We start from the raw sequence: 144,179 nt of genomic DNA on the forward strand, positions 1-144,179 counted from the left end.
TGCTTTTTTCAGACCCAGTCCAGCTGGCCTTGGTGAGCTCCCAATAGATCAGTTTCACTGTCTCAGTGTGTGGGTGCACACCCTGCTGTCCTGACTTCCTTGTTAATGTTCTCCCTCCTTCTGCTCCTCTTTGGACCTTGGGAGCTCAGTCCGGTGCTCCAATGTGGGTCTCTGTCTCTATCTCCATCCATTGCCAGATGAAGGTTCTATGGTGATATGGTAGGCCCTCCCCCTACCATCCAATCTTAGGAAGGTATGCAGCCAAATAGACTAGGATCTCAAAAAGCAAGTACATGCAGTAGAGAAAAATCCCAGTGGCATTATCATTGGCTTATCACATTTTAAGCAGCTAATTGAAGAAAGAAGCTGTTTTGGAGATTTTTTGAATCACTAAAGCTAAGGTGGATAAAACCATGAGGAATTTCTACTACTGCTACTCTTTTAGAATAAGGTTGTCTAGTTTAAGGAAATAAAATTTTCCAGGCTCAAAAACAGACAGCACTCATAAATAAATATATAAACAGCATTCAAATTTAACATCTCTTAGTTTAAACTGAAAAACATCATTTTTTCCCTCCTTAGATCTGTGATTTTAGTGAAGGATTAGTAAGCACCTAAAAGGTATTATAAAATATGTAGGGATATAGCCCCACCCATTGGGGGCATGTTCGCCTTGGGCTAATGTTTACTGATAAATCTGCCGGGCGTGATCCCAGCAGCCCTTTTCTCTGTTTTTCCTGTTCTCCACAGGAACATGTAGTCCTGTAAGTCTATTTCCTTATTAAAGCTGTATATATCTTTATAATCTGTGTGCATTCATTTACGCCGCCAAATTTGGCGTCCAACGATGAGCTATTTTGCCCCCGCCCTGGCACAGGGGGGGCGCAAGCTCCATCTTTCCCAGCCTTTGCTAGCAAGTTAGTTACCGGAGCTCAGGAAGTGCTATTGGGTGAGCATAGCCTGCTAGCTTTTACAGCGCGCTCCCTGCTCACTTTCCCTTCCCCCATTCCAGGCCACGATACAGTCGCAGAGCAGCGACCCCCAAAAACAGTTAATCGCTCCCTGCTTCTTCCAAAGTCTCACCACCTGAAATAAAGGAAGCACCTGCGGTTTTGAAGCAAAAGCCACCAACCACTTCCCTTGTCAGGCAGTACAATAATTTTTGTTTTGAGTTAATTGTTTCAGACCAGCTCTAGCTTGGACCACATGGACTCAGGTGCATTTCTTTCGCCACCACTGGCAAGAAAACTTCATTACAGGTACATAATTTTCTTTTATAAATAAGAAAAATGTCTGAAAACATTACCATTCAAGACTTTAACAGCCTTTTCAATTGTACCATGTGGGGGATTTTACAAGAAGTGTCTGTCAGCCCACAGATATGGATCTTTCTGGGATTTGTAATTTTCCTTGGTACTATATGGTTTGATAATAGAAATATGATAAAGTCTTTATGAGACGAGGTTGAACGCTTAAAAACAATTGAGAATGACAACAATCTTCTCAAAAATCAGTTTGAAGTTCTCCAGGCAGAGAACAGATCTTTGTTTAACACAACTCGACAAACTGAACAAAATTTAGAAGAGGTACAGGCTGATGTTAAGGAGAAATTCATTACTATGGAAGAGGGAACAGCTGATTTGGATTGTAAGCTTCAGTCCCTTTCAGTAGGAACTGAAACATTAATGGCTGATATTAAGGAGAAATTCATTACTATGGAAGAGGGAACAGCTGATTTGGATTGTAAGCTTCAGTCCCTTTCAGTAGGAACTGAAACATTAATTGAGAGAATCAAAACTGCTGAATGTGACAATCAGATTTTGTCTAAAGCTTATGACAGATTGGCGGAAAGATTGTCAATACAAGAAGGCATGGTTTATGCTATAAAAAGTATGTCCAAAGATGAGATGTTATCTCTAATGGACAAACTTCATACTTTAGAATCCTCAATGAAGGCTTTAGAACATAATTCTGGACAGGAGATTCAGACATTACAGAAGACAATGGTAAATAGAATTGAAAAGATTGAGGAATTTCTAAATTCTGAGGAAGAAGAGCAAGAGGTAGAAAGGCAAATTTTAACTAAATCTGTGGGTAAATCTCTCCGGGACAATTTCCACAAAGCTCTACCTACAGTTCTATCTGCCTTTCCAGTTGTAACAACAGATAAAGTAGTTGGTTCCCGAAACCCTAGGGTCATCAAGGAAGATACATGGGAACCTGTCCGTATGAATGATCTCAAAGAAATTAAACAGGCTGTAATGACTTTTGGGATGAATGCCTCTTTTGTTAAAGAGATGCTAAGATCTTGGGCCACAACAAATAAAGCCACACCCTCTGACTGGTTACAACTGAGCTCTGCTGTCCTTGAGAGTGGACCGCAATTGAAATGGAAATGCTTATTCAGGAAAGAGGCTAGACTTAGAACAGCAGGAAAGAGCAAAGGGAATTGAGATTTCCACAGATCAAATTATAGGAGAGGGGCTATTTTCTGACCCTCAGGAACAAGCTAATTTGGATGAAAACACACTCTCCATGTGTACTACAACAGCCTTAAGGGCTTGTGACAGGTTGCAAGACCCAGGACAGAGGATGGAATCATTTGTCAGAGTTAAACAGGGTCAGAGAGAACCCTTTACTGACTTTTTACAAAGACTAACTAAAGCTGTACAAATAGGGATATCTGACCCAGAAGCAAGACATATAATGATCCATATTTTGGCTTATGAAAATGCAAATGTGGAATGCAAAAGGATTTTGGGAACTTTAAAGCTCAGATCAGCGCCATTAGAAGAATGGGTCTTGCATACACTGAATGCTGATACATTTGACTATGGCACTGAAGCATGGGTAGAAGAAGCAATTTCCAATGGTGAAAGGAGACATCAGAATACCAAATGTTTTAATTGTGGCAAAATGGGTCATATGAAAAGGAATTGTAGACAACAGATTTTCAGAAATAATAATAATGCATCTTCTAGAAATAACAGAAATAGGAGGACTCAGCCTTCAGGTTTGTGTAGAAGATGTGGAAAGGGCAGACATTGGACGAATAAGTGCAGGTCTACAAGAGATAGACAAAGCAACCTGATACAGATGGGAAACGTGAGAGGGGGGCCTCACAGGCCCCCATGGCAAACATGGTTCAGTCATTTCCAGTTACTACAGAGAACGTGACTCGTCAGGACAACTAGAAAGCCCCATGCCTACTGTTACAAGCAATAATGATCAGAAAGATGAGTTCTGTGTGTTTTGGCAAACTTCTATAAATGATCAAAGACCAAAGCTGAGAGTGTGTGTAAATGGCATTTTTATTACTGGCCTGCTGGACACAGGTGCTGATGTAAGTATCATTACCCCAAAATCTTGGCATCCGTATTGGCCTCTTCAGAATGTAAATGTTCAGCTCTTGGGAATTGGAACCCTATCTCGAGTAAGGCAGAGCAAGAGATGGGTTGAATGTATAGGACTAGAGGGTCAAATAGGAAAATTAAGGCCATATGTAGCCAATATTGCAATGAATTTATGGGGTCGTGACCTATTACAACAATGGAATACCCAAATTAACATTCCTGCTACTTCTAGAGCCTATATTTCTGGGGATAATATTAAAAGATATTACAAACTGCGAAAACCAGCCATTCGGGCTGTACAAGAACAAGCAATTGATGTCCCTTTAGAAATACCAACAGCCTTGCCTTTAAAATGGTTGACTGAGAAACCAATATGGACAAAGCAATGGCCTTTAGCTGAGGAAAAGTTACAGGCTTTAGAACAGTTGGTACAAGAGCAATTAGATGCTGGACATATGGAAGAATCTACCAGCCCTTGGAATTCTCCTGTATTTGTGGTTAAGAAAAAATCAGGTAAATGAAGAATGGTGACAGATCTCAGGGCTATCAACAAGGTTATTCAACCTATGGGCCCTCTGCCATCTGGAATTCCTTTGCCCTCTTTATTGCCAAAAGGATGGCCTCTCATAGTTATTGATTTAAAGGATTGTTTTTTCACTATACCTTTACAAAAAGAAGATAGAGAAAAATTTGCCTTCACAGTGCTTACTTATAATAATTTTCAACCTTTGAGGAGGTACCACTGGGCCATCCTCCCCCAGGGTATGTTAAATAGCCCCTCCCTGTGCCAATATTTTGTGAATCAACCATTGCAAATAATATGCAAGAAATTTCCCAAATCGATAGTATATCATTACATGGACGACATTGTGTTATCCAATTCAAACATGGATACCTTGAACAGACTGTTTGAAGAAATAAAAATACTTTTACCTCAATGGGGATTGCAAATTGCTCCTGAAAAGATTCAGAAGGGAGATTCTGTTAATTATTTAGGTTATAAAATAGGTTTGCAAAAAATTAAGACACAAAAGGCACAAATTTGGAGAGATCGACTACACACTCTTAATGACTTTCAAAGACTCTTAGGGGACATTTTCAGTCTACGGCCAGCTATTGGGATAACACCTGATCTAATAATTCATTTGAACAAAACCTTGGATGGTGACAAAGATTTAAACAGTCCCAGAGAATTAACAGCTGAAGTAGAAAAGGAACTGACGATGATTGAGGAAAAATTACAACAGGCACATGTGGACAGGGTAAATCCAGAGCTCGATTGTATTCTCGTCATACTACCATCAAAAATTTCCCCTACAGGAATTTTAATGCAGAGATGATATTATCTTGGAATGGATCTTTTTACCACATAAACCAAGTAAGAAACTGAAAACTTATGTGGAAAAAGTCTCTGAGTTAATTATAAAAGGCAAGTTGAGACTTCATCAACTAGCAGGCATAGACCCAGCAGAAATTATAGTGCCTTTCACTGCTGATGAATTATGGGAAGATAATGAACCATGGCAAAGAGCTTGTGCTAATATTTTGGGAGACATTAATAATAACTATCCAAAAAGCAAGAGGCTTAACTTCATAAAGAGAACTTCTTGGATCCTTCCTCGAATCGTCCGTGATACTCCAATAACTGGAGCCCGTACATTCTATACTGATGCCAATAAATCAGGGAAGGCAGGTTACAAATCAGAAGACTTGGGTAAGGTGGAACAAAGTCCTTATGATTCTGTCCAGAAGGCGGAATTATATGACATTCTTATGGTGCTAAGGGATTTTAAAGAACCTATTAATATAGTTACTGATTCACAATATGCAGAAAGAGCTATTTTACATATTGAAACTGAAGAATTTATACCTGATGATACAGAACTAACCTCTTTGTTTATCCAAGTGCAAGATTTGATTAGGAACAGGCTTTGCCCTATGTACATAACACATATCCAATCCCATACGGGTCTGCCAAGTCCTCTAGCAGAAGGTAATGCAGAAATTGATCAATTATTGATTGGTAGTGTGCTACAAGCCTCTGAATTTCATAAAAAACATCATGTTAATAGCAAAGGTTTGAAGAAAGAGTTTTCTATTACATGGCAACAAGCTAGGGAGATTGTAAAGAATGCCCTACTTGCTCTTTCTATAACCAAACGCCACTGCCTTCAGGGGCTAATCCAAAGGGCACCCAAAGGAATGAAATCTGGCAGATGAATGTGTTCTACTTTGCAGAATTTGGCAAATTAAAATATGTTCATCACACCATTGACACATATTCAGGTTTTCAGTGGGCAACAGCTTTAAGTTCAGAAAAAGCTGATTCAGTTATCACTCATTTATTAGAAGTCATGGCTATCATGGGTATACCTACACAAATAAAGACAGATAATGGTCCTGCTTATGTCTCTAGGAAAATGAAACGGTTTTTTGGTTATTACAATATCAAGCATGTTACAGGTATACCATACAATCCTACAGGTCAAGCAGTCATAGAAAGATCAAATCGAACTATAAAGGATATGTTGAACAAACAGAAAGGGGTGGAAAACACCCCGAGAAATAGGTTACATAATGCTTTGTTAACCTTGAATTTTCTCAACGCTAATGAGAAGGGAACATCGGCTGCATAAAGACATTGGATAATGGAAAAGTCTACTGAACTAAATCAACCAGTTTATTTTAAGGATGTGCTGACCTCACAATGGAAGCCAGGAGATGTGCTGCATTGGGGAAGGGGATTTGCTCTTGTCTCCACAGGTGAGGAAAATTGTGGATACCATCAAAATTGATAAAGGTTTATTTTGATGAAGAGAAGCCAGTTGGGAAAGATAAATAACAATTCAATCACATGTATGGCAATCATACTGATGGTAAGTAACACAGATAGGTTGGGGGCAGGGTTCTCTTCTTATCTCCACAGGAAAATACCCATCTTCAAAGAATTTAAGTGACCCTGAATATTTAATTACTGATGGAGGAACATGTTCTGTAAGTATTATATATATATATATATATATATATATATATATATATATATGTGTGTGTGTGTGTGTGTGTGTGTGTGTGTGTGTGTGTATGTATATATGTCTTAAACTTTCTTTGCTTTTCCTCATATCTGTGTCTTTCTTTATATGTCAGTATATGTCCTTGTTGTTAATGTTTAAATTTCCCATAACAGCAACAAATTTTCCTACAGTAATCTTTGAAGTTTCCAGGATGAAGATGGGGCCCCACGACATCAACTCAATCTGCTTTTTATGACGTCATGAATTTTTTTTTTAAAGCCCTAATATTAGACCTGTTTTTTGGTACCAACTACATGAGACAATTTCGAATGGTGCACATTTTTGACAACACTCTGGCCAGACCTTCTCAAAACGCTCTGAGACTAGTTACAATTTTCTTAGGTCCAAGGTTAATTTGGGAATTTTACCATCATTTGCTTTCACAGGACCCTCTAAGAAGAACGTCGCCCCCATGTCAGCTAGAAGCAATCTTAGAGGACGACATCCCCTCTCCCAACAGAGTTTGCTCTCAGGGTTAGGGACATCTTTTAGTGGTTGTTTTAGGGTTGAGGGGATGGGGTGATATTTTTATGGACTTAGGGGTATTAAAAAGAAGAGGAAGAAGAAGTGGGATTAACTGGTTTTATGGGATGATTGGTATTTGTGAATTACTGTTTATAGAAAATTGTATTGGTACTGTTTCTTGTATATTGATATATTGAATATTGAATGTGAGTGTTACTACCTCTATTTTTGTATGAGTATGCTTATAACTTTGTCTATATTGTATTGATACATCTACCATATTACAATGTACATTTCTACCTCTGATACTATGACATTGTTTACAGTTGAAGATCATTGTCTTCATATATTCCACAGTTGTTTATTCTTTTAGTTTTCAAGTTAGATAGGTATTGAGAATTATATGTTTGTCATATTTAATTTTAAGTTAATCAGGTCTTTTAGTTACATAGAGATTATATTTAGTATAGATAATATGATCTTCAGCCTCTTCAAAGAGCAGTAGAAAATGGCCTTTAATCTAACCTAAAATTTCTGTGCCAACGAGACACAATTACTCATGGCAATGCCACTCTACTCCCAAGAGAACGTTGAGCACCAAAGACACTCCGCTGGGAGCTTGTCTTCTTGGCAGAACTGGCCTTTGGGTTAAGAAAAGCCCATACCTCAACTTCTGACAAAGATACAGAATATCCCTAAGTGGATGAAACAGGATTGTCTTATCCTGGCAAGACAGGATAGGATAGTTCTAAGAATGGTATGTCAGTTATATTAGGCCTTAGCCAACGTTGGTTGACTCAACATTGCAAACGAGACTTTGGGTGATTGCCCAGGTAGTCAGTTGTCTCTGTCAATTGTTGCACATTTTGGATATCTCTCGTTTGTTAAGTAATATTTATTCCCTTCTCAGATCTTTGACGGAGTTGAAGATTATATAATTGCAGTTACTCTCTATGTTATTTAGACTCCTTGAGGTAGAATGTTTAGCAAAACTTTTGTTCTCAATATTGTTTGTTATATTTATTATTTGTTATTATTGTATATAGTTGTATTTGGTTTAGTTCTATCTTATTTAGACAAAAGGGGGAGATGTAGGGATATAGCCCCATCCATTGGGGGCATGTTCGCTTTGGGCTAATGTTTACTGATAAATCTGCAGGGGGTGATCCCAGCAGCCCTTTTCTCTACTTTTCCTGTTCTCCACGGGAACCTGTGGTCCTGTAAGTCTATTTCCTTATTAAAGCTGTATATATCTTTATAATCTGTCTGCATTCATTTACGCCGCCACAAAAATACTTCAGTGACAAGTTTGGGCCACATCCACTTGTTAAGACAGCTCAGATTGGTGATGAAGGTAAGCTACTTAATGCTTAAACAGCTAGAGCAAAAAATAAAAAAAGGTCTTTCAAAAGTTAAGGATGGGCTAATGGAAATAACTCATTTTTGGTTTTACTTGGACTGAAGGTCTTTGTACCTCTGAACAAAACAAGGTTCTTGGGAATAATTTCTAGTATAGTTACCTATTTTCAAAATCTGAAGGGTTTGTTCTTGATGGTCCTGGACCCCTCACTTCAATGCTCATTAGAAAGATGGGCTAGTCAGAAGCCAGTTTCTTTGGAAAGCATTTAAAGTCACAGTATGGTGTTTAAGGTTTTCATGTCAATGGATTGGGAATTGTGGGTGTATGACATCAAGTTTTGTTTTTAGGGTAATTTGCCAAACACATCAGTGCTATAATTTTAAAAAGATGAAACGAGTCTTATTTTCATAAATCCTTTCTCCATTTTAGAACTACTCGTAGAGACTGGGTGTATAGCTTTGTGCCAGAGCACATGCTAACCATGCCTGTAGCCATCTGACCAATCCTTAGAACCAGAAAAAAAGAAGAAAATGAAAGAAATATATGCACTAAAAGGAGAAAATTCGAATACACCAATTTTTTGTTTTTTTTAAGTAAATCATTCTTAATTTTTGTTTCATTTAAAGTCTTTGTACTTATGAGTAAAACAAGATTCTCAGGAAGACTTTCTAATATAATTACATGTTTTCAAAATCTATAGAGTTGATTCTTAATAATTCTTAATGAGTCTGGAATTCTATTTCAGGTTCATACTCTATAATCCACCCTGATTTGGAACTCACCACGTAGTTCAGGCTACTTTGGAGTTTTGGCAATCTTCCTTCCTTAGTCTCAGTGTATTAGATTATAGAGCCCATAACCCCTAGCTGAGTATACCAGTTTGAAAACCTAGATTGTTCAGAACTATTGCAATATCAAAATATTAATTTAAAATACAAGTAAAATGCTGGAGATATTTCTCAGATAGTAGTATGCTTGCTTTCTCAACATTCACACACCTCTGGGTTTGATATCCAGTGCTGCATGAACTGGGTGGGTATGATGGTACATGCCTGTAATACAAGCACTTGGGAGCAAGAGGCAAGAGAAGAAGTCCAAGGCCATCCTTGGCTACATAGCAAGTTTGAGGCCTGCTTGGACTACATGTGATCCTGCCTTCACCCTAAATTTAAATGAGAGAAATGCATAATTTAATATTTATTGTCATGTTTGGGAAGAATCTCCACAATGGTCTTTATTTCACAGGAGGCAATGGAACACTGAACCTTAGATGTGAAATGAAAAACACAGAAAATCCAGAGTTAAAAAACAAGGCTGTGTCCTCATAGTCAAAGCCTGAGTAATGGGACTCCCTTAAGCTTCTTTCGTTTTGCCCTCATGTTATTTGGTTGACTGGCTTGAAGGAAGCAGCAGCTTGAGCACTGTGATACATAGCAGATGTCTTGATTACAATCACCACTGCAAGTTAACTTTTAAACCTTACTCATTTTTTTGATATCTGAGTAGTTATAACACACAGCAATATTGAGCTGATCACTGAATGGAAAATCTTGAATGAGGAATGCAGAGCCACTGATGTCCTCTGAGGGCCTGATACCCATTATGTGTCACTGCATAAAAATGGCTCTAGATACTTAGTCCATGGACAGATGTTGGTGAAAGATGAGGAGGGGGAAAAAGTGATCTGCCTGTATTATGCAGAACATCTCATGAGTCCTAAGAAGAATTTAATTTGTGGCAGTCATCCAGGGAGATAGTCTTCGGAAATAAACACTGGGCATCAGGCCCAACCATGTACTATTTAACTTATTTTTGTAACCTCCTACAGAAACCGAAGCCAAAAATGAGCAATCCAGCTTTCTTTTATAAAGTCTGTTCAGCACTCAATGAGGATAAAGGTAAACATATTTCAAAAAGCCCCATTCTAATTCATTCACAATTGGAAGCTGCAAAGATAAAGATTATTTTGGCAGCCGAGAGTCCTCCCATCTCAAAAGAGGAAGGTCTTACTCTTTCGGTGAAGAAATTCTGAAACAAGAGCCATGACATGGACATAGCACATTGCAGCCTGAAAACAGATGAAAAAGAAGTGTCAGAGTGTGTTCAAAGGAGTTTGAGGAGTCCCAGGGGAACACGATTTTATTAGTCACCTCAGAAAAATCTCCATTTTTTTATATGAATTTTGGCCATTCTGTCGAGCCAGCTCTGGTGTGCTGGCATAAGATTTAGCTAAGCTATACTGGAGGTCAGTCAGCATTTCTGGGTCTTTCTCGTGCTTCTTCATTTGAGCAGTGGCCATAAGAACAGCTCAGATCCTCTTGGTCAAATCTTTGACTTCTGTGGGAACAAAAGTTGTCTAATTTCAAAACAAAATAAAACAAGACCCATATATTTAGCAGCCTTATCAATAAGGTCTAAGTGTGATCCTGGGGAACATACTATGATTTCCATTCCTTGTTAACTGTTCATGGTACTGCATTGGATGTGGCAATTCTAAAGGGATTTTAATTAGTTATTTTAAAATATATGTAACAAATTAGGCTTCAAATATACTTAAAGCACACAGAAAACATGACATTTGGAGCCACACTATCAGTCTTTAGATGCTGGCTCCTCCAACGTATATGTTTCTGGTTTACTTATAACAGTAACTGACATTTATTGACAGCACATCGGTACTAGGTACTAAGATGAATACATTATTTGCTTTAATTTCTACAAGAATCCTATATTTTAAATAGTTTTTCCATGCACTTCTACCAATAGGAAAACCGAGGCACAGAGAAGTTGAGAGGCTCAGCCAATGTATCCCGGTTGGTAAGTCATTGATACAGAACTTCTATCCAGGCTATCTGGCTCCAGAAATAGTGCTTGTCAGACAATTTTCCATACAGCTAAGTGTGCCCATCTTGCCCCCTAACTATAATGCACACCTCAGTGAAAACCCTGCTGCCAATTTCCACAAATGAGAGGTTGTGAGTTACATCACACTCCAGAGAGATTCAACTCTGAAAAAGTGTTTCTTGATGGAGAAAAGTCATTTTTCTATATGTTACTTTCATTGGTTAATAAAGAAACTGACTTGGCCCTGATAGGACAGAAAATTAGGTAGACAGTGTAGACAGAACAGAAGGCTGGGAGAAAGAAGCCGAGTCAGGCAGTCGCCATGATTCTCCCACCTGACACGGATGCAGGTTAAGATCTTCCCTGGTAAGACACCTCATGGTAATACACAGAATATTAGAAATGGGTTAGATCAATATGTAAGAATTAGCCAATAAGAGGCTGGAACTAATGGGCCAAACAGTGTTTTAAAAGAATACAGTTTCCATGTAATTATTTCTGGTAAAGCTAGCCGGGTGGCGGGAAGTGGCCCACCGCTCATCCTCACTACACTTTCTGACCTCAAGACAGGGATAGGGCAAGTACATGGTGATGGGACTTAATATGAATATAATATACGGTTCTGATTTTCTGTCTGCTTTAAAAATAATTAGTACAATAATTAATACACATACATCTTAGCCCTTTCTGCTTATTAACAGAAATTCTACTTCCTGAAGGGTAAGGCTTACCTTAATTTACCAGGGTTTTTTGGTAATGGTGACCTTAGAAGATGCAACTAAGTCATTCAAAAATGAATCAAGGGAAAGCAAAGGAGATAGTTCTTCTCAAGGAGAACCAACATCATCCCTATTCACTTGGAAAATGTCACTAGCTACTTGTATAATATGTCATTGAGACATATTATATATAACATTGAGACATATAACAACTGGGAGGGACATGAATTGAGCGTGAGTAAAATAGCTGAAATAGTTTACATTGCTTCTGCGCTCATGGGAATAGTTGGAGTGTATACTGATCCCCTGGGAAACCAGCATCGGTGCTTGAAAAGCAAACTTTCCCAGTCTGTGAGCAGCTGACACAGATCCGTGTTTTCCTCCCTGTAAGCAGCATTCCTACAGGTATGGGTTTTTGGTATACAGATTCTACACACTCCAAGCATCAAGTATATTGTGACTGAGAGCTTTCAATTTTTTTTTCAGATTTTATACAGTATTGTCAAATATACTAGAATATGACCTTTCCCAAGAATGAGGACAATTTATCGCCCTGGGAGGATATCAGGGCCTGTCCTCCAAGCAACCCAACAAGAGGTGCATTTTTACACTGCTCTAGTTTTTATGCATGTGTGAAGAGCCATGGTGGTCAGAATCTTAGGTCTGATTCTGACGAACTGGTGCTGAAGAAAGACAGCTTTGCATTGTTCCATCAAGCTACACAGTCAGTCACCATAACTTTCGAAAGTCACAAAACTGACAAACAATGAAACCCTTTTGTGCCATTTCTCCTCTACTGTCAGTGGATCTGTTAGCCATTCTGAGATTTTTCTTACATTTCAATCACAGGATTTAATTAGCCAGTATTACAAATGGTAACAATTGTTAAGAAAGAAAAGTACTTGTTATCTTCTGAGTAAGTTTAGAAGTCAAGCAGAGAAAATGATACAGATTCGATTATTACCAGATGCTCATTTGTTTAATCTACTCAGTTAATGCCAAATATAACTGCTAGAAAGCCGGTGGCATGTAAAAGCCAGCAGCTCATAAAGCTCACATCCTATACATTCCACACTAACAGTAACTGTGAATTCCATGACGGTTCCATGGTATAAACTCCCTTTGTTAGTTAAAGGGGTTCTTATTCATTATTTCGGTGTTAGGAATCAAACCCAGGGCATTCACCATACAAGGTAAGCGCACACTCTACCAGTGACTCACAATCCCAGCCAAAGTGGCTTCAGTTTACTCCATACCTTCATAGGTCTGTCCCTGTTTGGAAAATTATTGATAATGAATAAAGACTCCTGAAATCTTTATCCTCCACTTAGCGCAACATCAGCTCTCAGCTGACTTACAGCAATTATTATCTGTGGAAAGAAATAAAGGTTATTTTTTTTAATCCTGCTTTGGGAGATGGTGAGGGGAATCATTACACTGTGTCCAGGCTAGCATCTAACTTCTTTGTCTTCCTGCAAACTTTTGCTGCCATGCCCAGCTTTCCAATGCTCCTTTTAAAGATTTTACAAAGCCATGGGTTGTGGTGTTTGTTTGTAATGCCTTCAATCAGGAGGTAGAGGCACAGAGGTATAGAAGCAGATGCAACAATAGTATCACTGTGAGTTTCTTGGTGCCAGGATTATATGGTGAAACCCTGTCTTTAAAAATAAAGAGTGATGAAAAGGACAAAGAGATAGAGATTCTCCACCACACACCTGACACAATGGTGGTGGTCAGGTCCTCCCTCTGAATGTGCTCACATGCTGGTGGTTAGGATGAGTTTGAGCGTGACCGATCTTTCTCTTTGACAGTTTCTCATCTGCATTACTTGTCTAGTTTATATAATGCACTATTCTGCAACTTTTTGTGAATGTCAAAATAAGTCATGCTCAGATGTTAATGGCTCAATGCCTTCCTCTGGATCCAAGTAGACAAGATACAGTAGTGACTATGTCAAAGTTCCTGACATCCAAATTCTGACTTTAGTGGCTAGTTAAGGCTTTACATTTCTCTTACATTTGCTTATTTTATTTTATTTACTTCCTTGCCTGTGGGGGTGTGTGATACCACAGCATTAATGTATGGATCAGAAGACAACTTGTGGGATTTATTTTTTGCCTTCTACCACGAAGAGCCCAGGTATCAAATTCTGACTATCAGGCTTGATAGCAAACACTTTTAGGCACTGGGCCATTTCTCTAGCTGTAGTTAACTCTTCACTGAGCACGTTCTGTATTCTAGATGCTGTTCTAAGTCTTTATATTTATTAACTCATTTATACAAAATGAAGTACTGACAGAGCTGATAGTAGTGCCAGAGAGTGGACTCTAATAGAACATTTTAGGCACCCTGGTAAATTAATCAAAGCCATATATTAGGGGTGGTGGGTATTCAACTGACTTGACACAAAAGCAAATATTAAAGGGCTGAAAGATAGTGCTGGCTGGCTCTAGTTTGCAACCATACCTCTCTAGACTTAGAGACTTGGTTTTTTAGAGGATGTCTTGCAAGGCAGTCAGGACTCTTAAGTCAGGGTCTTTACACATGTTGTTCTTTTTAAAAAATATTTTTAAATATTTCATTTGCATTGGTATTTTGCCTACATGTATGTCTGTATGTGGGCATCAGATCCCCTGGACCTGGAGTTATATGCTGTTATGAGCTGCCATACAGGTGCTGGGAATTGAACCTGTATCCTTTGGGAAAGCAGCCAGTGTTCTTAAACACTGAGCCATCTCTCCAGGTCCTTTATAGCAGATTTTTAAGGGAGTGTTATTTTCTGTTAGAATTGTACTTCATTGATGGCATTTTCAAAAAAAGCAGCCAATGGTTGTTTCCCTATAAATAACCTTTTCTCTAGTAAATTGCTCTAATGGGACACCAAGGAAGATCTGTAACTAGAGACTGTCTATATTATCAGTAGCCTACTGAGTCAAGAAGTCCCAGCTGGGCTGGAATTCTGAGTTGTTTCAGTAAATAATCACAATGCTGTGGAGATGTGGAATAATAATTACCACACAGTGTATTCTCTGTGCTGTGCATGGTGCCAGCTGCTCAATGTATTTCATTTGTCACCCTCATACTAACCACGCAAGGTGACAAATACTTGGCCTCATTTTACAGATGACCAAACACTGCTTCAGTCAGTTTGAGCAATGTGTTAAACAAATAGTTATCTCTATAAGTTCTGTAATTTCCACAAAATCTTGAGACTAATAGATTATTTGTTGAGATAGGGTCTTGCCATGTTATCCAGATTGATCTTGAACTCGTGAGCTCAAGTGATCCTCTTGCCTCGGCCTTTCAAGTAAATGGGACTATACAGGTACATGTTAGCACCCCCAGGTCAATTTTTAGAATTTTTGCTTTTTGAGACAGGGTCTTGTCCTGTAGCCCAGGCTGGTTCAAACGTGCAATCCTCCTACCTTAGTCTCCGGTGTGTTTGGATTTTAGGCACGTGCCATCATGCTTGGAACTCTTTTCATTGTTAAATAAGGTTCTGCTGATGCAAGTAAAGCAACCTGCATCACCTGCTGTGTATTATCTAACAATCTTACTTAGTCATCTTAATTGAGCCTCACAAAAACTCTGTGAGGTAGAGATTCTCCTAATTTATATTTGAAGAAGCTGAAGCATCAGCGAGGCTGAGGAAGCAGCCTGCTCCAAGTCAGACTGCCATGGAATCTGAACTGCAGCAAGCACTCCAAACTTAGATTTTAGAGTAGTCTTGTCCACAGGAAAGAGGATGTGAGTCTCATATCTATGTAGCTACAAAGAAAGAGAGATGGAAGTGAAACTTACTTTTATTCCCTCATATTTACTTTGTGTGTGTGCACGCACACACGTGTGCATGCACATGTGAATTTCAGAGAACAACTGATTTGGCTTTTTTTCCTCATTTCACCATGTGTGTTTTGGTGATCAAACTCAGGTCATCAGGTCTGGCAGCAAACACCTTTATGCACTGAGCCATCTTGCTGATCCAAAATTTACTTTGATGTGTTTTAATAGCCTCCCCAAGTCAAAAAATCATTTTAGTATATAAGCAATGTAAGACAACTTAGATTCTCTATTTTTATGTACTTATTATTTGAACTTTCAGCACATGTCAGTCTGGACCAGTCGCATTTCAAGACGGCCACATGGTCTGAGAATTTAGCACAGGAAGGGAAAGTCAGATATTGATTTATTTTGCAGTGGTGAGACTGGAACCCAGAGCTTTGTCCATGCTAGGCAAGCACTCTACCACTGAGCCATAGCCTCAGACCTGTGTTAACATTTTGTTTTGAGATAGTGTTGCTCATGATACCCAGGCTGCAGTGCCCTCCCTCTAAAGACAAGGTAGGACTTGAAGTTAATATCTTCCTGCCTTAGCCTCCCAAGTACCTGTAGATGTTGATCTTTGTGAGGCATGGGGTGAGAATGGGCACATGTTTGTAGGTGCGTATGTGTGTCTGTGTATGGAGATCAGAGGACAATGTTGGGTACCATTCTTCAGAAGCTGTGTATTTTAATTTTGGGGACAACATGGCTTAGAACTTGTCAAGTAAGATTAGCCTGGTTGTTCAGTGAGCCCCAGGGATTTGCCTGTCCCTGCTTCCTCAGTCTTCAGATTACAAGTGCATACCATATGCCTGGCTTTAAAAAATGTATTAGTGATACAGGTACTTTGCTTGCATTTATGTCTGTGTCCCTGTGTATACCACCACTTACATGCCTTGTACCCAAGGAGGGCAGAAGAAGACAACAAATCCCCTTGGCTGGAGTGACAGATGGTTGTGAGCCACCATGTATGTGCTGAAAATCAAACCTAGATCCTCTGGGTGAACAACCAGTGATCTTAACCACTGAGCCATCAATCCAATACTTTGCCAGCTTTTTTTATGTAGGTTCTGGGGCTCAAACTCAGGTACTCCTGCTTGCAGGACATGTACTTTACCAAGTGAGCTACCTTTATAGCTATAGATATTGATTTTGATAGAGGCCAGCAACTGAAAAGGAAACCATAAAGAGGAGCTTTGATTGCTACTCACCTGAAAGTGTGTCCTCAGGAAGGTCTTCCTTTTGGTATCTCAAAGTTGTTTCTCATCAAAAGATACAAAAGCACAGATGCCTCATTCCTAGTTGAGCTAATCTTTGAAGTACAACACTTTAAAACCTCATAGCAAAATGCAGCACACATTTTTACTCTCCCTTTGAAAAAAGCTGATGGAAACTAGACAAGGGAAACAGAAATGAGAATCTGAAAACCTATTAAAGTCCACCAGTAATCAAGTGTTGACTCTGCCTGACCTAAAACTATGCCGGGTGCTTTAGAGGATAACAAATTAATATGACTTAGAGTGATGTGGGAGTCTTCTGTTTTGTGTTAATTTCATTGGCTAAATAAAGAGACTGCCTTAGCCCTTTAATAGGACAGAAAATTAGGTAGGCGGAGTGGACTGAACAGAATGCTGGGAGAAAGAGGCCGAGTCAGGCAGTCACCATGATTCTCCCACTCCAGACAGACGCAGGTAAGCCACCTTTCCTGGTAAGCCACCTTGTGGTGTTACACAGATTATTAGCAATGGGTTAGATCAATATATAAGAGCTAGCCAATAAGAGGCTGGAACTAATGGTCCAAGCAGTGTTTTTTTTTATTTATTTATTATGTATACAATATTCTGTCTGTGTGTGTGTCTGCAGTCTAGAAGAGGGCACCAGACCTCATTACAGATGGTTGTGAGCCACCATTTGGTTGTCAGGAATTGAACTCAGGACCTTTAGAAGAGCAGGCAATGCTCTTAACCACTGAGTCATCACCTCCAGCCCCCAAGCAGTGTTTAAAAGAATACAGTTTCCATGTAATTATTTCTGGTAAAGCTAGCCGGATGGCAGGAAGCAGCCCGCCGCTCCAAATACTACATTAGAGCTCTGTTCTCAGTATAGTCTGAACTTATTACCATGCAGACAAGCATATGGCAATGATGGGACAAGTCAAATCAGTATTGTTGTCACTCCAAAAATGTAAAGGTAATTTTCATAAATGTTTCAATCTGAGAAGAGCCCAAGATATACCAAAACATATGAGGGACAGTTTCAATGACATACTGAATAAATGAATGGCTCTAAAATGGAGTCTTAGAATAGGAAGACCAGTCTGCATTATGTAGTGTTTGCTTTATATCAAAACGCTGTGTTCAATGTTCATGTGCTGAGAAAAATTAGAACTGAAAGCCATTAGGAGTGAATTGATCTTTTTATTTTTAACAAAATATAAATAGGTTAGGTTAAGTGCTCATCTATGCCTGTCCATTTTATCCTCTATGAGTGGTGCCAATTAAGACATATTTTGTCATAGAAAAAGAGTGCACAAGTGGTCACCAACTTCTCAAAACTTCCAAGAGGCCTGCTGCTTTGAGAATGCATTCAACCTGCTACTAATGTGGGCTTATGAGAATTCCCTATGCTTGCAAGTTGAGGCGAGCAAGCTGCTTCAGAATGCGTAATGACCATTTTCATAGGGATTTCGTAGGGATTCTATAGTTTCAGTGTCACCCACTCAAAATGCTTTCTTGGAAACTTTGAATTTTAATCCACACTTCAGGAATTTATCTGCAGTTTTTTTTAAGCCTTTGTAGCAAGTGTTGTGTTAGGCAAGCAATGGATGTTTAATAAATGCTTTCTGATGGGAAAATTGGGAAATCTCATAAAATTTCACAGGATTAGATCAACTCTTTTTTTTTTTTTAAGATTTTCGAGACAGGGTTTCTCTGTGGTTTTGGAGCCTGTCCTGGAACTAGCTCTTGTAGACCAGGCTGGTCTCGAACTCACAGAGATCCACCTGCCTCTGCCTCCCGCGTGCTGGGATTAAAGGCGTGTGCCACCACCGCCGGGCTTTAGATCAACTCTTACTAGACAAGATTTCCTGGTATAAAAAGATTTAAGAGTGGGCACAACTATGTGCAGTTAATCCCTACAGTAAGTCTGCCCACAGCACTTGAGACATGAGCAATGAACAAAATTACGAATAACTTCCTCCAAACTAGCTCTAATGTGCTCCTTTCATCTCACTTGACCGCTCCACCTTGTGAGCTTGCTGATGCTCTTTCCCCCTTTGGATTCCATGGCATCTTCCACTCTTGCCTTTACTTGCTACATCTGCCACTATTTCCTCTTCCTTGTTTACAGAGTTCTCTTTCAACACTTTCTGTGTTAGATGCTTCTCGTCTGATATTGGCTTTTCATCTATATTTTTCCAGGGGGAAATTCAACCATTCTGGGAGGTTCCCTTATATGCTGATGGTCCCCCAACCGTGCTCCAGTTATACTAGTCCTTTATGTTCTGAAATATCCCAGACTCTTTCCTTATGCAATACTTTGGCAAACACATGTACTTCTCTCTAGGATATTCTTCCTTGAACCATTTGTTTGGCTGGGCCTTTTACATACCTCACTTCTTACTAGATAAGATATATCAGCTTGAGGTGGTTCCCAAATTATGATGGTCAAAGAAAGAATTTAAAAAATTACAGTGGAGTGAAAGGTAGAAATTTTAATGTCAAATTCTGAGCTCTGTTCTCTTTCTGGGTGCAACATGAAGAATGAAACTCATATTCCTGGGTGGTGGCAGTAAGCCCACAGCCCACATACAGACATGGGATCATGAGGGAAAACAAACGCCTTCAGTGTGCTATGATGCTGAAGCATGACGTTCAATAAATTCTGTTGAAGGCCATTTGAACTCACTTAAATAATTTTCTACTTAAAAGGGGTTAATTGGGCTGTTGCTCCATCATAAGTTAAAGAGAATTTGCATTAATTCTAATAAAAAATGCTAAGGCATTTTGCTTGTTTCTACCCTAGAACTGAACATAATTATAAATTGTTCTGTTGTTCATTTTCGGTCTCTACCCCACCCCCTAAGACTGAAAAGCCTTAGGTTGAAGAGTATTCTTGTTTTGTATCTCCATAATCATATCTCCAGCAGCTAGTACAGCACTTGAGACTGTGCTCACTAAATACAAATGAACAGAGATGACTCCAACCCAGAGCTCTGTCTAAATCCATGCATTTCAATGTTATAGAGGCAACTAAAATTCAATACAAAACAGTATTCACTATTTTTTATCATAATTATAGTTTGTCCCACCATTTTATTGGTGAACTGGTGATAAAGTCCAATAACTCTCTTTAATATATATCCTACCACCATATCCATGCACTAGTGACTTTTTTACAGGTACTATCACCAATCTCTGTTCTTCTGTTCTTTCCTTCCTTCTTTTGTCCATCCATCCATGTTTCACTATGCAGATCTGGCTAGCCTGGAACTTGTCATGTAAGCTAGGCTGCCCTTGAATTCAAAGAGATCTGCCTGCCTCAGCCTCCCAGTGCATACATTTCCTATTCTTTTTTCAAGAGGTTTACTCTTCCCTGGTCACACTGATGTTCTCTTAATACATAGCTAATCATGCTAGTTCCCTGCTTAAAACCTTTCCGTGTCTATCTGATTCTTAGAAGATGAAGTCTAGCTCTTATGATGACTGACTACACACTTTCCTACTTGCCACTTTTACTTTCAGTTTTATCTCCTAAATCCATATTAAACCCTCCAAAGTACTACTGCTGAAGAGAAACTTTTGCTAAGCTACAGCATTTTTATATTCTCCTGGGCACACCCAGTTCTTGGTACAAATTTCATACCATGATAGAATTTGCTGATATACTTGTATGTGTGCACATATGTATCTTTATGTTTGTTTTTATCTGTTACACTATAAGCCCTCGGGATTCTCTGTACAAACTTCTTATCATGATGATATTTGTTGATGTACATATGTGTGTGCATGTATGTACCTTTATGTGTATATTTTTATCTATTGTACAGTAAGCCCTCAGAATTATAAGCAATAACTACCTAACTAGTACCTGTTAAATGAATTATTTCTAAATGTATTTCCACTCATTTATCCTTTCATGCTTCAGTGAACTCACTTTTCCATAGCTTCCTTTACTCTTAAAGAATGGAAAATTTTTTTAATGCTTCACATTTACCTAATTTTTTATTTTATATACAATTAAAGGTAGGACTTATTCATTGGCAAGTTATTATGAAAGATACCAGAGTTCTAAAAGTTCATTCCAATTATCAAAGTGCTTATGCACAATTTTTTTAAAAAAAAAACAAGACTGGTGCTTCATTAGTGCAGTAGATGGTGTTAGTCTTATCATATGATAAACAAGACAAAGAAAAACTGGCAAAGCTGGTGATTTAAAAGTGACATTGGGGCTGGGAATGTAGTACCCCAGGTTGAATCTTGAGAGAGAAAAGAAGATCCAGAGGGAGATGGAGACTCTTGGGAAGGGTCTACTGAAAATGTAATGGTACAATGGTAAAAGCAAAAGCACGTTCTGATTTTAGAGGATTCTTTGCCAGGTCCTCAATATAGATTTTGCTATGCGGTGCTTGTATGTTCAAAGTCAGTGGTAGTTAATGGCTGTTTATGTATGTCATCACAGTGATTCCCATTTTTCTATCTTCCTGTGAGCTCCTAGCAGGTTAAAGTTGGTCTTACCTTACTGATGAAAGATCTCAGTGAGGCAAAGACATGCTTGAGTGATACTTCAGATTGTCAAGTTTTAAGAAAATCAAGATGAATATCAAATAATTTTTTCATTAATGGGTTGTTTCCATCATTATTTAAAAGATGGTTCTACAAAAAATGAAAAACTAAACAGAACACCCAGTTTATAGAAGCATTTAGTTTATCCCTCTTGCCCACATACAAGAGAACTAATTTTACTGCATGACCAATATCTGCTTATGAATATGCTTTTTGACCATTGGAAATTTTTTAGACTATTTTGAGGACCTTAGCTAAGAATATTCTTGAGATCTTTAACTTAAATTGGAAATCTTGAAACACCATAAAAACGACATCTGGAATATTGAAACTCTTAACGTGGGAGAGTTGGCACACACTTTTAATCCCAGCACTTGGGAGGTAGAGGCAGGTGGATCTCAGAGCTTGAGGTTTTCTACAGAGTGAGTTTCAGGACATCTGGTGCTGAATCCTGTCTTGAAAAAACAAAAACGACAGACAGACTGATGGATGGACAGGAATAAAGGAAGGAAGGAAGGAAGGAAGGAAGGAAGGAAGGAAGGAAGGAGAGAAAGAGAGATAAATGCTAGCATTTAGAATAGCTAAAAAAATGGAACATATCAAAATACAAAATAAATATGGAAAGAATATTTCATGTCCCACCCCACCTTCCTTTACCTTCCTTTCTGTTTTCTTTTTTCTTCTTTTTTTTTAGATTTTCTTTTTTTATTTTTTATTCTTTTTTAATTAATATTTCCACCTGCTCCCCGTTTCCCATTTCCCTCCCCTCCTCCCAAATATTGCCCCCTCCCCCCACTCCCCTCCCCCTATCCCCACTCCTCTTCTCCACCCCCCACACCATTCCCCCTCCCTCTCGATACTGAAGAGCAGTCCAAATTCTCTGCCCTGCGGGAAGACGAAGGTCTTCTATATACGTCCAGGAAGGTGAGCGTCTAAACAGGCTAAGCTCCCACAAAGCCAGTTCAGGTATTAAGATCGAAACCTAGTGCCATTGTCCTTGGCTTCTCATCAGCCTTCATTGGCCGCCATGCTCAGAGAGTCCAGTTTCAACCCATGCTTATTCAGTCCCAGACCAGCTGGCCTTGGTGGGCTCCCAATAAATCAGTTCCACTGTCACAGTGGGTGGGTGCATCCCTCGTGGTCCTGATTTCTTTGCTCATGTTCTCCCTCCTTCTGCTCCTCATTTGGACCTTAAGAGCTCAGACCGTTGCTCCAAATTGAGTCTCTGTCTCTACCTAGATCCATCGCCAGATGAAGGTTCTAAGGTGATATGTAAGATATTCATCAGTATAGGATAGGGTCATTTCAGGTTCCCTCTCCTCAGTTGCCCAAGGTACCAGCTGGGGACATCTCCCTGGACACCTGCGAACCCCTCTAGAGTCAAGTCTCTTGCCAACCCTAAGATGGCTCCCTTAGTTAGGATATATACTTCGCTGCTCCCGTATCCACCCTTCCTATATCCCAACCATCCCAATCCCCCGAGCTCCTCCCATCCTCCCCTTCTCATGTTTCTCATCCCATTTCCCATTTGCCCCATGCCACCTTACCCGCAAGTTCCCAGTTTTTGCCCTGCAATCTTGTCTACTTCCCCTCTCCGGGCGGATGACTATACGATTTTCTTTGGGTTCACTTTCTTATTTAGCTTCTCTAGGATCACAAATTATATGCTCAATTTATTGCTAGAAACAGATTATGAGTGAGTACATCCCATGTTCCTCTTTTTGGGTCTGGATACCTCACTCAAGATAGTGTTTTCTATTTCCATCCATTTGCACGCAAAATTCGAGAAGTCATTGTTTTTTACCGCTGAGTAGTACTCTAATATGTATATATTCCACACTTACTTCATTCATTCCTCCATTGAAGGGCATCTAGGTTGTTTCCAGGTTTTGGCTATTACAAACAATGCTGCTATGAACATAGTTGAACAGATACTTTTGTCATTTGATGGGGCATCTCTTGGGTATATTACCAAGAGTGGTATTACTGGATCTTGGGGTAGGTTGATTCCAAATTTCCTGAGAAATCGCCACACTGATTTTCAAAGTGGTTGCACAAGTTTGCATTCCCACCAGCAATGAATGAGAGTGCCCCTTTCTCCACAACCTCTCCAGCAAAGGCTATCATTGGTGTTTTTTATTTTAGCCATTCTGACAGGTGTAAGATGGTATCTCAAAGTTGTTTTAATTTGTATTTCCCTTATCGCTAAGGAGGTTGAGCATGACCTTAAGTGTTTTTTGGCCATTTGAATTTCTTCTTTTGAGAATTCTCTGTTCAATTCAGTGCCCCATTTTTTATTGGGTTAATTAGCATTTTAAAGTCTAGTTTCATGAGTTCTTTATATATTTTGGAGATCTGACCTTTGTCTGTTGCAGGGTTGGTGAAGATCTTCTCCCAGTCAGTGGGTTGCCTTTTTGTCTTAGTGACAATGTCCTTTGCTTTACAGAAGCTACTCAGTTTCAGGAGGTCCCATTTATTCAGTGTTGTCCTTAATGTCTGTGCTGCTGGGGATAAACGTAGGAAGTGATCTCCTGTACCCATATGTTTTAGAGTACTTCCCACTTTTTCTTCTATCAGGTTCAGTGTGTTCAGACTAATATTGAGGTCTTTAATCCATTTGGACTTGAGTTTTGTGCATGGTGATAGATATGGATCTATTTTCATTCTTCTACACGTTGACAACCAGTTCTGCCAGCACCATTTGTTGAAGATGCTCTCTTTTTTCCATTGAATACTTTTAGTTCCTTTATCAAAAATTAGGTGTTCATAGGTTTGTGGGTTAAAATCAGGGTCTTCTACTCAGTTCCATTGATCGACTTCTCTGTTTTTATGCCAATACCAAGCTGTTTTCAATACTGAGGCTCTGTCATAGAGTTTGAGATCAGGTAATGCCTGATGGTAATGCCTCCAGACGATTCTTTATTATATAAGATTGTTTTGGCTATCCTGGGTTTTTTGTTTCTCCATATAAAGTTGATTATTGTCCTCTCAAGATCTGTGAAGAATTTTGATGGGATTTTAATGGGGATTGCATTGAATCTATAAATTGCCCTTGGTAGAATTGCCATTTTTACTATGTTGATCCTCCCAATCCAAGAGCAAGGGAGATCCTTCCATTTTCTGGTATCCTCCTCAATTTCTTTCTTCATAGACTTAAAGTTCTTATCAAATAGATCTTTCACTTCCTTGGTTAGAGTTACCCCAAGATATTTTATGCTATTTGTGGCTATCGTGAAGGGTGATGCTTCTCTGATTTCCATCTCTGTTTCCTTATCCTTTGTGAATAGGAGGGCAACTGATTTTTTGGAATTGATCTTGTATCCTACAACGCTACTAAAGGTGTTTCTCAGCTGAATGACTTCTTTGCTGGAGTTTTTGGGGTCGCTTATGTACACTATCATATCATCTGCAAATAATGAAAGTTTAACTTCTTCCTTTCCAATTTGAAACCTTTGATCCCTTTATGTTGTCTTATTGCTATTGTTAGAATTTCAATCACTATATTGAAGAGGTATGGAGAGAGTGGACAACCTTGTCATGTTCCTGATTTTAGTGGAATAGCTTTGAGTTTCTCTCCATTTAATTTGATGTTAGCTGACGGCTTGCTATAAATAGCTTTTATTATACTTAGGTACGACCCTTTTATTCCTAATCTCTCTAAGACCTTTATCATAAAGGGATGTTGAATTTTGTCAAATGCTTTTTCAGCATCTAATGAAATGATCATATGTTTTTTTTCTTTCAGTTTATTTATATGATGGATTACATTGATAGATTTTTCGTATGTTGAACCAGCCCTGCATCTCTGGGATAAAGTCTACTTGATTATAATGGATAATTTTTCTAATGTGTTCTTGGATACGGTTTGCCAGTATTTTATTGAGTATTTTTGTGTCGATGTTCATGAGTGAGATTGGCCTGTAATTCTCTTTCTTGGTTGTGTCTTTGTGTGGTTTTGGTATCAGAGTAACTGCAGCTTCATAAAAGGAATTTGGCAATGACTTCTCTGTTTCTATATTGTGAAATACATTAAGGAGTATTGGTATTAGGTCTTCTTGGAAGTTCTGGTAGAATTCTTCATTGAAGCCGTCTGGACCTGGGCTTTTTGTGGTGAGGAGGTTTTTTATAACAACTTCTAATTCTTCGCGACTAACAGGTCTATGTAGATTGTTCACCTGGTCGTGGTTTAACTTTGGTATATGGTACTTATCTAAAAAAGTGTCCATTTCTTTTACATTTTCCAATTTTGTGGCATACAGGTTTTTGTAGTAAGATCGAATGATTCTCTGAATTTCCTCTGTATCTGTGGTTATGTCTCCCTTTTCGTTTCTGATTTTGTTAATTTGCGTATTCTCTCTCTGCCGTTTGATTAGTTTGGATAGGGGTTTATCACTCTTATTGATTTTCTCCAAGAACCAGCTTTTTGTTTCATTGACTCTTTGGATTGTTTTCTGTGTTTCTATTTTGTTGATTTCAGCCCTCAATTTGATTATTTCCAGTCTTCTACTTCTCCTAGGTGAGTCTGCTTCTTTTTTTCTAAAGCTTTCCGTGGGCTATTAAGTCTCCAATGTGTGCTTTCTCCGTTTTCTTTAAGTGGGCACTTAATGCTATGAACTTTCCTCTTAGCACTGCTTTCATAGTGTCCCATAGGTTTGAGTATGTTGAGTCTTCGTTTTCATTGAATTCAAGAAAGACTTTAATTTCTTTCTTTATTTCTTCCTTGATCCAGGTGTGGTTCAGTAGTTGACTGTCCATTTTCCATGAGTTCATAGGCTTTCTGGGGATAGCATTGTTGTTGAATTCTAACTTTAATCCATGGTGATCTGATAAGACACAGGTGGTTACCGATATTTTTTTTGTAGCTGTGTAAGTTTGCTTTGTTACCGAGTATGTGGTCAATTTTCGAGAAGGTTCCTTGAGCTGCAGAGAAGAAGGTATATTCTTTCTTATTTGAGTGGAATGTTCTATAGATGTCTGTTAAGTCCATTTGATTCATTACCTCCCTTAATCCTCTTATTTCTCTGTTAGGTTTCTGTCTGACTGACCTGTCCATTGGTGAGAGAGGAGTGTTGAAATCTCCTACTATTAGTGTGTGTGGTTTGATGACTGCCTTGAGTTTTAGTAATGTTTCTTTTACATAAGTGGGTGCTTTTATATTAGGGGCATAGATATTCAGGATTGAGACTTCATCCCGATGAATTGTTCCTGTTATGAGTATAAAATGTCCCTCTCCATCTCTTCTGATTGATTTTAGTTTGAAGTCAACTTTGTTGAAATTAGTATCGCCACACCTGCTTGTTTCTTAGGTCCATTTGCTTGATAAACCTTTTCCCAGCCCTTTACTCTGAGTAGATGTCTGTCTTTGTGGTTGAGGTGTGTTTCTTGTAAACAGCAGAATGTTGGATCCTGTTTTTGTATCCAATCTCTTTGCCTGTGCCTTTTTATAGGTGTGTTGAGTTCATTGATATTAAGTGCTATTAATGACCAGTGGTTGTTAACTCCAGTCATTTTTTTTTTTGGTAGTAGAGTTTGTGTGTTTCCCTTCTTGAAGTTGTGCTGGTGAAGGGTCACTAGATGTCTGAGTTATTGTGGGCATTGTTGGACTCCTTGGTTTGTGATTTTCCTTCCATTACTTTCTGTAAGGCTGGATTTGTGGCTTCGTATTATTTACATTTGTTTTTGTCCTGGAAAATTTTGGTTTCTCCATTTATAGTGAATGAAAGCATGGCTGGGTATAGTAGTCTGGGCTTGCATCCTTGGTCTCTTAGTTTCTGCAGTACATCTATCTAGGACCTTCTGGCTTTCATGTTTTCCATAGAGAAATCAGGTGTAAGACTGATAGGTTTTCCTTTATAGGTAACTTGACCTTTTTCCTTTGAAGCTCTTAATATTCTTTCTTTATTTTGTATGTTTTGTGTTTTGATTATTATATGACGAGGAGATTTTTTTTTTTGATCCAGTCGATTCCGTGTTCTGTATGCTTCTTGGACCTTTAAAGGAATATCTTTCTTAAGGTTGGGAAAGTTTTCTTCTATAATTTTATTAAATATATTTTCTCGACCATTGAGCTGTACTTCTTCTCCTTCTTCTATCCCTATTATTCTTAGGTTTGGTCTTTTTATTGTGTCCCATATTTCCTGAATGTTTTGTGATGAGAATTTGTTGGTTATGCTCTTTTCTTAGATCAGAGTGTTTATTTTCTCTATGGTATCTTCAGTGTCTGAGATTCTTTCTTCTATCTCTTGTAATCTGTTGGTAGTACTTGTCTCTGTAGTTCCTGTTCGTTTATCCAAATTTTCCATCTCCATCCTTCCCTCAGTTTGTGTTTTCTTTATTACTTCCACTTCATTCTTCAAGTCTTGAACCGTTTCCCTTACCTGTTTGATTACTTTTTCTTGTTTCTCTTAGTTTTCTTGGGTATCTTTGAGCGATTTATTCATTTCCTCTACCTTTTTTGTTTTAATCTCTAATTGATTATGGCAGTTTTTCACCTCCTGTTTAAGGTCTTCTATTATTTTCATATAATTCACTTTTGAGTCGAATTCTTCTAATTCTTCTGGATTAGGGTGTACACTTCTTATTTCGGGATTCCTGGATTCTGGTGATGTCACATTGCCTTTCAAGTTGTTGGGGGAATTCTTGCGTTGGCGCCTGCCCATCTCTTCCTTCAAATGGAGCCAGGAGAGGCCTGGTGTCTTGGACCAGTCTTTGCTGTGACTAACTCTCTGGGTGTATCTCCTCAGTGTAGGGGCAGGAACCGTTCCCTTCAAGATGAACTCCTCAACACCAACACAGGGACGCCTGGTGTTGCAATAACCCATGGAAAGAAGGGCGAATGCAAGGGGTAGGGTGGGGTCGAGTAGAACACAGGCGACACTGCAATACAAGCTGGAGGTGCCTGCGCTCCCTTTCGGGGGTTGCTGAGGCCTGCCCGCTAGTCAGGCACTCACTGCTCTGGTTGGGTAGCCTTAGTGTAGGGGAGTTTGTGCTCTCCACCGAGACAGTCCGCCCCAGGATAGCACACACTCACCCGTCCAGATGGAACTTCTCAGCACCTACACAGGGACTCCTGGTAGCCCAATGAGCCAGGGACCCAGGGAAGTAGGGGGCAGGCAGAGCGGGTACAGGAGAGCACAGCAGACACTTCAGCCCCAGCAGCAGGGGCCCGCGTTCCCTGGTGGGGATCTTGAGGCCTGCCCTCTAGTCAGGCACTCACTGCTCTGGGTTGGTAGCCTTAGTGAAAGGGCAGGAAGCTGTTCCACAGCAAAGGACCTTGCAGGCAAGGCAGGCTTGGGGTGGGGGTGGGGGCGCATGTGTAGGAAAGAATGCCCTGCAGCAGGATCTGGGGGAGAGGCATTTGTGCTCTCTACAGGGACAGTCCGCCCCAAGATAGCACACACTCACCCGTCCAGATGGAACTTCTCAGCACCTACACAGGGACTCCTGGTAGCCCCAATGAGCCAGGGACCAAGGGAAGTAGGGGGCAGGCAGAGCTGGTCCAGGAGAGCACAGCAGACCCTGCAGCCCCAGCAGCAGAGGCCCACATTCCCTGGCGGGGTCCTTGAGGCCTGCCTCTAGTCAGGCACTCAATGCTCTTGGTTGGTAGCCTTAGTGAAAGTTTAGGAAGCTGTTCCACAGCAAAGGACCTTGCAGACAAGGCAGGCTTAGGGGTGGGGGTGGGGGCGCGTGTGTAGAAAAGAAAGCCCCGCAGCAGTAGCTGGGGGAGGGGCGTTTGTGCTCTCTACCAGGACAGTCTGCCCCAGGATAGCACATACTCACCCGTCCAGATGGAACTTCTCAGCACCTACACAGGGACTCCTGGTAGCCCCAATGAGCCAGGGACCCAGGGAAGTAGGGGGCAGGCAGAGCATGTCCAGGAGAGCCCAGAAGACACTGCAGCCCCAGCAGCAGGGGCCTGCGTTCCCTGGCAGGGACCTTGAGGCCTGCCCTCTAGTCTGGCACTCACTGCTCTGGGTTGGTAGCCTTAGTGAAAAGGCAGGAAGCTGTTCCACAGCAAAGGACCTTGCAGGCAAGGCAGGCTTGGGGGTGGAGGTGGGGGCGCGTGTGTAGGAAAGAAAGCCCTGCAGCAGGAGCTGGGTGAGGGGCGTTTGTGCTCTCTACCAGGACAGTCCGCCCAGGATAGCACACACTCACCCGTCCAGATGGAACTTCTCTCCCTTTCTGTTTTCTTCATTTTCTTTTTTTAAAGTTCTCTTTATGCAGCTCAGGGTGATCTAGAACTTGCTACATGCATAGACCAGGTTGATCCTTTTACTGTGATTATGCACATGTACAGTTATGACTGGCTGGGAGGAATACTTTTTTATTAACTTACACTTTTAGACACTTAAAAATAGTAACAATTCTTTTAAAAATCTGTTATTTAATTTACCTTTGGAAGTGCATTTTATATGATATATTTATGCACTATTAACAAACTGAACCTTCCTTGAATTCAGAAAACAGATATGGCAAGTGCCTATTAAATACTTCTTGTAAATGGGCCAAAAATAATAGTACAGTTGTACGGAAATATCAGTTAGTTTATGAACTTTGCTTTAAAATAAATCATCAAGGGGCTCCAACATATAGTTCAGAGGTAAGGTGTCTGTCTATTATGTGAAGGTCTGGGGTTCAATCCCCAACACTGCAAAGAAAAAAATTAAAGTAAAAAACATTGGGGCTGGAGTGATGGTTCTGTGGGTAAAAGTGCTTGGCATGAAAGCATGAGGAACTTAGTTCAGATTCTCAGAATCCATGTAAAATCAGACACAAGCATCTGGAATTCCAGTGACTTCATAAAGATCACACATTCTCCTACATCATCAGTACCATTTACTACCCCAGCTTTCAAAATAAAGAGTAACGTACTCAGCGACACGGTATGTGCTTTACATGCAAAACAGTAAGTAAAGTGCTTGAGAGAGAGAGATTGACTATTATCAAGAAATACATAAATATCTATTAAACAAATCAAAGCATATTGAAAGGCAGTGAGGAATAAAAGCCTAGTCATGAGACAGGATATCCTATCTACTAACACAATGAAAAATACATGTGCGTTTTATTTTAATCAAAATAAACATAAGATTTTTGCAAGGTCACCTCCTACAACTTCTTTTTTGTTGTTGTTGCTTTTTTTGAGACAGGGTTCTCTATGTAGCTCTGGCTGTGCTGGAACTCACTCTGTGGATCAGGCTGTCCTCCAGCTCACAGAGATCTGCCTGGCTCTGCCTCCTAAGTGCTAGGATTAAAGGCATGTGTCACCACTGCCCAGGTTATACCTCCTTATTAGTATGTTATTCGATTCTTCCTTATAATGTCTTTGGGAAGCATTGGGCAAGTTTCCATACTATTTCTGGAAGCCTAAAGTAATTAACTATATTATGTAAGAAAGGGAAGCAAACATACTTGATTGCCTTGCACAGCCTTAATACAAGTGCCTGTGGTTAGTCCTACTGCGACTTGATATGACATGCTTTGTAGATATCCATGGGAGGCCTGTCCCTTTCTGAACAGAAATGGGAAGGGTGGATTGGGGTGGCAGAGGGGAGACCGGGGTTGGATGGGGGAATGGAAGGAGATGAAGGAAGGGAAAATTTGGTTGGGATGTAAAATAAATAAAATACATTTAAAAAACGAAAGGGGAGGAGAGCAAAACAAACAACCCAAGCAAAACAGCCCGAAATAATCTGTAAGTGTAGAGAGAACAGGCATGATTTCCGCATTTGGGTTCTCACTGAGGCTGTTTACATGATGCTCATGTAGTTTTTACTTTCAAAGCGCTCCCATGTCTATTATCTTAGTTTACCGTTCCAACGAGCCTTCAAGTGAACTTGTTTTTAACTTTATTTTATAAATCAAAGGAATAATGATTTGGGATGAGAGAAAACATCCAAGAAAATCCTGAGAAGCCAGTCAATTTGCCTGGACATTATCCCTATAAGCCATCTTGTTACAATGGGTATTTTGGCTGCCTGGTTTTCTCATGATTTCCAGTAAAGATTACTAGTTATTTTAATAAAAACATAACCCCCCGCCCTTCCTTCTTTCTCCCACTTCTCCCCCCCCATATCATTTCTTTGTCTACACAGCCTTGGTTGATCTGTTACTTGCTTTACAGAACAGGCTACCCTCAGATTTGTGACTACCCTCCCGCTTGTGTTGCCCAAGTCCTGACATTACGGGCATGTGTCACCATGCCTGACAGAAAACTCATTTTAAAGACAAATATAAAACAATAGAATCTGAGAGACAGAGGAAAATTAAGGACATTTTAGTCTGAACACTTTACCCTATAGATGGCTGAGTTTCAGTCATTTCCCAAGGTTTTACCAGAGCACAGTCAAACTTGGCTTGCCACCAGAGTTTCCTCATTTCTCCTACCAGGTTATCTCAAATCAACTGCCCTGCCTTTGGCACACAGACATTGTAAAATGTTTTCCTCGCAACACCACCAGCTGAACTCAAACTCATCTTTACCTTGAAGCACTGGGTGAAAAACGATATGGTGTTTAGTACTGTCAGGGAAACCTCAGTAGCCATATTGCCTTCCAGAAGTGCCTGGTGGAAAATGTCTGCTTCTGTTGTGGCAGAACCTAGGGTAAGAGAAGCAAATTAAGCCACACCCAACATAGACTTCTACAAGGGCAGTGAATGATGTCCTCTGGAAGCCACATGGAGATAGTCTTGTCTTCTTAGAAGGAGCCTACAGCATCAACAGACCTAATGAGCTTCACTGCAGCTATTCCTTATTGAGTCAGGGTCTGGTCTAATCACTGCCAACAACCTTCCACTCCCATTATCAGTGCCAAGTGATCTTCAGTATTAGCACCCTGTCAGCAGCTCTGCAGCATGGACTGTGGTGTCCGTTTGTTTGGTGATGTGGTCTCAGTAATGAGCTACGGTGATGTAACTAGGAAATCATGTGGGAGGCATCTTAAACCATGCTGCCAACATGGATGGAGAAATGAGAGAGCCACACAAATCCACTGTCCTCTGGCCAGAGGTCTTCAGCTCTGCCAGTGACATGAGGCTTGTTTCTAAAGCCCAGACTCTTTATGGGCTGACAGAAGTGGGCTCATCATACTTGTTCAAGAAGCAGGAACCTTTAACATTTGCAATGACAATGTGTAAAAAGCCCTCTGTCTTCTAGGTCAGGGTCTACCTGCACAAGACCTCATTTGCTATCATTGGGCTTCACAAAGCCAATTTTCCTGGCTTTTTTTTTTTCTGTAGCCTCCAGAAGACCGTATGAAAACAAAAGTGTTCTCAGAGTTTTGATTAATATTTGCTTTCAAGAGTGAACTTTCTCTCTAGTCCTCTGACATCCCCAGTTAGGCAAGATTTCTCTCCTTGTCCTCGATGCCTTCTCAATGCTTTACCCTTTTAAATACACTTTCAACCAATAGGATCTAGTGCTCATTATTATTTGCTGCTACTGGGGATAGAACATCAGGTCTCATGCATGCTAGGCAAGCACCCTAGCACTGAGCGATGTTCCTGGTGGTTCTTGTTCTTTGTTCCTTTTCATTATAAGAGTTGAGATCAAATTTGCTCAGGTAGACCTTGAACTTGTGAACTTCCTGTTTCACCTCTTTGGTTGCTGTAATCTAGCAAGCCCAGCTAGAGTTGATTTACTTCTGTAGTCAGGATGGGGCATCTATGTCATTAGTCATTAAATAAAAAAATAGCAACTCTAAATGAATATTGTATATGCTATCTTAATAGGATATTAGTACTTTCTATTGAAATTTAATGGAGCTAAAGAGATGGCTCAGTAGTTTGGAGAACTTATTGTTCTTCCAGAGTACTTGGGTTCAATTCCCAGCACCTGCATGGTGACTCACACTCATCTGTAATTCCAGTTCCAGTGTATCAAAGGCCCTCTTCTGACCTTAGCAGGCACCAGGAACACATGCATTGCAATACATACATTCATACAAAACACTGATAAACATAATATAAAATAAATAAACCTAAAGTCATTGAAAAATAAAATTTGACAGTTGCAACAAAGAATATCTAATATAAAAATATATTAACAACAATTTCATAGAAAAATTCTTTAATACTAAGAAAAAGATTTAAATCACAGTTGTTGAAAAGAGTCATGCATGTTATTAAATAGTCATAAATGATGAAATTATAGTATATAAATGAATACATAGCAAAGTTATGCAGAGAATTTCTCTATGCAAGAGAAATTTTGATTTAATCCAGGATATAGGATTGAAATGGTCTTTGGTGAGGACTCAGTGGTACAAGCCCTTGCCATATCAGCATGAAGACCAGAGTTTGATCCCTAGAAGCCAACTAAATGCTGGGTGGGTTTGGAGTGTTGCCTGTAAGAAGGCAGAGAGGGGAATCCCTGGTGTAAGCTGGCGACTATGGCTACTCATACCTGGGACTGACTGAGAGATCCTGCCTCAAAGACTAAGGTAGGCATATAATTAAGAAAGATCCCTGCTATCAACCCTGGGCCACCACACACACCTGCACATAGACTTGTGCCCACATGCATGAACATACATGTGTACACACCACACACACAAACGCATGATTTTTTTTAAACAAAGATTACACAGCATTACCAGTCTATTTCATATGGGTTCCCTTTCCCATGTTTACTTACTGTCATTAAGTGTAAATGAGCTTTCTAAGCTACTGAGATGCTGTAGCTGAGCCTGCATCGCTCCTGACCTGTTTAGAAGAGCTGGTATAGTTTGAGATTTTGGTCTATTACAAAGTGCTTTGATAGCCAGGCATCACACACCATAAAATAAAATTTTAAATCAAGAACTGAAATAAATACAGGTGGTGGTGATGGTGGTGCATATCTTTAGTCCTGGCACTCAGGAAGTAAAGGTGTATGGATCTCTGTGAACAAGGTCAGCCTGTTCTACAAAGCAAGTTCTAGGACAGCTAGGGCAGCTACACAGAAAAACCTTGTCTAAAAAACAAACAAACAACAATAACAACAAACAAAAATCTGAAGTTCTCCAATAAAATATTTCATTGTTTGCATATTTTTAACTAAAATATTGTTTTAGTTGATTTGTTATTCCAGATAAATATAACTTACATAATTTTATATAAAATATAATTTATAAATATATTCTATTCCAGATAAATTTAATACTCTGCTCAAGATTCTATTAACTATTACTTGGATTAAATGAGACCTACAGGAAACTGTGAGCCATCTCTCCATCCCCTAAATTGTACAAAGTTTTAATGGGATTTTAAATAGAGCTTATGCTATCATAATAGAAGTTGTGCATCTAGAAAGAGCTTCCCACTTCTATACTACTTAAAACCATTAGGGTTAAGTAGCCAACACTCCAATAATAGCCAGTCTTTTGGCAGGAAGTGAGGAAGAAGAAGAGAGAAGACAGACACTGAAAATGGGAAGGGGCTGGGATCAGATAGACTAGAATGAGTATCAATCCAGTCTCCTGGACTGCTTACAACTGGGTCATATGTAAACAGAGGATGAAAAAGTTTGTTCTCTTATAAGTGTGAGGTCAGAGCAACAGAAGCTGAGATGCTAAGTAATATGGTCACTGTCACAGGGAAATGTGCTGAAACTGGAACTCTTATTACTTAAGATGCATCACTAGGCTATTCCACAGAGACAGCAATAAACCCCATTCAAAGGCTTCAATTTGTGGAACTAAGCCAGGTGTGGTCACACATTTTATCATCCCAGTCCTTGAGAAGTTGAGGCAAGAGGATCAGGGTCCTTCTTGAGATATTGCAAGGTCAAGGCAAACTTATTCTCCATGAGCCTGTCACCAAAATCAAAAGCAAAAGAGATAAAGAAGCTGCTCTGGATTTTAGCTTTGAAACTACACTATTTGGAGACATGGCTCAGTGGAGAAAGGTGCTCACCACCAAACCTAACAACTTAAGCCAGATCCCTGGGACCCACATGGTCGAAAGAGAGAACCCACTCCCACAAATTGTCCTCTGACTTTCATACATTTTCCATGGTAGGCAGCTGTTCAAGCTTGACACACAAAAAATACATTTCTAAAAGACTATATTTGATTTCCTTTAATGAGTAGTTCTACTTAATATACACACACATTCATAGCTGAAATAAGCAAGAACTTTCTTTGCCTTAGGGCCCTTCTGCCATCCCTGATTTTTTTCCAGTCTTGGGAATTGAACCCAGGGCTTCACAGGCTAAGAAAGCACTCTGCTGCTAAGCTATATTCTAAGCACAAATTTATTTTCCTTTTTTCTTTCTTTCTTTCTTTCTTTCTTTCTTTCTTTCTTTCTTTCTTTCTTTCCCTTCTTCTTCTTCTTCTTCTTCTTCTTCTTCTTCTTCTTCTTCTTCTTCTTCTTCTTCTTCTTCTTCTTCTTCTTCTAGAATTGAATCCAGGGCATTGTGCATGATAAACAAATGCTTTATTACTGAGCTATGCCCCTAAGCTCCTCACATATTTCTTCATAAAGATTTTAGAGGCAAAAGAACAAATAGTTAATATAAATGTATGTCCTATTTACTGCTGAATGTTTCTATTCCCCTTAGTAGTCAGCTACCCTGACTTTTTGATTTGATGCCTACCCTTCTATTTATCTGTTACTTAAGTCCTCTAGGAAATAAAAGAATCTGCTCAAAGTTTAGGGGGATCTCAGAGGAAGAAATCTTCTATATTATTCTAGCCATTTTCCTTTTGAGAAAGTAGTACTGGTTCATATTACTTTTAACCTTGAATTGGGATCCATTGAATGAATCATGGCCACCTTCATGTTAACCTAACATTAGTATCTTAGATTTTATATGCCATGGATGAGACTGCTCTCTGTTGGGAAAAAAAGAGGGAAAACGGCAAGTTGTAGTGCTGCAAGCATTACCTTGCTGTTTCTTTTCCCCATATAGCGGAACTGGAACAAACATATTCTGGAAAGGAAAAGGACAAAGTGTTAGTAATATACTACTACCTGGTACAACCTAATAACTATTGAGTAGACGTCACATGTTCCGGAGATTAATTTACAAGAACATACATTTCCACAAAAATAAAGGCCAACTCTTGTCTGCGGTGTCCTTGGGCTACCAGGCATCCCTGTTTCAGTGCTGAGGAGTTCCATCTGGACAGGTGAGTGTGTGCTACCCCGGGGTGGCCTGTCCTGGAAGAGAGAGCACAACCCCCCTCCCCTAGCTCCTGCTTCAGGGGTGTCTTTGTTACACACGACCCAGCCCCTCCCCGAGCCTGAACTGTTGTCTGCAAGGTCCTTGGCTCAGGAACAGTTTCCTGCTCCTGCACTAATGCTACCCAGCCAGAGGAGTGAGTGTCTGCCTGATGGGCAGGCCTGAAGGTCCCTGCAAGGGAGTGCAGGCACCTTCAGCTTGTGCAGCAGGGTCTCCTGTGTTCTACTCGACCCCGCCCAGCCCCCCACATTCATTCTTTTGTCCACAGTGCCTTTGGGCTACCAGGCATCCCTGATTCAGTGCTGAGGAGTTTTATCCTGATGGGCTATCCACCCAGAGGGGGATACCAGGCATCCATATTTCAGTGTGGAGGAGTTCCATCCAGACAGGAACAGTTCCTGCTCCTACACTGAGGAGATCTACCCAGAGAGTCATTCACAGCAAAGACTGGACCAAGACACCAAGACTCTCCCAGCTCCATTTGAAGGAAGAGATGGGCAGGCGCCAATGCAAGAATTCCTCCAACAACCTGAAAGGCACCATGGCATCACCAGAATCCAGGGATCCTGAAACAAAAATCCTACTCCAGAAGAAATAGAAGAAATCAACTTTAAATGGAACTACATGAAAATAATAGAGGACCTTAAACAGGAGGTGAAAAACTGCCATAAAGAAATAGAGATGACAAACAAAATGGTAGAGGGTATAAATAAATCTCTCAAAGATACTCTAGAAAAACAAGAGAAACAATAAAAAGCAAACAAACATGTAAGGGAAACAGTTAAAGACTTGAAGAATGAAATGGAGGTAATGAAGAAAACACAAACCGAGGGAAGGGTGGAGATGGAAAATCTGGGTAAATGAACAGGAACTACAGAGACAAGTATTACCAACAGAATACAAGAGATAGAAGAATCTCAGACACTGAAGATACCTGGTAGCCCAATGAGCCAGGGACCAAGGGAAGAAGGAGGCAGGCAGGGCGGGTCCAGAAGAGCACAGCAGACCCTGCAGCTCCAGCAGCAGGGGCCCGCACTCCCTCGCGGGGACCTTGAGGCCTGCCCTCTAGTCCAGCACTCACTGCTCTGGGTTGGTAGCCTAGGTGTCCAGGGAGATGTCCCCAGTTAGTTCCTTGGGCAGCTGAGGAGGGAACCTGAAATGGCCCTATCCTATAGCCATACTGATGAAAATCTTACATATCACCATAGAGCCTTCATCTGGAGATGGATGGAGATAGAGGCAGAGACCCATATTGGAGCACTGAACTGAGCTTCCAAGGTACAAATGAGGAACAGAAGGAGGGAGAACATGAGCAAGGAAGTCAAGACCACAAGGGGTGCACCCACCCACTGATTCATTGGGGCTGATCTATTGGGAGCTCACCAAGGCCAGCTGGACTGGGACTGAAAAAAGCATGGGATAAAACTGGACTCTCTGAACATGGTGGACAATGAGGGCTGACTGAGAAGCCGAGGACAATGGCACGGGGTTTTGATCCTGCTGCTTGTACTGGCTTTGTGGGAGCCTAACTTGTTTGGATGCTCACTTTTCTAGACCTAGATGGAGTGGGGAGGACCTTGGACTTCCCAGAGGGTAGGGAACCCTTACTGCTCTTTGGACTGGAGAGGGAGGGGCAAAGGTGTGGGGGAAGGTGGATAGTAGTGGGGGAGGGGGAGGGAAATGGGAGGCGGGGAGGAGGCGGGATTTTTTTTCAATAATAATATAAAAAAAGAAACAACAAAACAAAAATAAATAAATAAAGGCCCAGATAACTACTTAAAAGCTGGCCATATCCTATCTTTCCATATATATCTGCTATAGTTATACCAGCATTAAAAGTCCCATGTCAATATACATGACTATAATGACAGATTTAAAATAATAAAAGAAAACTTGCCCGTGTGAAACATCCTTTGTGTGCTATACCATGCCATAGCCAAGGTCTCTAGCACTCGTTAAGACAAAACATCTTTCTTAATTACAGAAATGTTAACAAATGCTATATTTTTGAACAATGGTATTAAAATACTCTCTATTATCAATAACCATAAACACATGAATTTAGGAAAAATAACATTTAAATCCCTATGTGCTTACAGTTTCAACAGCTGTCATGAACAATCTTGTTTAAGTCCGATGAAAAGCAGGCTAATCTTCCTCCACTTTCCCCTCCCTCCTGTCTCTTTTCAAGCAGATTCTCAACATCTGTTGTCTTCAATGGTAAATATGTCCCAGCATATTTACAGTGTTTACTACAGCTGGGGGAACAGGTCAGGAAATTAGAAAGAGGACCATGAAAAGGAGAAATAGGTCTTCGGGGAGAGTTAGCGAAAGGAAAAAAAAAGGAAAAAAATGAAGCCACATTACCTGAAAGCAGAAATGGGGCTAACAGCGAGAAAAGGAGTACAGCCAGAGTGGGAGGCAGTTAGAGGATGAGCCAGGAGAGAGCAACAGAAACAATTCGAATGAAAATGCCATTATGAAAATCTCATTCTTTTTTATATTAATTTAAAACAAACTAATAAATTCATATATAGGAGAATACACCTGAAATCTTAACTGATATTCAGCAAATTTTTTTGTAACTTTTTGAAAAACTTGTATCAACTGTATAGATATTGAGCTTTTGATAATGATAACATAAATAACTCCTTTCAATCACAATGGTTGGTTTCCCCACGTGTTTTAAAATACTTGTAGAGCTCTTTTCAGAAGAGAAGTTGGTGAGAATTCACACTACAGAGGCAGGCCTAGGCGGCGGAAGCACCGGTGCGCAGGCAGGCCCAGGTGGCGGAGGCACCAACAGGCAGGCAAGTCCGGGCGGCGGAGGCACCGGCAGGCAGGCAAGTCCGGGCGGCGGAGGCACCAGCGGGCAGGCAGGCCCAGGCGGCGGAGGCACTGGATGCGGGATAGTGCGGGCAAGAAACAGTGAAGCCCGCACTGACAGCAGATTGCACCGCTACAATTAAATCAAACCCAATAGATAGCATCGATAAGAGGAGATGGGCAGATGCCAAGGCAAGAATTCACCCAACAATCTGAAAAACAACATGAAAACACCAGAACCCAATGATCTTACAACACAAGGACTTGAACACCCTAACACAGGAGAAGAGGAAAAAACTGACTTTTTGAAAGCAATAGAGTCCCTTAAACAACATGTAAAAAACGCCCTCATAGAAATGGATGAGAAGTATAACAAAAAGTTTGAAGAAATGAGGAAATACGTAAAAGATACCCTGGGAAGCCAAGAAAAATGATCAAACAGGTAATGGAAACAGTCCAAGAATTGAAAACTGAAATGGAAGCAAGGAAGAAAACACAAACTGAGGACCAGTTGGATATGGCAAATATAGGTCAACGAGCAGAGACTACAGAAACAAGCATAATCAATAGAATACAAGAGATAGAAGAAAGAATCTCAGATTCTGAGGACACCATAGAGAAAATAAACGGACTGATCAAAGAAAACACTAAAACCAACAAATTCTCATCACAAAACATTCAGGAAATATGGGACACAATAAAAAGACCAAACCTAAGAATAATAGGGATAGAAGGAGAAGAGGCACAGCTCAAAGGTCCATAAAACATTTTTAACAAAATTATGGAAGAAAACTTCCCCAACATAAAGAAAGATATTCCTTTGAATATTCAAGAAGCATACAGAACACCAAACAGACTGGATCAAAAAAAAAAAAAAAACACGTCCCCTCGCCATATAATAATCAAAACACAAAACATACAGAATAAAGAAAGAATATTAAGAGCTGCAAAGGAAAAAGGCCAAGTAACTTATAAAGGTAAACCGATCAGACTTACACCTGACTTCTCTACGGAAACCATGAAAGCCAGAAGGTCCTGGATAGAGGTACTACAGAAACTAAGAGACCATGGATGCAAACCCAAACTACTATACCCAGCCAAGCTATCGTTCACTATCAATGGAGAAAACAAGACATTCCAGGATAAGAACAAATTTAAACAATACGTTGCCACAAATCCAGCCCTACAGAAAGTATTAGAAGGAAAATCACAACCCAAGGAATCCAACATTGCCAACACTGCCTACAATAACCCAGGCATCTAGCGACCCTTCAACAGCACAACTCAAAGAAGGGAGACACACAAACTCTTCTACCAAAAGCAATAAGAATAACCGAAGTTAACAACCACTGGTCATTAATATCACTTAATATTAATGGTCTCAATTCACCAATAAAAAGGCACAGGCTAAGAGATTGGATACGAAAACAGGATCCAACATTCTGCTGTTTGCAAGAAACTCATCTCAACCACAAAGACAGGCATCTACTCAGAGTAAAGGGTTGGGAAAAGGTTTTTCAAGCAAATGGTCCTAAGAAAAAAGCAGGTGTGGCCATACTAATTTCTAACAAAACTGACTTCAAACTAAAATCAATCAGAAGAGATCGAGAGGCACACTTTATACTCATAACAGGAACAATTCAGCAGGATGAAGTCTCAGTCCTGAATATCTATGCCCCTAATATAAAAGCACCTACTTATGTAAAAGAAATATTGCTAAAACTCAAGGCAGACATCAAATCACACACACACTAGTAGTAGGAGACTTCAACACACTTCTCTCACCAATGGACAGGTCAATCAGACAGAAAACTAATAGAGAATTAAGAGAATTGTTGGAGGTAATGAATCAAATGGACTTAACAGACATCTATAGAACACTCCACCCAAATAGGAAAGAATACACCTTCTTCTCTGCAACTCGTGGAACCTTCTCGAAAATTGACCACATATTCGGAAACAAAGGAAACCTCCACAGATACAAAATAAATCAGTGTCCACATGTGTCTTATCAGATCACCACGGATTAAAGTTAGAAGCCACCAACAATGCTACCCCCAGAAAGCTGACAAACTCATGGAAACTGAACAGTCAACTACTGAACCACACCTGGGTCAAGGAAGAAATTAAGAAAGAAATTAAAGTCTTCCTTGAATTTAATGAAAACAAAGAGACAACATACTCAAACCTATGGGACACGATGAAAGCAGTGCTAAGAAGAAAGTTCATAGCACTAAGTGCCCACTTAAAGAAAACGGAGAAAGCATACATTGGGGACTTAGAAAAAAAGAAGCAGACATGCCCAGGAGGAGGAGAAGACTGGAAATAATCAAACTGAGGGCAGAAATCAACAAAATAGAAACACAGAAAACAGTCCAAAGAATTAATGAAACAAAAAGTTGGTTCTTGGAGAAAATCAACAAGATTGACAAAACCCTATCCAAACTAATTAAACGACAGAGAGAGAACACGCAAATAAATAAGATCAGAAATGAAAAGGGGGACATAACCACAGACACAGAGGAAATTAAGAGAATCATTAGATCTTACTACAAAAGCCTGTATGCCACAAAACTGGAAATTGCAAAAGAAATGGACACTTTTTTAGATAAGTACCATATACCAAACCTAAACCAAGACCAGGTGAATGATCTAAATAGACCTGTTAGTCGCGAAGAATTAGAAACAGTTATCAAAAATCTCCCTTCCAAAAAAAGCCCAGGACCAGATGGTTTCAATGCAGAATTCTACCAGAACTTCCAAGAAGAGCTAATACCTATACTACTTAATGTATTTCACAATATAGAAACAGAAGAGTCATTGCCAAATTCCTTTTATGAAGCTACAGTTACCCTGATACCAAAACCACACAAAGACCCAACCAAGAAAGGGAATGACAGGCCTATCTCAGTCATGAACATCGACGCAAAAATTCTCAATGAAATACTGGCAAACCGAATCCAAGAACACATTAGAAAAGTTATCCATTATGGTCAAGTAGGCTTCATTCCAGAGATGCAGGGCTGGTTCAACATACGCAAATCTATCAATGTAATCAACCATATAAATAAACTGAAAGAAAAAAACCATATGATCATTTCATTAGATGCTGAAAAAGCATTCGACAAAATTGAACACCCCTTTATGATAAAGGTCTTGGAGAGATTAGGGATACAAGGGTCATACTTAAATATAATAAAAGCTATTTACAGCAAGCCAACAGCTAACATTAAATTAAAAGGAGAAAAACTCAAAGCCATCCAACTAAAATCAGGAACACGACAAGGATGTCCACTCTCTCCATACCTCTTCTATATAGTGCTTGAAGTTCTAGGAATAGCAATAAGACAACATAAGGGGATCAAGGGGATCCATATTGGAAAGGAAGAAGTTAAACTTTCATTATTTGCAGATGATATGATAGTATACATAAGCGACCCCAAAAACTCTACCAAAGAACTCCTACAGCTGATAAACACCTTTGTTAATGTGGCAGGTTACAAAATCAACTCCAAAAAATCAGTTGCCTTCCTATACACTAAGGATAAGGAAGCAGAGAGGGAAATCAGAGAAGCATCACCTTTCACGATAGCCACAAATAGCATAAAATATCTTGGGGTAACTCTGACCAAGGAAGTGAAAGATCTATTTGACAAGAACTTTAAGTCTTTGAAGAAAGAAATTGAAGAGGACACCAGAAAATGGAAGGACCTCCCTTGCTCTTGGATTGGGAGGATCAACATAGTAAAAATGGCAATTCTACCAAAAGCAATCTATATATTCAATGCAATCCCCATCAAAATCCCATCAAAATTCTTCACAGATCTGGAGAAGACAATAATCAACTTTATATGGAAAAACAAAAAACCCAGGATAGCCAAAACAATCTTATACAATAAAGGATCATCTGGAGGCATTACCATCCCTGACTTCAAACTCTATTACAGAGCTACAGTATTGAAAACAGCTTGGTACTGGCATAAAAACAGAGAAGTCGACCAATGGAATCGAATAGAAGACCCTGACTTTAGCCCACAAACCTATGAACACCTGATTTTTGATAAAGGAGCTAAAAGTATACAATGGAAAAAAGAGAGCATCTTCAACAAATTGTGCTGGCAAAACTGGATGTCAATCTGTAGAAGAATGAAAATAGATCCATATCTATCACCATGCACAAAACTCAAGTCCAAATGGATTAAAGACCTCAATATTAGTCCAAACACACTGAACCTGATAGAAGAGAAAGTGGGAAGTACTCTACAACACATGGGTACAGGAGAACACTTCCTACGTATAACCCCAGCAGCACAAACACTAAGGACATCTTTGAATAAATGGGACCTCCTGAGACTGAGAAGCTTCTGTAAAGCAAAGGACACTGTCACTAAGACAGAAAGGCAACCCACTGACTGGGAGAAGATCTTCACCAACCCCGCAACTGACAAAGGTCTGATATCCAAAATATATAAAGAATTCAAAAAATTAGACCGTAAAAGGTTAATCAATCCAAATATAAAATGGGGCACTGAGCTGAACAGAGACTTTTCAACAGAAGAAGTTCAAATGGCCAAAAGACACTTAAAATCGTGCTCAACTTCCTTAGCAATCAGGGAAATGCAAATCAAGACAACATTAAGATACCATCTTACACCTGTCAGAATGGCTAAAATCAAAAACACCAATGATAGCCTCTGCTGGAGAGGTTGTGGAGAAAGGGGCACTCTCATCCATTGCTGGTGGGAATGCAAACTTGTGCAACCACTCTGGAAAGCAGTGTGGCAGTTTCTCAGGAAAGTCGTGTTCAACCTACCTCTTGACCCAGCAATACCACTATTGGGAATATACCCAAGAGATGCCCTAACATACAACAAAAGTATATGCTCAACTATGTTCATAGCAGCATTGTTTGTAATAGCCAGAACCTGGAAACAACCTAGATGCCCTTCAATGGAAGAATGGATGAAGAAAGTATGGAATATATACATATTAGAGTACTACTCAGCAGTAGAAAACAATGACTTCTTGAATTTTGCATACAAATGGATGGAAATAGAAAACACTATCCTGAGTGAGTTAAGCCAGACCCAAAAAGAGGAACACGGGATGTACTCACTCATATTTGGTTTCTAGCCATAAATAAAGGACATTGAGACTATAATTTGTGATTCTAGAGACGCTAAATAAGAAGGTGAACCCAAAGAAAAACATATAAGCATCCTCCTGAATATTAACCTTCATCAGGCGATGAAAGAAGACAGATACAGAGACCAACATTGGAGCACTGGACTGAAGTCTCACGATTCAAAGGAGGAGCAGAAGGAGAGAGAGCACGAGCAAGGAACTCAGGACCGCGTGGGGTGCACCCACACACTGAGGCAACGGGGATGTTCTATCGGGAACTCACCAAGGCCAGCTGGCCGGGGTCTGAAAAAGCATGGGACAAAACCGGTCTCTCTTATCATAACGGACAATGAGGACTACTGAGAACTGAAGAACAATGGCAATGGGTTCTTGATCCTATTGCACGTAATGGCTTTGTGGGAGCCCAGATAGTTTGGATGCTCACCTTAATAGACCTGGATGGAGGTGGGTGGTCCTTGGACCTCCCACAGGGCAGGGAAACCTGCTTGCTCTTTGGGCTGAGGAAGGAGGAAGACTTGATTGGGGGAGGGGGGGAATGGGAGGTGGTGGCGGGGAAGAGGCAGAAATCTTTAAGAATTAAATAAATTAATTAATTTATAAAAAAATTCAAAAGAAAATAAATAAAATACTTGTAGATGTATATTTCTATACATATCAGTTAAACTACATCTCTCTGTTCCTAAAGTGGGTAGTATTTAGAATTATTCAGCTCTACTTAAGAGTTCAAATTTTAAATTTGAGCTGCTAATTAATTCGGGATGTGTTTCAGTTGAACAATACAGGCCAGAACTCTAATTTCCTAGCTTTCAAGGGCATACTAAGACACCCACACATCTGTAAGATTATTGGATAGGAGATTTGTATGGCCTCATAAGTATTCTATTTCCTTGTTTTTGTTTTATCACTGGGTGAAGAATGCCATACTCTAGATTATTAAGAAAATTTATCATTTTCTATCACATTAGCCAATGGGCGGCTGAAAATAGAAAAACTGTAACACCTAAAATTCTTCAACTCAGTTTTTCCAAATAAGTGGAACATTTAGGGAAATACAGCAACTTACGCTAGAAGTACGAGAGTGTTTATGAGCTCCTGGGGAGACACGTTATTCCAGTATGTCAAGAGAGTATCTGAAAATAGGAGAAGTAATGGGTTAGATCTGAGAACAAAAACTGAGTGATATAGGATCAACCAGCACCATACACTTCATCCCTTTTTTTCTTCCTACTGCTCAACACCCACACAGGATAGTAAACATTCCAGGCTGGCCTCCTATCCACTATGGAGCTAAGGAGCTAAGGATCACTCCTAATCCTCCTGCCTCCACTTAAGAGTGCTGGAATTAAAAGGTTTGCAGCACCAAGGGGCCTTCCCCTTTCCCTTTCTTTAGACAGGATTTCAATACCCCACCCAGACTGGCCTTAAACTTAGAAGTGCCCAGACTTTCTGCTTTGTGCCCTACCTCCTGAGTGCTGGGATTACAGTATGTTTCATCATACTGTGCTCAAAATAACACACACACACACACTTTTCACATTGGTTTCAAATGTATCAAGCAATCTTTATTTTAGTTTATAACCTTCTTTTTATTTACTTTGTAAATGTCCTTTGGGATGGTTTGCTCCAATCTTCCTATCGTGATTGAAGACAAAATAAGAAAAGTTTGTTGATCCTTTATACCCAAGACTTAGCCAACTCCAACATTTCACAAACAATGGTAGGATTATGGACGTTTTTCTGAAGAGGTGGGTACCTTCATTTGCTTCTCAAAAGGTTCTGTTAACCAAAACAATTAACAATTTTAGAGGAGAAAAATTATTTTCTTCCATTTTCCTCTAGACAGAAGAATGTTTAAAATCTAGCTCATGTCTCTTTAACCTATTTCTTTCATTTTTTTCCAGTATATCTTTTCTCCCTCCCTTTCTCCCTCCCTCCCTACTTATAGGGTTTATTTTGTTAGTTTAAGACAGGGTCTCATAGTCCAGGTTGGCTTTGAATTCCTGGATCCTCTTGCCTTTACCTCCCAAGTGATGAGACAAAGGAAATATACCACCCTTGACCAGCTCTGACTAAATAATAATAAAAAATATTAAAATTTTGTTAGTATATAACTTTCTTTGGATATTCCTCTGATATAGCTATCAATTATGGCTATCCCTATTGTAAATGACAAAATCTTTTATCATTAAAAAGTAGATATGTGGCTCCCTCTCCACCCAAGCAACAGCCTTTGATAGACAGTGATTGAAGAGCCACTGCTGTTTTTATGATGGTGTGAGACAGAATGAAGGGGTTTTGATGTTGTTTCTCCCATTATTAATACTTTTTTTTTCTGATACTGGGATCACCTATATGTGCTAGGAAAGTGTTCTATTATGGAGCTATATTACCAGTTCTTTTGAAAAGTATTTTTTACAATTATATTTATTATCACATTTATGGTGTGGGAGCATATTTGGGCTGCAAGGCTTGTAGAAATTTGAGGACAACTTACAAGTTGAGGGCTTATTCCCTAGCTTTTTTTTTTTAATAAAAGGACAAATATTAAGTTTCAATGATTCTCAAATATTAATCATCAATAATCAAAATGGTTTGTTATCATTTGTTCTAAAACATGATTCGTTTTAAAAGATTAAGCTGACAGTAATTTCTGTCCTACCCTGCTGTACCTGGCCTTTTGGTATCTCCTGGAGAAAAGTAAACCAGTAGGGGGGCATGATTGCACATTTGCACATGTGCAAACTTCATAAACAAGTAGGGGGACTAATCACGCACACATAAACCCCCTGAACCTGTAGGGGGTGTGGTCGGGCATGCTCAGGTTTCCTAAACCAGCAGAGGGTTTGGTCGCGCATGTGCAGTGCAGGCTTCCTCAGCAGTTATCGGCTTTTCAGCCTGTCCTCAGGTGGTGGTGGCGCCATTTTGGAAGGCAGTGGCCGTCTTGCTCTGTTTTTCTTTCACCCCTAACAAAAATGTTTTGACTTTTTTCTAGAAAAAAGAAATTGGACCTTTCTGTTCGTCCTCCACTCCACCAGCTCCTCTGAACTCTGGGCAGGTCTGTAAAGGGGGAGGCTGGGCAAAGCCTTTGAAGCTGTGCCTGTTGCCTCTGGGCAGGGCCGCAGGAGCTAGTGTTCTGGTCAGTGGACCTGTCCCCTCAGAGGCTCCTCTGCCATTTAGTCAGTGGTACTGCCAGGCCACTGCCACCCCCACCCTGCTCCATAGTGGGAGATCGGCCAGTGGGGCTGCGGGTCTCTAGGCAGTGACAAGTGTTCCTTCTTTGGCCATTCAGTCCATGGCACCGCCAAACACAAATCCTTCTCGCTTCTCGCTTGGTTCCCAGCAAATGAAAGGAGATGCAGGCTGTCAGTAGTAGCAGCAGTGAAGACAGGGGAGGTAGTAGGAGAGCCTCGAGGGCAGGCAAAGCTAAGCTTAGTGTAAGAGATCTGATGTCTGATGATTTTTAAAAGGCATGGTTATCACTGAAAGACATCCATGATAAAAAGCTTCACCGTTTACAGATGAAATTGGGCAGTATAAGGAAAGCCAGGTTGACGGAGGGAAGGTGGCAAGGCCCTGTAGCAAAGAATAAACGAGTGACAGAGACACAGAACGTCCCTGATTCAAACTTGTGTGAGCGCTGTTTAATGAACGAAACATACAGCAATATGCTACAGCAAGAATTTAGTAACATGCACCAAAAGAGTCTAGTGCAGATTGCTAAGCTCACTGTAGAAAATAACAAATTAAAAGAAGACAATAGAAAGCATTCTGAAAAACTCAAAGCAAAGCGACCACATGTTCCTCTGTGTTTTTTGGATATTGATGATAATTCTTTCATGCCTGGTATTCAGTTTGAAAGGAGCCAGGTTTATACAGTAAAGGAGCCTTCCCATCCAGTACAGTTGCCTGCTAGACAAGTTATGGAACCACATAGGGAACAGACAAGATCTTTATGTATTCTGGATATAGAACCAAGTCCAGATGATAATCTACCTCCACTCAACAGTCAGGGAACAAATATCCAGGTGCCAGAGACCCCTTTTGTGGACTCTGCCTCTGTTAAGGATAATCTTGCTAAAGAGGCCAATGTCTTACCCTCATGTACAGTTTATTCTTTACCAACTACATTGGAAACCTCAAATAAAGATAACGTGATTAGTATCTCAAGCCTCTCTAATGGAAAGGAAAAGTCTTCCACATAAAAACAGGGAAAAATACCATTATTTGGAGTGTTTCCATCATTTCCTCTGGAGAACCTATAATACTATCTGAAACCTTAGAGGAAAACATGCCTTGTAATTCTAGCAAGATTTTGCCATCTTTGACAAAGAAAAATGAATTAAATAGTACCCAGTTTCCTGTGGACTATAGTTCCAAATATATTCTGCAAAAGAAATCAGGACTACATGGGTTCAGTTACAAAAATGACATTTCAGTAAAATCTGGTAGTGTTCCCTTACCTTCCAAGGTAAACAATGCAGAGAGTGCTAATCAACCTGAAAATTTAAGAACTTATGAAAAGAGGCCTAAAAATAATTCTGAGGTAATTCCTTTGGTGTCTGTGTTGAAAAAAAATCAGCAAATAGAAGGGAAGAAAACGCAGCTTTTTCTTATAAGGAAAACATGTTTTGTTTTGTTTTTTTTTTCCCAATAAGATAGTGTTGCTGTAAATTGAAACTACGGAACTAATAATGAATAACACAGGGGCTTGAAACTCTTTGACAAATGCCCTTTAGGACCCTAATATAATGAATTGCTGTTAGTAAAATGTAGAGGACAGAGAAGGAAACACTTCAGAACACTCTTGCCCCACAAACAACAATGTGTACGAGTAGAACACAAGTTTACATTAAATTTACTAAGGTTATAACAAAATGTAAAAAGCCATGAACACCTGAATGATAGGAACTTGTAGTAGCTCAACATTTACATAGATACAGAATAATGAAAATACTATTTACTAGACAAGATAGGGTCCCTAGAACCAACCCATTGTAAAGGATCCAGAAGTCAGCATTGTTTAGAAGAAAATGAGTATGAGTTTATGGAACGCAGTGTGACTTTAAACATACAAAAGATAAAAAGACTTGATACAGACAATGTATGAGTTATTGAAAATGTCCTCTCTGAAACCATAAAGAAAGAACAGAAGAACAACCTAATTAACAAGAGCAAAATATTTGGCAGAGTAAGCAAATCTATATTTGAAAGAACTATTAAGTTCTTTATTTAAAAAGTAGTGGTTTTATCTGTTTCATCAAAACATGCATCCAGACTTCTGTGGTTAACAAAGTATGTGGTGATTGTGCCTGTGTATATGTGTGTACACTGGATTGGAAGAAGTCAGCAATGTAGCTCTCTTCTCTCCAATTCTTTGTCCTTTTACTTTCTTTGTGCTCAGTTATACCCAAATATGTATCTTTTTCATTTTCCCCATGTGTCTCTTTGATATTTTTTATTGCTGGCTCTTGAAATAGATGAATAGATGAATTAATGGTATAGGAATATTTTGTTAAATTCATATAAAAAGATTAATTTAACAAGAATATTTTCATTTCATATCTTTTCATTCCAAGAACCAACAATACAGTATTTCTTTTAACATTATAAAAACTATTATAATTGTGATGGAATGTTTTCAAATATTCATGGCTCTAACTAAGAAACCCCATAAGCACCACAATTAGTTTCCATATTTTCTCATTTTTATCTTTGTGGGAAGATAAAAAGCGTGAATTGTGGTTGTTATTAGGTAATCTATTATTTGCTGAAATGAACCTCTGGTTTTAAAAATTATTTTACTTTTCCAAATCACGGAAGCCCATCACAAAGCTTCAATGTAATTTTGACAGTTTACTCCTAAGTTGTATATTCCTGAAACCAGTAGATTGCAGAATTATTTGTATTGTGTTTCCGTATGCAATGGTAGTATCACAGCCCTTAGGAAGCTGATTAGCCCGTGCTACCTTGTGAGTTCCAAGCCAGGCTAGGCTAAATAATGAGATTCCATCTCAAAAAGAAAACAAAAATTTTTTTTGAGTTTTATTAATATATTTTCACAGCTTTTATTCATATGTGGCTAATGGTTTTAATATTACTACAGTTAATTGGCTATCAACTTATCTCTTAATCTGCATTATTTGTATTATTTTATTGAACAATTTTATATTATTTGTAGTATTATTTGCATAATTTGTATTATCCATATTATATTACTTTGTACTATCATAAAAAAGCAAGTAATGCTTACTAAAATTTGATAAAGATATTCTGGAGTATAGTTCATGTACCAAGCTCTAGGTTTCATTCCAGAACCAGAAAAAAAATTAAAACGAAAAATAGTTGAGCTTGGTAGCATGTGTCTCTAGTACCAACATCTGGAAGATAGACAAAAAGTCCATCCTTGACTATGAAAAATGGACTGTTGTATTGGTGTACTATAGAATTTGATATTCATGTCTGACTAATCTGTTTTAATGTTTATTTGTCACAAAAATAAAGTATGTAACAGTTAATAAAATGGATAACATAGGCTGGAGGTATATAGCTCATGTGCTAGTCCCTGGGTTCATAACTCTAGTAACAACAAAAAAAAAAAAGTTAAAAAATATGGCCAACGTATTTATCATGGCAGGGAAGCAGTTGCATTCGAATGTACAAGACCCTGGGTTTGCCATCTGACACCAGGGAGGTAAATGAAACAGCCAAGTTTGGTGGGAAAAAAAGTGAAACAGCTAAGTGTGGTGTGTACCCCTGTAATTCTGGCACTCAAGAGCCTAAAACAAGAGGATCAGGAGATGCCATCTTTGGATAAATAGTGAGACACTGTCTCCAAAAATTATATAAACTGGGGCTGGAAAAATGACTCAGCAAGTGAGAGCACTCTTTGCTCTCACGGAGGACCTGTGTTCAGTTCCCAACACCCATGTAGTGACTTATAACCATCTGTAACTACAGTTCCATGGGAACTCATGCTCTCTTTCGACCTCTGCAGGCACCAGGCATACTTGTGGTACTCATACACATACACACACACACACACACACACACAATAAAAATAAAAATAAAATAAGCAGGGCATGGTGGCTCATACTTTTAATCCCAGCACTTGAGAGACAGAGGATAGCCTGGTCTACATGGCAAGTTTAAGGTCACTTAGGGTTACAAGTTGAGACTGTTTCAAAAAAATAAATAAATAAGAAGCAAAAGAAATTAAAAATTAAAAATACTAAAGAAATTTTAATTACAAAATAATTACATGATTATGATGATTAGAGCCCAGGTATCTTTTGAAATTTTTAAATTTACTTACTGATTTTTGCAGTGCTGACACATTTTTTTCTTTTTTATAGTGCTAGAAATTGAACCCAGGGTCTCAAATATGCTAGCCATGTGTTCTACCATTGAGCCCTCCTCTACTTTATATTTACTTTGCTAATTATACATATTTATGAGGAAGATATAACCTGTGAACACTGTATAATGACCACTTAATGTAGATTTTATGTTCTTTAGACTTGCACATTATTTGAGCAAAATATTGAGAAATGGAAGAAGAGGGTGGGAATTGTATAATAGTTGTGGCATTTGAGAGAAAGGTAATTTTATTTTAACTTCTGAGGACATGTAGTTAATCTCTTGTTTATAGATAGTCATATATTATAAAGGAGAAACTAGTAATGTTAGCAAATAATACCATTCTTTTCTAAGAAGAAAAGGAGTCTTACAGCCTGACTCCAGCTAACACCAGTGATGCTGTAGAAACAATGACTCCAGACAATACCAGTAATGTTGCAGAGACAGTGACTCCAGACAATGCCAGCGTTGCTGCGGAGACAATGACTGACTCCAGACAATGCCAATGATGCTGTGGAGACAGTGACTCCAGACAATGCCAGCATTGCTGTGGAGACAATGACTGACTCCAGACAATGCCAGTGGTGCTCTGGAGACAATGGTGGCATCCTCTATCTTCAGAAAACCCTGTTTTTTGTTTCTGTTTTTATGTTTTACAAATTAGAGCTAAAATGTTTTTTGTATTGTGATTATTTCTTTCCTGGTTTATTAACTACTTAACATATTTTATGCTTTGCATAAAAATCCTTTAAAATTGTTGCATAATTTTTATAAATTAATCAATAGTTATTTTTAAATTATATCAAACACTCAAATCCACAGGAACTTATTTTATTGTTCATCCTAAAGGATATTTTATGACTTAAATCTTTTAAGATCCATTTCTAACATGCATGTTCTTGATTTACATGCATGTTCTCGATTTACCCCCTATAAAGGGGGGTCTCTGTTAGAATTCCTGCTGAATATGCTCATTTATCACCTTCAGAAACCATTTTTATAATATATAAGTACCATATCAATAGGTTTCTGATTTCATACTGATCTAGACAATTATACTGGGATATACTACTCCTTGAAGAACTCCGTTGGGTCTGTAAGATAAAAGAGAGGAGACTCGGAACAATGTCACAATTTTACACGACCTTAAACTCAATTATTTTTTTAACTATTTGTCTTACTTGGAAAAATTATAAATACAAATTTTATGGTATATTTGACAGATAAATGGGCTGAGTCTTCATTGCTACAGTACCTAGTAATATCACTGGAAATGACTTTGGGGTCTTCATAAAACATAGTCATTAATAATGTATTTATGTTTACTCCCATAGGCTTGTGTTGTAATGGCAAAAATTTAAACTACTAAATATAACTTTCAGAAAGAATAGCTTTTATGTGGAGGAGGGTTTAAGGTATTTGAAAGCATGACAAATATTTTAGGGCTGGAGCTCAAGTTCAGAAGTAGATCACTTGCCTATCATATACAAGTTTCTGGGGGAAACATTGCGGCCTCAAAATTACACTTTTAAATATGAATTCATACTTAGAATGTATTAATAATACCCGATCCCCAACCATCAAATTATCTATTTTAAATGGACAAATTATACAATAATTAAAATAAGGAGGGCCAGGTAATATTTCCAAATTATAACAAAGTAGGGATGTTCCTATTACTTAATGAGGTCTGTTTAATACAAAATCATGGCAAGATGCCATTTATTTGAGGTTCTTTATAAATAGAATAACAACAATGCAAAGCCTTACTTAGCTCAGACCAGAGTACTGAGTAACTACTCTGAGCTGAGCTAAAAGGATACATAGAATTAAGGTGGGACTTATTAAGAACTGAATTGGAGTGAAACAAACCTCAGTTCTGATTGCTTGTCAGTCATATCACTTCCAGTAAGGTATTTAAGTGCTCTGACCTTATCTGTGACAGTATCATCAAAATTCAAAATAGCATAAGATGGAGCCTTTGTGAATAAATGCCTCTTTACCCAAAGTCTCAAAGATGTATAGTCCAGTGGTTAAGGGGTGCTTACCAACCAGCAGAAGCAACATCACCTGCGGACTTAGAATACAAGTTATCAGGCCATGTTTCAGAACTACTGAAACTCACTAGGGTGAGGCGCAGCCATTCATTTTTTATTTTCCCCCAGGTAACTCTGATGCACACCAAACATGCCACAGAATAGGAAAATTGCTAATCTCTAAACATGGGGTCAGGTGTGACTGGCTTATGTCAAAATCCCAGTTTCTCTTAAAAACAGGAATGGGAGTTTAATATTTTTAAATAAATATTTTACAGATCCTTCTAAGTAATATATAATTTTACATAGTGTCACAGAACTTTACTGTCTAAAATGTGGTATTTGGTCCTCAAGGCAGACACATTTTACATTTTAATCTTAGGCTTAAAACAATATGATGTAAGAGATACAGAGCTCTAAGACCTTAAGTAATGCTGGAACTCTGAAACTATCAACTTGAGGACCTAAACTATCAACTTGAGGACATCTATCTACCTATGCTTCATGACTCTATGGATATATTCATCTACCTAGCCATCCATGCATCTATCATCTAATATCTATTACCATGCTTCTATCTTATAACACTTTACCAATCCACAGTTTTGTTAATTTATGTATATATCTATAGAATGTCTATCTATCTGCATATGTTCCTATCATCTATCATCTCTTCATGTTCCATATAAGACATTTTATGTGCCAGGCAATTGTTCTAAAATTGAGCAACATTCCAGTCCCAACAAAAACATTGTTTCTTTTACTGCTTTTTCTTTTTTATCTTTGTATGTATTCTTCTCTAACACAATAAATCCCTACCAATGTTTAGATCACTATCTGATTTTATTGGGAATATTTGGTATTTTGATGTCCAGTTTCTTGAGTTCTTTATATATTTTGGAGATCAACCCTCTGTCAGATGTGGTGTTGGTGCTCTATAGGCTGCTGTTTTATCTTATAGGCAGTGTCCTTTGACTTACAGCTTTTCAGTTTTAGTAGGTCCCATTATTAATTGTTGCTCTGTGTGTGTGTGTGCTACTGGTATTGTATTTAGGAAGTGATCTCCTGCACCAGTGCACTCAAAACTACTTCTCATTTCCTTTTTTTTTTTTTTTTTTTTTGGTTTTTCGAGACAGGGTTTCTCTGTGGTTTTGGAGCCTGTCCTGGAACTAGCTCTTGTAGACCAGGCTGGTCTTGAACTCAGAAAGATCCGCCTGCCTCTGCCTCCCAAGTGCTGGGATTAAAGGCGTGCGCCACCATCGTCCGGCCTCATTTCCTCTTGTACCAGATTCAGTGTAACTAGATTTATGTTGAGGTCTTTGATTCATTTGGACTTGACTTTTGTGCTTGGGCATAGATATTGATCCCTTTGCATTCTTCTACAAGTCTATATCCAGTTATGCCAGAGGAATTTGTTCATTTGCATTCTTCTACATGCTCACATGCAGTTATGTCAGCAACATTTGTTAAAGATGCTTTCTTTCTTTCCATTGTACAATTTTGGATTCTTTGTCAAATATCAGGTGTTTGCAGGTGAGTGGATAAGTGTCAGGGTCTTTGATTTGACTCCATAGGTCCATGTTTTTGTTTCTATGCCAATACCAAGCTGTTTTTATTACTATAGATCTATAGTAGATCTTGAAGTCAGGGATGGTGATGCCTTTGGAAGTTACGTTATTGTAGAGGATTGTTTTGGTTATCATGAGATTTTTGTTTTTCCATATGAATTTGAGTATTGATCTTTTGAGGTCTGTGAAGAATTGTGCTGGGATGGTGATGAAGAATGCATTGAATCTGTAGATTACTTTTGGTAAGATTGCCATTTTTACTATGTTGTTCTGACCTATCCAAGATCATGGAAGAGCTTTCTGGTTTAGGAGTTCCTTCTGTTTGTGTGTTACTTTCATTGGGTAATGTATAAAGAAACTGCCTTGGCCTAGTTGATAGGATAGAACTTAGGTAGGTCAAGTACACAGAACTGAGTGCTGGGAAGAAGGGTAGCATGGCAGATGCCATAGATCTCCTGCCTGAGACAGATGTTGGTTAGAATCTTGCCAGTAAGCCACAGTCAAATGGCAATACACAGATTAATAGAAATGGGTTAAATCAAGATGTAAAATTTAGCCAATAAGAAACTAGAGCTAATGGTCCAGGCAGTGTTTAAATGAGTACAGTTTCTGTGTGATTATTTCAGGCGTAAGCTAGCTGGGCGGTGGGACAACAAGCAGTCTGCTCCTCCTGTTACAGCTTTCTTTTTCTGATATCTTCATAAATTTCTTTCTTCAAATGCTTAAAGTTCTTGTTATCCAGGTCTCCAACTTGTTTGGATAGTTACCCCAAAATCATATCTCATCCTCATCCCAAATACATGTCCCCTCTACATCAACCATAAAATCAAATTGTTGGTCTTCTTACATTCTTGGGCTCAGGTTCCTCCACTAGAGTATAGACATCTTGACAAGGACCAGTCACCTAATTAAATTGTACTCTCCCAAGTCCAGGACCGTTTAGCTGACAAAGTATTTCAGTTGCAGGTGATAATTTTGTTAATAATTTAACAAATTATTAATACTAATACTAATATTAGTTTTTTCCCTTTCATTTTTAGCAGTTTTCCTCTTAAGTCCTTCATAAATTACACTGGCTATTTTATATGGGACCATAAAAGTGATTTCTGATTGAGAAGGTTGTCTCAACATTTCAAATGATATGATAGGTGTTAGCTCTTTAGGATTACAAGACAGAATATTTTCACTGCTCAGAATCTACCACCTAGGTCAAGTAGTCATGGAAATATTAGAACGTTTAGAGTTACTTACAGTACTAAGCAACCATTGTCATTTGTCCATTCTGGAAAATAATTTGAGAGACTTAAGAATTCTTGGGCATCTGTGTAGTCTAAACAGCTCATGGTCTTCAGGAAGAATTTCAACATCATTGGATGTTCCCCTAATCTGCTCACTTAAATCCATATTGCCCTTCATATACAGTAATATTTATATTTTCAGTTCTATCTGCAATACTCTGCACTCTGTATCTTTACAAAAGTCATTCTGAAGGTCCCTTTGAAAAGGAATAAATCCCAGCATTGGATCATATGATGTGAGCCATCACATCTTTCTTTATATGTAAATAATCATATTATTGACCATGCACCAGGAAATGTAATGGTTACATTATGAATCAATAACTCAAATGATGCTGCTGCAAACACACAGGGTATCCCTCCCTTCCTTCTATGAATAGAATCCATCTTAGAACTTTATAAACTCTATTATTTTGAAAAAAAAAACATTTTTGAAGGGCCCGGGCCTGCCCTTGTTCCTGGGGTGCATCTCGAGGACAGTTTCTGGTCACAAAGCATCCTGTTTGTTCCTGTGCTCTTCCTGCCCCACCTGGTGATTAGCTGTAGGGCATTGACTGCATTGTTGGTATGATAATTTCCCACCTGCCTGGGAGGAGGTCCTTGTGCAGCAATTAGATAGATAAGGACTTCCCCAAGTCTGAATAAAGGGCATTCGGCTCCTTTCAAATGACCCAGGTCTCTTTGTGTGTTCTTTCAATCTCCAGGCCCTTGCCCTACTCGCATACCTTACAGTGGCACTCAAACTGTACTGAGGGTGTAACACAGAATCAGGTGTTACACATTTTTACCAGTATTTTTCATGCATTGTATTTTATCCTGTTTTGGTCTTCCCTCAGTTCCTCCCAGAGCTTTCCCATCTTCCTACCTCTTGGTGATGTGCACTTTTACTATGGAAATACATGTAACAGAAAACTGGTTGTCTTGATTTTGAAGTATACAGTTCACTGTACTGTTGGGGCATCCATCTTCAACCTTCAGGCCCATAGTATCTAGCAGACATTTTCATTAAGCAGGAAATTCAAAAGACAGTTCAGTCACTTTCTGCTGTGTCCTGCAAAATGTCTCACAGATTCTTTCATGAATCAGGAACCCCAAAAGATCATCTCACCTTTAGGCAAGTTTAGCAGTCCTCTCTCTGTGGGTTCTCTGTGTCCAGTTTATGCAACAGTCCAGGCAAGAACAGTTTCTTGCCCAAATGACTATCAAACTCCATAAGGAGCCTCTTTGATGCCCATCTTTCTCTTGAAGTAGATTGGTGCTGCCAAGAGCAGACGTGTCTCATTGTCATGAAAAGCGCTAAGTTATTAAAATATTTTAAATGCCATATTCTGCAGTCTTTGAAAGATATGAAGAATGTCTATCTAACTGAAATATATCTCTATGTATCTAGAAAACCTAACTAACATGACTACAAATTTGACTATTATAGATGATTATCTATTAACCTATATTTTTTAATTATACATTGCATTTTAAATGAACTACACAACCACAATACCTTAATCAATATCAGAAATACATGTACAACAAAATTGACCTTAAAATCCATACCAATGTAAATTATTTATATCTAAATCATATCCCCCTTTAAGTGTAAAAGAACATTTATAAACAATATTTGGGAATATGGGCACAGTTATTTCTCTCCAAACTGTTTTTTGCTGAATGGGGGCATCATTAATTCGGTCTTTCATGGTATAACCTGTGTGCCAGGTTCATTTCAGTTGGCAGTTGAATGAAGTAATTTTTTGAAGCAGTTCACAGCAACCTTTCAGGAGGGTGCGGTCTATCATACCATATTGGGATAGAAGCAATCCACAGGGTCTCATCCTCTGTGAAAACAAAAGAAGAAACTCCTTTCCAAAGCATCGTATCCTTAGATCCAAATTTTGAAGTCATAATACCCTTATATCCATTTTGGTTTAGCTTCACAGCCCATGTAATGCAATGTTTTTCTGTATTTAGCTCCTTCACAGTCAAAAAATTTAAAGAAAACACAATGTACATAATCCAGACTCTCTGTGAATTTTCCATTTTTATGTGGCTTATTTTACTCTATCACTTTATTTTGTCTCTTTAAAGACTTTTCCTTTGTTTTTAAACCATTAACTTTATTTTTTATAATCTTTTTTTCTTCTCTCTCCCAAACCTATGTCTGAATCTGTACTATTGTGAATCTGTAATTTTTTTACTATCCAGGGGCATTTCTTAAAATGTTAAGCACTTCTTAAAAGCTTAAGTTGCACCATGTAAGGGTAATACGGTACTGTCTGTTTACTGCCAGTCTAAACCTTAGGCTGCGCTTTTATTATGGTAAATATGATCGTTCCTGCCTGAGGTCAGCACAGTTCAGCTTAGAGCAGCCACTCCTGCGTCAGATCCATTTGGTGCTCTGAGCTGTGCACAGTTCCAGGTACACAGCAAGTTCACATTGGAGCCACACTCAGCAGTTTAATTCTGAGACTGAGTGTGCAGCACAGAAACTCTTTTCATCCAAGTTACAGCCAAATCTGATATGCAGAGCACTGCACAGTCTGAAAACACATCTCTATATGGAGGCAGGAATCCACCTTGCTCTTCTGCTTGCCTAAGCCTGATTGGGCTGGCTGCCCAGGTGGAGGCAGGGAGCGCTGAGCCATAGGCACGGTCTCAGAGCACTCTCCTTCTGATCCCAAGTGGGAACACAAACATCAAGTCCCATAAAAGCCATTGAAATGCTTTAAAGCCAGAGTTTGTACTGGTGGCAAGGCCCCAGGAAACCGCGTTTTAAAATTTTCTCTGCGGCACGCCACCCACAAACAGCAAAAAGCTGTGTTAAACTCTCTTTTTCTTATTTTTAAAGCCCTCTCAGGTTTTTGAGTGGATTTAATTGGCCACGTTGGACACCCCGCCACCCGGTTAGCTTTACCCGGAATAATTTCATGGAAACTGTATTATTTTAAACACTGCTTGGCCCATTAGTTTTAACCTCTTATTGACTAGCTCTTACATATTGATCTAACCCATTGCTGATATTCTGTGTAGCCCCATGAGGTGGCTTACCACGGAGATCTTAGGCTGTGTCTGTCTGGAATGGGAAAATCATGGCGACTGCATGACTCACCTTCACTCTCCCAGCATTCTGTTCTGTCTACTCAGCCTACTTAATTTTCTGTCCTATTAAAGGGGCCAAGGCAGTTTCTTTATTAACCAATGACCTTCCTCCATTACCTACCATTGATTCTGTTTTTATGCCGGCATCTAGGCCTCTGCATTTGCGGTGATTATAGGGTTAGGTACCAATTTCTGGGTTTCTCAGTTTTGGATGGGTATTTTGTTCCATGGAGTTCTGTCAGCCAGCACAGCCTCTGGTTGAGCAGAGAGTTTCTGTTTAAATCAAGAGCTGGGACAAAGTGACCAGGAGGGAAGGGAGGCTTGGTTGGGCAAGCACCGTGAGAGTGAGTTGGTAGCTGGACTATCTAAAATTCTGGTGGGGTTGTTGACTCTGGCTAAACAGGAAGTATCTGCCCAAATTGGGATCTGGGACACAACAACAAGAAGAAGAGGCAAATGCCAGGCAATGATGGTACACACTTTTAGTCCCAGCAGTTGGGAGCCAGAGGCAGGTGGATCTCTCTGAGTTCGAGGCCAGCCTGATCTATAGAGCAAGTTCTAGGACAGGCTCCAAAGCTACACATAGAAACCATGTTGGGGGGGTGTTTTATTTGTTTGTTTGTGGTGTTTTGTTGTTGTTTGCCATAGTCCTTCCGAGTTTGGTAGATGAAATCTCAAAATGGTTTTAACTTGCCTTTACTTGATTGCTAAGAATGATGAACACTTTTTAATGTATTGAACAATGAACATTTTTTGAGACATTTCTTTCCTATTTTTCTTCTCTTGAGAACAAATCTGTTTAGATTTCTACACAAGCTTGTAACTGAAACATTTTTTTGACTGTTTGTGAGGCCCTATGCCCATTATGGGTATCAATCCTCCCTCAGATACAGAGCTGGCCTACCTATTCTATAGATTGTTTCTTCAATCCATTGATTGTGTCTATAGCAGTTCAGATGCTTTTCAGTTCTATGAAGTCCTATTTGTCAACTCTTTCTCATAATTCCTTGGCAAATGCAGTCTCGTTCAAGACATCCTTTCCCACACTTGTGCTGTTTATGGTATTGCCTCTTTCTTCTAGTGGTTTTAGTATTCAAAATGAGATCTTGGTACACTTGGATTTTATGATTGTGCAGGGTGGTATATGTGGATCTACTTTAGTTTAACTGACAGCACATAGACATCTGAGTTTACCATCATCATTTGTTGATGATGGTGTCATTTGTTCAGTGTAAGTTTTTGTCTTTTGACAAATATCTAATGGTACTATACTAATGAATAGTCAAATATTTGTGAATCTTCAGCACAACATTAAAGGATGAGGATAATGACCAGCCTCTCTTGTTCCTGATTTAATGGAATTCTTTCCAATTCTTCTCCATACAGGATAATGTTGCCTATTGGTTTATTATATAGAGTCTTTATTATGTTGAAGCATGTTCCTTCTAGTCCTACTCTTGCTAGGTATTTATGTTGAAAGATTTTTGTCAAAGATATCTTCTGCTTCTATATATCAGAGGAAAAGTTGGGTAGACAAAGTAAGAACACACTTAACCCCACAAAGAGAAACATGACACAAACATATTCTAGTGGCTCTACAACAGCGGAACTTGAAAACCCCAATATAGATGAAGCAGAAAAAAATGACCTAAAAAGCAACTTTAGAACAATGTTTGAGGCCCTTAAAAAGGAAATGAAAACTTCTATTTGAGAAATGGAGGAAAAGACAAACAAAAATTAGAAGAAATCAACAAATCCCTGTTTAAAAAATGAAGAAAAACTATTAAATAAGTGAAACAAATGATTCAAGACTCAAAAACCAAAATAGAAAGAGTAAAGAAAACACAAACTGAGGGAATTCTGAAAATGTATAATATGGGGAAATGATCAGGAGACACAAATGCAATGAAAACAGCATAATATATGAGAGAGAAGAGAGAGATTCTCAAGTGGTGAAGATACAATAGAGGAAATAGATTGATCTGTCAAAGAAAACATTAAATTCTAACAAAAGCTTAACACAAAATATCCAGGAAATATGGGACACCAATGAAAGACCAAACCTAAGAATAATAGGAATAAGGTAAGGAAAAGAAATACAACTTAAAAGCAAAGAAAATATATTCAACAAAACCAAAGAAGAAAACTTCCCTAGCCTAAAGAAAGATATGTAAATGAACAAAAAGATTACAGAACACCAAAATAGATTGGACAAAAAAGTGCCCTCATCACATAATAATCAAAACACTGAACAAACAGAATAAAGAAAGGATATTAAGAGTTGCAAAGAAAAAAGCCAAGTAATATATAAAGTCAGACCTATCACAATTACACCTGAATTATCATTGGAAATGATAAATGCCAGAAGTTCATGGAGAAGCACTGTGCAGATATTAAGAGCCCACAGATGCCAGCCCAGACTCCTATATCCAGGAAAACTTTCCATGAACATAGACAGATAAAAAAGGGTATTCTATAACAGAATGAGATTTAAGCAATACCTAGCAAAAACCCCAACCCTACAAAAATAATTAGAAGAAAGACTCCAACCCAAGTAAGTTAGCTCCATCCACAAAATAATATAGATAATAGTTGATCTCACAGCAGCAAATCCCAAAGAAAGAAAATAAACACACAATAACATCACCAACAACTAAAATTAACATAACAGGAACTAGCAATCACTGGTCATTATAACCCTTAATATAAATAGATTTAACTCACCTATAAAAAGAAACAGGGAGACAGAACGGATACAAAAACAGAATCCACCCTTATGTTGCATACAAGAAACAAATCTCAACCTCAAATACAGACATTGCCTCAGAGTAAATGGATGGGGAAAAAAATTCCAATCAAAAGGACCTAAGACACAAGCTGGTACAGCTATCCTAATGTTTAACAAAATAGTCTTCAAACTAAAATCAATCAAAAGAGACAAAGAAAGACATTTCTTATTAGTCAGAGAAAAGAATGCCTCAGGAGAAAGTCACAATTCTGAAAGTCTATGCCCAAAATACAATGGCAACCTCATATGTAAAAGAAACACTACTGAAGCTTAAATCATACTTTAAAACCAATACACTAATAGGGGAGACTTGAACATACCACTCTCACCACAGGGCATGTCTACCAGATAGAAACTTAAAAGAGGAATAACGAAACTAACAGATGTTATGATTCAAATTGACTTATTAGACATCTATAGAACATTCTATTCAAACATCACATATTATAACTCCTTCTCAGCACCTCATGGAACCTTCTCAAACATTGACCACAAACTAGGTAACAAGGAAATCCTCAATGGATACAAAAAATGGAATAACCCAATGTATCTTATCAGATCACCATGGCTTATAGTTAGAACCTATAAACAACACTAAATTCAGAAAGCCCACAAATTCTCTGAAATTCATCACCAATAGGTCAAGGAAGAAGTGAAGAAGTTAAAGACTTCTGAAAATTCGATGAAAATGACTGTATAACATATCCAGATTCATGGAACATGATGTAAGCAGTGTTAAGAGAAAAGTTCATAGCACTAAAAATGCCTATATAAATATGCTGGAAAAATCCCACAGTAGTGAGTTAACAATACACCTGATAACTCTAGAACAAAAAGAAGCAAACTCACCCAGGAGGACTAGATGGGAAAAAATAACCAAATTGAGAACTGAAATCAAAAAAACAGAAACAGATGAAACAATACAAAGAATCAATGAGACATAGAGTTGGTACTTTGAGAAAATCAACAAAATAGAGAAACCTTTATTTAAACTAACCAAAATATCTAAACTAACTAGAATATCTAAACTAACAAAATCAGAAACGAAAAGAGGGACATAGCAACAGATATGGAGGAAATCCAGAGGATCATCATGTCACACTTTGAAAACCTGTACTCCACAAAATTGGAAAATATAAGAAAATAGACAATTTTCTGGATAAACATCACTTACCAAAATTAAATCAAGACAAATTAAAAAGACCTATACCTGCTAAAGAAATAGGAACACTCATCAAAAGTCTCCCAACCAATAATATTCCAGGACAAGATGCTTTCAGTGCAGAATGTTACACGATTTTCAAAGAAGAATTAATACCAATACCCCTCAAATGGTTCCACACAGTAGAAACCGAAGGAACATTGCCAAATTCTTGTCACAAAATTATGATTTTCACAAGATTATGATTACCCGAATACACAGACCACATAAAGGCATCTCTAAAAAGAGAGTTACTGAACAATATCACTCATGAACATTAATTTAAAAATGGTCAATAAAATACTGTCAAACCAAATCCAAGACCATCATTCACCATAACCAAGTTGGCTTCATCCCAGAGATGCAGGGATTGTTCAATCTATGAAAATCTGTCAAGGTAATAAAACATATAAACAAACTGAAATAAAAAGCATATGATCATCTCATTAGATTCTGAAAGTGCCTTTGACAAAATACACCATCCCTTCTTCAAAAGTGCTTAGAGAGAGCAGGGGTACAAGGAACATACCTACAGACAATAAAGGCAATATACGTCTAGCCAACAGCCAGCATCAAACTAAATGGAGAGAAACTCAAAGTGATCCTAATGAAATAAAGAACAAAACAAGGTTGTGCACTCTCTCCATATCTATTCAATATAATATTTAAGGTTCTAGCTAGAAAAATAAGACACCAAAAGGAGATCAAGGGGATACAAATCAGAAAAGAAGAAGTAAAACCCCCACTACTTGCTTATTATATGATACTTCACATAAGCGTCCCAGAAAATTCTACCAAGGAATATCTACAACTCACAAACACCTTCAGTAATGTAGCAGGATACAAGATTAACTAAAAAATCAGCATCCTTCATTTACACATATGATAAATGGACTGAGAAAGAAATCAGAGAAGCATGACCCTTCATAATAGTCACAAACAGCATAAACTATCTTGGAGTAACTATAACCACACAAATGGAAGAGCTGTCTGGCAAGAACTTTAAATCTTTAAAGAAAAAATTTGAAGAAGACACCAGAAAGTGAAAAGATCTCCCATGTTTTTGGGTATGTAGAATTAACATAGTAAAAATGCCAATATTACAAAAAGCAACCTACATATTCAATGCAATGCCAATCAAAATCCCAACAAAATTTTTCACAGACCTTGAAAGAACAATACACAACTTCATATGGAAAAGCAACAAAACTCATGAAAGCCAAAACTATGTACGATAAAGGAACTTCTTTTTTTTCTTTATTTTATTCTTTTTAAATTAAAATTTCCGCCCCCTCCACGATTCCCATTTCCCACTCCCTCCTCCCACACATCGCCCCCTTCCCCCACTCTGCTCCCCCTCTCCCCACTGCTCTCCCCCTTCCCCCACTCCTCTCCCCCTCCCCTACTCCATTCCCCTTCCCTCTAGGAACTGAAGAGCAGTCCAAATTCCCTGCCCTGCAGGAAGACCAAGGTCCTCCCACTTCTATCTAGTTCCAGGAAGGTAAGCATCCAAACAGGCTAGGCTCCCACAAAGCCAGTTCATGTATTAGGATCAAAACCTAGTGCCATTGTCCTTGGCATCTCATCAGCCTTCATTGTCTGCTATGTTCAGAGAGTCCGTTTTCATCCCATGCTTATTCAGTCCCAGTCCAGCTGGACTTGGTGAGTTCCCAATAGATCAGTTCCACTGTCACAGCGGGTGGGTGCAACCCTCATGGTCCTGACTTCCTTGCTCATGTTCTCCCTCCATCTGCTCATCATTTGGACCTTAAGAGCTCAGTCTGTTGCTTATTGGGTCTCTGTCTCTATCTAGATCCATGGCCAGATGAAGGTTCTATGGTGATATACAAGATATTCATCAGTATGGCTATAGGATAGGGTCATTGCAGTTTCCCTTTCCTCAGTTGCCCAAGGTACTAGCTGGGGACATCTCCCTAGACACCTGCGAGTCCCCCTAGAGTCAAGTCTCTTGCCAACCCTTAGATGGCCCCCTTAATTAGGATATATATTTCTCAGCTCCCGTATCCACCCTTCCTATATCCCAACCATCCTATTCCTCCAAGCTCCCCCCATCCTCCCCTTCTCATGTTTCTCACCATATTTCCCCTTAGCCACATGCCAACTCACCCGCAAGTTCCCAGGTTTGCCCGGCAATCTTGTCTACTTCCCCTATCCAGGCAGATGACTATATGTTTTCTTTGGGTTCACTTTCTTATTTAGCTTCTCTAGGATCACAAATTATATGCTCAATGTCCTTTATTTATGGCTAGAAACCAATTATGAGTGAGAACAGCCCATGTTCATCCTTTTGGGTCTGGGATACCTCACTCAGAAGAGTGTTTATATTTCCATCCATTTGCATGCAAAATTCACGATGTCATTGTTTTTTACTGCTGAGTAGTACTCTAATATGTATATATTCCACACTTTCTTCATCCATTCTTCCATTGAAGGACATCTAGATTGTTTCCAGGTTCTGGCTATTACAAACAATGCTGCTATGAACATAGTTGAACAAACGCTTTTGTCACATGATAGGGCATCTCTTGGGTATATTCCCAAGAGTGGTATTACTGGATCTTGGGGTAAGTTGATCCCAAATTTTCTGAGAAAGCGCCACACTGATTTCCAAAGTGGTTGCAAAAGTTTGCATTCCCACCAGCAATGGATGACTGTGACCCCTTCCTCCACAACCTCTCCAGCAAAGGCTATCATTGGTGTTTTTGATTTTAGCCATTCTGACAGGTGTAAGATGATATTTCAAAGTTGTTTTAATATGCATTTGCCTTATTGCTAAGGAGGTTGAGCATGACCTTAAGTGTCTTTTGGCCATTTGAATTTCTTCTGTTGAGAATTCTCTGTTCAGTTCAGTGCGCCATTTTTTAATTGGGTTAATTAGCATTTTAAAGTCTAGTTTTTGAGTTCTTTATATATTTTGGAGATCAGACCTTTGTCTGTTGTGGGGTTGGTGAAGATCTTCTCCCAATCAGTGAGTTGCCTTTTTGTCTTAGTGACAGTGTCCTTTGCTTTACAGAAGCTTCTCAGTTTCAGGAGGTCCCATTTATTCAATGTTGTCCTTAATGTCTGTGCTGCTGGGGATATACGTAGGAAGTGATCTCCTGTACCCATATGTTGTAGAGTACTTCCCACTTTTTCTTCTATCAGGTTCAGTATGTTCAGACTGATATTGAGGTCTTTAATCCATTTGGACTTGAGTTTTGTGCATGGTGATAGATATGGATCTATTTTCATTCTTCTACACGTTGACAACCAGTTTTGCCAGCACCATTTGTTAAAGATGTTTTCTTTCTTTCATTGAATACTTTTAGCTCCTTTATCAAAGATCAGGTGTTCATAGGTTTGTGGGTTAAAATCAGGGTCTTCTACTCAATTCCATTGAATGACTTCTTTGTTTCTATGCCAATACCAAGCTGTTTTCAATATTGTAGCTCTGTAATAGAGTTTGAAGTCAGGGAAAGTAATGCCTCCAGAAGTTCCTGTATTGTATAAGATTGTTTTGGCTATCCTGGGTCTTTTGGTTTTCCATATAAAGTTGATTATTATCCTCTCAAGATCTGTGAAGAATTTTGATGGTATTTTAATGGGGATTGCATTGAATCTATAAATTGTCCTTGGTAGAATTGCCATTTTTACTATGTTGATCCTCCCAATCCAAGAGCAAGGGAGATCCTTCCATTTTCTGGTATCCTCTTCAATTTCTTTCTTCAAAGACTTAAAGTTCTTGTCAAATAGATCCTTCACTTCCTTGGTTAGAGTTACCCCAAGATATTTTATGTTATTTGTGGCTATCGTGAAGGGTGATGCTTCTCTGATTTACGTCTCTGCTTCCTTATCCTTTGTGTATAGGAGGGCAACTGATTTTTTGGAATTGATCTTGTATCCTGCAACGCTACTAAAGGTGTTTATCAGCTGTAGGAGTTCTTTGCTGGATTTTTTGTGGTCGCTTATGTATACTATCATATCATCTGCAAATAATGAAAGTTTAACTTCTTCCTTTCCAATTTGAATCCCTTTGATCGCCTTATGTTGTCTTATTGCTATTGCTAAAACTTCAAAACCATATTAAAGAGGTATGGAGAGAGTGGACAGCCTTGTGGTGTTCCTGATTTTAGTGGGATGGCTTCGAGTTTCTCTCCATTTAATTTGATGTTAGCTATTGGCTTGCTATAAATAGCTTTTATTATAGTTAAGTAAGACCCTTGTATCCCTAATCTCTCTAAGACCTTTATCATAAAGGGATGTTGAATTTTGTCAAATGCTTTTTCAGCGTCTAATGAAATGATCATATGATTTTTTTCTTTCAGTTTATTTATATGATGGATCACATTGATAGAATTTTGTATGTGGAACCAGCCCTGCATCCCTGGGATGAAGCCTACTTGATCATAATGGATAATTTTTCTAATGTGTTCTTGGATACGGTTTGCCAGTATTTTATTGAGGATTTTCACATTGATGTTCATGAGTGAGATTGGCCTGTAGTTCTCTTTCTTGGTTGTGTCTTTGTGTGGTTTTGGTATCAGAGTAACTGCAGCTTCATAAAAGCAATTTGGCAATGACTTCTCTCTCTCTCTCTCTCTCTATATATATATATATATATATATATATATATATATACATATATATATATTGGTTTTTCGAGACAGGGTTTCTCTGTGGTTTTGGAGCCTGTGTGTTTGGAGCCCGGCCTGTTTCTATATTTTGAAATACATTAAGGAGTATAGGTAATATGTGTTCTTGGAAGTTCTGGTAGAATTCTGCATTGAAGCCATCTGGACCTGGGCTTTTTTTTTTTTTTTTTTTTTTTTTTTGGTAGGGAGGTTTTTTTATAACAACTTCTAATTCTTCGCGACTAACAGGTCTATTTAGATTGTTCACCTGGTCCTGGTTTAACTTTGGTATATGGTACTTATCTAAAAAAGTGTCCATTTATTTTACATTTTCCAATTTTGTGGCACACAGGCTTTTGTAGTATGATCTAATGATTCTCTGGATTTCGTTTGTGTCTGTGGTAATGTATCCCTTTTTGTTTCTGACCTTGTTAATTTGTGTATTCTCTCTCCACTGTTTGATTAGTTTGAATAGGGGTTTATCAATTTGTTGATTTTCTCCGAGAACCAGCTTTTTGTTTCATTGATTCTTTGGATTGTTTTCTGTGTTTCTATTTTGTTGATTTCAGCCCTCAGTTAGATTATTTCCAGTCTTCTACTTTTCCTAAGTGAGTCTGCTTCTTTTTTATCTAGAGCTCTCAGGTGGGCTGTTAAGTCTCCAATGTGTGCTTTCTCCGTTTTCTTTAAGTGGGCATTTAGTCCTATAAACTTTCCTTTTAGCTCTGCTTTCATAGTGTCCTATAGGTTTGAATATGTTGAATCTTTTTTTTTCATTAAATTCAAGAAAGACTTTAAATTTCTTTCTTTATTTCTTCCTTGATCCAGGTGTGGTTCATTAGTTGTCCAGTTTCCATGAGTTTGTAGGCTTTCTGGGGGTAGCATTGTTGTTGAATTATAACTTTAATCCATGGTGATCTGATAAGACACAGGTGGTTACTAATATATTTTTGTAACTGTGGAAGTTTGGTTTCTTACCGAATATGTGTTCAATTTTCAAGAAGGTTCCATTAGCTGCAGAGAAGAAGGTATATTCTTTCCTATTTGGGTACAATGTTCTATAGATGTCTGTTAAGTCCTTTTGATTCATTACCTCCCTTAATCCTCTTATTTCTGTTAGGTTTCTGTCTGATTGACCTGTCCATTGGTGAGAGAGGAGTGTTGAAATCTCCTGCTATTAGTGTGTGTGGTTTGATGACTGCCTTGAGTTTAGTAATGTTTCTTTCACCTAAGTTGGTACTTTTTTATTAGGGGCATAGGTATTCAGGGTTGAGACTTTGTCCTGTTATGAGTAAAAAATGTCCCTCCCCATCTCTTCCGGTTCTTCCCAATTTGGAGCAACGGTCTTAGCTCTTAAGGTCCAAATGAGGAGCAGAAGGAGGGAGAACATGAGCAAGGAAGTTAGGACCAAAAAGGGTGCACCCACCCACCGTGACAGTGGAACTGATCTATTGGGAGCCCACCAAGGCCAGCTGGACTGGGACTGAATAAGCATGTGTTGAAACTGGACTCTCTGAACATGGCGGACAATGAACACTGTTGAGAAGCCAAGGACAATGGCACTAGGTTTCGATCCTAATACATGAACTGGCTTTGTGGGAGCTTAGCCTGTTTGGATGCTCACCTTCCTGGACCTAGATAGAAATGGGAGGACATTGGTCTTCCTGCAGGGCAGGGAATTTGGACTGCTCTTCAGTATCGAGAGGGAGGGGGAATGGAGTTGGGGGAGGAGTAGAGGAGTAGGGATAGAGGGAGGGGAGTGGGGGGAGGGGGCAACATGTGGGTGGAGGGGGAGGGAAATGGGAAACGGAGAGCAGGTGGAAATTTTAATTAAAAAAGAATAAAAATTAAAAAAAAGAAAAAAAATTATTTATTATGTATACAATATTCTTTCCACGTGTATGCCTGCAGGCCAGAAGAGGGCACCAGACCTCATTATAGATGTTTGTGAGCTACCATGTGGTTGCCGGGAATTGAACTCAGGACCTTTGGAAGGGCAGGCAATGCTCTTAACCGCTGAGCCATCTCTCCAGCCCTTGAATGAGATTTTAAAACAGGATTTGTCATGATGCTTTGCAGCGATTCAAGTCATGACTCCTGGTTAATACATAAAATGTCAGGTTTCATTTTTATTTATTATTTATTTATTTATTTATTTATTTATTTATTTATTTATTTTGGTTTTTCGAGACAGGGTTTCTCTGTGGCTTTGGAGCCTTCCTGGAACTAGCTCTGTAGACCAGGCTGGTCTCGAACTCACAGAGATTGGCCTTCCTCTGCCTCCCGATTGCTGGGATTAAAGGCGTGTGCCACCATCGCCTGGCAGGTTTCATTTTTAATGTGACTCTTGCTGGGGTTTTTGCTGCCAATATGGATGAAATCACAAGAGGCCTATATGCCTATGAAGATACCTCAATTTTCTGGTTATTAGGTTTCAATTTTCTTCCTCATATTACATCATTATGGAAGTATATGGCATTAATTGATAGGATTAATACCATAATAGGCAACATTGACACTATATCTAAGGGTACTAGGAACTTTACTTGAGAGGGTCCAGGCTGTTGAATTTGACATTCAGAAGTTATCACAGAGGTTTTAAAAAGTAACAAACAGAATATACCTCCAGGGTGGTAATTTACACGATGTTTAGGAGTATTTCACGGAGGAGATGTTATGTTTGAAAGGAAACATTAAGACCTTGGAATCACAGGTGCAGAATGGGGACCAGAAAATTGATACTGTAGGGGAAATCACTAGAAACAATTACAGGTCAGGAGATTCCAGCTTTACAAGAGATTATGATTAAGAGATTTAAAATTATTGAGGAAATTTTCAGAGCTGATGAATAGGGTGAGAAGATACAAGGGCAAGATACATTGTCACCACCACTGGCTGTCAGAACTGGTTTACCCAGGATTTTAGCGACATACCCTGTAATTTACACTGACAAAGTATCAACTTCCAAAGGGTCAAAGGGAGCCAAATATGCTAGATGGACACCAGTAGGGATAAATGACATAAAGTAAATTAAGCAAGTCATCGTTAATTATGGCTTGCACTCTACATTTTTTAAGGAAATGATATAATGTCAGGGCTATGTCCCATGATTTCTCATAGTTAGAAAGTGGACCTTAATTGATGTTTGGAATTTATTTCAGAGAAAAATCCAAATATATGGAACAGCAAAGGGTATGGAGGTTTCACAGGATAAAATTCTTGGTGTAGGAGCTTATGCTGATCCACAGGTCCAAGCACTTTACAGTGAAGAAGTATTGTCCTTATGCTACAAAGTAGCCTTGAATGCATGGGATAGAATACCAGAACCAAGAAGAAGGATCAAGTCATATACCATGGTTAGGTAGGGACAGGGACACCCCTATTCTGACATTTTGCAAAGATTAATTAAGGCTCTGAACATGGAAGTAACAGACCCCAGAGCTAGATGAAAAGGTCTCAGATCACTGCCTTTTGAAAATGAAAACTTAGAAGGCAAAAATATAATTGGGCATTTAAAGACTAGATCAACACCTATGGATGAATGGATTTAGCATATTATGAATTTTCAGACATTTAACTACAATGATGACTATTGGGTAGGGGAATCAATTTCCAAAGCAATGAGGGGACATCAACATGCCAAATGTTTTAATTCTGGTAAATTAGGACATCTGAAAAGGGATTGCAGACAAGGAATTTCTAGGAATAATATCTCATCTGGGAATGGCAAGAATAGGAAACCTTGGCCTTCCGGTATATGTAGGAGGTGTGGTAAATAGTCACAAAGTCTCTTCCATGAAATCCTTTCAACCTACCTTAAGACCCAGTCTTCCATTTAGTGACACTCATGGAATGTACATGTTCTTCAAATTCTAAAAATATAAAAATAACAATAGAGCCATGCCATGGTGGCACATGTCTTTAATCAAAGCACATAGCATAGTGAATCTTTGTCAGTTCAAGGCAAGACTGGTCTAAACAGTGAGTTTCAGTGTGGGTTACAAAGCTACACAGAGAAACCCTTTCTCAAAAAAAGAAACCCAAAAAGTAAAATAACAATGCTTTTCTTTCTGTCACCAGTCAGTAAGAATGAACAAAGAATCCCATTTATAATCCAATTACAGACTGATGTTCTGCTTCTCAGTTTGCTGACCTTTTTGAATCAAGTGGATGATTCACTGACTATTGTTTTGCAAAAACTCAGCTGCTGTATTTCTTGGCTTGATGCTCAGGGTCCATATGAAAAGAGGCAGGCACTTATTTGACATAATTGCTTCAACCATTTCGCCAAGACTCAGTCACTGGGCACAGATGCATTGTAATAAATTTTGTCATGGTTTCCATTAGAAGTTATATTTTCTATTATCAGAAGGAATAAAGTGACTTGTTAAATGATTACTCTATTCCATTATTTTCTATAGCACTCCATTCAAATCATTACTCATTTATATTATCTGTATTTTATTAATGATATTAGTGATTTTGCTATAAATTTTAAATACATATGTTGTTATAATGTATTCAATATTCTGAATACATGTGTTGTTATAATGTATTTACCATTCTGAATATGTGTTATTATAAATAAAGTATTTATATATCTTCTCAATATATGAACTATCTGTCAACTATTTCTTCAGTGTATTTCAAAATCACAAATACCTAAATTTTGGTAAAATTCAGCTCTGTCCCTCTGCCTCTCTGTCTCTGTTTCCCTCTTTTTGTCTCTCTCTGTGTCTTTGTCTACCTGTCTCTCTTTGCTTCATAGGATAATGATGAATAATTATTTTTCTAAAACATTTTTCTCTATCTTATATCCAACATTTTAAAGCTTCAAGTGATGTTTTCCTAAATCATTTTAAGCTTTGACTCTCAAATACATGAATCTTGCATTTTCCTGGATCTGACTCAATATACTGTGGAAAGTGACTCAGGGGTTAGTGATTAAACATACTCAGTTTTTACTGAACAATAAATAAATTGTATGAAGTGATTTGGCTATTTAAATTTTTATGAATATCCTTCTAAAAAGACTATCCACCATCAATATGCTTCTTGACATTTGTCATGAAAATGTTTATTTGTTTAGTACACACTATGGTTTAAGCATCCCCAAAATGAATCTCCCATGATGACTCAGAAAATCAATACTCTTTACATTTCAGTTGAGTGGCAAATAGAGTGCCAAACCTCAAGCAGTGCCTTTTGTGTAGGAAATTCCTGTATCATCAAATTCAACTATCATCATCCAGGTGGACATCAAATTGGAAATGATTTATTTCATTCTTTTTTTCCTTTCATCATCTTTCCTTGTTGAAAGGAAGATGCTTGTTCATTTCCCTGCCACCCAGCCCCAAAATAAGCACACAAAAACTATATTATTTAAAACACTGCTTGGCCCATTAGCTCTAGCTTCTTATTGTTTAATTCTTATATATTAATTTAACCCATTTCTATTAATCTGTATATCACCATGTGACTGTGGCTTACCAACTAAAGTTCCAGCATCTACCTCCATGACTTGTCTCTGATTCTGCCTACTTTCTCCCAGCATTCAGCTTAGATTTCCCCACCTACCTCTGTTCCCCTATATCTCTGCTATAGGTTTAAAGCAGTTTTTTTATAACCAATGATATTCACAGCATACAGTGGGGAATTCCACATCATTTTCTCTTCTGTATGGCAGGAATATGTCCTGGACATTCCCACTGCCCTTGCTGTAGTAAAGTACATTTATTCTCTATTTTATACTTCACTACTATGTCTCATAGTCTCTGTAATGTAAATGTTAATAAAATTTACCCCTCCTCTCTACCTCTTTGGAAATCCTAGAATAAAACAGTCACTCATTGAGATTTTCTCTAAATGATTTCTTAAGTTCAATTCACATATTTTTAGACTTTAACATTGTTGGGTCTTCTATTGTTTCTTCAGATTCCCATTTTAATAACAAAGACTTATGGTTTAACTGGATGTAGTTCTAGTGTACTGGAGAAACAATTCTGAAATTTTTGAATGCAGTTATTTTTCCCCTCAAAATGTGTTCATGATTAATAAGATTTTACAAGTGCTAATCAAGATCCTTCTAGATATCCACTGATAATTGTCTCCTTCACACTTTACATTATGGAGTGTATTTTTAATTTCCCAATTTTATGCGTATATATATATATATATATATATCAATGCATTATAAAAACAGATACAAATTCTTTTTTAAAAACAAGCTGTTTCTTGTTTTTCTTGGGTATCTTTGAGAGATTTATTCATTTTCTCTACCTTTTTGTTTGTCATCTCCATTTTTCATGGCAGTTTTTCACCTCCTGTTTAAGGTCTTCTATTATTTTCATATAGTTCCATTTAAAGTCGATTTCTTCTATTTCTTCTGGAGTAGGGTGTTCAGTTCTTCCTGTTTCAAAATCCCTGGATTCTGGTGATGTCATGTTGTCTTTCAGGTTGTTGGAGGAATTCTTGCATTGGCGCCTGCCCATCTCTTCCTTCAAATGGAGCCGGGAGAGTCTTGGTGTCTTGGTCCAGTGTTTGCTGTGACTAAATCTCTGGGTGGATCTTCTCAGTGCAGGAGCAGGAACTGTTCCTGTCTGGATGGAACTCGTCAGCACTAAAACAGGGATGCCTAGTAGCTCCTCTAGGTAGATAGCCTGAGTGCAGTAGCAGGAAATGGTTCCTGAGCCAAGGACCTTGCAGAAAATATGGCAGGCTTGGGGGAGGCAGGATCATGTGTAACAAAGAAACCACTGCAGCAGGAGCTGGAGGTGTGGGGGTTGTGTTCTCTTCCAGGACAGGCCGCCAGGGGATAGCACACACTCACCCACCTGGATGGACTTCCTCAGCACTGAAACAGGGATGCCTGTTAGCCCAAGGACACCTCAGACAAAAGGGCGAACAAGGGGGCAGGGCAGGGTTGAGTGGAACACAGAAGACCCTGCAGTACAAGCTGAATGTGCCCTGCACTCCCTTGCAGGGACCTAACCCAAAGAAAAACATATAGTTATCCTCCTGGATATTGGAAGGAGACAAGATTGCTAGGCAAAAATTGGGAACTTGGGGGTGGGGGTGGGTAGGGGTAGTGGGAGATGGGGAGAGAAAAGTGAGAAGGGGAGGATAGGGGGAGCTTGGGGGAATGGGATGGTTGGGATGGAAGAAGGGTGGATATGAGACCAGGGAAGTAAATATCTTAATTAAGGGAACCATTTTAGGGTTGGCAAGAGATTTGACTCTAGAGGGGTTCCCAGGGGTCCGTGGAAATGTCCTCAGCTAGTTCCTTGGGCAGCTGAGGAGAGGTAGCCTGAAATGGCCCTATCCTATAATCATACTGATGAATATCTTGCATATCATCATAGAACTGTCTGGCAATGGATGGAGATAGAGACAGAGACCCACATTGGAGCACTGTACTGAGCTCCCAAGATCCAAATGAGGAGCAGAAGGAGGGAGAACATGAGCAAGGAAGTCAGAACCACGAGGGGTGCACCCACACACTGAGACATTGGGGCTGATCTAATGGGAGCTCACCAAGGCCAGCTGGCCTGGGACTGATGAAACATGTGATCAAACCGGACTCTCTAAACGTGGCGGACAAGGAGGGCTGATGAGAAGCCAAGGACAATGGCACTGGATTTTGATCCCACTGCATGTACTGGCTTTGTGGGAGCCTAGTCTGTTTGGATCCTCACCTTCCTAGACCTGGATGGAGGGGGAAGGACCTTGGACTTCCAACAGGGCAGGGAACCATGACTGCTTTTTGGACTGGAGAGGGAAAGGGAGGGGGATGGGGGGAGGTGGAGGGACATGGGAGGAGGGGAGGAGATTTTTAATAATAAAAAATAAATTAATAAAAAAGAGGTGATGGAGGAATTGGGGAGGGAGTGAGTATGATCAAAATTCATTGTACACAATTCTCAAAGAACAGATAAAATAAAGTTAAATTAAAAAAAAAAAGCAAGCTGAAGTTTAGAGTACAATGTTGAATCAACCATGAGAGTCTGAAAAGTAAATATTCTTTCTTCTCATTTGAGTGACAAATCACCTAAGAGTTCACAACATCAACAATTACCCATGGATTTGTTGTCATGTTCTGTCCTAGGCAATTTGCCTCATCTATTCAGGTTGAGGTCAATTCAGGAAAATATTTAAATATTTCTTGCTCCCTTCATCTTACTATCTTTTCTTACAAAGATATGCCAGGAATCTGCCTATGTCTTTGCTTCTGAATACTCATATGCACAAAGTTAATTAAGGATTTCATTTTCTGAAAAACTTAAAACATTCTCTTGAATTTTATTTTATATTAATATTATGAGTGGTGAACCTTAAAAGTTTATTTTTATCTCATATTCAGGATTCAATCAAGAGCCATAACTATGAATTCCATGGTCACAGAATAAAAACACACAAGATATTTACACATAAGTTCCTTATCTAAAGACACACTGCATTCTTAGAGCCTTCTCTCTTCTGATGACAAACCTTAGACTAAGGTTTTCTTTGAAGGAGAAAAATCAGGCAATATCTTCAATGGCAAATACAACTTTATACACACAATCTATTTATCCTTTATTTGTATGTATGATTCTTAGGTTAACACATCCCACAGAGAAATCAATGCAACTCTATACTTTCCTCTGTTTCTTCTTGTCCCTGTATTTTTCTTTGCACAACATAAATTTGGCACACACTAGGTTCACAATCCAAAGCACTGAGGAAAAAGAACAGTTGGGAGTTACTCAATTGAAGCTATATATATAGGTATATATACTAATGACCTCACAAACTGACTAAGTTACTCAACTGTCTGAGAAGGCAAAGAAATGAGGATCCCTGGAATTGTTAACTTGCAAAATTAACAGTTTGGGGCAGTTTCTGGCTCTTATAAGAACATATCTGCAGAAATAATACACTCTACAATTTGATGAAGGAAGATTATCCCTGGCCACCATGAGAGTACTTCCAAGTATGACTGATATTTAAATCATCTCTAATAGTCTTAATTAAGAAATTATCTTTCAGAATACACATAGAAATTACATTGGTTGATGAAATGAACAATAGTAGTTGGACATGTTTATGAATCCAATCATGATTTATCTTCTATAGTTCAGGATGCAAGTTCAACTAATCACCTCTGAGTTACCTCTCAGACTGGGCAAACTTTACCCTTGTTATGACAATGTGAACAGTGGATTTTGGAACTTCTATGCCATTTGAAGACTTGACAGCTTAGAAAGCAACTTCTGATAGTAAAAGTAGTAGCCATATTCCTTTTACCTCTAAAGTGAGATCAGTTATAAGTAATAAGCAATTGAAGACCAAGGTCCCAGCACGAAACATGAACACATATTACAAAAACTAAATGGACTCAGTTGGGCCATAAATTTCTCTGTCAGTCTCCTCTCTCTAAATACACACCCATGCACACATGGACACACACACACATTCACAAATACTTTCAAATAAATACATATATTCATGAATAACGTTGGAGAAATTGGAGGAAGAGGTGGGGGCACCAGTAATTATTTTGAGAATGAGGTGAAGTGATATTAATGTACATTGAATATGCAGAATTTTTTATCAAATATTAGTTAAGTATTTGTTCTGAAAACATTTGTTTTACAAGACACACAATGAAAGTTTAAATAACATTTTTAACAAGAAAATATTTCCTTGTTTCTTATTCATATCTGTTGCCTATGTGTATTGAATATACTTTGATTTTGTTATAGCCTTAGATGAGAGACTGCATATAGCAACACTGTCTACTATCTTTTATTTTTCCTTATTCCAATCCCTCAAAAAGGATCGCATGGCCTTTTCTAGTTGATAACTAACTGCATTATGAGGGATAATTGCATAAAAAGAGAAAAGTGTAGTAAATATTTGCATATTTATAGGGATTGGTATATATGGAATACATTATCATGAATTTATTCTTCAAGTGAGAATGACCCATATGTACACTGTTTAAGAATACCCTGATTAATTTGCTTATTGAACTCAACAAGAGATAATCCCCTCATATGAACTATTGAAAACATATTTCATTCTTTGTTTTAAATAATGTGTAACATGGAGGCAGAAACAAAGAGTTTGTTATGTGAAATATTTAAAGGGTTATGACCATTTATCTGCAAATAACTAATTTTCAGCTGAAAGAAAATAAGAACACATCATACAATTCACTTCTGCAGAGTTCTTGCATATGGCTCTTTAGTAATTGTAAAGTTTCCAATTATTACAATAAGTTTTAGTAATACAGATATCATTTGTTACAATGGAGTGGTGATTTTAATTAGCTAGTGAGTGTTTATGTTTTTTTTTAATGAGATCCTTTTCACAAAGTCCTTATTGCTTCTTGAAACATTTTATTTAATCATTCAAAAAAAGAACAACTCATAGATCATAAGAAGAGAAAAAAGGTAAGTCAGAAGTTTGGAATGTTGTATCCTGACTTCACAGGAAGGGGAAAATTGATTTAGAAAGAAATGGGGATTTGTATGTGATACTGATTTCATGTTCAAGAGGATTGATGCATAATTCTCATCATGTCATCTGTGCAGACATAAAAGCAAAAATTATACATGGTTGAACAGACAAGAAAGTTTTCACCCTTCTGAATATATGAATACAAAATTAAATATAACAATATAGAGTATAGATAAGGGATTGTACATGAACAGTTCCTTTCCTAGAAATCAACAATATCCTGTGCTTTGGATTCTATAGGAGCACTGTTGACAGGAAATAATGACATTCTTTAGCCTTACATAAAAATTTATTTTGAGTGATTTCAAGGAATATACTGAAAATATCAACCTGATTGTACCTTATCTGTGATAAATCATATGGCACACTCATAAATAAAGTAAGATTTTCAAAAGTCGTGACACAATTTTTTGATGGACTATAACTCGATATAGAAAATTTAGCAATTCTGAGTAAGATAAATGTCCTTCAAACTGTTTTATAAATAAAAATATGCTATCCTTCATTTTTATCACAGTAAGATTCTCAGTTTTAAAAGACAAATAATAAACTGTCTAGATTTCACATTGATTTTTTCTTTTGGTCACATACTTATCTCTAATTTTTTATGTAATAAGAACAAATCCATTCAAATATCAAGATGATTAGGCATGGCTTCTGTTTCTACTCACCTACAGAAGATCATTATTTAGAACAAGTATCTGTAAAAGAAAATAAATGGGGTAAGAATTGACAGAAATATTCTCCTACGAATATGAGAACAGCTCCCCAAGGATTGTTGCTGGAAATAGCAACTGAAAGAAAGCATATGGCTAGATATAATCTGACTCAGGGATTTTAATGACTGTATATGTAGACACATTGTTGATGGATAGATACATAGATAGCACATAGACAAAGATACAGAAAGAGTCAGTATGTACATATACATGTATTTATGAATATGCAGTGTTTTATATATATGTGTATATATGTATGTATAAATACATATATAAATGCTATGGATAAAAATATTCCTTGTGGATACCTGTAGCCAGAACGTCTCGAATGTTCTCTGGTGGAATGCTACGTTCCTCAGCATACGCCTCAAGTTTCTCATGTTGCTCAGGAGTCAAGGGTTGACCTTTTCCTATATTGTACGAATAACAATGTCAGAGACCTGTTCAGTAGAATTCTGGAGAATTTACATTGTGTCCTTAGTTTCCCACCACAATATAAAGTAAAAATCCCTACTGCTCCAAATTCATCTTCACTTGGTGAGTCAATACAGGCAAAAAAATTTTTTGCAAGTTCCACAGATACTTTAAACAAAGTCTAAAAGTTGGTATGACATCACTTTTCAGGGTTTCATAATGCATCAAAGAATTTTAAAAAGAACCTTCTCTAGAGAATTTGCTCATCAAAGTCCTATTCACTTTCAAAAACATAACACTGGAAAGTCATGATGCCTGTCAATGGAACCCTCAGATTTCTCCCGAATCTATACTTTAGAATTTGTGTTTTTATTTAGTACACACTTGATCAAATGATACTCAAAATAGTTTGAATTTTGTGAAAATAATATTTACTCTATTCTTTCCAGTAAGGAAACATGAAAATAAACTCTTCCAATAGCCTTCCCCCATTTCTCCTAGTCTTCAATGACCATGCTACTTGAATTGCAGTATAATGTAAAAGTTGGTCCACAGAACAAACAGTCATTTAGTGGACAAGAGTTTGAAAATACCATGATACTGTATTTGGTGGGTGAATATGACTTAATTCTCATTTACAGGGTTTTACTTTCGTTACTGTTTCAGAAAACCCACTACCATTCTTACCATGAACAAAAATCAATTTTGTTCTCCGGCTGGCTCTATCCACATTATCACCAGCAAGGACTATGTTGTCTTCTGTTGCAAACACAGGTTTAAATACATGATCACCTTCAACTGCAATAAAGACACATTTCAAAACTTAGTGTCACTCATTTTTCTACTTTGTTTGACATCACCTTTTGACAAAACATTAATATTGACCCTGACTCAAGCAGTCATCTCTGATTCACTATCACTTGACACACTTGGGCAAAGGTACTTTTGTAGTCATTCATTTTACTTATCCGTCATAACATGGTGACCAATCAGTTCCACTCTTTAAACCTGATAGTGAATCCTAGGTACATACACTTTCCCTTCTTTTCTAAATTCTTTGTGTCAATATCTGTGGGATCACTCTTTTGGTTATTCCTTCCAATTTCAACCAGATCCAAAAGGCCACTTGTCAATTTCCTAAGAGTTAAAACTTTGGTGTCATACCATAATAAGATCTGGTGAGCAAATGGCTACATATGCAAAAAGAGACTGTACTCATTACAAATATGCAAAACAGTTTTCTTCTTGTAAGATTATAGATGTAAAATGTAAGAATAAGTATTTTAAGTTTACCGGACATTCATATTGTGAGTCAATCTCTCTATGAATGTTTCTGTGCGTGTATGCTTCTTTTTCTCTCTCTTTATCTCTCTCACTATCTCTCTCTCTTTCCGTTGTGTGTGCATTCACGTGTGTGTGCGTGTGTGTGTGTGTGCATGATATTTCCACTTACAGACACTGGTTGAATGATAAAATGGTTCACAGGAAAATAAATCGTTTTAAGTATTTGGTCATTTTCTATTATGTGACTGCATTTTAATATTTATGTAAGGTTAGAAAAGCATTATTTTTAACAAAAGAATGTACCTTCTCTTCATTTAAAATCAACAAAAAGTTATGCTGTGTATAATTCAGTTGAACAGTGTTGCTATTATTTTACCAATTGTTTTGCAATATTAGTGTAGTCAGTTTGAAATTCTTAAACAGTTTTTCCCCGAACTTCTTTTCAAAAGTGTATTTTAGGATAGGACCATTTCTGGTTCCCTATCCTCAGCTGCCAAAGGAACTAACTGGGAATATCCCCCTGGGCACCTGGGAATCCCTCTAGGTTCAAGTCTCTTGCCAACATACTGATGAATATCTTGCATATCACCATAGAACCTTCATCTGGCGATGGATGAAGATAGACACAGAGACCCACATTGGAGCACAGGAATGAGCTCTCAAGGTCCCAATGAGGAGCAGAAGGAGGAAGAACATGAGCAAGGAAGTCAAGACTGCGAGGGGTGTACCCACCCACTGAGACAGAGGGACTGATCTATTGGGAGCTCACCAAGGCCAGCTGGACTGGAACTGAAAAAGCATGGGATAAAACCTGACTCTCTGAACACGGCGGACAATGAGGGCTGATGAGAAGCCAAGGACAATGGCACTGGGTTTTGATCCTACTTCATGTTCTGGCTTTGTGGGAGCCTAGCCAGTTTGGATGCTCACCTTCCCAGACCTAGATGGAGAGGGGAGGACCTTGGACTTTCCACAGTGCAGGGAACCCTGACTGCTCTTCAGACTGAAAAGGGAGGGGGAAAGGAGTGGGGAGAGGGGGAGAGGAGGGGGAGGGAAATGGGAGGCTGGGAGGAAGCAGAAATTTTTTTTTCAATAAAAAAGTGTATTTTTTCATCCAGTGATTTGAATGTTATAATTTTTACAAAATGTAAGAAAAGGAAACTTTAAAATAGTACTGTTAATTTAAATTCTCTATGAATCCAGTATGATAGATAATCCCTATAATATAAGTACTTGATAGCCTGTATCATGAAGTTTTCAAAGATGTTTGAGTCCACTGAGACCTATTAGGGAGTGGCAGGCTTGTCCAATAACAATCTGAGATACTGTATGAAAGAAAGGACACTGAATATGATCTAGAAACAAACTTTCATGCAGGAAACTATTTGGAGACATTTTGTTAGCATATCTCAGTAGGTTGGAAAAATTGATAACTTTCCTAGTAACCAAAATTGTTCTAGGTCCATGTATCTATGAGTAGCTGAGGTGTCAACATGTATGTGCTCATCCACAATGCTCTAGTTCATAGAGGAAGTTCCCAGATTCCATACTTACACTGGGTTCTGTAGTTTCCATCTTCTTGCCTATATGCAGTGATTTTGGTCTGTGAACATTGGTCATTCACACTGAAAATCAAACAGAGGAATCATGGTTTATTGTATTTATCCTGTGAATTCATATTAAATATCTTCAGGTTTTAAAGAACTTGAGATACTTTATTTCTATGAACAGCATTCAGAGCTAGAGAAAACAAATCTCTGTTTATCTCACTTTTTATAATTCTTGTTTAGAAAATATCATTCTGTTTCTAATCATACATATGAATTATTTTATTTGTGGCATTTTTTCCAAGTGCTATGAAGACTCTATTTTCTTCCTTGTCCGAATTTCTCTATTCACTGAGTATGATTTTCAATATGATAATTCTCCTTTTCTAGACCAACAATAATATGTACACAGGATTTTATGAATGTGGTTTAAATGCTTATATGTGTAACCTAAAACTACGATTGTGACTAGAGCAAATTAATGGTTCTAACTATTTTAAGTTCTTACAGTCCTATGCAGTCTTTCATTGAACATTGTCATCTGAATGTCAGAAAGAAAATTTTTGAAACTAGAGCATCAGTGACATGCTCCCAGCAGCTCAGACCCAAAATAATCACACAGAAACTATATGATTTAAATCATTGCTTAGTCAATCAGTTAAGCATATTGCTAGCTAGCTTTTACATGTAGAATTAACTCAATTAGTATTTTATATTTTACCCTAAGGCTTGTGGTCCACTGGCAAGGTTCAAGCTTTTAACTTATGTATTTCCCCACTGGTGGCCAAATGGCATCTTTTTGACTATGATTTCTTTCTCAAAGCATTCAGCTTAGTTTTCCCCCACTTAGCTCTACTCAGCCCTATAAAAGGCAAGGTATTTATGCTTTATTCATTAACCAATAAAACAATATATATAGAGAAAAATTTAAAGCAGCAGACCTGGATTTGCAAATTAGATTTATCTGACCTGTTTGTGGAAGAATTTTTTTATGGCATTGTGGCAAAATCATATAACATGCATGACTTTAACCCAAACGCTGACACCTACCTTTTGACTTACTAGGAGTAAGATCCTTAGAGTCTCATGATTCTAAATTTTGAGCATAAAATTCAACCACAGGACTCTAGCCACAAGGATTTCTCAGGAAACACTCATAGAATTGAAGACAGATTTAACTTTCATGTGGAGCCCAGAGCTAACCCATTATGGAATAACATAATCACATTTCTGAAGATAAGATTTGCAGTTTCCTGATCAGAAACAGAACATTCTCCTGTTAATTTAACAACATAAAAATCTGTGAAACATAGTCTGCTCAGGTTACACCATTGACAATTAGCTTACTTGACATAAAATGTGATTTCCATTTGACTACATTCCTCACTACAAGTAAGTTCACGCATGTAGAATCTCATGGGTCCTCCTTCCTCTATCTTGTCTACATTGTCAGCAGCAATGGCAGTGGTAACCCACTTTCCTTCAAGCTGAACAAACCACAAATACCATTAAAATGTTAGTTGATACTCACATCTCTGATTCCAATCTCTGATAATATGTAAAATTACTAAAAATATAAATCAATAATACTTTATTAGTTCAAAATTATGCTTCTAGGGATGAAAAATAATTAATGGTAATATGATAACTCAATTTACATAGCATTTTAAACCTGAGGCTTTTTGGAACTACTCATATTTTGGTTTCCTATGCTCTGTAAATTCAACCCATTGTTTTTTTAGTTTATTTGTTTCATCTTTGAGAAATTTGGCTGGACAAAAGTAACTGAGTAAAAGTCAGCCAGGTTATTTTTTGAATATGGACTTGCATGGACAAACTGAATAACAAAACCTATCAACAGAAGTAAGCTATTGAAGAACATTAAACCTAAACACAGACCAAATGAATTTACCTCAGCATGAGCATGATTCAGAGCAAATGCCAAAGCCAGCAGTAGAAACATTACCATGGTGGTGCCTGCCTTTACTCTTCTGCAGAAGCTCAAAATAGGATATTGGTTGTGAAGGAACTGAACTGACATAGCTTTTTATACAGTTAGTTAGAGGGAGTTTCATGGAAACAACCAATGATTCTGCACCACAACAACCTACATCTGTCCAGTATCTCTACTTTGACCCTGCTTTGTGGCATATGATCTCATATCCTTAAACTAATAAGATTAGGCTAAAGGTCAGGGTCTGTTGGGATGATTAATTGAGCATTCCTGTCAGAAAAAAAAGATCTATCCCTGTGAGAACATTTAGGAAATCATTTTGCCTTAAAAACTATACTGGTGGGTAAAGGTCACAATACATATGCATATGTCATACATGAGTCATTTAAAACCATGACATATGCTTTAAAATATATACAGAAACTAAACACAATACTGTACAGTTAAATTAATTTAAAATTGTGGCCTGGGCTAAATGAGTGAAAGCAACCACACTATTAGAAGATAAGATGGTAAAACTTGACAAGGATATTTTTTTAAATTAGGAAGTTTAATATTCTAAACAGAAAAAAAAATCAGAAAAGTTAAAGGCCAAAAATCATGCATTGACAATAATAAAACAGCTATAGAAGATATGTGCTGATGCTTACAAATTTTGTTTATTATATCATTCTTCATTTTTGCATTAATTTAATGCCAAGTGGAAACTAAACCTATTGTTCCCTACAGTTCATAAATGCAAGTCTTATTCTTTTTTTTATTGAAAAAAATATTTCTGCCTCCGCCCAGCCTCCCATTTCCCTCCCCCTCCTTCCACTTCTCTCCCCCTCCCCCCACAACTTTCCCTCTCCCTCTCCAGTCCGAAGAGCAGTCAGGGTTCCCTGCACTGTGGAAAGTCCAAGGTCCTCCCCTCTCCATCTAGGTCTAGGAAGGTGAGCATCCAAACTGGCTAGGCTCCCACAAAGCTAGAACATGAAGTAGGATCAAAACCCAGTGCCATTGTCCTTGGCTTCTCATCAGCCCTCATTGTCTGCCGTGTTCAGAGAGTCAGGTTTTATCCCATGCTTTTTCAGTTCCAGTCCAGCTGGCCTTGGTGAGCTCCCAATAGATCAACCCCACTGTCTCAGTGGGTGGGTGCACCCCTTGCGGTCCTGACATCCTTGCTCATGTTCTCCGTCCTTCTGCTCCTCATTGGGACCTTAGGAGCTCAGTCCGGTGTCCAATGTGGGTCTCTGTAACTATCTCCATCCATCACCACATGAAGGTTCTAAGGTGATATGCAAGATATTCAGCAGTATGGCTATAGGATAGGGTCATTTCAGGTTCTCTCTCCTCAGTTGCCCAAGGAACTAACTAGGGACATCCCCCTGGGCATCTGAGAGCCTCTCTAGGTTCAAGTCTCTTGCCAACCCTAAGATGGCTCCCTTAATTAAGATATATGCTTTCCTGCTCCCACATGCATTTTTCCTTTATCCCAAACATCCCAACTCCCCAAGTTCCCCCCATCCTCCCCTTCTCATTTTTCTCTCCCCATTTCCCCTTACCCCTATCCGACCCCACCCCCAAGTCACAATTTTTTGCTCAGCAATCTTGTCTACTTCCCATATCCAGGAAGATAACTATATGTTTTTCTTTGGGTTCACCTTCTTATTTAGCTTGTTTAGGATCACAAATTATAAATTCAATGTCGTTTATTTATGGCTAGAAATCAATTATGAGTGAGTATATCCCATGTTCATCTTTTGGGATCCTCACTCAGGATAGTATTTTCTATTTCCATCCATTTGTATGCAAAATTCAAGATGTCATTGTTTTTTACCGCTGAGTAGTACTCTAATGTGTATATATTCCACACTTTCTTCATCCATTCTTCCATTGAAGGGCATCTACGTTATTTCCAGGATCTGGCTATTACAAATAATGCTGCTATGAATATAGTTGAACAAATGCTTTTGTAATATGATAATTCCCAAGAGTGGTATTGCTGGGTCCTGGGGTAGGTTGATCCAGAAATTCATGAGAAACCACCACACTGATTTCCAAAGTGGTTGGACAAGTTTGCATTCCCACCAGCAGTGGATGAGGGTACCCCTTCCTCTACAACTTCTCCAGCAAAGGCTATCATTGGTGTTTTTGATTTTAGCCATTCTGACAGGTATAAGATGATATTTCAAAGTTGTTTTGATTTGCATTTCCCTGATCGCTAAGGAGGTTGAGCATGACCTTAAGTGTCTTTTGGCCATTTGAACTTCTTCTATTGAGAATTCTCTTTTCAGTTCAGTGCCCGATTTTTAAATTGAGTTAATTAGCATTTTAAAGTCTAGTTTCTTGAGTTCTTTATATATTTTGGAGATCAGACCTTTGTCTGTTGCAGGGTTGGTGAAGATCTTCTCCCAGTCAGTGGGTTGCCTTTTTGTCTTAGTGACAGTGTCCTTTGCTTTACAGAAGTTCCTCAGTTTCAGTAGGTCCCATTTATTCAATTTTGCCCTTAATGTCTGTGCTGCTGGGGTTATACATAGGAAGCGATCTCCTGTGCCCATATGTAGTAGGGTACTTCCCACTTTCTCTTCTATCAGGTTCAGTGTGTTCAGACTGATATTGAGGTCTTTGATCCATTTTGACTTGAGTTTTGTGCATGGTGATAGATCTGGGTCTATTTTCATTCTTCTACAGGTTGGCATCCAGTTGTGCCAGCACCATTTGTTGAAGAAGCTTTCTTTCTTCCATTGTATACTTTTAGCTCCTTTATTGAAAATGAGGTGTTCATATGTTTGTGGGTTAAAATCCGGGTCTTCTATATGATTCCATTGGTCGGCTACTCTGTTTTTATGCCAATACCATGCTCTTTTCATTACTGTAGCTCTGTAATAGAGTTTGAAGTCAGGGATTGTAATGCCTCCAGAAGTTCCTTTATTGTGTAAGATTGTTTTGGCTATCCTGGGTTTTTTATTTTTCCATATAAAGTTGATTATTATCCTCTCAAGATCTGTGAAGAATTTTGATGGGAACTTAATGGGGATTACATTGAATCTATAAATTGCCTTTGGAATAATTGCCATTTTTACTATGTTGATCCTCCCAATCCAAGAGCAAGGGAGATCCTTCCATTTTCTGGTATCCTCTTCAATTTCTTTCTTCAATGTCTTAAAGTTCTTGTCAAATAGATCTTTTACTTCCTTGGTTAGAGTTACCCGAAGATATTTTATGCTGTTTGTGGCTATCGTGAAGGGTGATGCTTCTCTGATTTCCCTCTCTGCTTCCATATCCTTTGTGTATAGAAGGGAAAATGATTTTTTGGAGTTGACCTTGTATCCTGCCACATTACCAAAGGTGTTTATCAGCTGTAGGAGTTCTTTGGTGGAGTTTTTGGGGTCGCTTATGTACACTATCATATAATCTCCAAATAACGAAAGTTTAACTTCTTCCTTTCCAATTCGAATCCCTTTGATCGCCTTATTTTGTCTTATTGCTATTGCTAAAACTTCAAAACTATATTAAAGAGGTATGGAGAGAGTGGACAGCCTTGTCGTGTTCGTGATTTTAGTGGGATGGCTTTGAGTTTTGTTCCATTTAATTTGATGTTAGCTGTCGGATTGCTGTACAAAGCTTTTATTATAATTAGGTATGACCCTTGTATCCCTAATCTTTCCAAGACTTTTATCATAAAGGGATGTTGAATTTTGTCAAATGCTTTTTCAGCATCTAATGAAATGATCATATTTTTTTTCTTTCAGTTTATTTATATGATGGATTACATTGATAGATTTTCGTATGTTGACCCAGCCCTGCATCTCTGGGATGAAGCCTACTTGATCATAATGGATAATTTTTCTAATGTGTTCTTGGATTCGGTTTGCCAGTATTTTACTGAGGTTTTTGCATCAATGTACATGAGTGAGATTGGCCTGTAATTCTCTTTCTTGGTTGAGTCTTTGTGTGGTTTTGGTATCATAGTAACTGTAGCTTCATAAAAGGAATTTGGCAATGACTCTTCTGTTTCTATATTGTGAAATTCATTAAGGAGTATAGGTATTAAGTCTTCTTGGAAGTTCTGGTAGAATTCCGCATTCCATCTGGCCCTTAGCTTTTTTTGGTAGGGAGGTTTTTGGTAACAGCTTCTAATTCTTCGCAACTAACCGGTCTGTTTAGATTGTTCACCTGTTCCTGGTTTAACTTTGGTATATGGTATTTATCTAAAAAGTGTCCATTTCTTTTACATTTTCCAGTTTGTGGCATACAGGCTTTTGTAGTAAGATCTAATGATTCTCTGAATTTCCTCTGTGTCTGTGGTTATGTCCCCCTTTTCATTTCTGATCTTATTAATTTGCATATTCTCTCTCCGCCGTTTGATTACTTTGGATAGGGGTTTATCAATCTTGATGATTTTCTCCAGGAACCAGCTTTTTGTTTCATTGAATCTTTGGATTGTTTTCTGTGCTTCTATTTTGTTGATTTCAGCCCTCAGTTAGATTATTTCCAGTCTTCTACTCCTCCTAGGTGAGTTTGATTCATTTTTTTTTCTAGAGCTTTCATGTGTGCTGTTAATTCTCCAATGTGTGCTTTCTCTGTTTTCTTTAAGTGGGCACTTAGTGCTGTGAACTTTCCTCTTAGGTCTGCTTTCATAGTGTCCCATAAGTTTGAATATGTTGTTTCTTTATTTTCATTGAATTCAACGAAGACTTTAATTTCTTTCTTTATTTCTTCCTTGATCCAGGTGTGGTTTAGTAGTTGACTGTTCAGTTTCCAAGAGTTTGTAGGCTTTCTGGGTGTAGCATTGCTGTTGAATTCTAACTTTAATCCATGGTGATCCGATAAGACACAGGTGGTTACTAATTGTTTTTTGTTACTGTTGAAGTTTGTGGTCAATTTTCGAGAAGGTTTCATGAGCTGCATAGAAGAAGGTATATTCTTTCCTATTTTGGTTGAATGTTCTATAGATGTCTGTTAAGTCCATTTGCTTCATTACCTCCATTAATTCTCTTATTCTCTGTTAGGTTTCTGTCTGATTGACCTGTCCATTCGTGAGAGAGTAGTGTTGACATCTCCTACTATTCGGGTGTGTGGTTTGATGACTGCCTTGAGTTTTAACAATGTTTCTTTTACATAAGTGGGTGCTTTTATATTAGGGGCATAGATATTTAGGATTGAGACTTCATCCTGATGAATTGTTCCTGTTATGAGTATAAAATGTCCCTCTCCATCGCTTCTGATTGATTTAAGTTTGAAGTCAACTTTGTTAGTAATTAGTATGGCCACACCTGCTTGTTTCTTAGGTCTATTTGCTTGATAAGCCTTTTCCCAGCCCTTTACTCTGAGTAGGTGCCTGTCTTTGTGGTTGAGGTGTGTTTCTTGTAAACAGCAGAATGTTGGATCCTGTTTTCGTATCCAATCTCTTAGCCTGGACCTTTTTATTTATTTTTATTTTTATTTTTTGAACTTAATTCTTTTTTAAATTTTTTTATTAATTAATTTATTTAATTATTAAAGATTTCTGCCTCTTCCCCGCCACCACCTCCCATTCCCTCCCCCTCCCCCAATCAAGTCTTCCTCCCTCCTCAGCCCAAAGAGCAAGCAGGTTTCTCTGCCCTGTGGGAGGTCCAAGGACCACCCATCTCCATCCAGGTCTATTAAGGTGAGCATCCAAACTACCTGGGCTCCCACAAAGCCATTACGTGCAATAGGATCAAGAACCCATTGCCATTGTTCTTCAGTTCTCAGTAGTCCTCATTGTCCGTTATGTTCAGCGAGACCGGTTTTGTCCCATGCTTTTTCAGACCCCGGCCAGCTGGCCTTGGTGAGTTGAGTTCATTGACATTAAGTGATATTAATGACCAGTGGTTGTTAAGTCTGGTAACTTTTTTTGGTAGTAGAGTTTGTGTGCTTCCCTTCTTTGGGTTGTGCTGGTGAAGGATCTCTAGATGTCTGAGTTATTGTGGGCAATGTTGGATTTCTTCGTTTGTGATTTTCCTTCTATTACTTTCTGTAAGGCTGGATTTGTGGCTACGTATTATTTAAATTTGTTTTTATCCTGGAAAATTTTGTTTTCTCCATTTATAGTGAACGAAAGCTTGGCTGGGTATAGTAGTCTGGGCTTGCATCCATGGTCTCTTAGTTTCTGCCGTACCTCTATCTAATACCTTCTGGTTTTCATAGAGAAGTCAGGTGTAAGGTTTACCTTTATAAGTAACGTGGCCTTTTTCCTTTGCAGCTCTTAATATTCTTTCTTTATTCTGTATGCTTTGTGTTTTGATTATTATATGGCAAGGGGATGTTTTTTGTTTGTTTGTTTGTTTTTCTTGTTTTGTTTTGTTTTGTTTTGTTTTTTTGTTTTTTGTTTTTTTTTCCAGTCTATTCGGTGTTCTGTGTGGTTCTTGAACCTTCACAGGTATATCTTTCTTTAGGTGGGAAAGTTTTCTTCTATAATTTTATTAAATATATTTTCTGGACCATCGAGCTGCACTTCTCCTTCTTCTACTCCTTTTATTCTTAGGTTTATTCTTTTTATTGTGTCCCAGATTTCCTGAATGTTTTGTGATGAGAGTTGGTTGGATTTGCTGTTTTCTTTGATCAGTGCATTTATTTTCTCTATGGTATCTTCAGAATCTGAGATTCTTTCTTCTATCTCTTGTATTCAGTTCATTATGCTTGTTTCTGTAGTCTCTATTCATTTACCTACTTTTTCCATGTCCAGCTGGCCCTCTGTTTGTGTTTTCTTCCTTGTCTCCATTTCAATTTTCAAGTTTTGAACTGTTTCCATTATCTGTTTGATTGTTTTTCCTTCGTTTCCTAGGGTATCTTTCACTGATTTACTCAATTCTTCAAACTTTCTGTTATACTTCTCATCCATTTCTATAAGGGTCTTTTTTACATGCTGTTTAAGGGCCACTTTTACTTTCATAAAGTCAATTTTTTCTACTTCTTCTTGATTAAGGTGTTTATGCCCTCCTGTTGTGAGGTCACTTGGTTCTGGTGGTTTCATGTTTTTTTCAGATTGTTGAGTAAATTTTTTTTTTTTTTTTTTTTTGGTTTTTCAAGACAGGGTTTCTCTGTGGCTTTGGAGCGTGTCCTGGAACTAGCTCTGTAGACCAGGCTGGTCTTGAACTCACAGAGATCCTCCTGCCTCTGCCTCCCGAGTGCTGCGATTAAAGGCATGCGCCACCTTTGCCCGGCTTTTTGGGTAAATTCTTGCATTGGTGCCTGCCCATCTCTTCCCCCGAATGCTCCCCTATTGATCTTCTTTTACAGGATCGGGTCTCTTTGCCCACTGATGTACCTTCCAGTGATGTCACTCCCCAGTGATGGCTCTCCTGATGTCTAGATCTGATCTCTGTTTTGTTTGGGTAGCTCGTAAACAGAGGGCCTACCTTGCTTGCTGCAGGCAGGCTATTGAGACAAAGGAACTACTGCCCTCCCGGTTGCCCTCACGATTCAGTCCCAGTGCCCAAACAGGCTGAGCTGGGTGATGTAATGTGCCCAAAGAGGGGAGGGAGGCAGAAGGGGGGGATTCTGGATGCAAGCTGGGTGGAATAGGAAGAGAGAGGCAGTATCTGGGGTATAGCCCCTGCAGGAAGACCAGGAAGTATGGGGGGGATGAGGAATGTCTGAGTTCCCTGTCCAGGGCTGCTGCTGCGGGTAAGAAACTCACTCACTCCAGTGATGGCTCTCCTCATGCAGAGATTATATCTCTGTGCTGCTTGGGTAGCTCGTAAACAAAAGGAACAATGATTTCTTATAAAGGTGTTTATATATCCTGTGCTACCTTTAAGGGTTTCAATATATTGACTACTTTATTCTTCCAGGAGACTGAATTCAAAAGGTATGGCACAAAGCTACAAGAGATATCATAAAAGCTAACTGTATAAATAATAGAAAAAAAGCTGCAAGTTGTCTACTGTCAATACATACAGATATAATTAATCAAAAGAAAATAAATTAAGTGAAACATTCTATAAAACTAATAACATTCAGAAAAACTGTACAATGTGCAAATGGGCTCTGCATTCAAGCTCAAAATCTGCTTACATTTCTGACAGCAAGGAACCGGCCTGCCCAGCTGACATCTTTACACATCAAAACCAAGGTCTTGTCATCCATTTCTAGAAAAAAAAAAGAAGTATAACAGGACTCTGCAGAACTTGTTTATCATCTGGTGCTTCCCTCTCTGACATGAAATAACCTATAGCTAGCACTTTGGCATTTTCAGTTGACAACCCATGATTACTATGTGATTGAAATAAATTAGTCAGGCCTGGTGTGGGAGGTCCTTCTGTCTGTTTGTTGCTTTTCTTTGTTAATGAATAAATAAAATGCTTGTACTATCAATATGGTAGAACTTAGGTGTGTAGGGAAGACAGAACTGAATGCTGGGAAAAGGAAAGAGTCAGGGAGATACCATGGATCTGTAGTCAAAGGTAGATGTGCTGAAACTTTGCTTGTAGGTCATGACCTCATAGTGATATACAGATTAATTGAAATGGGTTAAATTAATATGTAAGAGTTAGCCAATAAGATGCTAGAGATAATGGGCCAAGCAGTGATTTGATGAAAACAGTTTCTGTGTGATTATTTTGGGGTTTAACGGTCAGGACCAACAAGTGATCTCCTTGTGACAATGGGCCCCTATGTGGCAACTAAATCCACATAAAATCTGAGAGGGCTTGAAAATGAATTCTAGATAAAAATAAAATACACAGTTTAACACAGCTTCTTGCTGTTTGCTGGCAGTGTGCCACAGCTCCTTTAAGAGAGGTTTTCCTGATTCAGCCACAGTAGGAAAAAAGCTGGGCCATTTTGAAATGACAGCATTCTGGGTTATTCTGCCAGTGTGACCTCTGGCTCTTTCAGGCAGAAGGACCCACTACAGAGCATTTCAGTAGGGTTTGTGAGCATCAAAGTGGCTCCTTATGGACCTGCTTAGCCATTTGGGGAAGAAACTGCTTTTGCCTGGACTGCTGAACTGGACTTGCATGATCCACAGTGAAATGACTGCTGAACTTATATAAAGATAAGATGATCTTTTGGGGTTCCTGCTTCATGAAAGAGTGTGTGAGACATTCTGCAATATACAAAAGAAAGTAACTGGTACACTACCAATATAGATGGAACTGTCTTTGAAATTTCCTGCTTCAAGGAAAAGTCTGCTGGATGCTATGGTCCTGTAGTTTAAAGATGGATGCCCCAATGGTACAAAAGAACTTTGGGTGACTGTCCAGGCAGTGAGATGTCTCTGTCAATTCTAGAGTTTTGGATGTTGCTTACAATGGACTTCCTGTTTACTTTGGTAATATTATATCCATCTGATATATTCGATGGAGTTGAAGAATTATAGCTATAGTTAATTTTCCTTAGTAATAATAAAGAATGAAGTAGATATAAATGTTGTAAGTGTAATTCTTGCTTGATGCCTGTTTTGTTATATGTAATTTTACTATGATAAACTTAAAACCTTCCTTCTTATTTAAACAAAAAAGGGGAAAATATGCTGGAAGTCCTTCTGTCTCTGTGTTGCTTTTCTTTGTTAATGAATAAAGAAAGTGCCTTGGTCTGGTGATAGGGCAGAACTTCAGTAGTCGTGGAAGAAAGAACTGAATGCTGGGAGAAAAAAAGAGTACTGGAGACACCATCGATCCATGGCTATAGGTAGATATGCTGAAACTTTGCTAGTAGGCCACAATATCATGGTGATATACAGATTAATAGAAATGGATTAAATTAAGATGTAAGAGTTAGCCAATAAAAAACTAGAGCTAATGGGCCAAGCAGTGATTTAATGAATATATTTTCTGTGTAATTATTTCAGTGCTGGGCAGCTAAGACAATCAAGTGTTATCATTGCAACACAGCCCTTCATGATACTTTTTAAAAAGTATATCTTATTATTATCTCTATCTTTTTTAATTTTTAGATTATAGCATAATTACATCATTCCCCACTTTCCTTTCTTCTCTGTAAACCTTCCAGTATTCACTCCTTCATCTCTATCAATTTTGTGGACTCTTCTATCACTAAATGTTTTTACATGCATATGAGTTCCAAGGTAGCAAGTGACTCCTCAACATTAATCTAAAGATTTGGAACTGGGAATAACAGAAGAGTCCTAACATACATTTTTTTTTGGTCTGCATTCACTCACTCAATAGAATCTTTTATAGAGCCTAGCATTTGCCTGCAAAAGTCATTATTTCATTTTTTATAATGGAAAATTTATAACATGTTGTACATGTATCACTATTTTATTATCCATTATACAGCTGTAGAACATTTAGGTTGTTTTCATTTCCTAGCTGTTGTGAATAGAGCAACAATGAACATGCATGAGAAAGAAGCTGAAAGGAGTTTCTGATTATACATATTCACTTTTCCATGAACAATAAATACATTATAAGGAATGGTCTTTTCACTCAAGTATTGATTCAAAACTTTCTGCAAAAAAATATCTACCAGCAATATGTTCCTTAACAGTTTTAATGAAACAGTTTTTTAAACTATTTCCAAATTAATAACTGTCTATGGACCCTGATAATTTATAAAAGAGCTGTGCTTTTTGTTAATACACATCATGGTATAAACATTCCCCAAATATATCAACCATAATGACTCAGAAAATCAATACTCTCTAAATTTTAGTTGCTGACAAATAGAGTGCCCAACATCAAGAAGAGTCGTTGGCATAGGATTCCTGCATCATCAAATTCAATTATCATCATTAAGATTGACATCAAAATGGAAAAGATTTATTTTACTATTTTCTCCTTCCATCATCTTTCTTCTACTGTATGGCAGGAACATGCCCTGCACATTCCTACTGCCCTTGCTGCAGTAAAAGCATATTCATTCTGTGTTTACTACTTACCTCTATCTTTCACAGTCCCCAATATCTAATGGTTAACAAAATTTGACTCTCCTTTCCACCTCTTTGGAAATGCTAGAATAAACATTCATTCATTGATGCTTTCTCTAAACAGTTTCATTAGTTCAATTTCCATGTTCTTATGCTTCAATGTGATCTATTCTAAATTTCTTCAGATTTTCTTATGTAATTATCATTAGCCATGGTTCAGCTGGACATACTGTAGTGCAATGGGGAAAATGAGACTGAAATTTTTGATTGGAGTTATTGGTTCCCCTTCAAAAATGTGTCTATGATTAATATTATTTTCCGTTGTGCTTGTGAAGAATCTTATACACTTGATCTTATCAAAAAGACTAAGATGCGATCTGGACAACAATGAGGATGCTGAGAGAGACATAATTGGTCTAATCTACATGATTAGACATAGTAAAAGACAAGATCTACTGAGTAAATTGGGAGCATGGGTGTCACAGCCACCCTCGTCCAGCAAGGATGACGCGACCACCGGAGCTCTTCTCACTGCAGTTTTATTCAGGACCTTTTGACAATTGTAAAATTTCTCTCTCTCTCTCTCTCTCTCTCTCTCTCTCTCTCTCTCTCTCTCTCTCTCTGGGCAAACCTCTCCCAGCCCTTAAGTAGGCCTGGGCTGCCAACCTCAGATTGCCAGGTGGGCACTGCCCATAGGTCCACGCATATGCAAGCAGCTGACAGTCATTGTGTGATAATAGCATAAGTCAGGCTTTAGCCATAGGAGTTGATTATCACAGAGAGCACTCGCTTTCGGGATTGCGGAGAGCGGGAGCCAGCACCATCAGGTGTGACTCCATGCAGCTCTCTACACATAGCCATCAGGTGTGGCTTCACGCAGCTCACTACACATGGGGACCATGGAAATAGTTTGAAGCATATGGGAAAGGCATGGAGGGGAGCAGACAAAAAATGTATAGCTCAATAAAGTCAATAAAAGAACAGTCTTCTACATATTCAATGACAACTGTCTCCTTTACCCTTACCATTATACAGTGTGTTATTAAATTCCAAAATTAATACATTATATATGTCCCAATGTATTATAAAAATGACACGAATTATTTTTTAAAAACATACAGAAGTTTAGAGTACAAAGTTGAATCAACCATGAGTTTGAAAAAAAAATATTCTTTATTTTCAGTTGAGTAACAACTCACCTCAGAGTCCCCAACATAAACAGCTCACTGTGGCTTTAGCATCATGTTCAGTCCCATGTAATTTGCCTCATCTGTTCAGGTGGAGGTCAAATCAGAACAGTTTTTAAGATATTTCTTTCTTCCTTCTCCTTCCTTTCCCCTTAAACATTGATGTGCCAAGAAACTGCCTGTGCCTTTGCTTGAGTATGCACATTTCCACAAACTATGCAGCCAGGATGAACAAGCAGCCTTCACCTACAGATCTTCAGTCAAATAATTTGAGCATCTAACAAACAGTGATATAGTTGTACCATATGCTAGATTTACTGTCATCTTCAGAAGGAATTGTGCATAATGGTTTCCAGAGTTTTACAGTTTTGTAATCCCACCAAGCATGAATGAGTGTTTCGTTTTCTCTACATTCCATCCCAGGTTTCTTATTTGTTGCCTTTTTGATCTTTGCTCTTCTTATTGGTTAAGATTAATTGTCAACAATGCAAAGGTTTGCTTTTACCAATGACTAGTGCAGAGGAACATTTTATAAGATGATTGTGAACCATTTTCTCCCTTTCTTTCTGTGTTTTCTAGAAAGAACACTCTCTTCATTATCAGTGCCATTTTAAATGGAATATTTGTTTTCCTGATTCTGTATTTTGAGTTCATGTTTTGTGAATATTTATCACCTTTCACTTGTAAAGCTGGATAAGATTACCACATATTCTGTGTAATTTCTCTTTACCCAACTGTTTTCTTATCTGTACAAATGCTTTTCAGTTTTCTGAAGTCCCACAAGTCAATTGTTGAAATTATTCATAGCTAACATATTTCCGTACACTGGCCCTATTCTAGACCTTGCCTGTTTGACAGAAGACATGGATGAGGACCTGGCATATAATATTGTACATGTTCTTTTTGAGCTCTGGTCTCTTGATAGGTTTTTTCAGTAGTTAATGCCATGACATTTTTCTTTGCTCTTATTGATGATGCCCTTAGGGTCCCAGAATTAATTGCAAAGCTGTCATCACATGCATAGCCCTATTGAAACTCATAGGGCCACATATAAGCTAGAATAAATGGCACTGTGAAAAGGATTGTTGGGTCCAGAAGTTTATATCAAATTTCAGGTAGAGATGTGAATCATCTTGAATAAGAATAATATTTGCTTGTGTTTGTGTATCTGTGAAATTGTCAGGGAATATTTCCTAAAAACAAAACAACACGTTTCTGGATATATTGATAAAAAGCTACTATTTTGACAAATGAAAAAAATGTGTGAACAGTGAAGTGAAATATGAAACAATGTGCCATTCTGTGCAGTTAGGATCACAGAACTGAGTCCCTAGGTCATATATAGGTTTTCTTCCATACAATATTTTCATCCCATTCCAAGTTCCAATCTTCTGTTTTGTGAAACTCATAGAAGGTGTGTTTTTCCAAATTCTAGAACTCTATAATCATAGTAAAATATACAATAGTTTTAAGTCTTTCTTCATACAATTTTGTTCTCTGTTACCAGTCAGTAAGCATGAGGGGAGAATCCCTTATAATCAATACAGATTAATGATATATATTTTGTGTGTTGCCCTTTTTCTTTTTTATTGAAAATATATTCTTATCTCACACAACACACCCCAACCACAATTTCCCTACCCACAACTCATTCCAATTTCCCCTTACCTCCCTTCTCCCTCAAATCTACTTTTTCTCTATTCCCTTCATAAAAGATCAGGCCTTCAAGAGACAACAACAAAACATGAAAAAACAAGATTCAATAAGAAAAGGCCAAAGCCTTCTTAAAGAGATTGGAAAAGGCAACCCAGTAAAAGAAAAGAGTGGCAAGAGCAAGCAAAAGATCCAGAGATGGACCCTCTTCCATTGTTAGAAGTTCCGTGAAAACACCAAGCTAACAGCCATGACACATAAACAGAGGACATGGTGCAAACCCATGCAGGCTCCATGCTTGCTAATTTAGTCTCTGTGACCCCTGCTTGGTTGATTTAGTAGGTCATGATCTCCTGTGTCCTTCATCCCTTCTGGCTCCTACAATCTTTCTTCCCCATCTTTCATGAAATTCCCAATTCATTGAGAGGAGAAATCTGATGGACACTTCCAAGTGAGCCTCTCTCTGCATGTCTGGCTGTTAGTCTCTATACTCACTCCCATCTGGTGGCAGAAGAAATCTCTCTGATGATGACTGCAAAAGACACAAATGTATGAGAATATCAGAATATCATTAAGAACCATTTCACTGAAATTTTAGCCAGTTGTGTTTGGTTCTACCCTATGTCTCTGGGATATCCAAAATTCCTGGCCATCCAGACAGGGTTACAGTTCATGGGATACAGCTCATGTTTTGAGTCTCAAGTTAGTCAATACATTGGTTGGCGACTCCCACAATTCTGCATCACCATTGACCCAGCATATCTTGCAAGAAGGACAGATTGTTGATTGAGGGTTTTATGGCTGGTTTGATATCCATGTTTCTCTTTCCATGGCCTATAGAGTATATTTGCATGCAAAAGAGACTAGAAATTAGGTGTGAAGTCTACTTGTAGATGCCAGCTCATCCCTTAGTCCATCATTCAATGAGAACTGTGTGGATGTTGTCCTCAGCAGTGGGGTGCTTACTGTCAGTTTTCAGAGATAAGCCCACTGCCCTAGCTCAGCCAAAGATGCTTAGGAATCTCCATGGGACCTACTTGGCAACAACACAATCAAATACAACCCATTCCCACTAGTGAAGCCTTCTCTGTCTAGAAAAGAGGGGAGTTTAGACTAGATTCTTCATTACTAGGAGTTCCCACCATGGTCATCCTCATAGATTCCAGGAAGTTTATACTGCACTATTTTTCCACACAATCTGCCAATTTTCTTGCAATTCTCTTCATTATCTCTTCCTCCATGCCTCCCACCTGATCCTTCCTTCTCCAGTATCAACCTGCCATTGTTACATTCACAAAACATATTCTACTTCCTCTTCCCAGGTAAATCCCTTAATCCCACTAGATCCTTCCTTTTTACCTACCCTCTCTTGTTCTGTGGACTGTGGCTTGGTCATTTTTTACTAAAAATTACAATCAACCTATAAGTGACAGCACACCATGTTTGTCATTCTGGGTCTCTGTTACCTCACTCAGGATCATTTTTTTCTAGTTACATCCATTTGCCTGCAAATTTTATGATGCCATATTTTTAAGAACTAAGTAATAGTCCAGCAGGTAAATATGGGACATTTCCTTTATCCATTCTTTTGTTGAGGGAGACCTAAGTTTTTTCTGCTTTCTAGGTATTGTGAATAAAGCTGCTATAAACATTGAGCAAACGTCCTTGTATGATGATGGAGCATCCTTTGGGTTTATGCCCAAGAGTAGCATAGCTGGGTCATGAGGTAGATATATTCCTAATTTTCTGAGAAATCACCATATTGATATCCAAAGTTGCTGGGAAATTTTGCAGTTCTGCTAGAAATAGGGAAGTATTACCTTTGTTCTACATCTTCTCCAACGTGAGTAGTCACTTGAGTTTTTATCTTAGCCATTCTGGAAGGTGTAGAATGGGATTTAAAAATAGTTTTATTTTCATTTCCCTGATGACTTAGAATGTTAGACATTCCTTTAAGAGTTTCTCAGCCATTTGAGACTCCTCTCCTGACATTTTTCTGTTTAAATCTGTACCTCATTTTTAATTGGATTATTTGAGTTTTGAAATATAGCTTCCTGAGTTCTTTACAACTTTAATAGTGGAACATTTCAAACCAAATGGATGATTCACTGACTTTTGTTTCTCAAGAACTCACCTGTGGTACCTCTTGGCTAACATTCAGCATCAATATAGAAAAGGGATCACATCTGAATTGTTGTAATAAGAGCAGCAGGGCTGCATCCCCGGCACCCGGCTGCCCGCATGGCTTTACCCAAAATAATTACATGGAAACTGTATTCTTTTAATCACTGCCTGGCCCATTAGTTCCAGCCTCTTATTGGCTAGCTCTTACATATGATCTAACCCATTTCTAATATTCTGTGAAATACCACGAGCAGGCTTGCCAGGAAAGATCTTAACCAGCATCTGTCTGGAGTGGGAGAATCATGGCGAGTCCCTGACTCAGCTTCATTCTCCCAGCATTCTGTTCTGTCTACTCCACCCACTTAAGCGTTGGCCTATCAAATGGGCCTAGGCAGTTTCTTTATTAATTAACCAATGAAAGCAACAGATTAATACAAGACCCACCTCCACCATTTCCCCTTTTTCTGTTTAAACAAAAAGAAAGTTTTCATTTTAACATAGTAAAATTACATATAACAAAAGTAAGAATTACAGTTACAATATTTATATCTATTTTATCTCTTATTATAACTAAGGAAAACTATAATTATCTATCCATTCTTCAACTCCATCAAAGACTCCAGAAGGATATATTTCCTAAACAAACAAGAAATCCAAAACTCTAGAAATGACAGAGACATCTCACTGGCTGTACAGTCACCCAAAGTTCCTCTGTACCCATTGGCATCCATCTTCAGCCTTCAGGCCCATAATATCCAGAGACATTTCCAGGAAGCAGGAAATTTCAAAGATAATTCAGTAAATATCTGCTGTGTCTTGTAGAATATCTCGCAGACTCTTTCATGAATCAGGAACCCCGAAAGACCATCTCACCTTTAGGCAAGTTCAGCAGTTCTCTCTCTGAGGGTTCTCTGTGTCCAGTTTATGCAATAGTCCAGGCAAGAACACTTTCTTGCCCAAATGGCTATCAAATTCCATAAGGATCCTCTTCGATGCCCATCTTCCTCTTGAAGTAAATTGGTGCTATCAGGAGCAGATGTGTCTCATTGTCATAAAAAGCCCTGAGTTATTAAAACATTTTAAGTGCCATATTCTGCAGTCTTTAAAAGATATGAAGAATGCCTATCTAACTTAAATATATCTCTGTATATCCAGAAAATCTAACATGACTACAAGCTTGATGATTATCCACCAACAACCTATACTTCCTAATTATACATTACATTTTAAAACTAACTACACAATCACAATACCTTAATCAAGATCAGAAATACATATACATATAACAAAATTGACCTTAAAATCCATACCAATACAAATTATTCATATCTATATCATATCCCCCTTCAAATGTAAAAGAACATTTATAAATAATATTTGGAAACATGGGCACAGTTTTTTCTCTCCAAACTGCTTCCTGCTGAATGGGGGCGCTGTTATTCAGATCTTTTATGGTGTAACCTGTGTGTCAGGGTCATCTCAGTCGGCAGTTGAGTGAAGTAATTTTCTGAAGGTGTTCACAGCAACCTTTCAGGAGGGCGTGGTCTATCATACCATATTGGGATAGACACAATCCACAGAGTCTCATCCTCTGTGAAAACAAAAGAAGAAACTCTTTTCCAAAGTATCATATCCTTAGATCCAAATTCTGAAGTCAAGGTATTTTAAAAATATCTATCTTGGATTAGTTCAGCAGCATTTATAAACAAATATCTTTTCGCATCTGTTGCTCCTTCCTCAGCAATCAAACAATTCAAAGAGAGCATAATAGCATACAGTATCAAGATTCTCTTTGTATTTTCCATCTTTGTGCAGCTTTATTTTTAACCTCTATTTTGTTTATTTTTACTTTTTTTTATATTCTCTGTATATATTTGTCCTGGAATAACTCTGTAGACCAGACTGTTCTTGAACTCTCAGAGATCCTTCTGTCTCTGCCTTCCAGGCATTGGGATTAAAGGCGTGTGCTACCACACCTTGAAGTCACAGAGGTAAATCTCCCTCTGCCTCCCAAGTGTTGGGATTAAAGGCGTGTACTACCACACCCAACTAATCTCTTTCTTCCTTATTTTACTTTTAAGAACTTTAATTTTTAGCCTGCATATATTTTTAAACACACTGTAAATCATTTAAACATTTTCTTTGACTTTGAATCTCTCTTTACTGTATATCTCTCTTTTTCTGACCACACGAGTTTTTAATTTACTGAGCAACATGGGTAGAATTAAAGCCGTGGCTTTGCCAACTACATCCAGCCCATTCCTTAGCTTTCCATGTTTATCACCACAACTCTGTGGCGTTTCAAGGTCCTTGCCAGCAAACAAGCTACATCACTCAAATGCTCTCTCTGTAGCTGACCTCCTGCCTCAGATTCAGAGTTTGCCCTGGCAGGACGGACCAGAATGCCAGCATTTTAAAACAGCACAACTTTTTTCCTGCTATGGCTGAAAACAAACAAGCATGCAATCAGCTTTTATCAATACGATTTAAGTGTTTCCTGGCAGGAACTCTTAATGAGCTGCAGGATTTTGCCACTAAAGCTGAGTCAGGAAGCGTCTCTTAGATGAGAGCACTTGCTTGCATCTAGCAAGCAGAGCAGACCCAAGAAATTGCTGCTATGAAGAAAACATGCTTTACTCTATTCTTTCCCAAGCTTTCTCAGGCTTTCTGTAGATTCAGTGCCCCATGTCTGGGCGCCATCTGTTGTAATAAGAGCAGCGGGGCTGTGTCCCTGGCACCCGGCTGCCCGCATGGCTTTACCCAAAATAATCACACGGAAAGTGTATTCTTTTAATCACTGCCTGGCCCATTAGTTCCAGCCTCTTATTGGCTAGCTCTTACATATGATCTAACCCATTTCTAATATTCTGTGTAGTACCATGAACTGGCTTACCAGGAAAGATCTTAACCTGCGTCTGTCTGGAGTGGGAGAATCATGGCGAGTCCCTGACTCGGCTTCTTTCTCCCAGCATTCTGTTCTGTCTACTCCACCCACCTAAGGGTAGGCCTATCAAATGGGCCTAGGCAGTTTCTTTATTAATTAACCAATGAAAGCAACAGATTAATACAAGACCCACCTCCATCACTGTATGATGTCACGTTTCTTAAATGCTACCACATTTTTTGTGAATAATCAGCCATTGTGCAAAGAAACATTACAGTATGTTTATTATAGTTTCTATATGGTATTGTTTACATTTTCGGAACAACTATTATAAAATACATGTTCTGTAGTCCTCTGTCCAATTTGTTTACCTACTAACATTTGATGTGCTTATTTTTATTAATGATATTAAAGATTTCATCATACATTTTTAATATATATGTTATTATAAGCAATGTTTGTCTTTGGTGCTGGAGAATTGTCTGTATTCTGTCAATTATGTTTCAAATAAATGCTGATTGGCTAGGCAGGATATATAGGCCAGAAAACCAGACAGGAAGTAGAAATGATGTAAAAAGAACAGGAGAATTCTGGGAAAGAGGAAGTTGATTCCTCCCAGTCCTGCCCAGACCACCGAAGCAGTAGGATGTGACCTGCCCCACTGAAAAAAGGCACTGAGCCACATGGCTAACATAGATCAGAAAAATGGGTTAATCAAGATGTGAGAGTTAGCCAGTGAGAGGCTAGAACTAATGGGTCAACCAGCTTTATAACTTATAGAGACCAATGTGTCATTTTCTTTGGGGCTAAACAGTTGTGGGGTACCTGGCAGAACAGAAAACAACAACAAACAAGCAGGCCTGCCCCCCCATTCATGTTACATGTCTCAATGGCCCAAATATTGTTATAAAGTTTGCCTTTCTTCTGATCTTTCCTGTCCTGTGTAGGACAATCTATTAAATCAACTGTCTTTCCCCTAAAACTTTTTACACTTTCAGTTTCCAAGTTATTGAAGTTTAATGGATTAATACTCATATATTTTCTTCATCTTTTCCTCTTAAATCTATACGTTTGTAGTTCACCTAGTTATCCATTTATGGAATTGATTTAGAGGTTTTGGATTATAGAACTTCATTTTTATCAATATTTTTTGTAATGGTTTTGTCTCATGTTTATCAAAATCCTTTTCCTTAGAATATATATTGACAACTTGCTACCTTACATTTCTTGAAACTCTATATTTTATTATTCCCAAATTAATATCTACATTTTGGTCTCAATAAATTACAATCACAAACTACTATTTAATCACTACCAAGATGAACTGACTAAGATTGTCTGAAAAGTAAAAAAATATATATATAATTTTCAATTTGTGTGACAGATTTGACAGATTCTCTGACCTTAACAGGTCCCACTGTCTTTGGTTTCCTGTACTATCCTGGACATTTTGCCTCATCCATTTATGTAGAGGTCATATGAAAACAGATTTTTACATTATCTCATTCTTTCTTCTTTCATCTTCTATTTAATGCAAAAGCTCTCTTGATGTGGGAGTTCCCTCTCTATGCTGAGATTACCACAAATGAATAAAGAAACTGCCTTGGCCTTCTGACAGGGAAGAACTTAGGTAGGCAGGAAAGATGGAACTGAATGCTGGGAGAAGGAAAGCAGAGTCAAGGAGAGAAGCCATGGATCTTCCGCCTGAGACAGACACCAGTTAGAATGTTGCCAGTAAGCCACAGCCAAGTGGCGATACACAGATTAATAGAAATTGGTTAAATTAAGATGTGACAATTAACCAATAAGAAACTAGAGCTAATGGGCCAAGCAGTGTTTTAATGAATGCATTTTCGGTGTGATTATTTCAGGTGTAAACTAGCCATGTGGTGGGGAAAACAAGCAGCTCTTTCCTGTGCAACCCTCCTTGGAAATTTTCCATATCTTTGCTTGAGTATAAGCATATGCACAACCTGTGGATATAATTTCATTTTGTGGGAGGTTTATGGAATACAATGCTAACTCATTTATTGACTTACTGTTTCTTGCCTCTGAGTAATCACAAAACAGCACTAGTATTTCATCATTGCTCACAGCATTGAAATTTAACCCTGTACTACAACTCTAACTCTCTTTATCTTAAACAATAAAAAGTCAACATGTTTTCATTTCTTTCACTTCTTCTTATATTTTATTTCATTTTATACTAATCTAAATGATGAAGTACATTCAGAACTTATTTTCTTGTGGGATTCACCCAACCACAGAACTATGAATTTCAAGTTCACTAAATGAAAACAAACAGAATATTGACACAACAGATTGTTTCTAAGTGCACATTGTACCCTCGGAGACTCCTATGAATGATGCCTGACCTTATACTAAAACTTGGCTAGAAGAAAAGAAAACACAAGGAAGTGCCGCAAAGCCAATTGTAACTTTATACTCATGAAGGAGCAAAACTATTATCCTTATTTTTGCTGTTAGATTTGTAGTTTGCTCACTCTATTCAATGTACTTCTTATCTGGTTCAATTTCTTCTTATCTTTTAGCTTTTCTTTACATGGTGTAATAATTTATAGGAATTACCCATAAGTAACAGTCAGACAGGATGAAAGAAGGGGGTTTGGATACACTCAATAAATATGTTTGAAAAATGCTTAAGAAATCCTGAAATCATATAGTAAAATATAAAAATGAATTTAAAAAATCAACAAAGAGAACAATTACAAAATTTATTAATGAGACTATTAGAAACAAATCCTAGGAAAAATAATATGTGGTCACAAATGTAAAATGTTGATGTGGGATTTTCCTCTGTATGCTGTGATTACCATTGGTGAATATAGAAACTGTCTTGGCCTGTTGATAGGGCACAACTATGTAGGCAGGAGAAATTAAACTGGATGCTGGGAGAACAGAGGCAGAGTTGGAGAGAAGCCATGTTGACCTGCTGGAGACAGACTCCAGAACTTTACCAGGTAAGCCACAGCCACATGTCAATCCAGAGATTATTAGAAATGGGTTACATTATTAAGTATGAGTTAGCCAATAAGAAGCTAGAGCTAATGGGCCAAGCAGTGATTTAATTAATAAAGTTTCTGTGTGATTATTTTGGGTCTAAGTGTCAGGAAAACTACAAATGGTTTTCTTAAAACAAAATGTGAAGCCAAGAATTGTGTCATATTAGAAACATTATTCCAACTCAAATGTAAAATATTTATGCTCTTTGCATATCAAATCATACTTTATTCTATTTTTATTTACATTAAAATATAGTTACATCATCCATTTCCCTCTTTTCCCTAAAACTTCTTTCTTGTCTACCTACTTTACCTTTTTCTCTATTATTGTTACATATATAATTATCTCATATATTTAAATATGAATATATAAATATGACCTCTTGAGTCATTTATATATATCTTGTTTTTCTTTCAATTTTTAGCTCGCCACTTAGTATTAGATAATCAGTTAGGGTATACATCCCCGGGAAAGAATAATACTCCTCCTCCCTTCCTTAGTCCCTAAATGATTATAGTTTTTTCTAAGATTAGGAACCTATAAGACTTCCCCTTTTATGATAGCATTATTATTTTTGTTACCATTATTCAAATATACTTTAAGCAGTCATATTTTATATATTTTAAGTACAGCTTCCTGTTGATTTTAAGAGTCACTGTCTCTCAACAGACTTCCTGATCATCCTGCTCTTATAATATATCAGTCCCCTCTTCTTTAATGGTTGCATAGTAATTGGTGTATAGTTATGCTATATAAGTATCAACACTGGATCTGTATGTACTAAAATGTGTTGCTCTCTCTATTTTGAAAACTGTGATAGTGTCTGTTACTAAGAAAATGTTCTTCAAGAAAAGTTTAGAGCTACACTTATTTGTGGGGATAAAATTAAATATTTAAAACGTAATTTTTAATTATGATGGTCTAGCAAAATCATGGTAGTACATTTTCTAGGACTCATGACCTCATTAGCTCTGGGTATTTTGAGAGTTTTTCTGGATAGTTTGCTAATTTCCTTTTTGCATTATTTACAGCTTTCTGAGTATGTCTTAAGTTCAGTTATAGATATATTGATTACTTCCAGGATATGAGTGCCTCTATTGAACCTTTAGGGATATTTTGTCATATTGATGATTACCGTTACAGCCTTGATCAGGTGATATTTGACCCTTAAATTTTTGAGATTGTTGTTGTTGTTATATTTGAGCCAGAAATCACACTCCAGCCTATATTAGCAAGGAACTCAGTATGGTTACCCACGGATCTTAAATACCTAACAGTATATCAATCCCTGCCTCCTGAGTACTGGGATTTTAGGTGAACAACGTCACTTCTACCTAAAACCTTTATGTTTTATATAATTGATTTTGATTTAGAATTTGTTTGTTCCAGAAGACTTGGCCTTATTGGCTACATTAGAAAATAAAATCACATTTCATTTCCTAATTCTAGAGTGGATTTTGATGTTGTGATAAGTATTCTGTCCTCAATTCATGTTTCTCCCTTATCTTTGTCTTCTGTAGTCTATACAAGGCTGTGATTTGACTATAGCCAAGTCAATAAATACTACAAAATGAAGGTTGGTGGCAGAAGCCTATGACTTCTTTGATTTTTAGCATGCACCCTTTAAAGTCATCCTCTTAACATATTCAATCTTATAAACTCAAAGTCCCACTTCTCTGACTTAGTTTCTGCATCATCAGTGCAAAGAAGAGACCCCTTGAATTGTGATGAGAATCTGGTGTGGGACAATGGTCTGTATTCTTTCGATTATAGTTTAAATAATAGATTTATTTTTATATTGGCTTATTGGCCAGTAGCCAGGTAGGAAGTAAAGGCATGAAAACCAGACAGGAAGTAGAGGCAGGTCAATGAAAACAGGAGAATTCTGGAAAGAACAATGTCCTCTTCTGCCATTCCTGTTCCAGCCACTAAAGAAGCAAGATGTGACTGCCCTGCCAAATCAGGTACTGAGTCACATGGCTAACACAGATAAGAATAATGGTCTAATATAAGTAGTAAGAGTTAATTAGAAGCTTGAGCTAATGGGCCAATGAGTTAAAAACTAATGTAGTCCTGTGTGTGATTTCTTTGGGACTTAATGACTGTGGGAACAAGGCAGGACAGAAACCTCAGTCAACAAGTGGCACCCAGTGTGAACAACTTCATCCACTTAAAGACTGAGATAGCTTGAGAATTAATTCTAGAAAAAAATTAGAGTTAAGCACAGCTTACTGATAGAAGCATTCTCTCAGGTGGGCTCTGTTTGCTAGAGGCAAATGTTTCATTTATGAGAGAATTCCTGACTCGGCCCTAGCTGTAAAACCTTACAGTTTCTTTAAGAGGCCCTGCCACAAAACACTTAAATGGTGTTGATGGAAACCTAACTGCATGCTTTTTTTTTAGTCATAGTGGAGAAAAAAAAGACAGTTTAAAATGCTAGCTTTCTGGTCCTTCCAGTAGCGCAAACTATGACTCTTTCTGGCTACAGAGAATTTGAATGTAGTTTGAGAGCGGACTGCTAATGCTTTCTTGATGGCAGGGATCTTGAAATGTCATAGAGTTGTGACAATAAACATGGCTATAGCCAGTACCTCTTCTATGAGGCTAGAATCTCAGAAATTTAAGAAATTGACTGGATCCAGCTGTCAAAGTCACAGTTTTAATAATAGCAATATTGCTTAACAAATTAAAGACTCATGTGGTCAAAAAAGAGAGATACAGTAAAAAAAAGATTCAAAGATAAAGAGAACCTCTAAATGGTTTGCAGTGTGTTAAAAATGTATATGTAGGCTATAGGTTAAAGTTCTTAAAATAAAAATTAATGAGAGTAGTTCTGTGTGGTGGCACAAACATTTAATCTCAACACTTGGGAGACAGAGGCAGGCAGTCCTATGTGAGTTCAAGTTGTGGTGGCAGACACCTTTAATCCCAACACCTGGAAGGCAGAGGCAGACAGATTTCTTTGGGTTCAAATTCAATCTGTTCTAAAGAGTTAATTCCAGGATATCCAAAGATGCACAAAGAACTTGTCTCAAAAAGCAAAAAGATTAAAAGTAAAAATTGTAGTGGGAGCTTCGGGATGTGGGAACACAGCCCGGCTCCCTGCTGCCCAGCTAGCTTTACCCGAAATAACAACACACAAATTGTATTCATTTAAACACTGCTTGGCCCATTTCTATTCATGTGTGTATCACCCCAAGGTGCGCTTACCAGGAAGATTCTAGCCTATGTCCATCCTGGGTTGGAGCTTCATCATGCCTGCTCTGGAGCACACCAGCATGGCATCTGCCCCAGAGAGGAGAGGAAATGGCATCTGAGCTCACTTCCTCTTCCTCCCAGCACAGTACAGTTATCTGTTCTGTTTACTCCACCCACCTAAAGGCTGGCCAATCAAATGGGCCAAAGCAGTTTCTTTATTAGCCAATGACCTTCCTCCATCATTTCCCCTTTTTCTGTTTAAACAAAAAAAGGAAGGCTTTAACTTTAACATATCAAAATTACATATAACAAAAACAGTTATCAAGTAAGAATTACAGTTACAATATTTACATCTATTTTATATTTATCATAACTAAGGAAAACTATAACTATAACTAACTATTCTTCAACTCCATCAAAAACTCCAGAAAGATACAATATTACCTAAGCAAACAAGAAGTAAGCAACTTCCAAACACTAGAAATGACAGAGACATCTCGCTGCCTGGACAGTTACTCAAAGTTTCTCTGTACCGTTGGGGCATCCACCTTCGGCCTACAGGCCCATAGTTTCCAGCAGACATTTCCATGAAGCAGGAAATTATAAAGGCAGTTCAGTCACTGTCTTCTGTGTCCTGCAGAATGTCTCGCAGACTCTTTCATGAATCAGGAACCCCGAAAGACCATCTCACCTTTAGGCAAGTTCAGTAGTCCTCTCTCTGTGGGTTCTCTGTGTCCAGTTTATGCAATAGTCCAGGCAAGAGCAGTTTCTTGCCCAAATGGCTATCAAACTCCATAAGGTGCCTCTTCGATGCCCATCTTCTTCTTGAAGTATATTGTGCTTCCAGGAACAGACGTGTCTCATTGTTATGAAAAACCCTAAGTTATTAAAACATTAATGCCATATTCTGTAGTCTTTGAAAGATATGAGGAATACCTATCTGAAATATATCTATGCACATCTAGAAAATCTAACTAACATGACTACAAACTTGACTATGATAGGTGATTATCTATTTACAACCTATATACATTACATTTTTACATGAACTACACAATCACAATGCCTTAATCAGGATCATAAATACATATACATATAACAAAATTGATCGTAAATTAATATCAGTAAACCAAGATTCATATCAATGCAAATTATTCACATCTAGTTCATCTCTCCCTTTAAATGTAAAAGAACATTTATAAACAGTATTTGGGAATATGGACGCAGTTATTTCTCTCCAAACTGCTTCCTGCTGAATGGGGGCACTGTTAATCAGTTATAATCTATGTGCTAGATTCATGTCAGTCAGCAGTTGAGTGATTTTTTTGAAGGTGTTCACAGCTACCCTTCAGGAGGGTGTGGTCCATCATACCATACCAATATTTTATTCCAAATAAAAGCAATCCACAGTGTCTCATCCTCTGTGAAAACAAAAGAAGAAACTCTTTTCCAAAGTATCATATCCTTAGATCCAAATTCTGAAGTCAAGGTATTTTCAAAATATCTGTCTTGGATTAGTTCAGCAGCATTTATAAACAAATATCTTTTAGCAGATGTTGCACCTTCCTCACCATTAAAACAATTCAAAGAGAGCATAATAGCATAGAGTATCAAGATTCTCTGTGTATTTTCCATCTTTGTGCAGCTTTATTTTTAACCTCTATTTCATTTATTTTTACTTTTATTTTATATTCTCTGTATATATTTGTCCTGGAATAACTCTGTAGACCAGACTGTCCTTGAACTCTCAGAGATCCTTCTGTCTCTGCCTTCCAGGCATTGGAATTAAAGGCATGTGCTACCACACCTTGAAGTCACAGAGGTAAATCTCCCTCTGCCTCCCTAGTGTTGAGATTAAAGGTGTGTACTACCACACCCAACTACTTTCTTTCTTCCTTTTTTACTTTTAAGAACTTTAATTTTTAGCCTGCATATATTTTTAAACACACTGTAAATCATTTAAAGTTTTCTTTGTCTTTGAATCTCTCTTTACTGTATCTCTCTTTCTGACCACATGCATCTTTAATTTACCAAGCAATATCACTAGGATGAAAGCCGTGGCTTTGACAGTTGGATCCAGCCCATTCCTCAGCTTTTCAGCCTCATGGCGGAGATACCGGTTGTAGCCATGTTACTGCCACAACTCTATGGCATTTCAAGGTCTCTGCCAGCAAGTAAGTTGCAGCATTATGTCCACAGACAACACTCAAGTCCTCTCCCTGTAGTCGGCCCTCCTGCCTCAAACAGTCAGAGTTTGGCCTGGCAGGATGGCCCCAAAAGCTAGCATTTTAAAACAGCACAACTTTTTTCCTGCTACAGCTGAAAACAAACAAGCATGCAGCCAGCTTTTCACCAACACCGTTTTAAGTGTTTCATGGCAGGACCTCTTAAAAGAGCTGAGGGTTTTGCAGCTAAAGCTGAGTCAGGAAGCCTCTCTTAGATGAGAGTGCTTGCTTGCCTCTAGCAAGCAGAGCAGACCTGAGAAATTGCTGCTACCACGTCATGCGCCATTTGTTGAGGGGAGTTGTGGGCCAGCCTGGGAGCTGTGGGCTGCGTTCCTGCCATGTGGCTCCCAGACGCCCAGCTAGCTTTATCCGAAATTGTACACACAAATTGTATTCATTTAAACACGGCTTGTCCCATTTCTATTCATGTGTGTAGCATCCCAAGGTGCGCTTACCAGGAAGATTCTAGCCTATGTCCATCCTGGGTTGGAGCTTCATCGCGCCTGCTCTGGAGCACACCGGCATGGTGTCTGCCCCAGAGAGGAGAGGAAATGGCGTCTGAGCTCACTTCCTCTTCCTCCCAGCACTATGTTCTGTTTACTCCACCCACCTAAAGACTGGCCAATCAAATGGGCCAAGGCAGTTTCTTTATTAGCCAATGACCTTCCTCCATCAAAAAATAAAAGAAATAGAGGTTAAACTAAAGCCACATAAAGATGAAAAATACACAGCGATTCCGGATACTGTATGTTATTATGTTCTAGTTGAGTTGTTTGGGTGCTAAGGAAAGAGCAACATTTGCTAAAAGATATTTGTTTATAAATGTTGCTGAACTATTTCAAGATAGGTATTTTGAAAAAACCTTGACTTCAAAACTGAATTAAAAAGATATGTTACTTTGGAGAAGAGGTTTTGCTTTTGTTTCCACAGAGTATGAGAAGTTATGGATTTATTCTGAGTTAAGAACAATCAGGATTGAACAACAAAGACCACCTAAGAAATCTCTAGTAGGAACAGATGGCACAGATGTCTGAGTTCTACATCCAGAACATATTCATGATGCTGCCTAAGAAGATCAAGCCTCACAGGATACTCCAGTCAGGACATAATCATAATTCTAAATTATCTTTAGGTCCCCGTAAGATTATCTGTATCCTCAATTAGCAATCAGTAGCCTGGAAAACTGTGCCCACATTCCTAAAATATGGACTATGAATATTTTCCTTTATTTAAAATGTTAGTTACAAGTTGTTATAGATAATGGTCAGGAAAAAGCTAAACAAAATATATTTGATCCAGAGTTCTTGTTTTTTTTTTTTTTTTTTTTTTTTTTTTTTTTTTTTTAAGAGGGAGAAGTGATGTGAGACAATGGTCTGTATTATGTCAATTATATTTCAAATAAACACTGATTGGCTATTAGCCAAGAAGGAAGTGTAGATGGGACAACCAGACAGGAAATAGAGGCAGGTCAATGAAAACAGGAGAATTCTGGAAAGAAAGATGTCCTATTCTGCTAGTCCTGTCTCAGCCACAGAAGAACCAAAATGTGAAAACCCTGATGAATAAGGTACCAAGCCACGTGGCTAACACAGACAAGAATAGTGGCCTAATATAAGTTGTAAGAGTTAATAAGAAGCCTGAGCTAATAGGCTAATCAGTTTATAACTAATGTAGACTTCTGTGTGATTTCTTTGGAACTTAACAACTGTGGGAACTGAGCACGACAGAAATCTTATTCAACAAGAATCCATCCTTGAACAAAAGGAAAAACCTGGATAAATCATGAGCACATTCTTATGTTCAACATGAAACTTCTTTGTTGGTTAGAAACTAAACCAAAGTCAAATTTATCCTCACCTCAGACTGAAGCATTATCCCCAAAGAATCAGTGATTGTTCTTTATAGTAGAACTTCTATTATAATAAAAGATATATACTGAGAAACACAAAAAACAGAAATGTCTGCTCTCGTATTTAAGAAGACCAGAAGTGCAAAGTTGCAGCATGGTTACATCATGCTCTTTGTTCTTAAAGACCATTTTATAAAATCTTCTCTCCTAATTTATGGAGACAGACTGTCAACCTTAAGGCTATTTGATACTATTCTCTTCTAGATGTTCACAAATATCTCCTGACTATAGGCAGACCTCTGTTTCCATTATTCACTCTCTTTACAAGGAGTTGACATAGTCCAGCAGCAGACATCATTACACTTGAAGACATCTGCAAAGATTGTTTTCAAATAAAATCATGCTGTGACATAGTGACATGGCACTCTCTAAGATGCAAATGTTGTAGAGAACACAAATGAAAACTAAATAAACTTTAAATGGAGATACATCTCAATAATACTGGCTTCAACTAGCACATAAGAAAAGAAGGTTTTAGGCCGGGCGGTGGTGGCGCACGCCTTTTATCCCAGCACTCGGGAGGCAGAGACAGGTGGATCTTTGTGAGTTCGAGGCCAGCCTGGTCTACAAGAGCTAGTTCCAGGCCAGGCTCCAAAACCACAGAGAAACCCCGTCTCAAAAAACCAAAAAAAAAGAAAAAGAAAAGAAGGTTTTACACACATGCACGTGCGTACACACACACGCACACACTAGAAAGCATAATCTGTAAGACAGTTGATTGAATTAAGGTTAAGATTTAAGCTAGGCTCTGTGGCTTTATGTGGTTCATGGAGAACTACAGCCTTGACAAGTATATGAAGATATCTCACAATGCTTCCATCAATCATTCTTTTATAAGCATCTATGAAAATGTGTCCAATGTCCATTGCCCATCTGAGTAGTAGCTCGGTCCCTAAAAGTTGGTAGCCTTATTTTTTTAATATATTCATAGTTCCAACATCCAGAATTACAAAGTTAATAGGAATACCCTCTTTCCACTTGAACTGTGCAAAGACCCTTTCCTATATTCTCAGATTCTGGATTTTTATTAGCAACATTTGGTATTTTTTACTTTGTAGATATATGTCCCCAACATTCCACAAACTTACCATTCTGCCCTTAGCTCTGTAAAAATATTTATGAAATGTATTTCCTCTTCTTGTTGTTGTTGTTGTTGTTTTATTTTCTTGGGTTTCTTTTCAGATATGGGTTTCTCTCTGTAACAGCCCTGGGTGTCATGGAACTCATTCAACTGACTTCAAATTCTCAGAGATCTGCCTGTCTCTGCCTCACAAGTGCTGAGATTAAAGTATGTGCCACCACTACTTGGTAAAATCCATTTTCTTACCCAAAAAGCATGTAAATTAAGTTAGAGCCCTCAATATTTGCCTCTTTTTCTATTTTTTCAAGATTTATTTATTTTTATCTTATGTTGATTGATGTTTTGCCTGAATGCATGTCTGTGGGAGGATGTTGCATCACCTTGAACTGGAGTTAGACAATTGTGAGCTGCCAGGTAAGTGCTGAGAATTGAAACCAGATCCTCTAAAAGTGTAGCCAGAACTCTTAACCACCGTACTATCTCTCCTGCTCCTCATTTCTCTTTAATGACAGGTCTTTTGTAGAAAGATATGAACAAATTTGTGGGTTCCACTGTTTTAGGATTTAATGGACATTACAGAAATCATATGTTTCTGTCTCTATCTTCTAAGTGCAATTATCTGTTGCCTTCTACTCCATACTTAAGGGTAGACTGCTTGCTTCCATCACTCTGAATCTTTTCTAAATCTTGAACCTATATAAACATAATTTTTCTTTCTGTGAAAGTAGTAAGCTATAAGGGACCCATGGCAACTCAAGAAAGTATTCTGATAATCATATATACTTGAGATATCATATTTAAAAATATGGATCTTAATATGCTAAATTAAATATTTATTAAATTTTTCATTATGCCAAGCAATTGTACACCAGAACTATAGGCCAACACACTTAATGATATCTGGAGGAATTCTGTTCTCTCTAATTTTGGTGTATTGACAAAAATTATTTCTTTTTACCTTTCATCTTATACACATATCATTTATATATTTCCTCCTAAACTCAAAAGAAGTGTATGAACAGAAAATTCTCAGTCCTTTAAGTATATATCACATAAAATTATTCAGAAATTTTTTTGAATAAATTTATAAATAAATTTTACCTCATAAGTATTTTGCACTTGTGTAAGTTTATTGCCATGCTGTCCAGATTTTGTTCATCAATACAATATTCAGTCTTTCAATACAGCAAGTAACTGAGTATTACAGAAAGTAAAATAGCTATGAAGAAATAGTATGTAGTATATTATTTTAAGAAAAAATATTTTTATTGGTTACTTTGAAAACATTGGTAGAATAGATGCCTTTGTAATACTAATACTTAGGATTTGGAGACAAGAGAGCTATAACTTTAAAGCTAAACTCTGTTAGAGTGAAGAATAAATCTCAAAAATATATCAACATAGGTCTGTGGAAATAGGTCATTAAATGAGTTAACTAATGGAAATGCAAAACTCCCACAGTAAAAACTGAACTCAATGCTGGTGAGATGGAGACAGGAAGGCCCTAGGTTCTTGTTCCCTGGACAAGCTAGGCTAATTGAAAAGCTGTGTGTCATTAAGATTCTGCCAGGAATACAAAGTGAAATGCCACTAAGAGCTTATATTCAAGGATTACATCTGCTCTCCCAATGCTTGGAAACATATATTCACATACACATATATGTACATGTACACTCATGTGCACAGAAATACACATGAATGCACACATAAGTTATAAGGATGATGAGAATAATGTAAGCAAAAGGACAGCAATGAAAACAAGAATGTGTAGTGGGTGGAGCGGTGGGCTGCGTTCCGGTTGCCCCGGCTTTCGCATGCCTAGCTTATGCCCGAAATAATTACACGGAAACTGCATTCTTTTAAACACTGCTTGGACCATTAGTTTTAGCCTCTTACTGGCTAACTTTCACATCTTTCTTTAACCCATTTCTAATAATGTGGTGCTGGCTTACCAGGGAAGATCTTAACCTGTGTCTGTGTCGGGTGGGAGAATCATGGCAACTGCCTGACTCAGCTTCTTCTCCCAGCATTCTCTTCTGTCTACTCCGCCTACCTAATTTTCTGTCCTATTCAAGGGGCAAGGCAGTTTCTTTATTTAACCAATGAAATCAACACAAAACAGATGACTCTCCTCCATCAAGAATGGAGACAAGAACAAGGATAAGAAATAATGCCAAAGTAAGAGGATAATAATACTAGAGCTATTATCAGTAAAATGCTCATTGGTTTTTGGTCTCTTGTTTGTTTAAGTTTTGTAGTTTGGAATAATCAAGAAATTAATACTAGTTCTGATTTGGTTTTTTTGTATGCTTTATTTTTCTTTTTTGGTTATTTGTTAGTTTTTATATATTTCTAAGAAATATGTTTTTTTTTGGGGGGGGAGAGTGGGAAGAAAGTCAGTTTTCTTTAAGGGTCTGGCCACTAGTATTTGTTGGACCATGAATATGGGCAATACAAAGTTTAGGGCAAAACAGAACTGGGAGAGTCAACCTGGGAATAACAGGAAACAACTGTGATTGGGATACATTGCTTAAATTTCCCAGGTAATTAATAGAAAATTTTATGTTGGGGGTAAAAATGGTCAAAAATCAAAAGAGTCATTTGAAAAGTGGGCCTCAGACCTGGATAGATCTCAAAAGAAAAAAAATACTAAATAATATCATGAAAAATAGCTTACTATCCCTAGCAATTAGTGAAGTGCAAATCATCCCAAAAAATTAGTGAAGTGCAAACCAAAATAACTTTGAGATTTCATCTTGCTCCAATGACAATGAAATTTTCAATGAAACAACTGATGAAATATGCTAAAGTAACAGAAACAAAGGGAAAATGTATTTGGGTGGAAATAGAGGAGTGATGGGGGAAGAATTAGAAAGAGGGAAAATAGGGGAAACTGCAACCAGGATGCAAAATAAGTAAATGAATAAGTTTATTTTGAAAAATATGCTGAAAGAGTGAGAGAGAAAGAAAATACTCACTTCATTTTTTTCCTTTAAAAATATTTTCATTTCTCCTTTGAAAATTTAATAGATTTATACAATGTCTATTGATCATATGTGTCCTCCACTTTCTCCCTCCACCTACCCCTACCCTGTTTCCCACACATCTTCTTGCCTTCCTTTCCCCCCTCGATTATTTTTTTATTTATTTATTTATTAAAGATTTCTATCTCTTCCCCGCCACCGCCTCCCATATCCCTCCCCGTCCCCCAATCCACTCCCCCTCTCTCATCAGCCCTAAGAGCAGTCAGGGTTCCCTGCCCTGTGGGGAGTCCAAGGACCTCCCACCTGATGGAGGTGGGTCTTGTATTAATCTGTTGCTTTCATTGGTTAATTAATAAAGGAACTGCCTAGGCCCATTTGATAGGCCAACCCTTAGGTAGGTGGAGTAAACAGAACAGAATGCTGGGAGAAAGAAGCTGAGTCAGTGAGTCGCCATGATTCTCCCACTCCAGACAGACGCAGGTTAAGATCTCCCTGGTAAGCCAACTCGTGGGGCTACACAGAATATCAGTAATGGGTTAGATCAATATGTAAGAGCTAGCCAATAAGAGGCTGGAGCTAATGGGCTAGGCAGTGTTCAAAAGAATACAGTTTCCGTGTAATTATTTCGGGGCATAAGCTAGCCATGTGGGCGGCCAGGTGCCAGGAACGCAGCCCCGCCGCTCATAATACAACAGAGAGGCACCCAACGTGCTAATGAACTCCATGTAAAACCTGAGAGGGCTTAAAAAGGACACAGAGAGAATTTAAGACAGCTTTTTGCTGTTTGTGGAACATTCACAGAGAGTCTGGATTCTTTGTATTATTGTGTTTTCTTTAAAATTTTTGACTGTAAAGGAGCTAAGTGCAGAGAGACATTTTATTATATGGGTTGCCAAGCTAAACCAGAATGGATATAAGGGTATTATGATTTCAGAATATGGGTCTAAGGATATGATGCTTTGGAGAGGGTCTTCTTTTGTTTTCACAGAGGATGAGACTCTGTGGATTGCGTCTATCCCAATATGGTATGATAGACCACGCCCTCCTGAAAGGTTGCTGTGAACACCTTCAGAAAATTACTTCACTCAACTGCCAACTGAGATGACCCTGACACACAGGTTACACCATGAAAGATCTGAATACAGCGCCCCCATTCAGCAGGAAGCAGTTTGGAGAAAAAAACTGGGCCCATGTTCCCAAATATTGTTTATAAATGTTCTTTTACATTTGAAGGGGGATATGATATAGATATGAATAATTTGCATTGGTGTGGATTTGAAGGTCAATTTTGTTATATGTGTATCTATATTTCTAATCTTGATTAAGGTATTGTGATTGTATAGTTCATTTAAAAATGTAATGTATATAGGTTGTTAATGGATAATCATTGATAATTGTCAAGCTTTTAGTCGTGTTAGTTAGATTTTCTAGATGTGCATAGATATATTTTTGCTAGATAGGCATTCTTCATATCTTTCAAAGACTGCAGATTATGGCATTTAATGTTTTAATAACTTAGGGCTTTTTATGATAATGAGACACTTCTGCTCCTGGCAGCACCAATCTACTTCAAGAGGAAGATGGATACCGAAAAGGCTCCTTAAGGAGTTTGATAGCCATTTGGGCAAGAAACTGCTCTTGCCCGGACTGTTGCATAAACTGGATACAGAGAACCCGCAGAAAGAGGACTGCTGAACTTGCCTAAAGGTGAGATGATTTTTTGGGGTTCCTGACTCATAAAAGAGTCTGCGAGACATTCTGCAAGACACAGCAAAAAGTGACTGAACTGTCTTTGGAATTTCCTGCTTGATGAAAAATGTCTGCTGGATACTATGGGCCTGAAGGCTGAAGATAGATGCCCCAACAGTACAAAAGAACTTTGGGTGACTGTCCAGGCAACGAGATGTCTCTGTCATTTCTAGAGTTTTGGATCTCTTGTTTGCTTAGGTATTATTATATCCTTCTGGAGTCTTTGATGGAGTTGAAGAATGGTTAGTTATAGTTATAGTTTTCCTTAGTTATGATAAAAGATAAAATAGATATAAATATTGTAACTGTAATTCTTGCTTGATAACTGCTTTGCTATATGTAATCTTACTATGTTAAAGTGAAAGCCTTTCTTTTTTGTTTAAACAGAAAAAGGGGAAATGATGGAGGTGGGTCTTGTGTTAATCTGTTGCTTTCAATGGTTAATTAATAAAGGAACTGCTTAGGCCCATTTGATAGGCCAACCCTTAGTTAGGTGGAGTAAACAGAACAGAATGCTGGGAGAAAGAAGCTGAGTCAGTGAGTCGCCATGATTCTCCCACTCCAGACAGACGCAGGTTAAGATCTCCCTGGTAAGCCACCTCGTGGGTATACACAGTATATCAGAAATTGGTTAGATCAATATGTAAGAGCTAGCCAATAAGAGGCTGGAGCTAATGGGCTAGGCAGTGTTCAAAAGAATACAGTTTCCGTGTAATTATTTCGGGGCATAAGTTAGCCATGCGGGCAGCCTGGTGCCAGGAACACAGCCCCGCCGCTCATATTACTACACCCACCTCCTTCCAGGTCTATTAAGGTGAACATCCAAACAGCCTAGGCTCCCACAAAGCCAGTATTTGCAGTAGGATCAAAACCCAGTGCCATTGTTCTTGACTTCTCAGCTTCTTCACTTCTGTTGAGATTAGAAACTGATGTAGCCACTGTGGAAATCACTATCAAGAATTATCAAAATTCAGATATACCACTCCTTGGTATCTGCCCAAAAGCCTTGATATCCTACTCCTCAAGTACTTGCCCAGTCATGTTAATTGTCACTCCATTCACTATATTTAGGAAATGAGGGAAAAAAACCTAAATGCCCCAAGCCAATGTACAGATAAGGAGAATGTGCTATATACACTCTGTGAAATACTATTCAACTATAAAGAAAAAGTATATCATTAACTTTGTAGGTAAATATATTGAACTAGGAAAGATCATATATGTGAGATAACACAGACCCAGAAAGACAACAGTAGTATCTTCTGTCTCTTCTGTTGTTCCTACATCTATATCCATAGATATGAATATGTGGCATAGAGTAACTACAGAAACCCAGAAGATATAAAAGAATTGTAGGCTGGTGTGGACAGTTTTTGGAAGCACAATAACAGATTAAATATGAAATGACATTATAAATGGAATAATGGTAAGTTTTCTACAAAGTGGTCAATACTCATGGAGAGGGATGAACAAATTAGCTACATGAAGGATTTTTATTAGGTCTTGAAACATAATATTAATTTTATATTTACCTGAAATTATATACAACTCATGTGAGTATAGATGTATTTCTCTTATCATCTGCTTTTCTATCTCTCTATATCTATCATCTCTATATATACTTCCATATATATTATAAATGTATGCATGTATGTATGTATCTTATAGGAAATTAAACCAAAAGATTCCCACAGGAATTATAGACTAACAAAAACTAGACTACCCAGAATGGAACACCTCCTCTCAAATGGTAGGTAAGGTTAAAACAAATGACTCCACACACAATATATTTTATTGATGGGGATCTTCATTTTCTCTCATGAATTGAGTAAGGTCTCTTATTAATAAAGAAATTGCATAGTAAGAACACAGGACTTACATAATTCTAGAAAATTTATGTAAGCCTCTTCCCTGCAGTCTAGCATCAATGTTCCCAGAAAATTCTATTCATGCTTGTAGTATGAGGCAGGTCATTTGTTTCCAGACCATCCAGACCCAAAATAACCACACATAAACTGTATCATTACAGCATTCCTTGGCAATTTAGCTTATTATTCTTATTGGCTTGCTCTTCTATTAATCTGTATATTGCCATGTGATTATGGCCTACTGGTAAGTTTCCATTTAGCATCCAGAATTTTTCTCTTGCAGTGGCTACATGGCTTCTCTTTGACTTTGTCTCCTATCTTTTCTTCTACCTGCTTGAATTCCGACTTTCCATAGTCTGCACTTATAAAGGCCCAAAACAGCATCATTATTAAGCAATGGAATTCACAGCATACAGAGGGAAATTCGACAACACCTCTCCTTTTCTGACTAAATAAAAATGAAGGTTCTAACTTTAACATAGCAAGATTGCAAACAACAAAACAATTATCAAGCAAAAATTATAGTTACAATATTTATATCTACTTTATCTTTTATCATCACTAAGAAAAACTAAAACTATTATTAACACCATGGAAGACTCCAGAAAGATATAATATTACCTAAATTAACAGGAAGTGCATTATAAGCAATTTCCAAAACTCTAGCATTAACAGGGACATCTAGCTGCCTGGAAAATCACCCAAAGTTCTTCTGTAACATTGAGGCATCCATTCTCAGCCTATCTTCCTATAGAATCTTTAAGACTTTTCCATGAAGCAGTAAATTTCAAAGACATATTTATCTATATTGGCAGTTTATCAGTCACTTTCTTCTGTGTCCTGCAAAATGTCTGGCAGACTCTTTCATGAAGCAGGAGCCATGAGGGACCATCTCACATTTAGGCAAGTTTGGATGTCATTTTTATGTGGGTCCTGCCTGTCTAGTTCATACAGCATAACATCAAGCAGTCCAGACAAGAGCACTTCCATATCTAAATGTTTAGCAAACTTCATAAAGAGTCTCTTCAATGCCCACCATCTTCTTGAAGTAGATTGGTGCTGCCAGGAGCAGATGTGTATCCTTATCATGAAAAATCCTAAGTTCTTAAAACATTTTAAAAGCTATATTCTGTTAAATCTTTAAAAGTCTTGAAGAATACCTATTCATCTGAAATGTATCTCTATACATCTAGAAAACCTAACATGACTAAAATCTTGTCTATTACAGATGGCTATCTATTAATATGTATTTCTCAATTGTAAATTATATTTTCAAATGAGCTTCACAAACACAATACCTTAATCAAGAGTAGAGATATACATATAATAAAATCAATGTTAAATTTGTATCAACAGGCAAAGTTCCATACCAATGCAATGTATTCATCTTTAAAACATATCCCCCTTTAAATGTAAACAAACATTTATGAAAAATTTGGGGGCATTTGAACATAGTTCTCTCAAAACTGCTTCCTACTTTATGTTGGGTGAAGTAATTTCAGGGTTTCACAAAGACCTTTCAAGGGCTCTAGTTCCATCAAACAACATTAGTCTGGAAGGAATCCACAGGTTCTCCTCCTCTCTGGAAACAAAAGCATAAACTCTTTTCCAAAGCAATATATCCTTAGACCCATATTTTGAAGTCAAGATACCTTTAAAGTATATATTTTGATTTAGCTTAGCAGCTTATATAATGAAAAGTCTCTCTGTAATTAGCTCATTCATAGTCAAAAATTAAAAGAAAACACAATAATATACTCAATCCAGACTGTATATTTTCCATCTTTACATGACTTATTTTTCTTTACTCTTTTACTCTATGACTGTCTGTACCATATCTCTTTAAAGACTTTGCTTTATGAGTTCTTTGTATATTTTGGAGATCATCCCTCTATCCGATGTGGGGTTTGTGAAGTTATTTTCCTTTTCTTTAGGCTGCTGTTTTGACTTGTTGATCATGTCCTTTTCTTTACAAAAGCTTCTCAGTTTCAGGATGTCCCATTGTTAATTGTTTTTTCTCAGTGTCTGTGCTCCTTTGATTCTATTTAGGAAGTAGTTTCCTCTGCCAATCAATACATTTAAGTGTACTTCTCACTTTCTCTTCTATAAAGTTAAGAATGTTTGGTGTTATGTTGAGGTCTCTGATCTGTGTGGACTTGAGCTCTGTGCATGGAAATATATCTGGCTCTGTTTTCATTCTTCCACATGTTGATATCCAGGTATGCCAGCACCATTTGTGGAAAATGCTTTCTTTTCTCCATTTTATCTTTGATTTAGTTCCCTTGGTCATCTTGTCTTTTTTTTTCCAATACCAGGATGTTTTCAGTACTGTAGCTCTGTAGGAGAGTTTGAAGTCAGGGATTGTGATGCCGCTAGAAGTTCCTTTATTGTACTAGATTGTTTGGGCTATCCTGGGATGTTTACTTTTCAATATAGAGAAAACTATTATTCTTTCGAGGTTTGTAAAGAATTTTGCTGGGCATTGCATTGAATAGGTAGATTGTTTTTGGTAAGATTGCCATTTTTACCATGTTAATTCTACCTACCCCAAAGCATGGGAGACCTTACATTTTCTAGGGTCTTCTTCAATTTCTTTCTTGAAAGATTTAAAGTTCTTTTCGTACAGTTCTTCCATTTTTTTGGTTGAGTTACTCTGAGATATTTTAAGCTATTTGTGGCTATCATCAAAAGAACAAATAATCTAAAAAAAATGGGCACAGACCTAAACAGAGAACTCTCAAAAGAAGAATCTAAAATGGCTGAAAGACACTTTAAGAAAATTCTCAACATTGTTATCCATCATAGAAATGCAAATGAAAACAACTCTGAGCTTTCATCTTACACTTGTAAGAATAATCAAGATCAAAAACTCTGATGACAATTTTTACTTGAGAGAATGTGGAATAAAGGGAACATTCCTCTGGTAAGAGTGCAAACTGTCACAACCCCTTTGGATATCAGTATAGACATTGATCAGAAAATTAGAAAACAACCTACCTTAAGACCCAGCAATACAACTTTTGGTTACAGACACAAAAGATGTTCAATTGTACCATGAGGACATGTGCACAAATAGGTTCATAGCAGTATTATTTGTCATAGTCATAACCTGGAAACAGCCTAAATTCCCCTCAACTGAAGAATGGATAAAGAAAAATGTGGTACATTTATACAATGGAGTATTACACAACACAAAAAAATGACATCTTGAAATTTTCAGACAAATGGATAGATCTAGAAAATGTCATATTGAGTGAGGTAACCCAGACTCAAAAAGACAAATATCATATGCACTCACTCCTAAGTCTTTTAGACATAGAGCAAAAAAAAATCAGGCTACAATTGACAATTCCATAAGACCTAGGCTACAATGAGGACCTTAAGAGAGACATACATGGATCCAATCTATTTGGGAAATAGAAAAAGATAAGATCTTCTGAGTAAATGGGGAGGATGGGGACCATGGGAGTGGGTAAAAGGAGAGGATAGAGGAGAAAAATATAACTCAATAAAAACAATAAATGTTTTTGTAAAAAACACTTTTTTTTATTTTTTACTACTTTTTATAACTATTTCTTCTCTCTCCCAAGCCTATGCACATTTATCCAATATCTTGATACATTTAGAGGTCTTTTCCATCTGGATTTGTCTTTATTGTGTGCATATCTAATTATTTTTTAACTAGGAGCACCCTTTCTTTTCCTTTTAAATGCTAAGTGGCATGGCTAGGACCAACTCTGCAGCATTCGCTGTTGAGTCTGCCCAGTCTAACATGATGCTGCATAGCAGGTCTGTGTCACCATAAAGCAATTTGTAAAACCTTGGTCACAGAACCTGTATAAGTGCTTGGCCTCCTTAAAGAGGCCAGAGCTGTTCATGTAACTATCATGGACAATCTTGCTGCCATTTCTTAAAAAGCCACACATTTCTTTTGGTATTTTTGTTTGTTTTTTTTTGTTGCTAATACTGAATCAGGAAGACCTCTGTTAAAGGAAGCAGCACCCCTCCTTAGTGTCAACAAACAGACCATATCTGAAAAAAAATAGGCTACCAAAAAAGTTTGCTTAGCCCTTATTTATGTGGTCTAGAAAACCTCTATTTTTGCTTTAAGCTTTTTTTTAGGTCGTATGTGAATCCATACCCCAGAGAGCTGGCACCATTTTGTTGTCAGAGACTACTCAAACAAAACCAGTTGCCCAAAACCAAAATAATCACACCGAGACTGTATTAGTACCTTAAGACCCAGCAATACTACTTTTGGGTATAGACACAAATAATATTCAGTTGTACACAGTATTGTACTAATTGTGGTATATAAGCTCGCAATTCTTAGTGGCTAGTTCTTATACCTAAAATTAACCCATTTCTATTAATCTGTCTATTGCCACATGGTTGTGGCCTATGGTAAAGTTCCATTGAGTGTCTGATGTCTGTCTCTTGTGGCAGCTACATGGCTTCTTGACTCTGCCTACTCTTTCCTCTATCTGTTTGGAATTCCTGCCTTTTACTGTTCTGTGCTACAATAGCAGCTTCTTTAATAACCAATGCTACTCTGAGCATACAGAGGGGGAATTTCACATCACATACTATTTAAAGGATGTAAGTAGTTAAACAGTGTACCCACTCTAACACCTATGACTTATCACAATTACTAGCAAGACAAGTTATGTATAAAGAACCAATGATTGAAATCCACATGTTGGTGGCAACTAACAGCCATCTAATTGGACCCAATACCCAATGAGCAGGAGGAAAAAAACATGGTTCAGGAAGACAACTCAAACAAAAGGGCCATAGAGTTCATGATTCATAGAAAAAATAAGGAAGAAAGCTCACATTAGAGACTTAATAGCACAGCTGAAAGCTCTAGAAAAAAAGAAGCATACTCACCCAGGAGGAGTAGAAGATGAAATAAACAAACTGAGGGCTGAAATCAACAAAATAGAAACACAGAAAACAATACAAAGAATCAATGAAACAAAGACCTGGTTCTTTGAGAAAGTCAACAAGATTGACAAACCTTTATCAAACTAATCAATAGACAGAGAGTGGACATGCAAATTAACAAGATCAGAAATGAAAAGGGGAACATAGCAACAGACATTGAAAAAATTCAGAGAATCATTAGGTCTTACTACAAAAGCTTATATGCCACAAAGTTGGAAAATATAAAAGAAATGGACTTGTTTTTAGATAAATACCATTTAACAAAATTAAATCATGACCAGGTGAACAATTTAAACAGACCTATAAGTTGTGAGGAAATAGAAGCTATCCTAAAAAAAGCTCCCAACCAAAAAAATGACAAAAACAAACAAACAAACAAACAAACAAAAAAGCCCAGGACCAGATGGTTTTAATATAGAATTTTATCAGAACTTCAAAAGAAAAACCTAATACCTATATTCCTTAATGTTTTTCACATAATATAAACAGAAGAGTCATTGCAAAACTCTTTATGAAGTGACAGTCACCCTGATTCCAAAACCACACAAAGACCCAACAAAAAAAGAGAATTACAGTTCAGTCTTACTCATGAACATCGATGCAAAAATTCTCAATAAAATTCTGGCAAACAAAATCCAAGAACACATTAAAAAAATTATCCATTAAGATCAAGTAGGTTTCATCCCAGAGATGCAGGGCTGGTTCGTCATATGAAAATCTATCAATGTAAATATAAATAAACTGAAAGAAACAAAACCATATGATCATTTCGTTAGATGTAGAAAAAGCATTTGACAAAATTTAACACCCCTTTATGATAAAGGTCTTGGAGAGGGTAGGGATACAAGGATCATACCTAAATATAATAAAAACAATATATAGCAAGCCAACAGCTAATATCAAATCAAATGGAGAGAAACTCAAGGCCTTTCCACTAAAATCAGTAATAAGACAAGGCTGTCCACTCTCACCATATCTCTTCAACATAGTGCTTGAAGGTTTAGCAATAGCAATAAGACAACATAACGAGATAAAGGGGATTCTAATCAGAAAGGAAAAAGTCAAACTTTTATTATTTGCATATTATATGACAGTATACATTAGTGACCCCAAAAACTCTACCAAAAAACTCCTGCAGCTGATAAATACCTTCAGTGATGTGCAGGTTACAAGATGAACTCAAAAAACAATAGCAGCCCTCCTATACTCAAAGGATAGAGAAGCAGAGAGGGAAATCATAGAAACTTCACCTTTTATGATAGCCACAAATAGCATAAAGTATCTTGAGGTAAATCTAACCAAGGAAGTAAAAGATCTATTTGACATGACCTTTAAGGCATTGAAGAAAGAAATTGCTGACGACACCAGAAAATGGAAGGATCTCCCATACTCTTGGATGTGTAGGATCAACATAATAAAAATGGCAATTCTACCAAAGGCAATCTATAAATGCAATGCAATCCCCATCAAAATCCCAACAAAATTCTTCACAGACCTTGAGAGAACAATAATCAACTTTATATGAAAAAACAAAAAACCCAGAATAGCCCAAACAATCCTATACAAAAAAGGAACTCTGGAGGCATTACCATCCCTGACTTCAAACTCTATTACAGAGCTACAGTAATGAAAACAGATTGGTATTGGCATAAAAGCAGAGTAGCAGATCAATGGAATGAAATATAAGACCCAGATATTAACCCACAAACCTATGAACACCTCATTTTCAATAAAGGAGCTAAAAGTATACAATGGAAGAAAGAAAGCATCTTCAACAAATGGTGCTGGCATAACTGGATGTCAACCTGTAGAAGAATGAAAATAGATCCATAGATATCACCATGCACAAAACTCAAGTCAAAATGGATTAAAGACCTCAATATAAATCCTACCACACTGAACCTGATAGAAGAGATAATCGGAATTAGACTACAACACATGGGCACAGGAGACCGCTTCCTATGTATAACCACAGCAACACAGACAATAAGGGCCACATTGAATAAATGGGACCTCCTAAAACTGAGAAGCTTATTTAAAGCAAAGGACACTGTCATTAAGACAAAAAGGCATCCTACTGAATATGAGAAAATCTTCACCAACTCCATATCAGACAAAGGACTGATCTGTAAAATATATAAAGAACTCAAGAAACTAGACTTTAAAATTCTAATTAACCCAATTAAAAATGGGGCACTGAACTGAATAGAGAATTCTCAAAAGAATAAGTTCAAATGGCCAAGAGATACTTAAGGTCATGTTCAAAATCCGTAACGATCAGGGAAATGTAAATCAAAACAACTTTGAGATACCATTTTACACCTGTCAGAATGGCTAAAATCGAAAATACCAATGATAGCCTTTGCTGGAGAGGATGTAGAGTAAGGGGAACACTCGTTCATTGCTGGTGGGAATACAAACTTATGCAACCACTCTGAAAATCAGGATCCAGCAATACCACTCTTGGGAATATGCCCAAGAGATGCCCAATCATACTACAAAAGCATTTGGTCAACTATATTCACACCAGCATTGTTTGTAATAGCCACAAACTGGAAACAACCTAGATGCCTCTCAATGTAAGAATGGATAAAGAAAGTGTGGAATATATACACATTAGAGTACTACTCAGTGGTAAAAAACAATGACATCTTGAATTTTGTATGCAAATGGATGGAAATAGAAAACACTATCCTGAGTGAGATAACCCAGACCAAAAAAGATAAATGTGGTATGTACTCACTCATTTCTGGAGTCTAGCCATAAGCCAAGGTCATTAAGCCTACAGTTCACAAGCCCAGAGAAGCCAAATAACAAGGCAAACACAGAAATACATATATAGATCCTCTTTGAAATTGGAAGCAAAAAAGGTTAAAGAGCAAAAGTTGTGAGCATGGGGTTGGGGGCAGGAATGGAGGTAAGGTTGGGGGAAAGGGATAGAAGGAGAGGGAAGGAAGAAGGGAAGGACTGGCAAGAGCTTGGGGGAGTGGGAGAGTGGAGATGGAGGAGGGGTGGACATAGGAGCAGGGAAGAAGATACCTACATTAGGGATCCATGTTAGGGTTGGCAAGAGACTTGGCTCTAGAGGGGACTCCAGGTGCCCACAATGATGTCCCCAGCTAGGTCCTTGTACAGCAGAGGAGAGGGAGCCTGAACTGTCCTTGCCCCACTATTACGCTGATGATTATCTAGAATATTACCATAGAATCTTTGTCCAGCAACAGATAGAGATAGAGACAGAGACCCTCATCCGAGCAATGGACTGAGCTCCCATGGTCCAGTTGAAAGACAGAAGGAGAGAGAAGATGAGCAAGGAAGTCAGGACTGCGACGGGTTGGTCCACTAACTGAGGCAGTGTGCCTGTTCTCATGAGAGCTCACCAAATCCAGATGGATCAGGTCTGAATGAGCATGTAATCAAACTGGACTCTCTGATAATGGCTGACAATGGGGGCTGACTGAGAAGCCATTGATAAAGGCACTGGGACTTGTTTTTATAGCATATTCTGGCTTTTAGGGACCCTAGTTTTTATGGATGCATAGCTCTCTAAGCCTGGATGTAGGGGGGAGAGCCTTGGACTTCCCACAGGGCAGAGTTCCATGCCCTCTCTCAAGTAGGGTGGGGGAGGGAGGAGTGGGTGTGGGGGAGCAGGAGGGGATTGGGAGGAGGGAAAGAAGTGCAAATAATTGAATGGAAAAGTAAAAAATAAAAATATTAGCATCAAATAAAAAAGAAATTATGAATTATTGGAGAGTTGGTATTAACCAACAGAATTATGATACAAAAAGTACATAGTTGAATATTCGGTATTGACTGATAATGTGGAAATATTATGATTGTGACTTGATATTGGCAATTAATGAGAGAGTGTTTGTGATGGTGAATGTTGAGAGTTGATGCATATGCTGAGAATGTTAGATCTAAATGATACTCTGAACCAGCAGAAGAAACATTTTCAACTCAGGCAATTCTACTCTCCTTTAAAATAGGAGACTATACCATTTTGGGAGCATATTTATTCATAAAGCATTATGATATATCCTGACAAAAGATATGACTATGATACACAGGGCCTGAAAAGTGTATTTCTCTCCACTAATCTCTTATCCTTACAAGGTCGGCAGTCAATGATGGGTTTAAACTACTCCTCCCCAGATGCTTAAGACAGGAAAACTCTGAAAGGCCACTTTCCAAAGACGGGAAAATTTGGGTAATAGGAAGAAGACTTTGCCTAAGCCAGGCATGACCCATCTGTCCTGTTGTGAAAGGACAGGGGTTATTAAAATTTAATAAGAGAGAGTGGATTGTAGGCCCATATTTTTATATGGTGTGGCAGCAAGGCTCTGAAGCCATGGGCCCCACCTGAAGTGGTCATGTAGACCTGCAGACAGGCTGTCAATCCCCGAATAAGAGCCAGGATGTGTTGCTCCTTTCTCCTTTGTTAAAAATGTAGATCATCTGGGGAGAGGTGTTTGCCAAAGCTGATGACTAAGTTGCAAGTGCTTCCCAAGCTCCACGTTCCCCATAAAGAGAATATTAATGAGGTATCTACTTTGGTTTACCTGGAGGATTAAGAGATGTTCTGTATAATAAACATGGGTAGATCTTCAGGATGGAGGGAAGCCTGAGATGCCCTTCGTGATAATGGTATAAGCTGTGTCTGGTTATTTCTCGTGCCCCCATACTGGTCCAGTTAAGGAAAATAGTTTCTATGTTGGGGCCTTTGTTCCCTGACATTCAAGGTCTGTGAAGAATTTAGCTGGGATTTTGCTGGGCATTGCATTGAATATGTAGATTGCCTTTTTTACTATGTTAATTCTACCTACCCAAAAGCATGGGAGATCTTTCTGGTATCTTCTTCAATTTCTTTCTTCAAATGTTTAAAGTTCTTGTCATACAAGTCTTCCACTTGTTTGGTTAGAGTCACTCCGAGATATGTAATGCAATTTTTTTCTATTGTGAAGGGTGATATTTCTCTGATTTCTTTCTCAGCCCTTTTATCATCTGAGTACAGGAGGGCTACTGATTTTTTCCTTGAGTTAATCATGTATGCTCCTACACTACTGAGAGTGTTTATGAGTTGTAGAAGTTTCTTGGTAGAATTTTGGGGGTAGCTTAGGTAAACTATCATATCATCAGCAAATAGTGAGAGTTTTACTTCTTCTTTTCCAAATTGTATCCCCCTCATCTCCTTTTGGTGTCTTATTGCTCTAGCTAAGGCCTCAAAAACTATATTGATTAGGTATGGAGATAGGTGCAACCTTCTCTTCTTCCTGATTTCAGAGGGATCTCTAGAAGTTTCTTTGCATTTAGTTTGATGTTGCCTGTTGACTTGCTGTATATTGCCTTCATTATCTTTATGTATGTTCCTTTTATCCCTGTTCTCTCCAAGACATTTATCATGAAGCAATGTTGTATTTTGTCAAATGCTTTTTCAGTATCTAATGAGACAATCATGTGGTTTTTATTTTTCAGTTTGTTTATATGTTGGATTACAATGACAGATTTTCATGTGTTAAACCATCCCTGCATCTCTGGGATGAAGCAGACTCAATCATGGTAGATGATGGTACCATCCCAGCGCAGCCTGGATGTCAAGTCCAAGTGTAGGATGTCAGGATTAATGAAATACTGATTTCTTTCTCAGCCCTTTTATCATCTGAGGACAGGAGGGCTACTGATTTTTTTTGAGTGAATCTTGTATCCTTCTGCATTACTGAGAGTGTTTATGAGTTGTAGTAGTTCCTTGGTAGAATTTTGGGGGTAGAATAATGGATCTTGCAGAATCAGAAGCCCTTTATTTTACATCACCAAGGGGGTTTATATCTAACCCAGACAGGTGGGTCAATAGGATGGAGACCTCATTGCCAGATCCTTGGATTAGGGCCAAGGCAATGCATACTCAGGAAGCAGGGTTGATAAACAACTCTGAAAGTACAGAACTTGTAAGTTTCTCAGAAACCCAGAACAATAAAGGCAAGAAAGGTCACCAACAGGGGAGGTGAGTAGGAAAGCCAGGACTCCATTAGTTCCCAACATCTTCCCCCTAATTATATTATAAAAGGAAAATCCTCCTGCCTTAGTTCATCTCAGGAGAGCAGTCCCTTACCTGTCCTTGGGAAGCCTATTACCTGTCTTAGGTGGACCCTCCCTTGTAGAAGTTACCCATCTATGGAGGCATCCTCAACATTTTTTGCATTTGTAGCCAGACTTGTGGCACATGTGGATTCCCAGACAACAGACTTAAAAGAACTTGATGAGTGACCATGTTTTATGATCTCATGGATTGCATAAGTTTACACAGAATACAGAGACAAATGTCCATGGCTATGAAACCCAGAATAACCAACAACAGAGTCCCTGACCACTGGTGGACCCAGTCTCCCAACTCGGCCATAGCATTCCACCAACCCTTGGCTGAAGCAGGGGGCATCTGAGTATTAATTCAAAGATTTGATGTGACAGTTATAAAGTAAAATTAAGGAAAGTAGAATTCCAGGGACTCTGCAAATATGAATTATGCTGCTTTACAATTTCAGAATCACTGGTCACAGCAGAGGGTGTACCACAAGCCGTATGATAAAAATGCGAACAAGATATTTTTGAATTACCCATAATGAGTCTATCTGTTCTTGCAATAAGGCAGTTCGCTGATTTCAATTTAAAAGTCCAAATTTGATATGAGAGTCCACTACAAGAGACATATGGGCCATTGCAAGTCCAGCAACTGTCGCAGCGGCACCAGAGACCATAATGAGGGTAACCACAGCAACTGTTATTCTGAAATCATGTTTTCTTCATGCAGGGTCACTTCTGCTCAGACAGGAAAAGGAATGGTTGCTGGTACACAAACTAACAAGGGAGCCAAGGAGCTTCCATCACAGCAACTGTTCAGGCTGCAGTCTCTGGAAGAACAATCAAGAACAGTATCTCCCTTCCCCAAAGTACTATTCCTAAGTCAGCAGGCCCATGGCTGTACCACCATATGTTAATACTGTTGGACCCTAAAGTCCAATCACCAGGGAAGAATCACCTCAAGAGATCACTCTCACACCACAATTATTGCAAAAGCAAGAGGATTTTTACTTACTGCCATGGCAGGGTCCCACACCCTTGGGAGGAGAAGGATCCCAAATGACTGTTACAGGCTACTTTTAAAGCAAAAAGCCATAGAAACAAGGGAGAATGTTCGGGGGTTGTTTTCCAACTATTTAGATTGGCTTACTCAAAAGCCTACTATCAGTGATTGTTCTGAGCCATGTTGGGAGAGCAGTAGACAGATCAGGCGAGTTAAGTGGGAACATCTGTTGGTCACTTTGACCCTCTTTCAGGAACTGAATCAACAATTTCAGGAACTGAGTCAATAACTGTGGGTTATCTTGCCCTGACTCCAAGGACTGAGTTCTATTTGGAGACAACCCACAGGGAGATGGAAAATACCCAACATTCCTCTGTGGTTGTGGGTAATTACCAGGTTTCCAGTTCCCAGGAAGAGGGGGCTTGTAAAGTTGAAATGCCTCAGAACTGTCTTAGAGTTTTATAATACAACCTCTTAAAAATCTGGACTTTGGCTGATGCACTCTCCCCAAAGAAAAGCTCCCTGCAGATCAAATTTGGCTACTGTAGGCCAGCAATGGGGAGCTGGAGTAGGTCCATGACCATGTGTCACAATACTTTTTAAATCCTCTTTTTTCATGGAACACCAAATATTTCTTGGTCCCATGACCTTGCCAGATGTAGCATTTGGAATAAAATCAGCTATGTAAGCATCCCTGAGTATTACACAGTGTTGTAAAAATGAAGAAGTTTCATTTATATAAGAGTGACTCTGTGCTTTCCAACAATTGGTAGAATAAAAAGATGGATATAAAAGACTAGTCTGGCTCACTGTTATTAATATTGGGGAGTTCCTTACCAGGCTCCATACAGTTTGCTCTGCTTTAATGAGACTCAGCAGGATGCTGACCATCATCATTCCCATCCATAGCTTTATTATTGCTTCCTTTAAAGGTACTCTTTAGTGGTCGAACATATTCTTCTGGGATCCAAATAGGTTTGTCCTCACCTGGGAGAAAACACATAGAGCCCCCCACCTTTGCCAACAGGGGTGGGGGTTCCTACTAATGTCCTGTAAGAAGGTCTTTTCATTGTCCCCATCCTAAGGACTGAGAAATTTTATTCTAATGTCTTTCCATGGCCGAGTGGCTCTCATGATTCACAGTTAAAAATTTAAAATAAATAAAATAGAAGCCAATTATGTCCTGGGAGAGGAAATATCCTGTCCCTTTTATTTTTGTGAAATACTGTTTTACAACCATATGCATTCTTTCTACTATAGCTTATCCTGTGATGTTGTATAAAATACCTGTAATATGTTTAATATCATTATCTATATAAAAGGTTCAAAATTTTCAACTAATATATGCAGGACTATTATCTGTTTTAATAACATTAGGTAAGCCCATATAAGCAAAAGCCAGCAGGCAATGAGCTATCACATCCTTAATTTTCTCCCCATTATTCAATAAAGCAAAAACTACTTCAGAGAAAGTATCTACCAAAACATGCATGTATTTCAGTTTTCCAGCCTTAGGTTGGTGGGTTACATCCATCTGCCTGATGTCATTTGGCTTAAGTCCACACAGGATAATTCTTGCAATGGGTGCATTATGAAAAGGAACACAAGCAGAACACTGGGTGGTAATTTTTAAGGCAGTGGCTTTAGAGCAACCAGTATGGTGCTGCAAAGAACAAGCATTTAAGTGATCTTTTATGAAGTTTAGAAGACTTTTCTTCAGAGCTGGCAAATAATATTTGGGTATGAGCATTGGCAAGCTGATTACCAGGGGTCCAGGTAATTAAGTATGACCTCTAATATGACTCACAAAAATGAGGATCCTGTCTGTGCCACAATAAATGTTGCAAGCAGCATAATTGTTGTTGTATACGAGACACAGGAGAAATATATGGAGGGGTCTCCAAAGGAGTAATAATTTGAGACAAGTAAATATATAAGTATATAAATTAATTGGCTCATCAGAAAACATTTGCAATGCTAGAATACAGGCTCTTATTTCAGCTGCCTGAGCAGAGACATCACCAACAGGTGTTTGGGATATCAGATCTTGAGAAACTACCACAACGTTTCCTTTTGTGGAACCATCCATAAAAACTGTTCTAGCTTCTGCCAGGGGCTCCAGTTTTACTCTCCGTGGAAAAATAACAAGATGATTCTTAAAGAAATTTAATAGTGAATGTTGGGGATAATGATTATCAATCATTGCATCAGTTGTTTTTTTTTTGTTGTTGTTTTTGTTTTTGTTTTTCGAGACAGGGTTTCTCTGTGGCTTTGGAGTCTGTCCTGGAACTAGCTCTGTAGACCAGGCTGGTCTCGAACTCACAGAGATCCGCCTGCCTCTGCCTCCCAAGTGCTGGGATTAAAGGCGTGTGCCACCATCGCCCAGCTATTGCATCAGTTGTTAATAAATATAAAGTCCAATCACCATTATATTTCTGTAAGTGCAACAATTGATCTTTATCATAAGGAAGTACAATTTTGTCTGGAAATTTGCCAAAGGTTTGTATATTCATTCTCCTAGCTTTTTAGAGCAACTGTAGAACTAAATCTTAATATCAGCACCATAATCTTAATTATCATAATTATCACCGTAATAACACAGGAAGGAGAAGCAGGCATATGTACCTGCATAATAGGTCCCGTTTGCAAAAAAATCACCATTTGGTGCAAAAGGAGAGGTTAATACTAATAATGTATGGGCTTATCATAATCTACCCATTGTAAATATACCTGTTCTATACTTCGCATAAGCAATTTTAGAGATTCTGTGGCTTCAGGAGTAAGCATTTGGGGGGATGAGGGGTCAATATCCCTGGATAATATATCATATAAGGGTTTAAGATCTCCAGACTTAATAGATAGTGAAGGGTATATCTACTGAATGTTGCCCCAAAAGCATTGCCAATTATGTAAGGATTTAGGATGAGCACAATCAAACTGCAATTTCTGTGGTTTAATTCCTACTTTTTGCAAAATGTGTTCAAGATAAAAATATGGTTGCATGGCTTGAACTTTTTCTGGTGCAATAATCAATCCAGCAGCTGCTAAGGCTTATTGCATGTCAGTGAATGCATCATGCACTTTTCCTAAATGTTTAGCAGACAATAAAGTATCATCCATATAATGAATCATATAAAGATTGGAATATTTCTGTCTAATGTTATGTAGTACTGTGCCACATAAGATTGGCATTTGGTGGGGATATTTTATATGCCCTGGAGTAATACAACCCAATGGAAGCATAATGCAGGTTCTTTAAAATTAATAAAGGGTAGGCTGAAAGTAAATCAAAAGCAATAATCAAGATTCAAAGGAATAGTAAAGAAGCAATCCTTTAGATCCATTACAATAAAATGCCAATCTTTGGGGATAGCTATTGGAGAGGAGAGCCCTTGCTGCAGCGGCCACAGAATTTGCATGGTTCTATTTACTACATGAAGGTCCTGAAGCAACCTCCACTTACCAGATTTCTTCTTTATTTCAAAAATAGGAGTATTCCAGGGGGATATGGATAGCAATATATGCCCAACAAGTAATTGTTCTTATACTAGAGCATGGACTGCCCACAAGTTTCCTTCAGTTAGGGGCTACTGTTCCACCCATATGGGGTCATCTGACAACCATGTGATAGATATGGGTGTAGGCTTTGGGACAGTGGCCCGCACTAAAAATGTCCTAGCCCAGTACAGTCCCATGGTAGGTGAGTAACCCGGTCATCAGGCATTAAAGGTGATGTCCAGCCCTGATGCAAAGAACCTAGGCCCTGGCCATGTTGCCATCCAATAGCTTTCATCAGAGAGGTGGAATTTTCCTGGGACAACATTATAGGTTGTGTTACTAAGACAAGCTCCATGTCTGCTAAGAGATCGCCTCCCCATAGATTGATAGGCAGGCCGGAAAGTACATGTGTCTGGAAAAAATACCTTATGTCCTTCTCCGTCATACCATCTATATATATATATTTAACTTTCCTGAAGAATTGCTTGACCTATTCCTCCTAGTTGTGCAGCACTGTCATCCAGGGGCCAAGTCTTAGTCCAAAATTTCATAGATAGCACTGATACATCTGCTCCAGAATCAAAAATGTCCTCAAAAGTTTTCTCTTTTATATTCATTTTGTGCTGGTGTGACTCATTCAATTGAGCAATCCAAAAGGAAGCTGGCCCTGAGGATCCAAATTCCTGCGGCAACTCTGTCTCCTAATCGCATTCTTGGAATTCAGATAAGAAATTAGTACTAATTGAGCTATATCCCCACCTTGAGGAATGGCCACATCCCCTTGTTGGACAGATGTAATAATTTTGATTTCCCCTGATAGTCAGAATCCATGAATTTCTTTTAAGATAGTACTGCTTCTTCCCAGAAACAGTCCCATAGACCCTGATGGTAAGGGACCATAGACATTCTTAGGAAGAGACTACCACTATTTGGGGCATTAAGTCTGCTTTGATGGAGGTGCAGACTTCCAATCCTGAACTCCCTGGGGTGGCTCTGTTGAGGTCTGCAATGCAAAAGGATTGCTTTGTGGAAGGAAATGCATATGGCCACTGCCAGGGTACTGCCTCTGTGGCCATGCATTCATTGCTCCATACACTGAGCTTCTGGGGCCCTGGAGTTGGGCCCTTCACCAGTTTCCCTGCTGTTGATTAATGGTAGGTGGCAGGGGTTTCCCATCTATGTCTATCTTGTAGCAGCAATCATTAGCCCAATGTGCTCCTTTTCTGCATCTAGGGCACATGGCAGGTTTCTTCCCTCTTCCCATCACCACCTGTGGGAATTCCTTCTGGTAATGGCCAGGAGCTGTGCAGTTAAAAAAATTACAGCCTCTGGCCCCCAGTCCCTGTCCTCGCATGTTTCCCCAAGGTTGAATAGCTGATTCTATAAACTGGCCTTGTATAAAATTCCCATCCATGTCCCTGTGTATCCTGATATATTCACTTAAACTCTTTGCTTTGGGAGGGCAAAGGGTTTCCTTAAAGTATTGTTAACATTTTCAAATGCAAGTTGTTTTACTATGGGCATGGCTGCCGTGTCATCACCAAACAATTTCCCTGCCAATTGCAATAGCCTATCCAAATAGTCTTGAAATGGTTCTGAAGGCCCTTGTAAAACTTGTGAGAGCTGATCTCCTCCCCCATTGTTGGGTAGAGCCTTCCAAGATTTAGTAGCAGCATCTGTGATTTGTGCAAATACCGCCAGATCATGCAAAATTTGTTGCCACATATTGGAATAAGGCCCAGCTCCAGATAACATGTCTAAATTATGCTGAGCTTGTCTGGCTTGAGCATTTAATCGCACAGTCTGCAAACAGTTTTCCTGATATTCTCCCCACCATAGAAGATAGTCTCCCCCAGATAAAATGGTGTGGCAATATTGCTGCCAATTGTATGGTGTTAAATTCAGAGGGGAGAAAGAATACACCATGGCCAATGTGAAGGGTGCTTGGGCCCCTTGGCAGCAACAGACTCCTTTAATTGCTTTATCTCCTTAAACTGTAATGAAAAATGTTGGCACATCACCTGCTCTGGATTATTAGGCTCCAGTACTTCCATTACAGATGCCACCATGTGTGCTGAGAGGAAACATACCACCTATTTTCATTCTTGTTTGAATGAGACCACCACTCTTCATAATTATAAGCTGGTGGGGCCAAAGGAGTTGGTGTTGAATCTTCTTCTGCTGCTTAACATTTTCTCAGCTTTCTATGAAGATCTCTTATCTCCCTATGTATTATTTCCTCCTCACCATCTGAAGATGCCTCACTATCCTCTAAAAACTCGGAATCACCAGACTTCTGCCTAGCGATTGACTGTTTTCTGAGCCGGGCAGAGTGGACTTTCTCTAAAGATCCTCTCCCAATATTTTCCCCATTACCACTACCACATGTCCCTTTTTTACCTTCCTGATCCTCTATAGAATACAGAGAGTGGTGGGTCTCTTCCTCAATATCTTGCAAATCTTCCTTAGCTGCTTCTACCTCACATTTAACTTTGACCCTATCCACTAACAGAGCATCTTTAACTAACCACCACAACGAAAAGGTCACAGTGGGGAAGCTGTCAGGGCCCTCTCATTGTAGTTTCTTTTGTAGGTCTCTGTGCACCTCTTCCAAATCTGGAACATTCAGACTTCATCCTGTAATAAACCAGGGACTGGTCTGCTCTATGGTTTTAATAAAGGTTAGAAATACGGTTCTTTCTTTAATGCTGTTTCTTGTTTCTCTAACAATCCTTTCACCTGAACTTACAATTCTTCTTTTGCTGCTAGCAGTTCCCCTCTTGATTACCCAATATGTCCCTGTTGTCCCAGGACAACACTGTTCCCTTATCCCTCTTTCTTGTATCTCAGTGGGATTTACACTTGCCCTGCCAGCACAGCCTGGATGCCGAGTCCGAGTGAAGGGCATCAGGATTAATCAAACAGGCACTCTGGATGTTGCAGTATCAGATGCCCTTTATTGTACATCACCAAGGGGGTTTAATACCTAACCCAGACAAGTGGGTCCACAGGATGGAGACCTTATCACCGAATCCTTGTGTTAGGGCCAAAGCAATGTGTACTCATGAAGCAGGGTTGGTAAACAACTCTGAAAGTATGGAACTTGGAAGTTTCTCAGAAACCCAGAACAACAAGGGCAAGAAAGGTCCCCAACAGGGGAGGTGAGTAGGAAGGCCAGGAATCCATTAGGTCCCAACATTATGACTCTGATGTGTTCTTGGATTCGGTTTGCCAGTATTTAATTGAGTATTTTTGAATCAATGTTCATGAGTGAGATTGGTTTGTAATTCTCTTTCTTAGTAATGTCTTTCTGTGGTTTGGGTATCAAGGTAATTGTAGCCTCATAAAAACGTTTGGCAATGCTCCTTTTGTTTCTATTGTGTGGAATATCTGAGGAGTACTGGTATTAGTTCTTTGAAAGTCTTGTAGAATTCTGAGCTGAAACCATCTGTTCCTGGGCTTTTTAGTCTGGAGATTTTTAATGACTATTTCTATTTCTTCAGCAGTTTTATGTCTGTTTAATTTGTTTCTCTGGTCTTGATTTAATTTTGGTAAGTAATATTTATCTGGAAAGTTGTTCATTTTCTTTTAGCTTTCCAATTTGGTGGAGTACAGATTTTAGAAATATGGCCCTATGATTACTTGTATTTCTTTCATGTCTGTTGTTATGTCCCCCTTTTCATTTATGATTTTGTTAATTTGGATATTCTCTCTCTGCCTTTTCATTAGTTTGGATAAAAGTTTGTCTATTTTGTTGATTTTCTCAAAGAACCAACTCTTTGTCTCATTGATTTTTTGTATTGTTTTCTTTGTATCTATTTTGTTGATTTCAGCTCTCAATTTGATTATTTCCTGCCATCTAGTTCTCTTAGGTGAGGTTGCTTCTTTTTGTTCTAAAGATTTCAAATGTTCTGTTAATTCATTAGTGTGGGTTTTTTTTTTTCAGCTTCTTTATGTAGGCGTTTTGTGCTATGAACTTTCCTCTTAACACTGCTTTCATTGTGTCCCATAAATTTGGGTATGTTGTGTAGTCATTTTTATTGAATTTTAGGCAGTTTTTAATTTCTCTCTTTATTTCTTCTTCGACCCATTGATGATTCAGGTGAGAACTGTTTAATTTCCATGTGTTTGTGGCCTTTATGGAATTAGTATTGCTGTTGACTTCCAGGTTTACACCATTGTGATCTGATAAGATAAATGAGGTTATTCCATTTTTTTGTATTTGTTGAGGTTTGTTTTGTTACTGAGTATGTGGTCAATTTTTTAGAAGATTCCATTAGATACTGAAAACAAGTATGTTTGGATGGAATAGTCTATAGATACCTGTTAAGGCCATTTGAGTCATAACATCTGTAGGCTCCTTGATTTTTCTGTCCAGTTTTGGTCTGATTGTCCTCTCCAGTGTTGAGAGGGGCATGTTAAAGTCTCCCACTATTAGTTTGTGGGATTTAATGCATGATTTAAGCTTTAGTAGTGTTTCTTTTATATATGAGTGTGCCTTTTCATTTGGGGCACAGATTTTTAGTATTGAGATTTCTTCTTGATGGATTTTTCTCTGTGATTAATATAAAATGTCCTTCTTTCCCTTTTTTGGTTGATTTTAGTTTGAAGACTATTTTGTTAGATATTAGGATAGTTACACTCACTTATTTCTTAGGTCCATTTGATTGGAATATTATTTACCAACCCTTTATTCTAAGACAATGTCTGTCTTTGAGGTCAAGGTGTGTTTCTTGTATGCGAAGAATGATGGATTCTGTTTGCATATACAATCTGTTAGCCTGTGCCTTTTTATAGGTGAGTTGTGTCTATATATATTAAGGGATATTAATGTCCAGTGATTGCTGTCTCATGTTAATTTAGCTTTCATTGTTGGTGATTAATTTGTGCATATCTGCCTTCTTTGGGAGTTGTTGTTATAAGACCATCAATTGTCTGTGTTTTTGTTGATGTAGCCAACTTTCTTGGGTTGGAGCTTTCTTTCTAGAATTTTGTGTAGGGCTAGGTTTGTGGCTAGGTATTGTTTAAATCTAATTTTGTCATGGAATATCTTGTTCTCTCCTACTATGGTGATTGAAAGTTTTGCTGGGTATAGTAGTCGGGGCTGGCATCCATGGTCTCTTAATGTCTGCATAACGCTTGACCATGACCTTCTGTCTTTCATTATCTCCAATGAAAAGTTGGGTGTATTTCTGAAAGGTCAGCCTTTATATGTTACTTTCCCTTTTCCTTTGCAGCTTTTATGCTTTTTTTACTCTGCATATTTATTGTTTTAATTATTATGTGGTGACCTTTTTTTAGATCCAGTCTATTTAGTGTTATGTAAGGTTCTTGTATCTTCATAGTCATGTCTTTCTTTAGGTTGCAAAAGTTTTCTTCTATGATTTTGTTAAATATATTTCTGTCTTTTGAATTGAACTTCTTCTACTTCTATAGCTATTATTAATAGGTTTGGCCTTTTCATGGCATCCCATATTTCCTGGATATTTTGGGTTAAGCTTTTATTAGATTTAAAGTTTTCCTTGACTGATGAGTCTGTTTCCTCTACTGTATCTTCAGTTCTTGAGATTTTCTCTTCCATGTCTTTTATGCTGCTGTTCATGCTTGTGTTTGCAGTTCCTGATAATTTTCTCATGATTTCTGTTTCTATAATTCCTTCTGCTTGTATCTTCTCTATTGGCTCTATTTCAGTTTTCCAGTCTTGAATAATTTCTTTCATATGTTTTATTGCTTTGTCTTGGTTTTCTTTAAGGGATTTGCTGATGTCTTCCAAATTTTTGTTTGTCTTTTCCTCCATTTTTGAGAGAATTTCTTATTTCTTCTTTAAGAGTTTCAAACATTCTCCTAAATTTTACTTAAATTTACTAAAAAAGTTACTTTTTTAGGTCATTTTCTTCTGCTTCATTTTTATTTGTTTGTTAAAGTCTTGCTGTTGTAGGGTCTTTAGCGTTTACTGGTATCGTGTTGTTCTTTGAGGTCACTCAGAGCTCCAGGGCTTTGCTGTACTTCCTTGGAGTTTGCTGTCTCAGGCCTGATCTAGCCTAGGTTGTTGGCTTTGACCCGTTTTTGTAAATCCTGGTCTGGATCCCCTCTTGCAGAGGTCCTTGGCTTTGAGTTGGTTCTGCAATATTCTCTGGCTCTGGTCTAATCCCTCAGAGTTCCCAGACTTGGGTGCCCCCAGACCTGCAGAAGGTCTGGCTCAGGCTTACTTTCTCAGAGGTCCCAGATTCCTGCTCAGAACTACAGAGGATTTTGATTCCTGCCTATTCCCTTTGATGTATCAGACCAATGCTCACACCACAGAGGTCCTGGCTCAAGCCTACTCCCTCTGAGGTTCCAGAATCACACCCAGACCTGCAGGGAACCTGGCCCAGGCCTAGTTCCTCAGAAGTCCTTTGCTTTTGCACAGACCCAAAGTGGTCCTGGCTTAGGTCTACTCCTTTGAAGGTCCCAGATTCACAACAAGACCCTCAGTAGTCTCTGGTTCTAACTCACTCGCTCAGTGTTTGCTCAAATGTACCTGTTCCTGTGGAGTTTCTTGTCTCAGGTCTGCTCTGACTCAGGTATCTAATTCATTCCTGGTCTACCAATGTCCCTGATGTCAAGCTTGCTTCCTCAGACCCATCTGGCTTACATAGCTGGTTCAGTTCTACTCCTGTGGAATTTGTGGCCTCAGATTTTCTCCAGCCCAAGGTGCAGTTCCTTGCCTCGGGCCTACTTTGTCCTAAGTAACCAGCATTGACATTTTTTTTTCTGTAAATCCCAGTCTGGATCCACTCCTGCAGAGGTCCCTGGCTTAGAGTTCATCTCTGAAAAGGTCTCTGACTCTGGTCTACTCCCTCAAAGTTCCCATGTTTGGGTGTACCGAGACCCACAGAGGATCTGGCTCAGGCTTACTTCCTCAGAGGTCCCAGATTCCTGCTCAGACCTACAGAGGATTCTGGTCCCTGCTTATTCCCTTTGATGTACCAAACCAAAGCTCAGACCCAT

At 38.3% G+C, this 144,179-nt stretch overlaps 1 protein-coding gene across 1 annotated transcript; it reads right to left on the reverse strand.

The window, feature by feature from the left end:
* Nucleotides 1-10,239: 10,239 nt before the first annotated feature.
* LOC130868359 (odorant-binding protein-like) lies at nt 10,240-84,955 on the reverse strand. The gene is made up of 7 exons (XM_057760610.1): nt 84,899-84,955; nt 84,334-84,473; nt 82,994-83,064; nt 80,843-80,953; nt 80,050-80,151; nt 31,900-32,015; nt 10,240-10,317 (listed from the first exon to the last, which is right to left on the reverse strand). Exons 1-7 carry the CDS (start codon nt 84,953-84,955, stop codon nt 10,240-10,242), a joined length of 675 nt encoding a protein of 224 aa, XP_057616593.1.
* Nucleotides 84,956-144,179: the final 59,224 nt, after the last annotated feature.

Source organism: Chionomys nivalis, chromosome X (assembly GCF_950005125.1).
Source record: "Chionomys nivalis chromosome X, mChiNiv1.1, whole genome shotgun sequence".
NCBI lineage: Eukaryota > Metazoa > Chordata > Mammalia > Rodentia > Cricetidae > Chionomys > Chionomys nivalis.

What these genes read in the sequence shown, in the direction of transcription:
- LOC130868359 (XM_057760610.1), bottom strand. Translation starts at nt 84,955, where the DNA reads ATGGTAATGTTTCTACTGCTGGCTTTGGCATTTGCTCTGAATCATGCT. An exon ending in AAAATTGATTTTTGTTCATG is followed by an intron (nt 80,152 to 80,842) that starts GTAAGAATGGTA and finishes CGTACAATATAG; the next exon opens with GAAAAGGTCAACCCTTGACT. An exon ending in TTTTCACCCAGTGCTTCAAG is followed by an intron (nt 10,318 to 31,899) that starts GTAAAGATGAGT and finishes ATCTGTTTTCAG; the next exon opens with GCTGCAATGTGCTATGTCCA.